Below are 144,179 nucleotides of genomic sequence, written 5' to 3'. Positions count from 1 at the left end.
AAAAGGAAGGGATTGCCCCATATAAGACAAAGTATCACAGCACCCTGCTGACTGACACCTGTTCCATTTACCTTGGAGCAGTGCCAATTTATAGTTGCTCAAAATCTGGTTCTTTGTAAGGCACTAAATGCTTGAACCCATTCAAAACTACATCTGGGGTGTTAGAGAGAGTACTCACCTCAGCAAGTGAAGAGTCCATCATTGTAATGGAAACAGGAAGATCTGCATCAGTACAGTTACCAGCAGAGCATATTTTCCACCTGGTAATACACACTTTATTTGCATATTGCCCAAACAACACTGAAATATATTGCCTTTTTTCCTTAAGCACATAACAACTGAATTAACCATTATTTATATAGTCAGACAGCTGGTCTCCCAGAGAAATACAAGTTCATTACAATTCCTCCTCCCCCAAACAGCAAGAATCAACACCAATCCTTCTTCCAACCTCCTCCAGGCTGCCCAGCCCTACAGGAAAAAAAAAAAAAAAAAAAAAAAAAAAAAAAAAATCAGTGGCAAAAGCTTCAAGAGCTGCCAAGATTTTTACTGCACACGGCCTGCTTCTGCCTCTTCAGCAGCATTCTTATCTTTCTTTCTAAGTATTCACTTACAATAATTAGGGATCTCTCATAGGCTTAAACGCTTCAATCTCTATTTGAAAAGTTTAAGGAGGCAGCCTGATAGGCAGGATTTCAGCATTCCTGTCCTAAACTCCGCAAAAACAAACTTTTATTATTCAAATCCAATAGGATTTTGGCTCCTAAATGTCAATGTCAGTTTTGAGTTAAATACTGAAAATAGCCACAAGAATGCCTACCTTATACCTCAGTTCTCCAGCAAGAAATGGGAATACCATCACCATGTTTGGCAGGTGATTGCACTGAGAGTGTCAGTAAAAGGTTCTAATATTAATCTTGTGAGATACAGATTCTTCAAGAAACAAAGCATTACCCAGAAATGCCCCTAGCTGACCACTCAATGTCCAGTATTTCCTAAAAGCAATGCCCTAATGTTGAACTTAGCATGTGCTGGGGATGCATCTTTCTCCTGGAAAGTGCTATGTCATGTGAACTCCTCTGTCCTTTACCCCAAAGAGGTTATTTTGCCATCTTACTTCCACCCAATTGATGTCACATCCAGAGTGGACCCATGTCCCAGACTGCAATTCTCAGATGTGCAGCTGCCAGAGCTCCACTTATAGCGGGGATGCCAGATGGGCACAGGAGAGTTATTTGGGCATGAGGTTTCCAAGGTCAGAGCATCTGTTAAGAGATACAAGTATGAAGAATGGTGGTCATAGGTAAACTTACATGTAGCGTTTTATGTGAGGTTTTTGCCTGCAAGTCTAAAATAAGAGGCAAACCATCATAATACTGATTTATAAGGCAGCTCTATCTTGGCAAGAAAGAGCTAGGTGAGGTGCCCACCTGTTCTAACCTATTTTATAGATAGTCTTCAACACCTGGAGCTGGGGATACCATCAGGTTATAGAAACTTCTGTCTGCGACAACTTTGGTGTCATAATTGGTTTATGTGGCAGAAGAGGGTGGGATAATTTATTGAGGTCATTTTTGTAGCAGCGTTTCATTGGTGCAAGCCATAAACACCTGCCTTATTTGTGGCTGAAGTGTGACGTTACAGCAAGTTGTAACTACCCTCCAAGCCTGTGCATGGAAACAGCCGTTCTGAAGCAACAGAGCATTCTTTTAAAGAGCACGTGCAATCAAGTAACATCATCTTCCATTTTCCCCAGCTTAGCATAGAATTACATTTGAGAATTTTGTAGTTTTGCTGTTCTCAGACACTACCTGTGTTGTACTAGCTTACTGCTGGAAGAAACACACTGCTTACAAAATCCCAAGTTTGCTCTGCATTTCCGTGGTCCTACAAACCATATGAATCAATGGTTGCTTTTAGTACAATTGGTAATTTTTTTTAGAGAGATGCAGGGAAGTCTGAACAGCTTATGAATGCAGGAGATAGGTGAACAAATACAATTAGTTCAGCCTTGGGAGCTGTGTCATCTGTTTGAGTTTTTACCGGGATTGACCTCAGCTCAGTAGCAAAGCAGCAGGACATCACTTGCTGTCTCACTGTGCAACAGTTTACCAGCTGAATGGGAATAACGTAGCTCAAGGCCTGTTAACACAGACTGGCAAGTGTCTTGTCAGGAATACATTTGGATGTATGATTTATACCAACAGTTCTTAAGCTTTTGGGGACTTCTGGTGGACTCACAGGAAGCCACCCTTTTAGGCCTTTGAGAGCTTTATATATATATATCGAGCCTCACGAATCACATGTAAAAAATAAACTAAAGCCAAAATAGTTTTTCCGCACTGTCTGGATTCTCACTTAGGCTCGAGCAGAGGCTCTGTTGGTGAGGAGCACCGTGTGAAGAACAATTTCTATTACAATTCATTTCAATACCCTGCATTTAGTGCCAATAAGACTGTTCTAGATCATCTATCAACTCTTACTATATTTCAGAAGAGAGAGACAGAAAAATAGTCATTACCAGCAGGTCTTACCTAGCAGGGGTGTAAGACACCAGCATGAAATAACTGAGGGTCGCGTCCTGAGAGGTTCAGTGCAGAAGCTGGGTCCCTCACTCCACTGTTTAGAGCAGTGGAGCTGCTAATTAAAAAAAGTGGAGAGTGCTGATATTATTCAGTCATGTTTAATACATTAATACCCAAAGACCAACAAAATTCCTCCCCCAACAGTTGCATCTGCATAACATAATATTAACAGTTATACAAATACATCATCTGTTGTATTTTGCCCAGAAAAGTTCATATCCCTAACAGACAGAACAGATACAGGAAGAGGTAGAATAATCCAAATTTTAACATGACATTTGCAACAGATCTGTTGGTTCCAGCTAGATAAGAAGGGGAAAAATAGGTGAGAGGCAGGGCAGGGCAGGGCAGGGGATGGGGGGGGGGGGGAAAAAAGGGGGGCAGCATTTTCTCTTCTGCTTGCAAGCACGCAGTCACACTGAGACAGAGCATTCACCCAGCGTCTGGCACCTGCCACACAAGGCTGTTTCCCTCAGCAGACACAGTAGGGCAGCTCCAGCTTGAGCTCTGCCACGTGGAGAGAAGATGCTGCCTGGCTCTCCCCTATCCCAAAATGCACACAACTTATTTGTTGTTTAGCCGTGAAGAGTTTCATCTGAAGATGGCTGGAAGGAACTCCTGAAGTGACACTTACTCAGCTGCATTTGACCATATGTAGTGTGAATGATGAAAAATGGAAGAGAAATTGGAAGATGTAGTCCTATCTTCAGCCTCTGATCCTTCTCAAAAGGCAATTTATCAAGCTCCTGTATTTTGTGACTGTTCAGAAGCAATAAGAAACTAGCTTTGCACTAAGGTTTAAATATACCTCTGTATGCACGTCAGCATATGCATATCTCAAACAGATTTGTTGAATGTTTAGCTTGAAAAAGTTTCTGGCAAGGGAAGTTATTTATTTGCTCCAGGTCATGACCCTGATTTCCCCCCCCCCCCCAAACAAACAAGCATAAACAAGAATGTCACATTTTAGCAGATTCAGCAGTGGTCAGAGCAAACACACACTTACCTTCCCTTTTACAGGCTCAGTTGATGTGGGCAGCAGGCTATATTCAGATTCTTCATCTACAGTGCTCTGTTGCAATAGAGAAAGAGGTTAAGGAAAGTAGTCATAAATGAAGAGAGCCAAAAAACAAAAAAGAAAGAACACTGTACTACTGATTATGTACAAAACGGAATTTTATCTTTCGAAGCTACCAAGAGAACTGTGCCAGTTGTTTCCCTTCGCTAATTTTAGCCTTTAGTTCTGCAGGCCTTCATGCAAAAAGTACAAGTTTTATTCACAGGCATCTGGTGCACAGTTTTGATTCAGCTCCTCCGATGCCCTGTTATGACCTAGGATACACCACAGGATCTTGTGTTTCTCTTTATAAATACCTTGTTATTCTATGTTAAATCCAGACTGTTCAGTCCCTGAGCTAGTAGTATTCCTTACTAGAGCTGGTAGGGAAAAAAAGTCTTCCCATGATGTCTTCCCCCTCCACTCCTTTCCAAAGAGGAAAGGGAAAAAAAAAAAAAGTTTTTTTAGAAGCAAAATCTACCAGAGGTTTATAAGCTTCAGCATATTTCCACAGAGGAGCACAAAGGTAATAACTGTTTTACTGCCCATTCCAGTGCCTAGATATTAGAAATATTTTATTACAAAGTGTTTCATTGTTATTTTCAAGACTATCTGCAGAAGGGAAGGCTGATTATGGGGGACAAATCAAACCAATGCATCAGAGAAAGCTTCCCTCGCTTCCAGTTAATACAATCACGAGCAATTGTTTACAGTGAAGACCGACACCACAGCTTCGGCTGTAAGCTCCAGTCTGTTTTTTGCAGAAGACAGAAGAAGGAAGATAGTTATGTGCAGATCAGCATATACAGTTCACTTTGCCTCCATGGTAATATACATGTTAGAAAAGAAGAAAACAGATGCTACAGAATTGYTTGTAGCTCATCCGAACTAAAAGTGCCCTTCCACCACAGCACCTCCTGTGCAAGACTGTTTTCTTCTCCCACCAGACAAACTTCATACCTGACATTGCAATCTGGAGAGTCGCCCTTTAAGCAGTTCTTTCCTCAGTGCATGAACGGTTGCTATGAAGAGACATTTACAAATCTGAAAGGGCTCCTTATAACTTGGTAACAAGCAGATAGGTATTACAGTGTCTTTAAACCTTACCACTGCCTATCACAAACCAATTACACTTTGCCTTGGACTAGTTACCTACAAGAGTTTTTACAGGAAACAGAATTTTAAAAGTGTATTTTATTTTGCAAGTTGCACTGTATAGGAAACACTGGATACTTTTCCCTCCGTGTGGTTACATTTCTCTTATTCTGCTATAAAGGAGAAACTGCTTCCCTACATCAGTATTAAGTGATGTTCCTTATGTCAGTGTCAATTCCTTATGGAAATGGAGGATTCCTTTACAACTTTTTGAAAGAAGAGTATTTGTCTCTCCAATTTGACATCCTCTTAGGAAGTTAAGGTAAACAGGCTTTACTTTATACTTTAAGCCTAGAAGCATTCTTTGCTGGGCAACTCCAGGGCCTGCCTGTTGTGGCCTCTAGCTTGATACAAGCCTTATTGCAGCACTTACCTCACAGCTAATATTTTTGGAGGGGATGGGAAGGGGAGATTTCATTAACACTGTCACCTCAGTGCAAAAAACAGAACAAAAGTCAACTCTCAATGGCTTATTCAGCTTTCAGTGGATGAAGATTGTAACAACTGGCAGCAAGTCATGATCAGACATCCGAAATGTAGGAGGAGCTGTGCCAGGCTGACTTTGGTTGAGCAGCACCTTCCTTGGCCAACAGGTTCCCTAATTTCTCAGCTCTTATCATGAGGGTGGGGGGAATGCAGGGGAACAGGACGAGAGAGGAAAAACAGACAAACCAACCCCCAGGCTCTTTAGTCAGAAGAGATGTGAGACCTGGCTGGCTTTCCCTTGGAGAAAGAAGGAAAAAGAAAAGAAAAAGAAAAAAGGTGTGGGGGGAGGGAAAGAAAGGTCCTCCACGCTACTCTCATCCTTGTTTCTCAGCCCTATTCTTCATAACATCCTGCAGTTTCTCCACAGCTCTACAGGTTTCTTTCCATCTAGGTACAGAAAGAGATTCCTGCAAAACACCTGAAGTCATTTAAAACCAGAATCTCACTCAGGATTGGGGAGGGGGAGGAAGGGGGGGGGGGAGGGAAAGGGTGTTTTTGTTTTGTCCTGCTTAAAGCCACTATAGCATCATTCTCTTTTGCTTTAAGATAACTTGCTTTGCAGAAAAGCTTTGTCTTTTCAGAGCTAGTTCCATCATTCTGCCGCTTGCTAATGAACCCTCAGAGTTTGAGGGAAGCAGCAAACATGAAAGCACCACGAGCATGCACATGCAGACAATGCCAAAACGCTGGTCACAAGTCAGTAAGCACAGTCTAGGGCTGTTTCTGCAGCATCAGGGCTTAACAGGCACTGGCTTCAGTTGTGCCTTAGAGCTAAGAGCCAGGCTCCCAAGTCATCTTTCTACAAGACAGACTGAAGTTTCAAATAAAAAAAAGTTTATAACACATGAATACCTCGAACATTTTGTCTAGCACAAACAACAGCATGCATTGCCTTGGAAAACGCACCCTTGAGGCCAAATGCTCAGTGGGCATAAATCAGTCAAAACAGTTTCCACTAAGCAACAGACACGCCAGACTTGGAAAGAAAAAGCTACATGTGCCAGAATCAAACAACTGTGTTCTTTAATTGTCCAAGCTTTTGAGGCATTGACATTAAGGAACAGGTGAGTAGTATGAAATTTCAGTGCTTCCTCAGCAAAAGTTGTACACACACACACACACACACTATAATGACACGATGGGTTTCCACCAGGGAGAAGAGCCTGATACACCACAGTTATTCAGGATTACAAAGCAAACCCAAACAGCAAGCAGAAGGCAGGAAGCCTAAGGAAGAGGGGAAACTGGCAGGAGTGAAGCGGGCTATTCAGATGCGGGAACAGCATCTTCAGTGAGGAAGTGCCACCTATGGAGTCATTAATCCTTCCTCCTACTACTAGGGACGGTGTTAGGAGGCTCTACAGGTTTGGGCCAGCCCAACTCCCACTCAGCAGGGTCCCATCTGACTCAGAGCCCTGATGCCATAGTTGCAGACCTCTTAAAGGAAAGATGACTGCCACAGAGCATTTTATCACAGGGTGACCCGAAGATCAGTCCTATTCCCCCTTGCCACAGTTAAGCCACAAAGGATTTGCCTGTTCAAAAGTAAATAAATATATGCTGGCATGTGCCAGTAGTTACTCACTTTTTTGCTCTTCCATCTTTTCCTGAAGCAACTGGCAAGTGCTCGTTAAAGCTGCATTCACATCCTTGAGTTTTTGCTGCTCAGAAATGGCTTCCTCTAACCTGAATTTCAAGGATGCAGCTTCCTCGCAAGCAGAATGAAATGCCTCAACTTGTTCCTTTGCCTAAGCACAAAGCAATATTTAAGAAACAAAAAGAAAAAAAGAAAAAGTCAGCCCGGCTAGCACAAGGAGCCTCTATAGTTCATGTAAGTGAAACCAAAGTGCATCTGTTCTCTCTCAGGAAGTGATAAAGCTCCCTCTGAACTTCTGCATTTTCACATTGGGGTGGACTGTGTATGGAAGCTATTTTTGGCTTTTTTCTTTTTTCTTTTTTTTTTTTTTTAAGCCACCACAAATATGCAATGCTGCCTCTTTCATCAGCAAACTGTTGTCACCACCCCCTCAAATTTTACTTCCTCTGCTGGTTCCACTTTTTGCAATGAGGCACTCCATTCCGAACATGCGATTTCCTTTCCCAAGAGCAGCAATGCATTGTGCGTAGCTTTTTGCATCTGCTTGCCTTTTTCTTTTTGCATAGAAGGAACTAGATGGTCCCTTACCTGTTTGTTGGCATCCTCAAGCTGCTTTGTAGCTTTTTCTAGATCTAAACCAAGGGCTTCAGCCTGGCCAGCAGCTTCTTCTTGCAACTGTTTGACAGTTTCTATCTCACGTTGTCTGCAGGGTGCGAGAGCACAAACCACAACCGTTACTGACATTTTAAAACAGTCATGCCTAGGAGATGGCACACACCAGTTGCCGAGACATGCATGAAGAACCATATTCAGCTGTTACATATCACAGCTCCCCAGAATCCAGCACTAGGCACTTTTTTTCTTGCTAAGCACAATTTAGCCCAGCAGGTAGGCAAGGCTTTTTCATAGCAGCTCTGCAAGTAGGAAGGGAATGGAAGTTTTCCTTGGTTTCTCCCTAGCTAAACAGTGCAAGGGCTGTGCCAGCCCCAGCCAGCTGGGTACCACAGTGGAAGCTTGCGGATTATCCAGAGACCTCTCAAAGCAGAAGCTTAGTGGACCAAACCTTAGCAGTGGTCAGATGAACATTTTGGCTCGTTATTTAGGAAAGCTAGTAATAAGACACTGAGTCAACCATTCTAGTAAAAATACCCTGTAGCTATTGCTGTGGGTACACAGCTTCACATGGTTAATCTCCCAGCAGTGCAGAGGGTATTTTACTTGACAGCAAGCAGATGTCATACACAGAACTTGTGCTAAAGATGATTGATGGCTTTCAAGCAATCCCATGTTTTGCACTGCAGAAACCCTTTCCTCATTTATTTTCTAACTCACCTTCATATGAATTCACTCCTGTTACCACCACCGTAAGTAATGGTGATGCAGGGCAGTAGCTTTAAGAAACCAAGCCACCAGTATTTTTATCAGCTCTTTTCCAAGTAAAGGAAGAGGAGATGGGAGGCTGACAGTAGGTTTATTAACCACAGAAGTGGAAGAAAAGTCAGGTGCAGGAGCAGTATGACTGCTCAGCATCAGCTCTTAGGGAAGCCAAGTCCTAGGAAGCTGCTCATACCCTCACCCCAGGCAAAGGCATGTGTGCAGATATTTATATTTGGCAAAGGATGGTGGAAGAACAACACTATTAATAAGCCTGGCTTGTACGGAGACAAATTCAGATTAATTGTTCTGGCAGAACCAGCTTGCCTAGCTCCTTTCCTGAATGTCTGAGGAGACAGGGGAAGGAGCGAGGAAAGGCAGAAGTTTATGTCTGCTTGCTTTTGGTGCCATATTTATAATATCAAAATACATAACAGGAACCATTGGTAATAAACTGAAATTTAAAACTGTATTTTCATATTTAATGAGATAATGGCATGACCTCAGTGGGTTAAGAAACTAAGATAGTACATTGGCTTGAGCTTGCACATGTCTCCAAAAACAAGGATGTTTGAAGGCTTATATTTTACAGGTCTCTGGGTTCATATGCAACCAGCAGTTTAACAGTTGCACCTGTCAGATTAAAAAAAAAAAAAAAAAAAGCTTAACTGCTTAGTCTGTGGTCTCCCTGGTGTTTTTAAGAGACATCTCCAAGATCACACGTTACTACATACACAAACCTTAACTCCCACATAATGTAATGTTATACTAAAAGCAGATCTGGGCCCCAAGACGGCAAATAATTTTCTTTGTGAAGCAAAGCCTTCAGAATTCAGTGATCTTTGTTCCTCAAGCCATTAAAAAGCAAAGAGCTTTGAAGAGGTACCTGGCAGAGAGCTCTTTCCTTAAGTGAAGTTGCTCTGTCTTTGTTCGCCTCAGGTTGCCTGACATTCTAATAAAATCCTTATCTAGGGATTCTTTGCATTTTTCTAAGAGATGAAGTTTCTTGATCCAAAGCTCTCTTTTTTCTTCTAGCTCTTGCTTGAGAATCTGTGAAGTTTTGAAATTGAATTGCAACATAGTTAAATGAGGAGTAGAGCCACAGAGTAAACCAGAGCCAGTTACACGATGAGAATTTCCTTGCCCCACCCTTTAGTATAGCCATCCACATCCAACACTACCTATAGTGCTATGCTGTATTGAAGGTAGAGGACCAACAGTATTTTGTAAATCTACTTGAACAGCTTTTGGTTGGGAGAAAGGCAGGAGAGAGAGGGAGGGATATGAGGAAACACACAGTTTGATAAGAAAAATCTTACAAAGGAGAAATGGGGTCTTTGTTTCATATGGAACAGTATTTTATTCAATCTAATAGGTTAACGAAACTACCTAAGCTTTATACCCATACCCTTCTAACTCCTGGCCCTGAGTGGATGCAGGGAGAGACAAGCTGGATTCCTGCCAGGCATTGGTACTTTTTAAGGTTAGATGGAACAATATGTAAGTTTTCACACTCAAAACTTAAACCTTGTTTATGCTAGTTTGACTTGACAAGTGGCTTCCACTTTTTTCAAAAAAAAAAAAAAAAAAAAAAAAAAAAGTCACTTCCAAATCAGAAGCCAGTCCTGGTCTTTCTTTCTGTGAAAGACTAGGGAATGCAGACAGTCCTCTTCCTGTTTGTTACTTGTGAAACAAATACATGGTTAACAAATGTTTCTGGTAAGTAGGTGCTAAAAGACAGGCAAAGACATGGCAGCCAAGGGGTTCTTTACAACTTACCCTAGAAAGCCTCCATTACAAGTTGCCCAGATACAGTAACAGAAACTTATTTCACAAGGTGAAAGTTCTAATAACGCCCAACTTGCAGGAAGCCCCAAAATTGTCAGTTTAAACTTCTATGATCCTCTTCCTCAAAGTGCGCCTCTAAGTCCATTGGCACTGATTTGAGTTTGGAATTACAGAGGTGGTGGTGGGGAAGATGAGGAAACCCATGCTTCAGTTGCTTCCCTGCATAGCTAGCAGATGAAACATACCCAAGAGTGACTTCAGTGACAAAGACTTTCAGTTTTACCTCTGTTTTTGTAGGGGGGAAAAAAGGGGAAGATCATAAAAATGAAGTCTTCAGAAACAACGAAGGATGCAGTGTTACTTAACAGTGACTTGTGGTATTCAGTACTGAGAAAGAGGAGTCCAGTTCTCTTTCTCTGACCTTATTCAACTGAACATGCAATTTGGAGTGCTCAGCTTTTAATAAGCACTTAACAAGAGTGAAACAGAGGTCAGGTAGGAAAGAGGTTCAGACTTCTAGGATGTTTCACTAGTTCAGAGGGGAAAACCTCTCTCCTACAAATATAGACCACCTTACCAGTTTTCAAGTTCTAGTCCAACACTGTTCGCTTGCTATGCGTAAAGAAGGGCAGCACATTAAGTATCACGTTACAAGAGGGGGCTGAACAATTTCTTTAGATAGGTTTACTGGAATGTCATGGGATGTGAACATGTGCAAATGCCCACATCCTGAAGATCAGTTTCTCAGCTAGAACAGGCAGCCCTTGCCATTAGAAATGGCATGGTTTTGAAATAAGCGGTATAGGCTTATCAGGGCACATATGCGTTGTGGCAAATTCATATCTTTCAGCAGGAGAAGGGTGAGAAAGTCATTACTCTCACCCTTATATATGCACTTAAGTGCACATATAAAGGCATACTTAAAGTATATTCTATATTATACACAAGTAAACTTTAAAACATATTTAAACATACTAAAACCCAGCAAAACTTGTCCACTATATATTGCACAGAAAACTGAGGAGGAGGGGGAAAAAAAAAAAAAAAAACAACCAACCAAACAAAAAAAACCGTTTAGGCTTCAAGTGACAGAGCAGGGTTTGAGATTTAACCCATTTTCTATAAAAAAACTTTTTGTAAGGGTGGAAGAAGCTACTCTGGATCAGTTTTTTTAATCTACTGTTGTTCAGCTCTACATACTCCATGTTTTCCACATGCTTGTCTTGTTCTAGTTAGATGAAGACAGTACATTAAACCACCTCCCATTCCCAAGGGTTCCTGTAGCACGTGACCTTTTATTTTTAAATCATCTTATTCATCCTTGTTAGCCTCTATTAGTTCAGTTGTTTATTGCATTACTGTCTAGGAGCCAGAACAGGATTTAATTGTCATTATGAACTCTAACAGCCATATCAAAAGTTTGTAGCTTCACATGTTTAAAGAGAATATGACCTCAGCATGGACAGTGAATTAACAAGCATCTTTTGGCCACAAAAACTTTGAAGGAGGAAGCTTTTAAGACTGAAAGGTTGCAGAGGAGCACAAGCCAGCAGTTTCCTAGATTCTACCCAGAGTCGTTCTGGGGTGAAGAGGCTGAAAAATTCTTGCACCTTTTCAAGGGGAAGCTTTCATGATTTACATTAAAAACAAACAAACAAACAAACCAAAAAGAAACCCCAAAACAACCAAACATTTGCTGCAAAACTGGACTGCTCCAGTGATCGCCTCTGCCTGCCCAAGAAGGATGAAGAGAGCCAACTACAATATTTTTCAATGCTAGGGGAAGAGAAAATTAACAGTCTGCTTAAAAGCAGACAGCTTACAGCAGTGTGCGCTGTGGTATCTTCAGCTATTACTCAAATTGGATGAATTTGGGTTCGAGTCTATTAAGGCGTCCAAAGACAGTGTTGAATTACAGTGCAGTGGAGTTTTCTATAGTAGCATTCCTAAAAGCAGATTAGTAGGAAGGAACAAGCCAGAGAGAAGTTACATCCAGCAAGACGAATATTTGAGAAACTGTGCTGTTACATGGGAGGGGAGGGACAAGAGCAAGAGAGATGAGTCTTGTCCACAGACTGCTGCTGCTAGCACACACAGAAGTTATTCTTGCCACACAGTTACTTTGAGCACAAGTCATAATTCGAGTCCCACAGGAGGTATGACGAATATTAAAAATACTATGCAAGATTAGATTGTAAAATATGCATTTGTAGAAACTTTTCATGAGGAGTGTCCAGCAGCAGCAGGACACTGCCTTGCCAAAGAAACCAAACCCTCTGATGGTTTTGATTTGSAAATGCAGTTATAAAGCATCCTTCCTCCTCTTCGTGATGGTGAAACCATCCACTACTTAGTCACAGTTTCAAATAGAGCACAAGGGAGAATGAGTGCTTGAGGCACCTGGACTACAGTTTCGATGAAGCTACCTAACAGCACTTTGCATTGACACCTATCAACGCAACTTTCATCCCAGTGCATATAGTGGGCAGAAAAGCTCTGTAACTCACACAGCATAGTGTTGCCATCTACTACTTGCTTCATTTACCTTTTTCTTTGGGCATAATTTTAGCAGAGTGAGATTTTGCACAAGACAAGTCAGGAAAAGCACGGCATTCAGGTGAAAAGCTATCGTTTCTCCACTTCCCCCACAAGAACTTACAACAGAAGATACTCATTTCTCTCCTTATAGTCATATCTGACCTCGAGTGGACTGCTACAACCTCAAGTAGTATATGTAGCATGCAACAGTAAGACACCCACCTCAAATTTTTGCACAGGCCCACTATTTCAGAGAATAGTGTCAGAGAAATAGAATTACTTACTACAAGCTTTCTCTCCCAAGCCTGCTGTATGTTCACATCAGGATCTTCCACCCATTGTAAAGAAGTTATCACAAGCTCCTCAGGTTCAGTAGCTTCCTCTTGCTGCAAAAACCCCCCCAAACTCCATTATTTCAAGTACTAGTCTGATGTAAAGCTGCCCAGAATTACACAGACTTAGAGCAATAGCATTAAAGTAGGTGCCAAGTGACACTGGTAGAGTAAGTATGTCCCTGAAAAAAATACAAGCTATTCTCATTTTTTCAAAAGAAGAAAAGCTGATCTATTTGGACATCTTGGAGAAGACCTAATTAAAAGCCTGATAAAAAGAACAAAGCCTTATTCACATATGTTATGCCACTAACCAGATTTTGCATAATAGCCTTAAATTTTTCTCCTGCATATTCAGGTCCTTGAAGTAAGAACAGCACTTCACGGTCCAGTGTTTCATCCAGAGATGTCCATTCAGTCTTGGTAATCTTTGAAAAGAGAAGAGAGTCAGTTAGCCTATTTTGACATCTCTTTACAACAGAGCAGCATCAGTGACATTTAGAATTTTTTGAAGTAACCCTGCATTGTATTTACCAGAAGGTCAGAGCTACTGCAAACTTGAAGCTTGTAAAGGCTTTTCAAAAACATAATGTCATGAGGATTAAAAAACAACAGAAAAAAAAAGCAGCAAGCCAAGTTGCTGAATGATCCGATATAAATTTTCATGTCAGAAATAAGCAAGAGGAAGTCAATCATCAGTTAACTTTATTCAGAAGAGGTATTACTGAGTGAGGAATAAGCAGAGCTCATGTTTGCTTTACAGGTAAAGGTGGAATCTTGCATCTCACTGAAGTATTTGAGAGGTAATAGCTGTTATTGCAGTACGGGCTGCTGCACAAACTGTAATAGGAGACTATATGCTGCTTTTGAAACAGAGCTGCCTAGCCAGTTATTTCTCTCATTTCTGAGCCTGTATTTGCAGTCTTTTGGTAGATTTTTTTGTTCTAAGTGCTACTTCTTTGCAAATACCGTACAAGTACACTGAATACTAAAGCATGCTGCAGCATGCCAACTTAAATCTTACAAGAAAAGGCACTGCAATAGGTTTTCTTTGTCACCAGCTCTGCTGAATAATTYGCATCTGAAGGGAAGACAATACTGTAAGGAAGGACAGGACAGGACTCCATGGAGTGTCTTTAGGAAAGTAGGCATGAAAGAGTAAGCCATAAAAAAAATGAAACCAAAACCACCCTACAAAAGTAGTTTACCAGTAGTTCCCTACTGAAATACTGGGAAGTTAGGAGAATGGTAAACCAGAAACCAAAGTTCCATTGATCAGTGAAGTGTTTCTGAAGTGACCAAAAGCACAGGTTCCAAAAGGAGCCAACCCCCCTGCCAGGTGTCCCCTGTGTCACCTGCAGGGCACTACAACTCCAAACCACCAGGCTCAGTTGCAGCACTAAGATTTTGTCAGTCTGTACCTGGGCTCATCAGAGGAATGCCTCTCCTTGCAACTACACAGAAACCATAGAAAAAGTAACTGGACATGTCTTGAAGAGATCAGAGTCTCCATTACTCCTGCTGAGGGGCAAGGAAATGCTGCCTATAGAGAGACACTTATCAGAGTTTCTAAAGAATAGGTTAGATGACAAAAAACTCTGCAGCCTTCCGAGGGAGTTTATTCCAGTGCTTAATTGTCCTTTTCACTAGATTAGGCTTCAGGGAAAAAGCAACTTTTCCTCCTGCAATTAAAAAATCATTTTTTGTGTCCACTGCAGGTAGCACAAAAAAAAAAAAAAAAAAAAAAAAAAAAAAAAAAGCAGACTTACTTTTACATATGGCCTTTTACATATTTGAAGATTCTCATCTCCCCTGTCAGTCTGTTCTTCTGCCAGCTAAATGACTCTAGCTCTCTCAGCTGTATTTTGAAGGTCATTTTTTTTAATGATATGTTTTTATGTGCTTTTCTCTGGACCATGTCCAATGTGCACAGAACAATATTGTAATCTTCACATTCTACACTTCCATACTAGGACCAAAGGATCCAAATCTCAGGGTTATCTAACAGTCTTCAGAAACTGAGCTTTGTTCTTCATTTACTGTTGCTAGAGAACAGAGATAAGATTCTGTCAGATTTTATTCATACCTCAGAAGCCTGAGCAAGTTCCAGCTCACAGCGCAGTGAATTTGTTCCTTCAGCAATACTGCTGTTAAATTTATACATCAATGGGAAGCTCAGACCATTTCTGAAAGAAGCAGGGAAAAAAAAAAAAAAAAAAAGCAGAAAAGTACATCAGCCCTTTTTGCCTTTCGATGAACTGTGTTTTCTGAGACTTGCTCACAATACTCACGAGATCAGCTCCTGCTGCATGTGTTGTATGTTCTCCAGTAGCTTATTTTTTTCTGCTCGCAAAGTCTAAAACACACATCAGACCTGGTCAGAGGGTTAGTTTGTCATGCAGAATAAGCAGAGGATATGCATGCTTTCCTCTCACATAGTCACAAGCTAAATAATTCAGTTCCATACCTCTATTACTGAAGAACATTCCACAATGGTTGACTTCAGTTCTTTGATATCCTGCTCCTTCTGCAAAGGTTGTGGAAGAAAAAAAAACAAACAAACAACAAAACAAACAAAAAACAAAACCCCACACACCTTTAAAGCACATAACCTAATGACCTAATTGAGCTAATTTGTGACTAAGATGCTTTTTAGCTAAAATACTAATATAGTCAATCCTACACCACAAGAAATAAGTTGTACAATTGAGGTTTGAGAAGCAATCCATTTTCTGGCACTTGAGCAGGTCTGTTTTTTGTGGGGTTATATGGGAGGAAGGGTGCAGAAAATGAGAAGGGGAAAGCAATCTAACCACATAAGATAAAAATAGTTGCAAGTTTGAAGGATTACAGAGTCAATTGTCTCACATATTGGCTAAAAGAAAACACTTGGAAGACTTTTTCTTATGAAACTCCTGGAATTAAGGGGGACAGGACAATTCTTCCCAGGTGCTGTGTTTTATCTTTTACTCTCCTGGTTTCTGTACCAGTAGTAGCAGATTAAACTAGACAGAAGCACTTTAGTTTTGGCAGAAAGCCTGGACTATGTTCTGCCTGGCACGAGTTTTAATACTAAGTGACCCCTAAAACAAATTGCACTGTGTTCCTAAACAAGTTTGCTTTCATAAATTTTCATGATTAAAGGCACAGAGGATAGGGGGCTGCAGATTAAACATCATCTAATGGAAAGGTTGATAGAGAACATTTCACACCTCACAGTAAGACTGAGGAACTAGTAGGAGTGGTAGCTTTCTTAGCTATGCAAAGTAACAATCATGTTATGCCATTATGGTAGAAGATGCTGCACAGACAACCAGAACGTTCCTTAGAGAAAATATGAATCTGCAGTAGGAGCTCTCACTCGCTTCCCTTTTATGACTTCTTCCTCCTCTTCCTCTTTAAGAATACTTGAGGTTTTTGAAAAAGGTGAAGTACACACAAAAAGCTAAGCAAATATACAAGGAAGAAGTAAAGTTATAGAGCAAAGTTTCCAGCTTTTTCTTGGCAAAGAGGAAAGACCTGTGGTGCTGAAGATTAACAAAATAAAGACAAGGGGAAAAAAAAAGTTTTAAGTGGTTTACATCCTTATGGAAAGGTATGAAAACTGCATCTTCTGTAGTTTTGGGCCAAGAAAAGAAGGGTTACCATATTAATTTCCAGTGTCCACCAGTCTTATCCAAGTTGTCTTTGGACCAACATCTATGAAAGTTATTTAAGCTTACAGGTAAACCCTCATTCCACTGACCCTACCGACAAGAAGCAAAATCAGTTTTCCACACCAGTTTATTCAAAATTATGCAAACCAGTTGCCTTCACCTACAAGCACATGCAATGTAGCAGACTGCATTCAAGACTTCCATCTAAAGAAAGGCTTATCAAGCCTACTGACTAAAGGGAAAGATACTACAGATGCCACAGAAATTTTGAATCATTCAAGGAGGAGAAATTGCAAGTTACTAAAAAAACGTTAATTCCTTTGTACCTTGAAGCCACTTCTGGCAAAACCTGTAAAAATTGTCAGCTACAATATTTAATCAGGATTGATTTGAATTACACTGAGGTTTGGTTCTCTTGTCACCACCAAATTCAAACTGCAATCATTTTTGCAGAGACTAACAGTGAAATATTTCACCAGATGAGTTAGAGCATCTTCTGCTAAACACAAACTTCATTAGCTGAGAAGGCTCTTGCATGACTCATAAGACTAGAGAATGCCAAAGTCCCTACAGGGTCTTATGTCTTCATGTTTTCAAAGTCTACAGTTGAAAACAACATCAGAAACATACCTAAGCAAAGCCTAGGTAACTACATCTCAGTATTGAGAAAGGTTAGATTTGTGTGTGTGACTGGACATGGTGATCCAGAACCCACAGAAACACAAGAAGTAAGCAACTGAACTAAAGGACATGAGGGGAAAGATCTTCTGCAGGTACATTCTTCTGTGCATTTTTCTGAACTCTGCATGTTTGTTTTAATAGTTGGGCTTTTTTTAAAGCAAAATCCTGAAACCCTTAATTATGCTGACTCATACCCAGCTCCTAAAGTAGATCTCGCCTACTTTGAAGCCATTTATAGGATCAGGTTCTCTCATGTAAGAGCATCAGAAAGAACAGCACCACAGTATTTGTTGCATTGGCTTTTTAGCAAAGTGTCCCATATTCAGTAGTTTCAGGCAAGACAATAATAAAATAAAGCTACTAACCTGGATCAAGCTTGCCTCTTTATTCACAACAGCACTCTCATAGATGTGTGCTTGGATCTGAAATGAGAAGAGATTAAAAAGTCCTCTAGTCATCTGCAGGTACTTTGATAGAAATCTGTTCTTCTATCTTACTTGGAAGGGAAAAAGGGCATCATAATCCCTTGTTTCAAAAAGTCAACTTCTTTTCTGAATACCTTGCATACATGTTTCAAAGTTAAAGTCTTGCACCCAGTTAAAAGTGAAAGATGTGTTTCAGTTCCCACAGCCATATTTGTCTCTTCTTGTCTATCCAGGCTAATAGTTTCAGCAACATCAGCCAAAGTATTATTTTCTAATACATGTCTTCAAGTTGTAGGGAAAAGGTTTCATTTTTTTCCCCTCTAAATTAAATTTTTAGGAAACTGTGGACTATCTACATTAGCTTGGTTTCTAGCATCCAGATAGCAACTTTCCTAGTCAAAGCCAGCATGCTGGCTAAGCTACAATCACACTCTTTTCTTCAGTACAGACTAGTTCAGGGTTGTCTACCTTACAGAGATAGAGTTTTCCCTCTGGTARACCCAAGTAAATTATAGGCTGTCTTTTTGTGCCTCCTAAAGTTAAAATGCTTACTTGAAGCTCTGCTGCAGTTTTAGACAACTCCAAAATCTTCTTTTGAAGTCCATCAGTGTCCAGGCTATTCCTAATGTTCTGAACAAGATACAGAGTGTTTAGGCACAGTAAAATGGATTGACAGCTTCTCCTAGAAGAAACTAGACATAATGACAACTTCACTCCTAAGCTACTGCCTATTCTAAAGCAGTGCCAGCATTTACGTACGCACAAAACTTTCTTGTCCTACTTCCTCTGATGTTTCTATACTTTTCAAAGTTAAGGTCTTATGCTGCAAAGGTCAGGACTGCCACAGCCCCAGGGCTGTCCCACAAATATTTGGGACAAGAAGAATTGCATTGCAATTTTAGTTCATCTACAATATGCATTTTCATATCCAAGCAACTCCTTGAAGTCAGAGGCAAAAAAATAGGAACTTGTAGGATAGCATGAGCTCCATCTTCAGGCATGTCTCCACTGGAAACAGGCTTTTGGCTGAAATGTAAAGTTTTAAGGGTGGGATTAACTCAGTAACACAAGCATCTCCAATACAATTCTAAGGAGTCTGTTTTCCATTCAGGTGGACAGAGCTTTTCCCATTAGCTCCAGCTACCACATTTCTTTAGAGTTAGTTCTATACAGAACTTCTCATTTGGATCTTAGAGAAGGGAAATGGAGGTGAACCTCAACTGAAAAGACAAAAAAGTGTTAGATGAAGATCGTTTCAATTCAGAGTATATAGTTAGATCTGTGTTAACTAGAAATACTTGGAGTTTGTCTATCAAGCTTTGAATGGGGTGTGGGGGAAAGCTGTTTAGTTTCTGTCCCCCTCATTCCCCCAATCCACAATCCTTACTTGCCCACCAAATGGAAAGTCTGAAGCACAGTGCAACTTCAAGACAAAGTTTTAAGACAAGTCATTCTCATAAAACATAAAATATTTTGTTAACCTAATTAGTAGCTCAGGCTTCAAAGTCAGACAAACATTTCATTTCTTAATGGTGAGCTTTTAGGTAGACAAGGTATTTAGGTATTTGCAAAGCCGTAATTTATTTTACCTCTTCCTGAAGAGAGGTCATTTTGATGACAAGAGACTGATTTTCTTTTTCCTTGTATATTAAAAAAATAAAAGAGAGAGAGAGAGAGAGAGAGAGAGAGAGAGAGAGAGAGAGAGTCATTATGTTTGAAAAAATAGCAATTCTTAAAACATCTGCACAAGTAATGTTTTTAACATTTTTTTTTAGCATATCAAGTTTAACATCCAAAGCCAAACTAATCCAAAAAGCAATAGAGCACAAACACATTCAGGGCCCAGTATGAAACTGTAGTGGTTCATTTTTATCATGTCAGAGGGCACAGCAGAATGAGGAGTGCTGTGACTGGTGCAGCTCATGAAACCTTACTGATATTACACTTTCTAAATTCAAGGTTTGACCCCAACACTTCCTATTTGAGTAAAACTCAGATCACTAGAAGATCAGAGAGGTATTTAAGGCTAGAGTATACATGGCTAGTTATGTTCATATCTAAGTCAAGGCAGATCTGGAAAGCCTATATGCCACACTACACTACTTCCATCAGACAGGAAAAGAGTAGCCATACCCCCACACAGTGCCTCCACAGCTCTGCTTACAAGTCACTTGCTGTTCCCTGAGMTACAAAACTTCTGATATTACTCCCCATCTCCCGCACTCCCAATCTCCTTCTTTTATGCACAAAACTCCTGCAGTGATTTGTGTAATCTGAGACAAAGAATTGTACATACACTAGAACAGGTTAGCAACAAAAACTTGTGTTCTTGCTCTCTAGGGAAAGGAGTTTTTGTTGTTGCTGTTGTTTTGTTTGTTTTAATATCCATGATCAACAGTGCACAGAGCCATGGAACACCAATRTACAGCTATGACAAGCAGATGCGACTGTCGTGCGAACAAGGCACATGGCAACAGTGCAGACCTGTTCTTCTGAGAGCTTGCATTCTGCTGTCTAGCAACACCTCCTAAAGCTGCAGCCACAACATCAGTATTGTTACCACACTACTTTACACATGTTATAGTTAAACTGGCTTTGCTACCTAGGCATCTAGGGTGCAAATCAGATACTTTCACATAGACAGTTTGCACCCTTTCAGACACTCCAAAATATGCCGCCTGGCTTCCAGCTGTCAGTCCAGAATGGACAAGTTTCTGATAGGTCCTTGTCATATCCACCAACCCACGTGGATCTCTCCAATGGCCTAGGATGTTTCAAAACAAATTCCTTTCGCTGGGCATCTGAACTGAGCCTCCTGTCCTCTTTGCTCTGCAAAAGTCATGTACAACACTCAAATTCCTATCAGGACATCATGAACTTCAAATTAGATGAGGCTTGATGTCAGCAGCGTGAAAGCTGTTGTCTTTAAGTGCAATTATATGCAAGATGATTAAAAGGGCCAGTCCACTGTGAAAGTTGTTTTCTACACTGTAACCGATAATAGTTTAAAGAGACTTCCATGGAAAAACTAATCACATCACATTACAAAGCTATTTTCAAACTAATTACACTTCAAACTCCCTCAAAAAACCTCAGTACCTACCAGGTACTGCCGATTTTTATGGGCTGATTGGTCATACCACTGTTACAGCAAAGCGTGAGAAGTTGTGCAACATAAGCTGAGAAGTAAGATCACCTACTAGCTGTTTATTCTGGCATAGAATCTGCCGTCTCTTCTCTTCCGAGAAGTTCAGGTTGCTTTTTGCTTCTTCCAGTTCTTCTTCCAGCAACTTGGCTTTCAGCACAGAGTGCTGGATGCTGGGGGGAGAGAAAGAAATCCAGGAAAACCTCAGCAAGTTACTGTTGGTCATTAGATAGGATGAAATACAAGAACAGTATTTTCAGAAGCCCCCAGGGACTCATTCTTTGGCACAGATACTTAACAGAAGAGCAACAATCAAGTAAGTCCATCATTTTTGTATGGAAAAAAGGGCTCATGGACTTGCCCTCTTATTTTAAACATCCCCTTTCATTCTCTAAATAAGGGATGAAATCCCTAGCAAAGATAGCACCTATCAAGCCTTTTTTTTTTTTGTCTGTATCTAGCTAACAATCAAGCTTGCAACAGTTAAATATATCTGGTTGCCCAAGCACACAGACAGACACATCTTTACTGTACTTCATGGTTAATAGTTATGGAAATCATTTCAGTTCAGTTTTCAGGGATAAACTCTGCGTCATTTGATCATAATCCTGATCCGATACCCCAACCTATGCATGTTTTCCCAACATGGTAAAACTTTTTTCACCAATAGCTCTAGATAGTAGAATGGCCCAGAGCACAGGGTCTGACACACATGCACATGTCCCACATTAGCTGGGTGGAAAGACTCCTGTCTTAATCTTCCCTGGATAGACCAGGAATGGTTTGGCAGTTGACATAATGCCATCACATTTGAATCATTTGGGTCAGATAAGAACTGTGAACTCACTGTAAAAATAGTTGTGTACTCATGGCACTGATGGGTCGCCAGGCTGCAGCCATACACTGAGACAACTCACTCCAGTTCCTCAAGGGACTAGTAAAATAGCTCTTACGTGCTCATTTTTCCACTGCTTGGCAGTGAGTATTTGACCTAGGACTGGAACCTTTCCAGTGTTTGGCTGTTCTCTTGTAATATTAGGCCTCCCTCCTTGGTTTTAGTTGGATTCAGCTTTACCCCGAGTTGTTTGTGTGCACCCACAGAATCTCGGGCAGCACGAACCAGTCTCTGATCATGTGAGAGGCTATATGACAAATGACTGATTTTATAATAACCAGGAGGTATAGAGCAGAATGGTCTGGCCACAGCATTAAGCCTTGCAGACACTGCATTAACTCATGAAACTTGCTGCCATAAAGTACTGCTGAGGCTAGAAATATAAAGCAAGATTAGCCTGCTCCTTGGAAGATAGGCCTGTCCATGGCCATTACACAGACCAGGTGCACCAAGGTTTCCCACCTTTTTATTTGTTGATGYAGATCCTCGTTATCTGCCATTAACTTATTGTTGGCCTCATCCACAGCTTCCAGAGTCAGCTTCAATTTGTTGTTCTCTTCCTGAAGCTTCTGGTTGTTGTACTGCAAGTCTGCGACACAGGTTATCAAGTCAGAAGTCTCCCTGTTTCAGTAACAAAGCCAGAAAAGATGAAGAAGGTGATTGGTTCTAATTTAGGTTTTTTTAAAAATCTTGATGCCATGCTGCATTGACTAGAGTTGTAAGCAGATGGTTTACACATGACTTGCAATGCCATTGGACAAGTGCCAAGGCTGGATGACTGCAGGACAATACCTTAAGTCTTTGTTAATCTCCTCTTAGGCCATCACCAATACATTAAATTAACTCCAGAAGTCCTAGATCCCTTCTCTTCCCCTGAACCACCCCCTATCTACACTTTCAACTAAAAACAAGGGTTACACCTTTCCGAGATTCTTAGAAATGAGAGGAAAGCTTCAGAAGGAAGATAGTTGACTATGTATAAAACATGAACGTTATCTTTGAAAATTCTGGGGCCTTTATTAAGGGATTTGCTATTACCAAATCCAAATAATAATCATGATTATTAAGAGAAATGCCCAAACAAAATTAAGGACCAGAAATTCAGGAGACAATATCTTCTATTTTCAGATACTTAAAAAAAACTGGGGGGAAGAGCTGCAGGGGGAATATTTAAAGAGGAAAAGAAACCCACAGCAAAACTCTGACCACAGGGAATTAACAAGGCAAATCAACAAAGAATGACCAAGATATCAGTAAGGTAAGTTACTAGTGTATTTTTRCTACTGAGCAGAAGGTGTGAGGAAGAACTTGATAGCATCAAGAGTTGGTGCACACTGAGGTCAGCATTAGAAACCCTGCCAAGATAGTTTTCTGAAATAATGATTCTGGGAATTGTTCTGGCGTAATGAAAGCTAGAAGTACTAACTTCTGAGAAAGCACTACTTAAATGAACTTACATGTCTCCTTTAGATGCATCACCCCCAAAGGCCTCCAAACTTCCTGATGTAACATTCATTTGGACAGGCATCCTTTTTGCTGAAAGAGATTTTTCTGGTTATAGTTTAAGAAAGTGGAGTTTTCCCTCACTAAAACCAGAACAAAATGATCTGCACCTTCAAAGATGTTTTTATGTACTTTAAATTCCAGATCTTCCATGCTCACTATTGGTTCCTCCGTGGCATCATCTTCCCTGAAACAAGAAAGCCTGAAGGTTCATAAAACTAGTATGATATTGGATTACCTACCAACTTTTTATATTTAAAAGCTTGCAGACAAAAAAAAAAAAAACCCACACTGTGATCAAAATGTCTTGATGCCATCTTTGTTCTAGGGTACTGGAAATGAAAGTCACAGGAATGGTTTCTAATCTCTTGCTTTGACAGAAGCTTTTATGAGATAGATTGATAAAAAGCTATTACCATTTTCTCTTACAGTCTTCAATCCACTCTTTCATGATGGCATGATATGTTTCCAGGTCCATAGAAATGTCTCTTTGATCTGGGTCAAGCATGTTGCACAGCTCTTCAAGGCCACTGTCTTCTGATCCCCGACTAGTTGTATGTCTCAGATAATCAACAATCTTGGAAACAGCTACTTTTCCTAAGATAGATATAGGTGTCCAAGCACCAGATTTTGAAGTCTAGCAGGACATCAAGGAAAAAAAAGCTATGAAAGAGCATGCTACTGATCTGCACTATGGCATATTCAATTGCCCTGTAGACAAGTAAATGATCACTGAAGTTCCAGTGTGATCTGGAACAGTTTAGAGCTTTCATTTGTTTTTTCTAATATGAAAGTGTGAAAGTCTAGTACATTTGTTTTATTGACTACAGTCAAAGAAAAAAAAAAATCACCTCATTTGCTATGCTACTACTTCAGGCCTCTCATCATAAGATGAGGGCAAACCCTGTGACTGACAGTTTCTTATTCTGGACAGTTAGACTCCCCCCCACACACAAGCAAACAAACAAACAATAAAACACAAAAAACCCATCCACAGATTTAGTCATATTTGATGGGTAACTCGGAAGAGTAACCTCTTGTTCTGCAGTTTCCTAAAGTTCATTTTTCTAACAGGAAAATGCCTAAAAGAAATAAACAATTATTTCTAACAAGGTTGATAGGAAGAACTGTGATACTTCTCTGCTTCCTCTTCACTAGGATACAGCAAAGACCAGCTTGGGGCAGGGATGGAGGGGGGTAGGGAAGAAGAGACAGGCACCATGCAGAAGAGGTACAGAGCTTTACTCAGTATCTGCCGCATATACAGCTGCCTAGTAAAGGTAGCTACTCAGTCTAAGAATATGCAAACCATAATGCAGTCTGAGCCTTGAAAATTTATTAAGAGAAAGAAGAACAATGAAAAAGCCACTGGCAAACCTGTATGCTCTATGTCACATGCACAGAAGATAGTAGTTAGTAAGTCTTCTTCACAAATCAAGCTTACATCATACATATCATCAGCTTTGTACCCCAGCGACTGTTTCCATCCTATGAAGGATAAGTTTGTTACTGTCCATCTTTATTCATTCGGTGCAACTTTCACACATCAGTCCTTCTAACTACAGTATCATTTGCCTAATAGCACAAGTGGGCATGGTCTACTACAGCTTGAACAATACACAAATAATTAAGAACACAGAACAGGACTTTTACTATTAAGTATTGTCAGGAAATGTCCATAGCTAGAGCCTCAGAGTCTGGGAACTGGTATATGCATCTACTTTTATACATAGATAAGTGGGAATACTGGATACTTTTCTGCATAAAGTAACATTTATATAAAACAGAGTTTTAAGAAGCCAGCTATCTCTTCCCTCCCCCTAAGATACACTTGAGAAAAATCATTATAATCAGATTAAATTTTTTAGAAAACAATTCTAAAAATAAAAACACCAGAAAAACCCAAACTCACATACCTACCTTCCTACATTAAAGATAAATTAATTAAAAAAAAAAAAAAACACACACAGTCCCAAAAAAGGAATTGTGAAATTTGAAAATATGTTTTGACTCAAGCCCTTACTTCCTCACTTTTTAAAATTGACATAAATAATTTTCAGGGAAAGATTAAGGTTCTACACAGCTCTTTTTGCAGTCTGATTAGATTGGACTGATTCCAAAACATATTGCTATTACTTTAAGTAGTAAAGAAATTCAGCCATGTAGGCTGAATGTTCTGATGTCTAGTTTTTTGGATTGAAAGGTTTTTATTTCCAAGATTTTACCTCTTTCACCCAAAGATAGTCTCTTTGGCACAGGAGATTGGATTACAGCACTTTCTGACTTCTTATCAGATGTCAAAAAATGTAAGTTTGGACTCGATGTAAGGTATTTCTGTTCATGAGGCACATCCTTAGATTCAATACTTGATAAAACACACAACTGGTTCTGGGCATTAGCCTCTCTAGTTCTGAAGAGGGATGGAGAACTGTTCTCAGTCTGGCATACTGGCATCCATGGTTTGCTGGTCTTCTCTTCGCTTTTAATGATTGAATAGGTAGCATTCACAGAACAGCAGTCAGACATATGCCTGAAACAAGGTGACAGCACCCGCAAGTCTGGAGAGAAGACAGTGTCACTACTGGGACTTATGAGGTGTGGAGCAGTATTATTATGGCTTCTGAAAGTTCTTTTCTTTAGTATTTCTTCTAGATTTTTTTTGATATTACACTGTGGACTGTCAAAGTTCTGGGACTGAAATTTTGGTATCTGCAAAGCAGGATTAGAGACTTGGTCCATCATTTGGATAGATTTGATCTTTCTGCAAATACTGTCCACTGGGTTATGATGCCGTTTGTTAGCTCCATGTTCCAAAGACATTATCAACTTCTTTCTCTTGCAAAGTGCCTGAGAGGTACAGAGACAAGACATAAGATTCAGAAAGAGTAGCAAAAGTGTGTTCTTTGTACCAATTTGTCTGTTCAGTAGACAATTTGGAACTTTAGTATCAAGTTATTTGAAAATCCTTGGTCCATATCCTGACTGGCACAGAAGCCTTCAGTCATGATGTCTAATTCTCTGGAGAACTAGAAGTGGTGTGGAGTTGGAAGGGGTGGGGAAGAGGGGGGGAAAAATTTACTTTCTGAAACCCTGCTTCCCCCCTCCCCATGTCTTTGTATTTAAAAATAAAAAAATCTGAAGAACTCCTGCACCAGCTGACTAACTTCTTAGATTAAAAGAAGTGCGAAGCAGCATTATGCAGCCCAACTTACCTCAAATTAGATTTTTCTAACAACTGTGTGTATACAAATGTGACTGAAAGTAATAATTTATACCATGTACTTCCTTACCTAATCCCATGACTTTATGTCCAACAGCAACAATTGCCCGGATATTTACCCAAGCTACTTTCTATAGCTCTAGACATTATCAGTTCCCAATCTCATTCCGTGGCCTCCCAGCTACACAAGTCAGTTTAAGAACTGCAGCTTTCCCGATATCATCCTGTGACAGGTTTCAGAAGCTAAGGTTTAAATGAAATTTGCTTTCAGAGAGTATTAGGCTGTCACTCTGGGCTGCTCTTTGTGGGTACTGGGGGAAAAGCAAACACAAGAGTTTCAGCGTTTCAGTGAGCCTACAAAAGCAGTCTTCCCTTTTACCAATTAACACAACTACAGCTGTCACTACATATGTTACCGCATATGGAGTTTCCCCAAGAAACATGCTCTACAGTGTGCTTCGTTTCCACTTGTATTTTCATTATCTATTTGCAAGGTGATGTTTAAAACAGATGTTTTGAATAAGGTGTGTGCATGACAGTCACAGGAGTTAGATTCTGTGAGGATAAAACCCTGGTCTCATGCAAGGTACCTGTCACTATCCTGCATATTGCAGCCTTTTTCCCCCTGAACTGAGTAGTCATGAGCTTTCATCTCACGCTCTTCCAATGCAGACTTCACTCACATCCCCTCGCCCAGAAGGGAGCATCTGCTGAAACATTAGCACTGAGAAACACCATCCACCAACCAACGTATTCCTATGATTGTGTTCTGGTTCAATCACATTCATACGACAGGCATCAGTAACTTGTTTTTTTCCCTACAATTATAAAGATTCAGACACAATGGAAACAAGCAATACACTTGGTAAGTTAGCTATACCCTTTAGAACCTTATCATAGCTATAGATATAAAAGAAGGTTATGTGCCAGATAAATTTAGCTAAAGTTCCCCAAAACAGATTTGAAGACATATTTTGTGTTCAGTATTACAGCTATGTACCTACCTTCCACCAGTCTATCACTTTCAACTCATTAGCTTTATTAAAACAGGGAACAGGGAAACAGTCAAAAGCACAGGGTATGTTAACTGTCTATTCCATATTACTGGCAAGAACCATGCCCAGAGTCTGTAAGCTAAGGATTTACCTATACCCAGCATAACTATCAGGACAGTAATATCACAGACCAACCTTCTGTTAGGAATAAAGGGAGAGGAAAAACAAACAACAGAGTTCACAGGGCGGTGTTTGTGAGAGAGGTATTGACGTGGTTGCCCACAGAGGCAGAATACTTGCAGCCATGACCCAGAAGGGATTTCCCCCTGCACAGCACAAAGACCAACATGCCCCCAGAAGGATATAGACTTCACTGAGCTGTGTCTTTTTTACCAAGAGATTGCACATCAGGAAGCAAAGCTAACAAACCTCCCCCACACCCAGAAGTTAGCACCCTGTTTTTCCTTTAGATAAATAAAGTTTTTCTTTTTCTAAAAACAGCAACAACAACCTGCTTCGCTAGCATTTAACACAAAAGTCACTCACTTGTATAATCTTGTAACATGAAGAGGAAAACCATATGTAAGCATTCATGAATCCAGACTGAGTATTTATTATCTAGTGGCAATGTTTTACTTAAACTGACTTAATGACAAGCTTTCTGCATGCCAGAAGCTCAGAGTAAATATCTCTGAATTTATTTTTTCTACCACTGTTTTTATAAGTAGCAATATTTATCTTAATGAACATGACTTGGTCACAGGAATAGTTTTGAAAAAAAAATAGTACGAATTCAAACACAATTTTTAAGAAAAGAAGTGACTGCTTTTCTTATTATGTCTGATTTAAAAGATTTACTCCAGGAAGCAAACACCAGGAAGTAGAAGCCTTTTTCTACATTAGGGATTCAGAACACCTTTGTAAAAGAAAAAAACATTTCAGTTAGAATTAATTATGTTCTTTAAGTACACAGGAGCTTTCCAGCATATATAAGCAAATAAACTTTAAACAAAACTGATCCTTTTAACCACACAATCTTTTTAAATATTACTTGTGGTTCCTCATTAAAAAGCATGCTAAAAACTTATACTTACAACAGCAAAACAGCATACAGAAAAATACCTTCTATTCCTCTCTTGTAGAGATAGCACAGGATAACTAAAGCTGTTTTAGCTGTTCCTCTGAGGAAGGCTGGCTAAAAGAACTTCAGGACTCAAATCAGCAGAGGGCTCATTTGCTGGAAAATCAACTTTACAAGATACACCTGTTGCTGCCTGCCACTCAGCTCACAGGCTGAAAGGTGCAATAAAGTGCAAATCAAGTGTCAAGCTCCAACTTTTTAGCCCTTCTTTTCTTGCTTCTTTCTTGCAGCTGCTAAATGAATTTACTGGAATTTCAGTGCATCCTGAAGTCTTACTGTTATCCTATCCTTATTTTTAAATCAGTGAGCAAAATAATGAAATAGCTCACTGCTGTGTGTGATCTCAGGTATTTGGGATGTTTCTCACTTCTATTGGTAGTTCTTCTTTCTTTTTTTTCCCAACTGCTTTACACTTTCAGGCAGTAGCAGATCTTGCCTAGTTTTTCCTGTGGCAGCTTGAAGAGAACTGTACAAAAATTCATAGGTTTTATGGCATTTTAAAGTGAGGCAAAATTTGAAGCATCTTGGGTTGATGGTGAAGCAGAGAGTTTCTGTGTTGTTACCTGCTCTGCACTTGGTTCTGTGAACAAATAAGTTTTGTCATAAAGACTGTTAACTCAGGATTACTTTTAGTGTTAAATTCTCAGACAAATAGGTTTGCATTTTAACACTGTGGATCTTTAGGTATGTTCTGTACAAACAACTGGAAATAGAATAGGTCAATATAATGTTGTGCCCAGTATGTGCTAACCACACAGTGTGGCAGACTTCTCTAAGTACTTGGAGAAATGCCACCTCTCAGTCTGACACGGGCTATTTCAGCAATTCTGGAAAAAAGTAAGAAATGCTCTTACAGGTGTTTTGCAACTAAAATCCGAAATGTGAAAGTGCACTGACATTCCTGTTCCCTGTTTTGTGGGAAAACTGCTAAATAAAGGTAAAAACTTCTCACCACCACCCAGCAACATCAACACAGATCATGGCRCTGACACGATCAGTTCTGGTTTGACTAGCTGATAGGTGTTTTTTACTAGACACTCTTTCTTCCAGGAATAAAGCTGATAATAATACAGAGGCAACAATTCTGAGATCAAAAAATCCACCTGAAGATCTCTTCTCTTCTCTTCTCTTCTCTTCTCTTCTCTTCTCTTCTCTTCTCTTCTCTTCTCTTCTCTTTGAGAGATTTATATATACAGGAAGATTTCAGACTTCCTAATATGAAGAGAAAACCTCCCACATTAAACCCATGTTTTTTCATATCCTGACAGGAACAAGTGACCTCTACTCAGGAGGTTCGTCTAGGTGACCCTTGTTCTCTGTGCTGCTGTACAGCTAGTGGGGTAGGCACTATGCAGGTATGGGGGCAAATGATCCCCCCGCTAAAGACCTTACAATCTAATTTAAGAAAGGTGGAGTAAGAAATGGGCACAGAAAGAAGTGCTTCGCTTGTAGGGTCTGAAATATAAATTAGACTCCTGATACTTACATTTCTAATAGTCTCATTGACATACTTGGCCTCCTCTTCACATTCTTTCAAGTGACAAATGCCACTCACTACTTTTTGGGGATCTCTTGAATTTTTGGGAGTGCAGTTAAGCTGTTAATTACTCTGCACAAGCACAAACTCTTGTAATACCTCAAAATATCTCTTGTATCCTGTAATAGCTCTAAGAACTCAGTRATATCTAATTTAAAAAATAATGCTTTTAACAGGTCCTTCCCTCTGTATTCCTTCAGGACAGGTGGAATCACAGTGTCATGTAACAACTGAATCAGACTGTGCTTTTTGTATTGCTTTATTCAGCTTTCAAGAAATATTTGTATCTTGGTGTGAGACCATGGTTCAATGATGTGGGGGATTTGGCAGCCTGAAATTCCCACCCTCCTCTTTTGCTTGGTGTGCAGTTTAGATGCATGTGATTCAGGGCCCATCTTTGCTGAGCTACATTGTGTTTTGCCTGGGCCTTCACTGTGGACTGAGAGGGACAAGCTTTGATAGACCTGGTTGCAATGATTTCCCACCCACTTCCAGAACATAATTGTCAGTCCTGAAATGTCTGTCAGTTCTGATAACCTGGTGGATCAGGTAGAGGTATTTGTTCACCCCTAAGCAGGACTTCTACCTCTAGAACCAAGCTTTGTTTCAAACAACAACTGTATTTGTTGTTTCAGCAGTGTAAAACAGAAAATAATCTTATTCTAGTAGGATTCCTGTTTTCTGCATGCTGGGACTAAAATACATGCTATTAAAGGGTAAAGTGTTCTTCCTGTACAGGATACATGGGCAWATATTGAAGACAAACATTTTCAGTTTGACAAGTGTTAACGAAGCAGAATTCCTAAGTCACTTAACTTCTCTTGAAAAATTTCCCTGAGGTTTCCAGTTCGGCCTTTAACAACATCTTCCTCTATATAAGTTATACATTTTGTACATAAATATGTGTATTTATATATAAATATATAAATCCCCTCCCCCTGCATGAGTATGCATGGATAAGGGCAACAACCCAAAGAATCTGTACATTTTACAGACTTTACTCGCACAGGTTGGGCACTTTGTATCTCAAGTAAATGGAGCAGGCTGTTTCAGTCACTGTCACCTGACTGTCCGATTATCACCGAGTCGTTCAGTTTAACTTGCCTTTTTCCTTACTCTCAGTTCTATCCACTGTTTACAATGAAATGTTGGCATCCAGCTGCTCAGCAACAGCATGTATTTCTTGCTAGCTCCATGGGTGAGACTGTGTGACAAACATACTACACAGCCAAGATGAGATGACTACATGCGTAATGTTTAGCATAGTTTTTAGCCCTCTAGGTAACTTCCTGACAAAGACAAAAACTCTCTTTGCCAGGTTCAGGGGGTGGAAGTAAAGGTCAGATGACTCCTTGGCCTTTAGTGTTTCTGTCATTACAGAATGGTAAGCTCTGCGAGGTATGTTCAGTAGTATCTGCTTCTCTGAAAAGCTGTACAGCTTCTGCTAATGTACATTGCAAATACCTGTACTTAGCTGGTCAGCTCTCTTTTCCAGCCTGAAAGTTGGAGAAAACTGTTTTCCAGGTCTGTTTTTCATCTGGACTCTTTTTCCTAGTGTCTGCCCCAGACTTTTCCATTATTGAAGAAAATAGGTGTCCCCTCCTATGATTTCAGAAGTCATACCTCCTCTGTGATATTTACAACTTTAAAATATTTGTTGATTTCTATTATTCCCTGATGCTTTTAAGCATCCCTTACCTCATAAAACATTTTTAACTTTTACTTAACAGATAGATACTTTTTGTCATGCATTCATTTTTACCCTTGAAATTTCTTCTTTACCAGTACACCTCAGAGAACACGAGTGCCTGGACCTGAATGTAGCAGTGATAACGCTGTAGTCTTCAACTAAGGCTCTGTCAATTCTTTTGTGCAAGTACCTAGCAAGCTGGCTTTTGTACAGCTTGTCCTGCACCTCAAGTAATTTTTAGCACAGTTCTTCCCACAAAGTCTGTGGAAAAGAAGAAAAACAACTCTAGTAACTACGCAGTAGTGCAGGGATCAGGCCTGAGGACATTATGATGCTGAGTGTGCAATGGAGTGTTTAGATAAGTTAGATAAGTTTAGGCCAGCTACTAATCACATACCTGGTTTACATCAGAGAGTATGTCTTACCTTCAGAGCTGCACTATGAAAATACTACTGCCCGGAGAAATTAGGCTCTATTCTGAAAAATAATGCTGAAAAACATGTTCACATGACATTTTAGGCTTCTTACGTGTCAATGGATTGCAGATAAGATTTGCACTGTAAACAATTGGATGCTGTTTTAAAAGGTGAATATGGAACTTGGACACAAAATTCCTGCCAGTTTGAGTGTGTTGAATGTGGTTAAAGTCCAGAGTCAGCTTTGAAAGATCAAAGGAACATAAAAACAGGGCTGAAGAAAGATGTTCAGAGGTTAGTTGCTTTGTCCCTGGGCAGGATCAGTTTGCCAGGTAGTCTTAAAATGGGCTTGGCTAATCTATTCTCCAAGCTTTTCAGTGATGACAGATCCACAGCCTTAATATATCACTGTTTTACCCTCAGAAAGCTTGCGTTACTGTCTAACTTAAATTCCCTTACTGCAAGTTAAACCTAGTACTCTTTGTTTGCAATTTCCTGTTTTGCAGACTTAGCCATGATAGTTCTCAATTTTTTAGGATGTTATGATTAGCCTGGGTCAGAATTACACTGTATTAGATGCTGTTCAGATCGCAAACAGAAGTGGGATGTATTTCCCAAAGACTTAACAGACTAGCAGGAAAGCACAAATGAAATGAAAATAAACGCAAGAGACAATGGTCATCGTAACAGGAGATTTATACCCTGACACTGTCAGAATACCATTTTTGTGACTTATCTGCTGGCCACCTACACACAGCAGCTATGCCATTTACTCAAGAGCAAGCAATAGGTCACTGGTATCATTACCAGCAGTTTAAAAATAGATAGGCACAATGATTGTAGCCTATGTTTTTAGGGAAAGATTGGGGAAAATACAGTCTTGATGCAACTCAGCAATGTGTGTTCGACCCCGCTAGGTAAAGCTTCACCACAAAAGAACTCTTCCACCCACCTCAGCACTGAACTCCAGTCATAGCAACTGACTTATCATTTACAGTATCAAGATAAGCAATCACTGCCCTTTAGATCATCTTTAAGGATAAGCATAAGTTATGTTCTTTCTAATAAGGGGTCCTGCTGCTACAGAGAGCTTCACTCTCCTTCCCTCACTTAGGGTATTGATTACATGCCAAAGCTGCTTCCTCATTTATGTGAATCAGCTGAGAAATGGCAGGATTGACAATGAGTGTTCATGTAGACCTCATCAACCTGAAGTGCTGTAGTCTTTTAGTGTGTTATGATCCATAACCCAATTATAGGCTACTTCATTTTTCAAGGTTACGGGCTTATATATGCCCATATACACATGATCTTTGTGAATGCAAAAACCCTCAGTAAATGTTTTTCTTACCCAAAGTGTTGCCTCCTGTTGCTGTTTGCGAAGAAATTATGTCCCATATAGCATCCTTGAAGTGGCTACATTTCTGGGAAGAATGAGATGACCACCTTTTACAGAATCATGGCAAGAATGAGCTATGAAGGGAGAAGAAATGTAATTTAAATTTTAATCACTAAAGTAGGATTGACAAGCCTGGAGTCCATTTCTTGTTTTCCACACAGACTTCTTAATATATTTCCATGGAGACGATTTAGAATATATATTTTTTAAAACAACACTGCAACTTAGAATTGCTGATCACAATAAAAGTAAATGAACTTAGGTCTCTAAGTCAAAAAGGCACAGAGAATTTAAGGGAAAGACTTTCCTCTTTAGTCTCTGCCTTATTTTCTTACTTTTTGAGTAAGGATTATGAAGTTCCTAATATTAAACCATTGTGGAAATTTGATTTGGTATTGGGTTCATTTCACATGGAGCTGTCTGTGAAGTGCTGGCTGTCTAGGCTCTGTCTGTAGCCAATGAAGAGAGACAGACATCTCCAGAGGGGAATTCAGTCCTTCCCTCTTACAGCAGGATACTGTACGGCCAGAGGGTGCTCTTTGAAGTCCTGTTTCCCTTGACTGAGAGGGAGACTGTAGGAGTAATTTGGTTCATAAACATAAGCATCTAGTGACATTTTAGGCACCCTAGAGATCCTGCCTGCCCTCCAACTGCTTCTCCACAAGGTCTTGGGTCTCTTGCAGACTGTGTCATAACTGACAGTCCCACGTTATCGTCTAAGGTGTCATGGGAGGTGTTTAGGCAATGTAGCCCACCTGTTGATACTAGTTGAAACTAGGAACCTTGTGGACTGTTGAGACACCTGAGGATACAGGAGTAAAACAGTTTTAACTAATCTAGAGGATGCTGTCATGGCCCTGCATTTTCCTGGTGCTAACGGTCACCTCATCCCACAATTAGCCAGTTCAGGTTTTGATGCATCCTGTTCAGCTCCCTGCTGTCCTCTGGGCAGCCTCAGACAAGCCCCAGTCTGTACAAAGATGAGAATGGAACTCTGGCAACACAGCCAGATTTGGAAGACAGAGTGGGACCCCAGCAGCACCAACTTAGAGCAACTCAGACTTTGTTTGCAAAATGGTCAAAGGGTAGGAAAAGCTGAGGTTGTCTTTCTAATAGCATGGTAACAATATAAACCCTTCTCCATGCTTTTCATTCTTCTCCCCTTCTCCCCAATTCCAGCAGGAGGGGCTGAGCTGGTTCTCTTCACCACTTAGTTTGTGTTAACTTACCTCATTCCATTTCTGAGCTTATGCCAGTGGCAGGAGAACCAGGACCTATATTCACTGCCAAACACATTCAGGTCGTTTTACCGTAAGGAGAACCACTGTGAGGACAAGGTACTTTAGAGTGAGTAGTACTGAATATAGGGGGTTAATTTTCACAGACTCAGTTGTGGGTTTTGATTCCCACCCTGTAGTCTGTGGAGAAAGAGAGACTCTGAAGTCACCACAAAAAGGAATAGGTGAGGAGCTTTATCTTTTGCAAGTCTCTGCTTGTTCAACATCTCCTGATGCAATGTGTAACCCCCTCCTAAGACTAAGGGTTAACCACCATGATGTTCTGTCAGAAAATGAGGAGAATGGCAGGGAAAATGTAAACTTCACATTGAAGAAGATGCAAGGAGAATCCCTTCTGGTAGCTAAAGGTGAACCATGACACCATCTTTTCAAAAGATAGAGGTACAATGGCAGCATAACGAGAACTGCATGAGGCCAAAATCTAAACTCTTCTCTCATTTCTTGCATCCATGCCAGAGTTAATGCCAATTTTGTATGCTGGATGACTAATTTTGTATGGCATTAGCACAGAACCGAGCAATATCCCCCCATCAGCAGAGCAACTGCATCCTCAGTAACAGTGTACTTCAAGCTGGTCCCCACAGAGACATCATGTCAGATGAAAAGCCTGTAACAAACCTTAACATTGCACACTCCTCATGTTTGTCACACTTATGTGCTGAGTTGTATTTCTGTTACACCACAGGCTGGTCCTACTTGTGGGGCTACCACTGTAAATTTTCTATTAGTCAGTCTTCTTCTAATCAGCAAACTTCTAGCTCCCTGTTTGCATTTCTTCCACTTTTGCTTTCCTCTCCCATTTTACTAAGGAGAAAATGAAGGAATAGAGATAAAAACCCTAGATACAGAACCAGCAAGGCTAGGTATTGAGAATGATTAGTCCTTTGCCTGAGGACCAAAACCCCCATCCATAACTGTGATGAGTCCAACAATCACTTAGAAGTAGCTTATGAAAATGGCTTCTCTGATTCCTGCTTCCTGCCCTTCTTTGTCTACTGCTCTACTGCTTGAGCTGTTTAAGCCCATGATCTGGGCTTTTACTCCAACCAATACATGAGACAGCAAAGTGTTTCTGACTATTAGTATGTTTTTTAATTCAGCTTTGTATTTTCACTTGCATGTAAGAAAACTACAGGCAAAAGACTGTCAGAGAAGCAAATGAGACTTCATCCTCTAAATGTATACTAGGAGTAACCTCAAGCTAGTGACACTGGATAAGTCACGTTTTTCTCCCGTGTTGGCATGCTATATCTGGAGAGTAACTTACTAAATTTCTGAGCTCCCACAGTGGATGGTAAGCTGATATATGTTCAATTATCCTAGGTAAGAACTCGTCATCCATATTAATACCTGCTTCTGACTGAGGTTATCAATCATCTGGCAAGAAGGTGACGTTGTATTGCAGTCACAGTGGGAGAAGTCTCAGGGTTGATGCTGATATATTCAGAAGGTGTTCACCTGGTTAATGGGGTGCATATTCAAGTGTGTCCACCCTTCAATCACTTCTCTGACTTCTTGCAAGGCTACAGGTTTCCCTCAGGAGTCATTAGACCTTCTACTTCTCCATCTACAGGGCTGACAAGAGATCCCTTCAGATTCCTCCTCCCTGCCACAGAAGGGGAGGAGACCTATACTCCGAAGATTTAAAAAGGGACCCCCAAACCGCTAGGAGATCTTGTAACACTCTATCCCAAGTAAGAAGACTGCAGATTTGCAGCTGAACTAAGTATGAAGGTGAGTGAGACTCTTTTGATGTATGAGAAACATTTTAGTTTGCAATTCATGCTTTTTCACGTGAGTGTAATATTTTAGGACCTGTAGAGGGTTTTAATAATTTTAACTTAAAAATAATCTGAGAGAAATGTAAACATTGTTATTTTCAGTATGCTCAAAACCACTGCATTAAAAAAAAAACAACAGCACAATCTGCTCTCAAAAACAGGATGAAATAAACCACTGTGAATCATAATAGTTAGATGCTCTTTGTTGCCCATCACAGTTATTAATGCATGAATAGCAAGATGGTCTGTGTGAATGAGGAGAGATGCAATTTGTTCACAGAGGATTCATGCTCAAAGCATTTATTTGCATGTGCTGCATCAGTGAACAAACTCCAGGAATCTAACAACCATCTCCTGTGACACGTGTGTAATCATGGTTAATGCAAATAGGATGCTAAGTTTAAAAACTGTCTTTTCCTGAGGAAATAGTGACCTGCTCTTGTGGGTTGTTTGCTTGAAATGGCAAGTCTCTTACATTTGCTTATTGTCTCATCTCTATCATTCATGGTTTGATAAAATCCAGATACATGTTATATCCTCTCCTTCCCTAAGTTTGTGTATTATGCTCATTTCTGCAGGATCTAGTGACCTTGTAAACAGGAGCACAAAAAGTGCTTGTCTCAACCACAGCTCTCACCTATATGGAACCTTTATAATAATATGAATGAAGTGAATAAAGTAGGTCTGATTTAACATTCATCCTCCCATCAGTTGACTGTGAACTGAAGCTGAAGTAGCCACTGAACTAGAGGAATTTTGGCAGCAAGATGGGGAGAAGGGAGGGGCTGGAAATACCTTCACATTTAGATCTGAAGTTGAGAAGATCTACAGAATTGAAAGGTTTTTCCTGTATCTTGTGGTTCTTTGTCATGTGCAGGGACTGTGTAAACTGACAGCATCTGTGATGGCCCTGTTCCTTGCAGCATCCTTCATATCTTTCTCCTGGAGTGCTCCTCAGGTAAACAGCTAGTTCAGACTGAATGTGCAGCATTCATGAATCTCACAGGTTGGTGCCATTTAAATATTTGTACTTGTTAATAATGGCATGCGTGGTTAACATGTGTCTTTTTTCTTTTTTGACATAAAGGCTCATTTCCAAAGGAGAAACTGGACACCTCAGGCTATGCTCTATTTAAAGGGTGCACGTAAGTCCCAAGCTTTTTCAGTTTTGAGGAGATAATGTTCTCTACCACTAGATTATTCCTGATCTGCTGTGCTCCACACAAGTAGAAAATGCTTGAGGATGTTATGGTGGTAAAAGTTCAGAGGCTTGCAGAGGCATGCAAATTGTTATTTCTTCTTGATTCTGAAATAGTGGCATTGGTGGTATTATTACTATTTTTTAAAGAAATAAAATTGAAGAAAAAAACTGTTGGAAGAAAAAAGCAAAACAGAAAGTACTTAAAATGTACAGAGTTGGAGTGTAAAGTAAAACCTATTGGAAAAGCAGTTTCCTCATCTGAAATGATCTTAAAGGGGGTTTAACGTACGCCAGATATATTTATCATTCCTCATTCTCACCTAAGCTTTATTAAAACACCTTCTCAAGCAAGGAGAACATATGTTCCTATTGCAAGCATCTTGCATTATAGTTGGTATTCAGACCATAAGCAACCACTTCTAAGAAGAGCTTGGATGTCAGCGTTGCAAATATCATGGTGTTAAGGTTGTGAAAATGAACTTTTGAGTTTCTATTGTTAGTCCAGAGTTAAAGGAGCATTAAATACAAAAATAAAATTTAGATCCAAAGAAAGGATTTGTTCTCTGAGGCAAAAATACAAAATCTAACAGAAGTATTTTCTATTTTTTAAATTCCATTGTAAATTGTTATTTCAAAATTAAAAACTATCAGGCAGGGATATGTATTAAGACAGAAAAAAGCTTAAAGAATAGCTTCCTTCATATGAAAAAAAGAGAAAATTCAAATCTTACAATCCTGAGAGAACGCTCACAGCCCCGAGAGAAAAGGAAGACAATAAAAATAATAACAACATGAAATAGATCTAGGGTCCAAACAACCGTAAGTGTAACTGGAAGGAATTCCAGTGAGTGATAAAATTATTTCTATTCCTAACAGCAAAGAATTTGGCACTTTTTGTATTGTCTGATTCTTCCAGCTGAATAATACTCTGTATTTCTTTTATACTGACCTGTGTATCAATCTTATTGATGCACAGGAAGTAATGTCTTTTTTTATGTAGTTCTTTTTTATTTTTAAATAGACATATTGCTTTAAAAGCTATTCATTTATAGACCAGCAAAAAGATAGGAGGGACTTGACTGTATAGCAGTCAAGGAAAGAAGAAGCAAAAGACAGTAAATTTCTCCATATCTACAGCTCCTATGGCAAGTTAATACAAGAATGAAAATGTCAAAACCCCAGTTCTATGGAATAAAGTATGCCTTGGTGTGTTCCAGTTCAGGATGGGCTATTGCTGATTTGGAAAGTCCCCAGAAGGATGGAGATATGCATCCCATTTTATGTTTGTATAGGAATTGCTGTAATTTTGTTTTTTGAAAATACTGATTGTAGGAATTACAAAAGGCTGGAGGTTGTTTTTATCCTTTTCCCACTGTTTTTGTAGAGGGACGTCGATTCATCTCAGATGAGAGCCAGCAAAAGGATCTGTATGACAGAATGCAGCTTGGTAAGTGAACATGCACAGGTATATATAACACATCAATCATTCCTTAGATTAGGGGAGAAATCTGTGAAAACTGACAGGTTATTTTTTTTGCTGTATTTATATTCAAGGAATCAATTAAACTCCCTTTTGTTATTCCTTCATTCCAAAAAGCACATGATAAGACTAAGTGTCTGATTTTCCTTTCTTGTGTACCAGTCTGACTTCACTGATGTAAGTGGTGATGTTGCACACTGACCTAGCTGTAAATGAGATTATCATCAGTCCCTTTGAATTTCTCTCTCTGCTGGAAAAAATAAAACCAAATTATTAATTTTGCTCAACTGACAAATGACAAAGGTAGACTACATTAATCAGTTTTAGACAATGTTTCTGTAGGAAACGGAACCTTGCAGCTAAATGAGAAACACATGAAAAAATAAAATGTTCTTCCTACTTTGTAAAGCAGGAAGAACATTTATGTTAGGTATTTATTGGGCTGGTTCTCAGCAGTGATTGTTACAATGTGAAGCAGACAACAATTTTTTTTCTCCTCTTTGGCTCTCTAGTTATAAAGACAAAAAAGCAAAGAGCAAAATGAAGAAATGCCATCAAACACTAACAAACTGTGTATCTCTGATTTTGTGATTCTAGAAACACGCAGCCAAAACACAAATCCTTTTTCTCTTCCTGAAGCTGCAGCCCTATTTCTTAGTTCCTTATGGAAAACACAAGAAGAAGGTAAATGCATGTTTTGTTTTACCCTGAGCTTTCAAAAGGGGTTTATCACTATTTCATTTGCTAACACTTTAATCTGAAAGATTTGGTTTAAAATCAGATCTACTTCACTGTATTGTACTAGAGTGTACGTTTAGACAGACTAGAGCATGAAGCTGAGAACTGATGGTAAGTAAGCTTTTGTATATTCTGCTTTTCATTTGCTTTTCAGATTTTTATTGATTTAGACTCAAGGGAATGCCTATTTTGAACTGAATTTTCCAAAACAAAACTTCTCTATTGGAACTCCATTTTCTACAGAATATTATTTATTTATGAGATTTTCATTTCTCTGTTGGGTCTTTTATCCTGGTAGAAGGGCATAAAAGAATCCTAAAAAGCACCAGCACAGGAGCTGTGGGCTTCACATCTGTCTCCTGAGAACTCTGTCGCTGGCACAGCTGACAGGGGGTCCCAGTAAAATTTAGAGGTAGAGCCCTGAAGTATTCTGAAAAACCCAATATTTAGTTATGTTTTTCCCAGCTTCCCAGAGATCTTGTCAAACCCTCACATCTCTGTCTCCCCACCACCTGCTTTCCCATGCTCCTACAACATATTTCAGCTTTTTAGATCAGAAGCTCAAAATATATGCCTCCCTTCCACAGCCTCCTCCAGCAAGACCCACCTCCTGTGTTAGACCTAAAAGACTGGTGTTCCCCTGCCTGATCCACACATGTTACACCCCCCTGGGCAAGGACCCCTGTCCTAAGTTCCCTCTCTCCCTCACCCTGCTATAGTTCACTCTCTAGATGAGTTTCCTTCCAAATCCATTATCCTGAACACCTCATCTTCTAACTGCACACCTACAGCTCTCCAGACTTAGACCCTAAATCTATGTCCTCCATCTCCTATGTCTTTCTACCTTTTACATCTTCAGTTACAAGAACTGTTTTTTGCTTAAGCTCTGCTCTGTTTGGAAATGCAGTTGAGAACAAGGAAATTGTGAAGGGGAGGGTACACCATACTGTGCTGTGGAGAATGTGTGCTATGCTCTGACCCCTGAATGCTAGGGCAGTTGTGGTAGCTTATGCAAGCGCAGAAGTTTATCTAAGTTATGATGATTGTCTCTTTGATTGAGGACAGGGAGAAACAGAAGCTCACTACTTTTTGTCTTGGTTGTAAATTCTTTATTCAGCCTCTTTTTTTCTTGGTTGTAAGTTCTTTATTCAGCCTCTTAGTCACTCTCATCATAATGAGAAGAAAAAGCTGTCTTTACTTGAGTTAGCAAATGTGAAGTAAATCCCAGTAAAATATGAGGTAGTTTTGTACCTTTCACACAGATGAGTGTTTAAGGTAAACCTGTTACTGCCTCATTGCCTTTGATGTGATCAACAGTGTGTGATAACAACTGCCTTCCCATCACTGGGATATCACCTGCCCTTAGTTATCTAATATGTACAGCTTTCCTGAAGTGAAGCAGGGTGTGAGAAACACCTTACAGAATTTACCTGGTATGTGTGCAGATGTCCTGAAACCTCTCCTGCCTTCTCCATTTTCTAAAATCTCCCTCTGTACTTCACATAACAGTGGGACTCTGTGCTCAGTTCTCTCTTCCCTGCTCAGGCAGTACTCTGCTAACCAAGAAATTCAGTGGCATTTTGACTGAGAGAGAATGGTGGAATTAACAATGAATGTTGTGCTTTGGACAAAATATATAAGAAGTTCTAAAGATAAACCAGTGTCATTTGTGTGTTAACAAGAAGAGAAAATCCTCTGAAGTTCATGACTTATAAATGTTCGTGGTATTTTCCTGCCTGCTGCTGCTACACCAAAGAAGGAAGCAGACAGCAACAACCCCTTAAGAAAAAAGGTGACATATTTGAGAGAGCTAAGCAAAACAGGGAGCTTGTTTGAAAAATACTCTATGAAATAACATTGCCTTCATTGCAGTAAGACATGACAAAACAGTCAAATATGGATAAGCCATGTATGTTCAGAAAATCACTTTCAGGTGATTTTAGAATACTTTTGATTAAGGCAAATGTCCAGGTGAAAAACAAATACATTATTTTCTTCTGCATGAAAAATCTGTGCCTTGTACTGAAATATGCCTCTGGACATGGTTTGTATCTCTGCCCCTCAGCAAGTGCAAAACTTCCTGCACTGAAAATAAGAGAAGGCATGATCATTTCTGCAGATGCCTGTACCTCCTACCTAAATAGTCACGTTACATTAGGCCTGTACCTGAGGCTTATCTATCTCCTGAAAACTTTGGGTGAATGAACTTTCCTTTATCTACAGCTTATTTTTCCCCATTGTATCTTGTCTTGCAGTTGAAGAAGAAACCAGTGATCACCCTGGATACTTAACAGACAATCTATCAAATTGGTGAAATATTTCAAATTTCTTTAGCATTTGTATGCTGAAATCATGTTTTGTGTGAACAGAATATTTCATTTCTTCCATCTCCACTTAAGTTCCAAAAGAATGATGTATACCTTTATTCCAATATTTTGAAAGTGAGCTGATTAAAACATAGGTAATTATTTACAAAGTTCCAGTCTTGTTTAGACTATTTTGCATGTGCCACCCAAAATTTAAAATCTGCTGTACCATCTTAGCTGAAAGGATGATTAAAATTGTCTTTCTAGACAACTATTTCATTAAAAGCAATTTTCAAAAGTCTCTGGAAAGCCTTTTACCACTTTCCACCTAGCTCTGTTTTAAAGCCTTTATATTTCTGACATAGGTAGACTCCTTCACCACTTCATTGTTGGCCCTGTATTTTGTTGATAGTTCAAATAAGTCATTGAGATATTAAAAGAATCCTGCTATTCTTGTCAGCAAAGCAGGTGATTTCTTCTGGGGCAATCTGTCACCACAGAGAATAGGCAACAGGGCTTACTGAGACCTCAGTGTCACCCCAGATTTACACACATTCTCAAATGTATACTCTGAACAACTCCCACCACATATAGATAGTGTGTGGATAGCTCTTACCAGGATCAGGTCTTCATTAATGACTGTGGCATACAGTTACTACTGTTGTCAGGAGAGACAATACTGCTGAAGCTAGTGGTGATGTACTGGTTACAAACCTAGCATCATGCATGACAACAGGCACATAGAATATCCATTGTATCATTATTGTACTTTTTGTGGGTTTGGTTTTTGAGCTGTGAAATTGGAATTATACATAAATTGGTTAATTATCATTCCATGCTGATAAGGATATATTTAACATTATTTATGTAGTTTTGTGGTATTACTGGAAAGCCCTCTGCAGTTCTCATGTAATTAAAAAGTAGCCACATGACTTGTGTCCAAGCAACTATGTTTTATTTTTTAACCTTTAACCCTAATTGTGCTCTTGATCTTTCAATGCTACTTTTGTCTGATCTTTCTCATGACACTGTTAATTAATTATGCTAACTCACACTAAGTATAATGTAGCTTCTCCTCAACACAGAGAAACATAGCTGAAGTAACAAAGGAATTAATTCCTGCTATGAGGTCATAGGAACTTTTGGTTATTGTTTATAATTTATATCACTTCACGGAGGAACATAACTGGAGAAATAGAAATGCCCTTGTTTGTTGTTTGTTTTTAAGTGCTAGTATATTAATCAATAGCAGTATATACTAGGTTGCTTATTGCATTCACTATGGACTTAATCTGAAGATCAATGGTATCCACTGGAATCTTTTCATTCATTCAATTGTTCTTTGTTTCAAGCCTACTCTGAATGTCTCAGGTGCATCTAAGTTGTTTTTCAGCATATTTTCAGCATAACATAAAACAAAAAGTCCCAAGATGAAGAGGCTTATACATCTTTTGATCTATCAGTACCATTAAACTCATGTGCCTCTAAATGTCCCAGAGATATAAAAACTATACTGATCGCATTCCCCACTGACTGATTTCTCCATGTATTCCTGTAAATCTAAGCTCACTCATTTAAACAATTCTTTACAAATGTTATGAAACAGAATAAAAGTTCTGCCTTGGGAAGGAGGTGTTTGTGAAACCTTGATATTTTCAATATGGCAGACAATTGCTTGTATAACAGATAGTTGCTACCAAACTTGTCAGATGTCAGTTAGAAATGTGTGGCATTCGAGTGAGACAGTCTGTTGTCTTGAATGATCTAAAAGCCATTCCCTCTAACTCTACAGGCTCAAAAGACAGAAACGTTTTGCTGTAGCTATATTGCCTTGCTACTGACAGCTAGTCCTAACATTCAAGGTGGAACTAAAATAAGCTTAGAGACATGAGGCAGAGGTCACTTTGGCCACTGCAGGTCCATTTCTGAGAAGAACAGGCACAGCATTCACATTAGTCATATCTGGAAAGTTGTGCACTTTTTGTCACTGGGTGGCTGCTCACAGCACGTGAGTGTGTTGAAACCAATGCAGCTGAATTTCTGTGGGATGTCATGACAGCTCTCTATTTTTCCCAGGGAACTCAAGCACCATGGGCATGTCTAAGACAACCTGCAACCTGGACCATGCATRTTGTTCACTCGTGCAGCAAGAATAAGGGAAGCTGTCTTAATGCGACCCTAGCAAAACTCTTCCATATTGCATATTGTCTGTTTTGCCTCAGTCATTTAGCATGACTTACAGTACATATGTAGTGATCACATCTTCAAGCACCGCAGTGAAGCTGGGTCTGCAATGATGATAAACAGATGTTCATCACCGTGCGGCTACCATGTAATTTTAGGCAACAAAGAAAGGAAAGTGCCAGATCATTTTCAGAGGATATTAATTGATGCAATTTTGATGATGGGGATTTAGGGTAAAATTTTTTCTTCAGTGCAATGGTGCAGTGAAGTCCAAACAATAATGTCAAATTTCTTGAAATCAATATTTTTTTGAAGAAAAGGTTAGCTTTAAATCAATAATGGTTTGGGAAAAAAGTTTTAACATTTTGAAACATAACAAATTCCTGTTTTGATGTTAAAGTGAATTTTCTTTCAAAAAAGGTAAATTATTTGCTTAGAAACACTTACAAAGGTCAAAATTGAAACAAAATGTTGCTAAGGTATCAAAAAATATATTTAGACCTACCACATCCATTTTTGTCCTTCCAGGTTTTTGACTTTTTTTTTCCAAGATTTTGACTTTTCACTATGATTTAAAAGAGGAACTTTTTATAATCTCTGTCCAGTATTAACATGTCTTTTTGCTGCTTCATGTGCCTTTTAAATTTTCTTTTGTTGAGATTCTCAGCCATTACATTCTTTGACTCTGCAAAGGAACTTTAATTGAGATAAAATCATTCCAGGGAAGAACCTACATTTTTGAATTGACAAAATGCAGTTATTCTCCACTTTGAAAACTGCATGAAGAAAAATATATGAAATACCTTTGTTTTCAGAATTTTCACATCAAAAATAACTACCCACTAATTGTTTTTAGTTATTTTAAAATAGTTAAATAAAGGCAATTCTTTTAAAATCCAAATTAAGCTTTTGCCATAAAAATCTGGGCCTGTCCTCTGAGAATAGTTATTTTTTAGGTATCCAGAGTAGCTTAAGAATGAAATTTCAATTTAAAACCTGATTTTAGGTGGCCAAAAATGCAGATAGGCACCATCACTTTTTTTTTTATGACCTCTAGTAAGATCCACCTCATCTAATGTCAGTTAAGCATTTGAAAGTTAGGTGACTAATCAAAGCTGGCCATCCCCTTAGAATTGATAGAAAAAGTAAATACCTCCTAAGGTTAGATTATCTTACTTCCTGAAGAACAGGCTGAATCAGTTCCTGGGAATCTTGAAAAGCATGAGAAATCCTTGATACACAAACTTCTAAAAATAAAAAATGGATCTCCTTCCTTGTGTCCTCATATTAAGATCTACTCCTGAATATCTTGTTCAGGCGCTCTCTGCATCTCTAGGAATTGAAAAACCTTTAGAAGCTATCTGTAAGGCAATCCAGATGTCTAGTTCTCATGTTGAGTTTCAGCTATTCCCTAAGCACTTTGAAAACAAGTTTCAGATGCTTTTCAAAATTATATCTTTGGGGCAGCTGTGTTCCTGGAATTCTTTTAATATTAATTATTATGATTAGGTCTCTTCTGAAAAAGTGAAATAGATCAAGGACTAATGGGACAATTGGCAGAAATAAGGTTACTTGCTTTTGAATGTTGCCACATTGCTCTATGGTATGTAGGTTTGTCTGCAGGGGCAGGCATTACTTTGCAAATTTTGTCACTTTCTTGAGCTAAGTCACATTAATATCCTCCCCAAACTAGTTTGTTAATAAACTTAATCTAAGACAGAACAAAAACAATAACAGAGACATACCAGAGGAATCAGAAAATAAATGGTCTGCTGTTTATTGTGGGTCTAAAAGACTTCAGAAAGATGACTTCATCTATTTCTAAAAATTAAAATGCCCACTGCATAAGACTTTATATTTTTCCACAGGAAGTATGTTTTACAACTGGATCAAGACACTTCTGTGCACTGTAAAAAAAATATTTTAAATGATGTAAGTTTACAATAAAATAAACAGCATAAGGAAGAAGAAAGACCATTTTCTTTTCAATTTATCTTTTTTAACCCTGCCAAGGTTTCCCCAGTGTAACACTTTTTTCTCTAAATATTCTGAGTTCTGGCTTATAGTTCATGTTAGTTTGGGAAGGGAAAAGGGGGAGACATAAATGAAGCACGGATTCATTTGGAACAACCATAATGGAGCTATCAGCATGGACTCTGATTAATATAGATGATTATGCAGACAAAAATATTATCTACAGTACATATAGGCTCATGAGGGGACTGTCTCTAGGTTTATTCTCTAGGTTTATTAAGCTTGAGAAATCTCTTCTATCTCCGGGGGGACAAAAGAATTGTCATTTAAACTACTTGTAGGGTAAAATAACATTAGGCTCCCCAACAGTGTAGCCCAAGTAACACTTAAGATTCCCCTAATTACACCACATTGTCCTTAATGCAAAGCTTGCCAAGTCTACAGGAGAAATTGTTGAGTGGATGGAGACCCTGCCAGGATGAGAGCAATGAATTCAATTCCTGTATTCTCCATGCTGCTGCTTGTTTCCTTGTGGCAGTACTCCAAGGGAAAAGGGAGACTTGATGTTTTGCCTATCCCTTTCAGCTTCCTCATCCTCATCATATCTTTCATCATCATCTTCATCTTCCCCTTCGCTATGGTGAGGGCTGGAATGCTGAGAGACAGAGGGTGATGGTGGCACTGACGAAGGCCTGGGGAACCTGAAACCTTCCGTCTGACGGAGAGAGAAGCAAGTTATATATATTATCACAGTGTTCCTCATTTGGTTGTATACAGGAATTTAAGGTTGTCAGCACTGCAAAGCAAACCACTGGTGATGGGATGTAAGCTAGACCTGCTCTGCACTCTAAAACTAAATTCCCTTGAATGCAGATTCTCTCAGTCCTTCTGTGCCAGCAAGTACATGCAACGATATGATGCCCTTCCTGCACTGCTTGCTGCAAAATATAACTCAGTATCTTTATCAAGCTTTAAAACCCTCACCCCTACACAAAATCCTTCTGAACTTCACAGTCAGAATGTACCTACAGAAATTCAGAATTAGTCTGCAGTCTTAAAACAGTTTTCTAGCTATATTGTAATTTCTGCAAAAAGTAGAGCCAAACAAGGGGTTTTGGCCTGAGGCTCTTTTCTCATTATGTCAAAAATTGAGCTGCTGTCTGGAGGTGTCTGGAAATTTGGTTTCAAACAATATGGTTCTTAGATCTGAATTGAGCAGCCTGCATTCTCAAATTGGTGCTAATATACATTACGCAAGAACTGATTGCATGTGTGTGTGCCTTTATTCTGACCCTTTGCAGTTCCAGCCACAGCCTCCTCCTCACATACCCTGTTCAGATGAAAACAATACTTTGCCTCTTGTCTTCCAGAATATCCTTCCACAACTCCCCTTTTATTGAGTTACAGAACCTCCCCATGGCCTTTATCAGCAGCAAAATTAGAAGCTACCAGTCTTCTAATAGGAACACCAAGGGCCACTTCTTCGGCTTGTCTAAAATGCCATAGTTCCATCCACATCATTCTAAATCACCTGGAGAACAGTGCCTGTATCGCACCTGGTGCCCCTGTCATTTGCATCTGATACCATTACAGCTCCTGACTGGAACTTGGTTTTGTAACTGTGACTTCCTGCTCCCTTTCAGTTAAAACAAAACTTGCTAACTCTGTTGTTTCTCTCTCATGCTCTCTCTCTCTCTGTATAGCAGCTAAAAGGCAGATGAACTCATCTCCAGAAGCAGACTTTACCTTTGGCGGAGCACTTGGTTCCATTTCAAATTTGTCAGGGAATGTTCTGCTGAGGGCCAAGTGTCTGGCATGCATGTAATACTGTAACATAAAAGAGAGGTCTTTAGAAGTCAAGAAAGTCTTGAATAGATTTAAGCAGGAAAGAAAGCATAAAATGAGTGTCTTCTCAAAGATGATACTGAACAAAGGCTGAATATGTTTTCAGCTGAGGAGAATCCAACTGATATTGCCACTTGTAATGAACACATTGCTGTGAAGTAGTGAACCACTCATGTCAGATTCGCAATGGAGCAGAGTCTGGAACAGAAGCCAGATAAGGTTTCCATAAGATTAAGGTGTATCAAGATGGAAACCAGCACTCATCTCAGTCAGTGCAGTTCTTAGTGAGTCACAGACATTCTTTATTCTTCATGATAGAACTGGCTCTTTTTTAATCAGGAAAATGTACATTTTTAAGAGTGCCTGTGTATACAAATAAACTTCCTTGCACAGGCTCCTTGTATATCCTTGCATAGGAAGCATGTTAGAGGCAAGACACATTAATGAATTTGTTGATGCTTGGTATTTATGAATTTGGCAAAACTACTTGATGGTTTTAGAGAACTTCAAATCCACTATATTCACCAGTCTCCATCACCTGCACTGAAAAAATAGCTTATTGTGTCAGAGCCTTATGCTGTGCTGGGACCCATATAAACAGAAAGGTTCTCACACAGATATGAGAACAGGACAATAATATGACAGAATAGTTACAGGACTGATACATTCCTTTGCTTCTGTGGACTTGAGAATACTGGTTTGCTAGGTTCTTTCAAGTGTATGGTACTGCAGCATTTTCTGTGTCATATAAAAAACACTATTTTTCCTTTAAGGCACAGATGTAGTCTAGAAAAGCTGAAGAGCCACAAGGCCCAGTGGTATTTTAGGAAGAACAGACAGGATTTTTGAAAGAGTCCAGATGACTTTGGAGCACAGATCCTACTTACTCAGTATCGGGATGCTAGTGTTGACAGAAACACAAGGTTTTTGCATTGCCTTTAGCACCAGGAGTGCAAAGACCACAATGTCTTTGACTTCTGCTCTAACCTATTGAATTAAGTCAAGTCTCTCCTTAGCACTGGAGAAAGGAAGCATAACACTGCAATGTAAAGGCAGGTTTTGATTGTGACACCTTTGACAGGTGCTTTTCAGAAAAGGGTTGCCTCCTTTCATTGCAGCCTGATGCTGAAGACTGTTAATCAGACACTATGCATGTGGAATTTTTAATATCTATACTATATAGTTTCACACACCCTGCCTAAGTATCTCCAGTCCAACAGGTCTGAAAGCCTCTCGGTTCGGTTTCTTTGGATGATCCTCTGGCGACGGGACTGCTGGCAAAATCCATACAGGATCTGAGTCAGCTGGTTGCATGACTCATCAGGAGAGCGGAACCTCCTGTCAACTATGTAAATGCCTGAAGGACACAAAAAAGGAGAATGAGTGGAACTGAAAATTGGATCTGATCGCCTACATTTCTAATCCAGCTTCTGTCGCACACAGTCTTACAAACATTACATGTATTGGATGTCTTTTTTAATGTGAGAAGTCAGAGTGGCAGCTATAACTGGAACAGTTGTTTCTATTCCGATGGCACAGAAAGCTGCAGACAAATATCTATTTTTTGTATTTTAACTTTCTTTACCTTTCCAGCTGAAATTCATTAAATTATTCATAACTCAGAGGCTTTGCTGCTGTTGTTGTTGCTTAAGTTTGTCCAAAAATATTCAAGGGTTTATGGATAAAGAGGTATCAGTTTTATTCCCCATCATTTTTAAAATACTGATTGCTTAAAAAGAAAGTCTCATGCTTTCATAGTTTGTGGTAGAATTTAAAGTGTGGTTGGTCAGACTCAGCCTGTAGGACAGAGACTGTTTCCAGTACAAACGCAAATGTCTTCCATAGAGATGGCTAACTCACATACATCAATCGATGTAAAACTCTGGCAGAGAGAAGGCCAAGGTAAAATTTCCCTCTGTGTAGCTTGCCAGAGTCAATTCTTGCCTACTCCCTTACATCAAGGTGTTGGTAAAAAGAGGCGAATAGACCTCAGCTATCTTAATAGATAAGGCAGATTCCCAGCTACCTTAACTGAAGTGCCTGGTTTCCCCTAGGATTGTACAGTGAGTTATTTCAGTGCCCACATCTATGTTTTGGCAGAGAAGAGCAAGTGACATGCTCTCGGTCTGTGACCTTTCCGAAGGCTCTCATAGACATGTCTACCCAGGCTGGTGCAGACATAATCAGCAACCGGCTTTATCCTGGCAACCAGCTGAGGACACAGGTGGCACTAGCATGAAGCTGCCTCCATATGATTGTGCAGACAATTCAAGGTATTTAGAAAGAGGCCCTAGTTCAGGCACATTTTCACTATTGTCATGATACACCAGGAGCTGCCTACCCTCCTCCTCACCACACTCTGATCATGGACCATTTTTGAAGCTTTAGGAGCAGATTCTTATTTATAAATAAGCTCCTTTTATCATCACAGGCTTATCTCCTATTGCACATGTTAATTAACTCCTTATTTAGCGGATACAAGCCTTACTGGTGCTGAAAATGTTTGCTGAAGTCCCAATACATCCTCTTAGACTATTCAAAGAGAAGCACTTCACTGCTTCTTTTGAAGAGCTAAACATGTTATGGTGTAACCGGAGGTATTGAAGGGAAGTTTTGGGAGATTCTAGAGGAGGGATGAGGAATACTGAGTCTGGAAAAACACAGCAGACAAAAGGCTAAAAGAGGGATGAGAGAGGTAAAACCAGGAAACATTTTGGATTAATATCAAAGCTCGAATGGCTCATTCAGTTTAACCAGGTATTCAGAGCTCTGAACATATTCTCCCAATGAACCTTATTGCACTAGTGAAAGCACAAAATTGAGGGGTCACAGCCTTGTCACCACGCTTTTTTGCTTTCCTAACTGGGAGGCAGTATATTGATGAGTTGTTAAAAATCTTACCATAAGCAGCTGGATCAGCAACATGTTCCTGCATGAAACAGCCAAATCCAGAAAGGTTTGTGGTCACACTGGGAATGCCCATCACGGTACATTCAGCTGCCCAAAAAAAATAGAGAAAAACAAGTTTCAGGACAATATGCTTTGCATTATTTCACCTTGAGAGAAAAAAAAAGGCTGACAGAAGGTCCCACAAAACTAGAGCTCTTCTGAAAATGTCAAGGGAAAACTATTATGCTTTATTCTGGATTTGGAGGAAAAGAAAAAAGAAAGAAAAAAATAGAAGTTTAAAGAAAAATTTTCACACTGCTTTGTGAACATATCTTTTTGTTTCCCAAAACTTTTGTTTCCCAAAACTGAACACTTTCTGATAGTCTAGTGTTGAAATAGAGATTCCCAATGTAATGTCTGGACTTTTTGTTTGGATTTTAAATTGGAGCCTGTTCTATGCACATGGTCATTAGGCGTTCATGCCTATTTGCAAAACTGAATCTCTTAAATGCAGGAGTGTGTTAAACTTCATATTTTAATATTCATTGTTTGTAAATTGGTCTCTATAGCAAAAAAGAAAAACATCATTATCTTAGGACTACCTTCAAAGTAGATGTGGAGTTTATTTTATAAAATTATAAAATATATGCATCTTTTGTTGTTATCATCACTGTGAGAAAGAATAACTATTTATTCAGGTCAAAGAGTTTGTATTGATGAACTTCAGCCTAACCTAAGGCAGCATACAGATTAAGTAAGATACTCTGGTCTTTAAAATGCTGAAGGCCATCCATATGACCTTCAGTCACGTGACAATAAAACTGGCGACTATAAAATAGAGCTATAATCCACCTAAGAAGATCACTTACAGTTTCTGGGAGAATTACATGGGTATCAATAAAGAGAATTACTTTTGCATTAGTAAAGGAAATAGAAAGTATTCCTTTAAGTAGTATAAATCATAGTTTTCCTCCAAATTGGTAAGTAACAGTCTAACTTTTCTGGTTAGGTTAGTTTAAAGTTTTACTTCAAAATCATCCCTGGCTGTCACATGTTTTTATTTATACCTTAGCTGAGACTAGAACAGGAAAATTGCTTGAATGTAAGACAGTTGTCTTACTTGGAATTGGATAGCTCTCTGACTTGGAGAAACAAAGTACTTAAATAGCTRTGGAGAATGATCAGCTTTGCAAGGTTTCTTTTAACAATAAATGCACTTCAGAGGAGCATCCAAACTTTCAGATGCTTATCAAGACTATAAGAAATATTTTGGAGAGCAGGAAAAAAGACAGGTGCCTATGCTTTGATCTTCATAGGTATCCAAGTTCATAGTTTGTACTGATTTCAGTAGGTGTTAAGTGCCTTTTGTAAATCTGGTACCTATTTTTAAGTTAGAAACTACGTTCTCTGTACCTTTAGAAATTTCCCTTTAAGTCTGTAAGATCCTCTATCACTGTTTGTAAGTGTCTGTGGTAAATATCTAAGGTATGGTGGAGGTGGCAGGGTAGTTATTGTAAATTTGCAAATGTCTATCAAACTTAATGGTTATCTTGAATTACATCCACTGAAGTATGTCTGCTGGTAGCATCAGATTTCTTGCCCTATTTTTTCAGTATGTACATTCCTCTAAATCTTCTTTCCAAATCCTTGAATCAGGTTAAAAATCAAGTTTTAAAAAATGATTTTTTGTTCTAAAGCCACAGAAAATCAAAAGACTACATGCTAGTATGGGAAAGGGTCCAGCACAGGGACAAATGTGAGCAGTTGTCAATCAGTAGATGCCATTTTATACCACCTGGCTCCCAAATTTTGCCAGCAGTAAGAGCTTTGCACTGCAGAGGAAACAGAGTCAGAAGATTTTTTTCAGCACTCCAGAAGATACTGTCTGTAAAGCTATTCTGCATCAACAGAATGGATATTCATCTCTTGATAGTAGTTAGTGTACATATTGCCTACCTGGAGTGTAACCCCAGGGTTCATAGTATGATGGAAATACACCGAGGTGGCAGCCTCTGACAAACTCTTCGTAATCCAAGGGCAGCAATGGACTTGTTGAAGAAAGGAACTCTGGATGTAGGATCACCTGGATATTCAAAACTCACATTAAAGCTGAAAGAAAACTGTCATCAATACATTTTAATTATGTATAAGCTCAAGCAATTTCTTCACTCTGGTCTTTGCTGAAGTATCCGGACAATACTTCCTTTGCCCATCCTGTTATCTAATTCAGTTACCCTATTAGAATACATTATATCCTGCCTGCATGCTATATTGTCCTAAAAATACTACTGATATCAAACACTATTTTCTGGACAGGTCTTTGGCTTTATCCTCTTTGAGCAAGGAAGACTATGTACATTGAGGATTATGCCTGTGGCTGTGGCATTTAGCAGTACTGTTGTCTGTTGTATGTTGTTGCATATGCCTTGTTCCAGAGAAGGTCTCAGGAGGATACAGCACTCCTGAGCTTCACAGCATCCAACTGAAATATAGGAACATTTATGGTGCTCAGTGAATCTATCACCAACTGAGAGAAGTTTGGAATCAGACATACAGTCCTATGTGTGGACTAACTAATCTTGCTGAGAGACAAAGCTTAGGCTAATGTCCCTATAACACTTACAGGATCCGAGCTAATTTATCTGCACAATTCTGCTGGCTCAGATTAGAGTTGAGTTTGGGGTCACTGCCCCATATTCCACTGGCCAGTGCAGAAGTGCTTTGTGTAATGCTGTCCAGTCAGCTTTGGGAGAAAGAGGTGTGAGGGATGCATTTAACATTCTTTGGGCTTTTCTTTCCCAAATAAACATAGTTCAGCCACTGTTCCATATAAGGATATGCTTTTATCCTTCCTTAATAACGCAGTCAAGCTACTCATTTGGATAAATCAACACATGAATGTATTCAACTAATAAATGGACTGTAAGCTCGTTATGTGTAGTTCCAATGAGTCAAACAAGATTTTCCACTGGCATCACTGAGGCTAGATTTCACATGCCAGCTGTGTCTGCACAGACATGCGATACAGCTCTCAAGATGACTTTCTGTTTCAGTCTCACAGAATTTTTGTCCATGACATGCAGCTTTTTAAGCGTTAAGACTGTTTAGCCAGCAGGCAATTTTCCTGATGATAATGATAACGACAGTTTTGTACCAACTTGACATATACCTAGCCAATCAAGTCTGCTGAGAAGCAGGAAGAGGTATCTGTGGTGTTATATGTCATCTGCTTTCTCAGTGACTTCAAGCAGTGAGTTCTGAGGATTTTTTTATTACAGYTGTATACAGTGTATCCTCCCAACCTACCTTTGTTACATCTAGTATATTAATTCATGTTCTCAGAGCTCACTGGAGACATATGCTTATCAGAGACTATATTATGCCACTAATAGGTATACTAGGAAGTATAGAAAAACAGCTACTGAGTTATCCTTATAGGTTTAAAAGCCAAAATACTGAGAACAAGTGATGTGTCATTGTCAGAGATACTATAGCTCTGCCTGTCAAAACAAGGTTTGGAAGAGGAGCAATTTGCAGTTTTAGGTTTTACTTTGAATAGGTAGATGAAAAGAAAGTCATAGTTAGTAGGGATAATGCCAGAGACTATGAGACCAAAAAAGCTTTGGGAAACCTGCGAAAGTGGGAACTGATCATTTCTGTGATCTGGTCAGATAGGTGTGGAAGTACAGGAAAGGATTTATTTACATATGTTTAGCTTCAGCAGTTGATTTAAACATGAACGCAGCATGAACAGGAAGTATTTCTGGAGTATAACAGGAGGCAGTGATGAGAACAATTAAATCCCTAACATTAGATTTCTGACTTGAAATTAACTTGGTTAAACGGCAAATGAGGATATCTGTGAAGTGACTGGCTGTTACTCCTGGAAAGAGAGGATGAGGGAGGAAGTATTCTAGCAGCATTTTATTGCATGTCTATCAAGAATTTGACTGTGACCTCCTTGGTAATGAGCCAGACTGAGATGGTTTAAAGAAATTCCACTTTATATCTGTAATGAGAATGAGAGAATGTACCTTTACTCTGTCTGTCCGATTGTTGAAAAGGCCAATGCGTCGGATGGTATTGAGGATTGGATCATTGCCATCATCAGTCATGTTGTGGGTGGTCACTGGAGGCAGGCAGTGTCGCTAAAGAAAGTAAAGACATTCCATGAGCCGGGAAAAACTGTTGGGAAAGAGTCCTGTTATTCTCTTAGGCTAGTGGAAGTCAGTGGGAGATTTTGCCTTTGACTTGGATAGGATTTTATCCTTTCATTTTAAGATAAGAAAGGAATGTTATGATCATACAATGTTGTCTCCTGCGTAACCCAACCCACAAGTGAGGTCATAAAAGCTGTCGCAGAACTTGTTTCATATATGTCAAAACAAATGTATTTGTACCAACTTTTAGAAAGACCTAAAATTTRATTTTAAAGGTTTTTAGTGATCAGGGATTGATCTTATCTCTTATCAAGAGATTGAGTTTACATATTTCATAAAAATTGAAAAAATCAGGCTTCAGAAATAGACATGAAATAAAACAAGAACAAAACAAAACAAAAAATGCCTTAAGGACAGTGCGAAGACTTTGTACTTAATGCAGAAGAAAAGAACAAGGAAGATTTGTGTCCAGCATGTGACTGTGGGAAGATCCATGGATTCCCCAAAACAATTATTTTGGGTCATATTCTCATTAAAAACAATCACAACTCAGCTTTAAATTTTACCTATGAGAAATACATTTGCTTAAAACTTATTTTTCAGTGCATACATATCACTATAAGTCATACACAATCTTTGTACATATTTATGTTTATCATTTGTAGTGCATGTTTGTATAAATAATGAATGTGTTTTCTGACCTGAGTTGAAAAGATGGCTCTTTTCATAATGGTTATATCATCCCGGTCAAGTATCTTGTTCAAGTCTGGAATTTCTCCTCTGTAGAGGCAATACAGAGCCTGTTTTACCAAATGGCTTACTATCAGTCCTTCTGAGTTTACAAGCTTCCATTAAAGTTGTATAAAGAAAATGAAGAAACAGCAAACAGCGCCTGATCTGAAGCCCATCTTGTCAACATGAATCTTTCCTTTGCTTTCATGTTTTTTTTAATATTCTCTTCATTTTATTCTCCCTATCCCTGACGTGGAATAATGTCTGAGCTTGCTGGCCTTCCAATTAGTGTCCAATAAAGTTGAAAGAAGTGCTTTTTTGTTTTTCAGACAGACCTTATTTTTGCTTATTTTGCTGATTTTGCCAATCGTCTCAATTGTGCTTCATTTCCAACTCACCCTGTCTTTTGAAACAATATGAACAAGCCACTAATTCACATTACTTTGTCTTCACTGTTATTTTAAACTGAGATAACTCAATTTTGCCAGTGAGTAAGCTATAGTGTTAAGAGACATCCTCCATGTCTCTAAAGACTCTTTCCACAATGGGGTGCTAGCACCTTTAATTTTTTTTTTAAAACTTTGTGACTTGCCTATTGTACAAGTAATCTGCATATGGAGCACAGGGCCCCATATCCTTCTCCTATGTCCTTTCCTATGCACCACAAAATCCTCTTACACAAGCAGTAGAAGCACAGAAACACCATGGGTGAGCCAGCTGAATACATGGCTCTGCAAGGCAGAGCAAAGCAATCTACACACTCACTTTAACAAGGCATTGTAGAGTTTCTCTCCAAATTTTTCTTTCACAGATTGTGCAGTATCCCTAGGAAAATAAATAAATATATGTGTAAAACAGGCACATCCAGGACAAAGACAGAATAAAAGAGATTCCTGCTGATGGAAAGTAAAATGTGCTTTCATGTATACTGATGGAACCAAGAATGCAGAAGCAGACAGAGGTCTGGTTCTCAAAGGTCTTTTACCCARCCAGCAGCCATACTGATTGATTTCAGCGCAGCTGAGGATTTGATCTGCATCCAAAGACAAATGCACTACTAAAGCCAGGAGAGGAACTCAGTAGTAATTAATTCCAATACTTTGCTCTGACCCAGTAGACCATACTTTATCTGCTATGGAAAAGAGCATATATGAATATATGACTATAAGCAGAGAAACATGGCAATTGACTAATCAAGACTGAGAAATTTCCAAATTTATTTTGGCCTAATAAAAGATGTAAGATGTAAGAGTTAAGCAAATAGGGTTTTTAAAGAAAGCTCTTTCCCTCTCTTTCTGTTCTATTTCCTAACTCAAAAAACTTCAAAAATAAGGGTTAGACTAAAAGTAGTTTTCCATGAATTTGTTTGCGAATGAGGAAATTTCCTGGAAAATTCAGACCATGTTTTAAATTAATAATAAAACCTGTGCCAGACAAGTGTTATATTTTAGTTGTGAATGAACTCCAGGGAACAGTTATTCTAAACGCAAAGAGCCGTTTAAGTTATCCTGCCCCTAGATGGAATAGCACAGTGCTTGAAAGTACAGGTGAAGACGCTCCTCTCAAAATAGCAAATGCACTTTCAATTCAACTCAAATGCCCCCTTTCTTGAAATTTTTCCTGTTCTTCTAATTTCTAAGAATTTGACTTTGGGCTGAGACAAAATTTGTTAAGTAAAATTCTGAACTTTGCTGAGTTGGGAATCCACATACTTGTTTTTAGTTGCTCTCTCCCAACTCACATAGTCACAACAGTGTTAATTTTGGGTGAGTTGTAAAGTGGCTAGATGCCAGACTAATTGATCCAAATCCCAGCAAGCCAGTCCCCTCATGACCGTGTTTTCATTTACTCATGCCATGAACCATCTCTGAAACTTACTCAGATAGGATAGGCTGCTTTTTCAGCAGCACAGAAAACAGGGATTTTTATATCCCAGATCAGCCATCTTCTGTCCCCTGATAACTGCCAGCCTCTTCTTGTATTTAATTTCTGTGGCATTCTTAAAATCAACTAATACAATCATGTCATACTGACATCAGGTTGTTTTATCCAGCAGATGCAAATGATAACCATGACAATACTGCACAACATGACACAGGTGGTATTTTGCTTTTCACAGAATAAAGTGAGAAGAATAGCTGGAAGCAGTATTTTTTGCTGATTTCACATCTTTAAGGTTATCTTTATTGCTATTACTGTTCCTGCATTACTGAGCACACAGAGGAATAATCAGGTAGTAGAGTTAAAACAGGCAAAAACCTTTGCATATTTAATTTCATTTCAACTTTCCTAATATATCACCTATTATTTATTTAATTTCTACCTGTTGTATTTTACTCAAACATTGCATACTTTATACCAAAAAGACAGCTGAGCCAAAACCCAAAAGGCTTGTTCCAAGAATGCTGTTTCTCACTGCACTCACATTATTTTCCTAGAGTTGATTTAGAGCCAGATCCTTGCCCTACAGCAGTGGCACACTGCCCACTGAATTCACTGCAGGCCCTGCTTTACTTCAAGAGTATTTCCATCTGGATGGCCAGTTCTTAAGTATAGAGTTCTCATTAAAAACTCTGGCTGTCTTACCTTTAGCCATCTAAGGTTAGGCTAGCTGTGTGGCCCTTCCACAAGTCCCCAGAGGGTGAGAGTCAGTTTCAGAGGATGATTCACTTCACCCATCTTAGACACTTTTCTAGGATGAATCACTATCTGGAGTCAACCATCACTCTCCACCAGCAGTGAAGGCAGCTCAGATGCATTGTTTTTAGGTAGCCAAAGTTAGATAATTAATTCCAACCTATATCTTTGTGGCACCTGTTTCCAGAATGGTAACCAGGTAGAATGTTTCCTGGAAGTCCCAAGAAGTTGCTGTGGGATGACTGCAGAGACAATCTAGAGAGTAGATTGATTTCTCCTATCTGCCTTCTTTTCCAGATATGGCAAAGTCCTTGTTGTTATGACCCTTGTTATACTATTTCTGTCACTGCTATTGTGACACTATTTCTGTCACTGTTATTGTGCAGTTTTAGTATCAATTACTCAAAGACTTCAGCTTGTTTACTGAATATTGAGAAACTCAGCCAGAGATCATCTGCTGGAGGCAGTTAATATGATAACAACAAAAATAGTATCCTTCTCTTACATAGTTCCGTTACCTACAGATCTCTAAGCCATTTAGATTTCTATCATTTTATAAATATAGAACTGTCATTGGAAAGAGGTTAAACACCGTGAGACACGGGCATAAAAACAGAAACCAGGTCTTGTTGGTTTTAGTCCCTTAGCTTTAAGACCAGCCTCCTCACTTCTGCAGCAGTTTAACTGCTCTAGCCACCTGAGAAGCACATTTTTATTTCCCCACTTAGATAATTAATCTGTGAATATGCTGAGTGATATAACATTTTTTAACAAAATTAATCCTTGATATCCTACTACTGATTTCCTTAATGAATTTGACCCTTCAGCTTTACAGTGTCTCTCGTTCTAAAAGTACCTCATAGCATGTGTCTCTTTCTCTGTGGAATCACATAGCATTTAAAGGGTTATTGGATGGGGAGGTTACAAGGTCCTCAATGAGAATGGCAATTACCAGAGCTGCTTCCGGACTGCTTGTCCTTTCAGGCTTTCCACATTGAAATTGTTTGTCTTTGCTGGCATGATGAAGAACACAACAACTGTAACATCGCTCTTATGAACCTACATGGACATGAGATGGAGAGAAAAAAATATCACACCACTACAGGGTATCACAGACCACTTTAATCCTGAGAGCTGGTCACAGAAAAACCCATTACACTTTCATTGGTTTTCCAGGAAGGCTCTGATCCTATCCCTCTTTCATTACCTGTGAAGTTTATGTCAAATCAGAGAGATAGTGGAGGATAAGTATAAGTAACCAGAGTTTATACAATTCTAGTTTGGGCAATATKGGTCTTCCTCACTTCTCATGGCTTAGAGAGCATGGTTTAGGATGTGAAGACAGACTGTGAAAATAAAACAAAATCATAAACAGATTTTCTCATCTGATACAAAATTCTCTCATTCAAAAAGGTGAGAAATTAGTTATCTGGGGTATGCCTAGGCATAGATGGGATTCCCTGCAGCAAGCAGAACTACTTTCTCTAGCAATAGCGTCCACACTGGCTGACTTATGCCTACCTGAACCATCAGGGAGAGAACCTGTCAGACACGCAAAAAGCTTTAAGCAACTTCTTGCTCATCTATCACATTCAACTAYTGCAAGGCAAAAACTGTGCTGAAAAATCTGACCCTTTTGTTACAGACAGTTTAATTTGTTGTCTTCCCCTTGTGCACTAACAAGGTTCACAATACCAAGTCCATGGGGAATTCTTCGCATAGAGAAGAATGGGGTTGTATTCCTGTCAGCAACTCTTTAAAGAAAAGCTAAGAGTGAACAGTTCAGAGATGTAAAAATTAAGTTTTTGGAATTGTTTGCATTCTAAACTTTAAGTTTAGACACTCAAAGAACTGCCTGTATGTGTTAATGTCATTTTCTAGAAAATGCTGAAAGATGTTTAGACACATAATTATGAGGAAAGGATGCCAGCCAGGATCCAATCATGGTTGCATATGTAAGCCATACTCCACAAAGATTCTTACCATTAAAATATCCTTTCCTTYTGACACTGAGGAATTGGGGGGAAAAGGAGGGATGATTTTGAAGCTACTTTTATGCTGTCCTGCTTGGAATGTCTCTCTGATGGTTGAATGTTGTTGGGATACTGTCTAATATTGTTTTCCTGACAATGGCTATTAGCATGCCTTCTCTTAGACTGAGGTACAGGAAAATATATGACATAAAATAAGCTCTGTCAGCAATCTGCCATTTTAAGATTCTTCCCCTCCCTCTCTTTAAGKCAGGTTCAAAGTTCACTATGCCATGATCTTTGTGTGTATTAACAATCTGTCCTAACATAAATATTTTATCTTCAAAATGTCAGTAAGGTTTTCAAGTAGTAAAGGAAAAGGGCTCTATAAAATAGAATAATTTCATCCAATGTTATGTGTTTTTGAGGTTCAGACACACCACTGGAGACTTGTTTAAGAAGTATCATCATTCTCAGATTCACAGATAGCACAGGTATCTTACTGTTCCCAATGGGATTACCTCCAGAAATAATTATTGAACAAGTGTTCTTTGAAGGGCTAATTTTCAATGGAATCAGGTGCTGGCACATATGTTGGAACAGTAACATAAGAAAGCTATGCTCAGCTTATGGGAGAAGCAAGACCCAATACACCCTTCTACAGTGCTGTGGTTCAAAACTAGCTTCAGTTGCCTGTGACTTCCCATCAGCCAAGCTTGTCATTGAGGTCACATCAGTCTTTACATACAATAACAGAGAGCTGCAATCATTGTTCAGCAACGTTTATAGTTCAGAGATGTGTAAATGCCATTAAAAGGTACCTGATGTTATACAGCATTCCAAAACAACAGAACTCAGGTGTTTGGCAAAGTTGCAGAGGAAAAACTAAAGTTATATGAGGTGAATTGTTGTGCTGGTGAATGGATTCAGTATTTCCAGGGAGTCTACAGACTTTAATGCTGTATTAATAGATAGTGATGGTAGAACAAGTATACTTAGGGCTTTGAACATTAATTACAGAATCACAGAATCACAGAATCACAGAATCGCTGAGGTTGGAAGGGACCTCTGGAGATCATCTAGTCCAGCCCCCCTGCTCAAGCAGGGTCACCTAGAGCACATTGCACAGGATTGCATCCAGGYGGGTTTTGAATATCTCCAGAGAAGGAGACTCCACAATTCTTTGTCAGCTTTTGCTGACAATATAGTATCAAGATTTTTATTCAGATTTTCCATGTAATTTAAATGATGGAGTACTAAAGAGACAGACTGGGACAACAGCCAATTGATCTTTGCTAGTTGACTGAAAACTGATTAGCATTTTTTTTATTTTAAATGCATCAGTCTTCAGGACACACCTGGAGATATTTTCAACAACCTCATTTGCAGGGGGTGAGTGCTCTGTTTTCTGGTAATGACAATGCCTAGGTCTTATCTTCATTACAGTACTGCATAAAGGCATCTAGAAACATTGCACTCATCTGGTTGAGGAAACAGAAGCCCGAAGGAGCAAATGGCTTCCTATTCATCAGGCTCCTGCCATACTGTGAATTTTAAATGCAAGATTCCCATCCAATGCACTAATAGTACTCAAAGTTTTCGGAGATCATGGTCAGGTCCTAATGAGTTAAGTGATTGACTTAAAAAGCTGGTTTTAAATTACATCATTAAAAGGTTACTTTTATTTGCCTTCTCTTGTCTAGACCTTTACAGTACATTCTTGAGTCATATTTTCAGCATTTTTCTGTAAAACCAAGGGAGGTAACCATGGATTACTTTCTTTAACCATTAACTAACTACTTTGTTTCTAAACAACCTGACATTTTTATATAATCTGATGATTTAAAGAGAAAGCTTTATGAAAACTCCAAATATACCATAATTATTATCCTACAAACCAAAGTATGGCATGGAAATTCTTGCATGTGGCTTCCATAGTATGGTAAATTGTGCATAAGCTCTATGTTATCTGCATTTCCAAAAGCTTTCTTACCCTCAGCAGAAAGTTTAATCTTGATAAGGCCTCTAGAAACATATCAGCTCCTTTGTTGGAAAACTCGTACCTTCCAGCAATGAAGAAAAATAAGGTTTTTTCAAGACTGAAGTCAAGGTGGCTGAAACCAAGCAAACAAATAGATAAGTACTAAGTGTTTCAAGATGTGATCAAACAAAATGCACAACAATTTTCTATTCTGGAGGAATTTATTATCCTATGATAATAATGAAAGTAAGGCTTTTCTGCACTACTTTAAATTAAGGTGACCATCTTAACCTGGCAAATTCCGTTTTGAGTAAATAATGAAAAAAATCAAGGCCTTCTGCCTGATCCCACAATCTGTTAAGCAGAGCCATAGCTGGTTTCTAGAATTCCTTTAGTTTGTGACTGAGAAATCCCAGACAGATATTTGACTAAGCTGGTAACTAAGGTGATAACACCTTATCCATGAAGTATTTTTTACAGTCCTTCTGCTTTGGTTCTTGCTTTAAATAGTATTGGACAACCATTGCTAATTTTTGAAAAGTAAAAGCATACCCATAGAAATGACCTCGAATGAACTCTTGGATCCTAGCCTTGTACATGGAATGCAAATTCTGAAACTCATGCATTGCTGAAAATTTCTTAATGTTCAAGCCATTTGGGGTGGCAACATCTGGAAAAGCAGAGAAAAGGCAGAGGTAGACATCTTAAGAGTAAGAGAAATCTTTAAGGAAAGAACTAATGTGTCTTTCAGTTGCAAATATGTGAACAAGTAATGTATTCTTACTAGTCATGGGTAGGGAACAGCACTGTCTAACACAAGGATTTTTGCCAGCACGATGACTGGAGAATACCAGGAGATTGTAGACGTATAATTACATGGGTGAAGTTCTAAAGCAACTGCTTGGGCCTACTCCACAAAGCCATTCCATGAGATCCTCCACCATCTATAACATTAAAGTGGTTTTGTATCATTTTGACATTAGAATAGGTCATACTGAACAGTAGAGTTTCTCCACACTATTTCAGAAAGCTTTGGAAGCTATTTTGTCCTATCTGGACTGAAGTTATACCTCCATTTAGCCATTTTTTGTGCAATACATCCCTTTACTTCTTTATTCTTAATATTGCTGTTGCCTGCTTTATCAGTATAGATGGAATACTTTTGAGAGCAGAAAGTGTTTTGTACTATGCACTTGTTCACTATATGGCACAACAGAGCTCTGTTCTAAGAAGGCTTCTGAGGATTTACTGGAAAAGAGAAAATATACAAAACATTTTTAAAAGGACCACCTTTCAGTAATCTGTTGGATTTCTCCTACAGACAGTCACAGAATAGTATTATTTACACTTTGATGGCAGCTCTCCTCACAGATTTCAAAGCATCTCACAGTTAAAATTTGTTCATTTCCAGTGTCTTCTAAGGTGGAGGTACGGACGGACATAGCTTGTTCCAAACAACACTTAAATTCAGCCACCCTCCCCACTTCTGGTAGAACGTAGCAGCTATTTAATGGCTTGCCTAAATCTAGTTAAAGTAAATGAAAAGAATGCCATTTTCCTTCTCGTGAGCTAGCTCATGAAAGCAAGGTATACCTAGAAATGAAAGGGGGGGGCAGTTCCTCAGCAGATATATTTCACAGTTAGAAAATGACTTCAGTAGAGCTATACCAATTTACAAACCACAGATTATTCAAGTACAAAGACTCTTTAGAGAAGCAAGAGGTGTTAATTATCAGAGGATTTACTGGTATTGATTTCATAATACTTGTTCTCCTGGCAAGTGTCATCAGCTCTCTAGTAACTACAACCACTAACTGTAGTCATTTTTTCAGTTTTATGTGTCATCTATAGGATCCTCCATAAGACATCATTCCCTAGTATCACACAGTGTTCATGTAGACAAAACAGCATCTCCTTTGATCTCAGTGCGCATGGTTAACTCCCATTGACATCAGGGCTACTGATGTGAGCACAGTCTCTTTTGGCTGCCACCAATACAGCACTTGAACATTACTGCCATTGTGGTCTTTTGATCAAGGCTACCTGACCCACAGCATGAAGCATCTCACCTATTACAAAACTATCCCTTATTTCTGGAGTGACTACCAGAGACTTTAAAACATCTATGGCTTCTTTGGCTGAATACATATGCAGATGTTTTTAAAATAAGTGCAATCAGTTCTCCATATGCTGTCCAGTATACTTGGCTGACATTTTCTTGGCAAATGCCATGGCCACCTCTGACTTCCTTAAAATTTATAGTCTACTTTGGCAGTATGTGTATTTCCCTGCCAGATAAGTGATCTGTGAGTGCTCTTTATTTACCTTATAAAGCATTTCAAGACTCTTTAGTTTAAATAGCAGTAGATAAAATTACAGCCCTCATTAGCACCCATGAAATAACAAAATTTTGATGGACCTCTCATGAAATAACATGTTTTGAACTGAAGACCAGTCTTCAGTAGCAAATCCTTACTTGGTTAAGTTCCGAGGGTTTGGCTCCCACTGAGAAGAAAGGAGAACATTGGTTGGCTTAACAAAAACACTTGTGTTCTTATCTTCTGCTGCCCAGAACTATAGGACTACACAGGAGCTGCTCTGAATAAAGCCTGCTGTGGTCTTATATGAGTGTCAGGTCAGCAAAGCAGAAATGCCTTCCAACCATCTTTCTCTTTATCAGCATGTCTTCTTTCTCTGACCTGCTTCTTGTTCAGCAGTGGCTGAATTGTTCAGAATTAGCTGATGCAGGACATAGCTTTGATACTGCGACCACTTGAAAGCCAGCTGAGCTCTTCCCAACAATGAAAGAATCCTTGACTGGGTGTTTCTGGCCAGTTTCCATCTGGACACTCTCTCCCATCAGAGGCAGCCAGTGTATCACCTGCTCCCACATTCTTTGATGCAACAGCAGCTCCATTGACCCTTTCATCTGAATTGGGGCTGAATCTAACTCTTACTTATGCCTTGGAGATTCAGAATGGATGTGGTGGCCCAAAGCATCCAGTTCACTACATCTGCTCAACATACAAAATATTTTGAAAATCTGTGATGCAATGTTCCCCTGCACTGGGGAAAAATGATTAAAGAGGGCTTTGTTCTCACTTTCAGTGTTTTGGGTTTCTTTGTTTAATGAATGAATGACATTTTTGTTTCAAAATTGCCCCAAGTAGATCAAATCAGAATGATTTGACTTCTGTATCTACAGGAAAGAAACTGGCATTTATATAAATATATAAATAATAATACCACAGGATGATATTTTCTATGTATAAATCACAAAGATTCATGGCTGATTCATGTTTTTTCAGAGATTAGTTCTATGGGTTTGATCAAATATGTACAGATACAAAGTCTTGGTCTAGATCTAACTGATATCTAAGTCTCTAGGAATTCTGATTAAAAGTCTTCTCTACTGCCAATGACAAATATGTTTCMTACCTCAATGAAAATAATTACAAATCCCATAATAGCAGTTTTCAAATCATGAGAATATATTTTATGATCACTAATAGAACCTTGCATGATACTTCAGAGAAAACAGATGGAACTTTAGAGATGCAAGTTTTTGATAAATATGATTTACTATAAATTATTGATCAAAACATGAAGCACAACAGCAACATGTGGAATCAGCCTAATGCAAGCAGTCATTGTGTTAGATGTAGACTGTGCACCTTATCTAACAACATGGCAGACTGTCCTTTGTCCCAGTGCAAAAACTCTCTATTCAGTCATGTCTACTGAATTATAAGATGGGCTCTTCCAAGTGATGATGTTTATAATGTAAATTATAATCTGGCTTTAATGTTAGTAAGAAGCAGCAGAGACTGCTCTACTTACTACATTTCCTTAACTGTTTTTGGTTAACACATTTGTTATCAGGTTTACCTCTCAATAAATTCAAATGCAAATAAAAGTGTATGCTGTTCTGTGCCTATTCTGCACACACACTCTCTTTTAGAAGCTTATTTTTTAAGTGGATCAAAAGGCTAATTTTACAAATTCTTGCAATACTCATGTCCTTTTGCAGACATGAAGCTTAACGACCTACTGAAGTTTTGCTGACCTTTCTGAACAGCCAATGTCTATGTTGATTTCACAACTTCAGTAAGACTAAATAATGTAAGAATAGACTCCTACACAGTTTACTTATGGTCTAATATTCAAAGAAAACTATTAAAGTATTTATACCCAGCAGGACATATTTTCCACTTATAACTGTCTCTAGTATTTGGGGTAGCATTTCTGATTGAATTTCCTTCTCACTCTTTCAGCATSAAGCATGATATATGTCAATAATTTTTAAGCCAAAACTTAGATATATTTACTTGGTTTCTTCAAAGTTGCAAGAGTAAACAGTAAAAGCTCAGGCATGTAAACCTCTGCGCATGGAATTTTCTTCAGCTTCAACTGAATTTCTTTCTTTGAGCAGTTTGCAGACTTAATCTCCCAAATTCAACTCCCAAATTAAGACTCATTTCAGTCTCCTAAAATCCCCAAAACATAAATTATGATTTTCAAGGGTAGCTGTTGTGGGGTGAAGCCTCATGCAAATAAACCAGCTTCAAAAGTCTGATTTTCAGAGGTCAAGTGCTCTGCACTCATAAAAGCAAGACATTTCAGAGATATCCCAGATTAGATGACCAAACACCTGAATTACTTTTAAGATGTGGCTTTCATGTTTAAATTGAAAAAGTAAAATCTTCTAAGTTCATCACCCTACGGATAGTCTGTCAGTAATAAGGCAAAGGAATGAATGGACAGTTTCTCTGTTATTCTGATGCATGAACCATGATGTGACTTGAAGCACTGCAGTTAYCAGGGTTATCAGTCCCAAACCTTTAATTACCAATTCACCTAAAACAAAACTATAAAGAATAAGGCAACCAAAAAAAMCACCAAAGCCATTTGAGTATTGTTATACTTAAAATAACCAGCTAAGATGGTGAATGCACCTGCTAAATAGTCTCAGAATTGTTTTGCAGTTTTTCCCCTGTGATGCATATCTGCAGATGGAGTATCACGGCTTGTCTTTACAAAGCACTATACTGATTTACACAGTACTTTAATGACACATCAAACTGGGATCATTACCTTACTCAAACCTCATGCACAGAACAAGGCAAGGTTTGTCAATAAATACCATCTTTTATGAGACTAATATAATGGGGAAAACCAGACATACTTTTGGGCACATTAGTATATTGACTATTTTTTCAATCTATACCAGTTGGTCTAATGAAAAATACTTGTCATGGTTAGGTCCCAAGACCACAACCACACTGCCACTCTTACCTGTGAGAGATACAGAGAAATGAACTGTATTGATTTATAGTTTGTTTTTCGGCTTCTTATCTTTCAATACTAAGTAAAGAAAAACAGCATTAGCACTGGAAAGCAAATCACATCTAGCATTCCTTTTCACATGAGAATGTTTTTTCCTACATTTCTAAAAGAATATATCACTCATTGCTATCAAAGCAACAAATCTCAGACTCTATATAAGCTGGCGAAATGTATTACAAAGATTCCAACTTCAACTTTCATCAGTTGACCTGAATGCATTGTTATCACTGGGAGCCCTACTATATAGACAAGACTCCTGAAGCGTAGGTATCTCTGAAAAGAAAGTCTAACATCTATGGAGGCAAACTAATGTTCCCATGAAATGGTGCTGAATGCAGTCACTAAATGGTGCTGAACTTGATATCTCCAGGATTATATGTGCTACTAGAATCTGTTTCAAGTGATTTTGCACCTTTTTTTTGAAAATTGGTTATTTTCTGAAGCGTAGCCAAACATACCTGTGCATATGTGCCTCGTTCTTCATGTCTGTGTGCTTGTCTCTGTCTATCATTTTCATTCACTCAGAGAAAATGTAGGTTCTGAGAGGAAATAGTATAGGAAGATAATTCAGGTCTTACCAGGATTTCTTTTAAGCATGTGTTCTGCTTCTATAGCTGTTATCTGTGAGACTGTGGTGAACACATGGGCACAATGTACAGATGCCCGTTCCATACAGTAACGATGGTAAATCTGTCTCTCTCCTGCTTCCTTGTCAATGTCAAACTGTTGAACATCAAAACAAACAAAAAAGACACCTGAATGATATGTCACTTCAAACTTGTTATCACAAAGTAGGTCTCTCATTATAAATCTTATTTTCCCAGGGAATAAACTTCAAAGACTTTGAAGGAGCAAGATTAGTTTCAGTTACAGAATCACAGAATCACAGAATCACTGAGGTTGGAAGGGACCTCTGGAGATCATCTAGTCCCACCCCCCTGCTCAAGCAGGGTCACCTAGAGCACATTGCACAGGATTGCATCCAGGCGCGTTTTGAATATCTCCAGAGAAGGAGACTCCACCACCTCTCKGGGCAACCTGTTCCAGTGCTCTGTCACCCTCACAGTGAAAAAGTTTTTCCTCATGTTAAGATGGAAGTGTCTGTGTTTCAGTTTGTGCCCATTGCCTCGCGTCCTGTCACTCGGCACCACTGAAAAGAGTCTGGTCCCATCCTCTCGACACCCTCCCTTCACATACTTGTACACATTGATAAGATCTCCTCTCAGCCTTCTCTTCTCCAAGCTAAACAGGCCAAGCTCTCTCAGCCTTTCCTCATAAGAGAGATGCTCCAGTCCCCTAATCATCTTTGTGGCCCTTCGCTGGACTTGCTCCAGTAGTGCCACATCCCTCTTGTACTGGGGAGCCCAGAACTGGACACAGTACTCCAGATGTGGCCTCACCAGGGCTGAGTAGAGGGGGAGAATCACCTCCCTCAACCTGCTGGCAACACTCTTCCTGATGCACCCCAGGATACCATTGGCCTTCTTGGCCACAAGGGCACATTGCTGCCTCATGCTTAACTTGGTGTCCACCAGCACTCCCAGGTCCTTCTCCGCAGAGCTGCTTTCCAGCAGGTCAACCCCCAACCTGTACTGGTGCATGGGGTTATTCCTCCCCAGGTGCAGGACCCTGCACTTGCCTTTGTTGAACTTCATGAGGTTCCTCTCTGCCCACCTCTCCAGCCTGTCCAAGTCTCTTTGAATGGCAGCACAGCCCTCTGGTGTATCAGCCACTCCTCCCAGTTTTGTATCATCAGCAAACTTGCTGAGGGTGCACTCTGTGCCTTCATCCAGGTCATTGATGAAGAAGTTGAACAAGACTGGACCCAGTACTGACCCCTGGGGGACACCGCTAGCTACAGGCCTCCAAGTTCCTGCATGACTGTGAAAAAAGGCAGCTGAGAAAAGGACAGAGTCCCAGATTAATGATCCCACGAAAGGTAAGGATCTGTGCTGTTTGGCTTGCTGGCTGGCCACATTTTGTGCTGCTTTCTGCCTGGACATTTTGGAGAACTTGGGAGAGCAGGGAAATTGAAAGTAACTGAAGGTATATATATAKAGAGAGAGGACAAAAAGAATGAGGATGAAGAGAGGATCTGAGGACTAGGTAGGCAGGAGAGAAATGGAGTTATTGGTGTGGAGAGGTGGGATGTAAGGACTCAGTCACAAATCCACAGGAAAACAAAGAAAATGGAAAATGTGGTATTTTCTATTCCTCAGAAGTGCTGTTTCACCAATTCCATCACTATTACTTGCTGTTCCTTTTGGTTAAATTTGAACTCCGTTAATTTCTAGAGACAGACCTAAGTTAAACTCTTGGATAAAAACATCCAAAGTAAATAAGAAGTAAATAAGAAGTAAATAATAAAGATAAAAAGTAAATAATAAAGATAATAAATAAAGAATAAAGATAAAAGAATATTTCTACTTCACCTTTAAACCTTGCAGCTGTCATTTTTCTTACTGAGTTGAATGAAAAAAAAAAGCAAGTGAGCAAAACTCATGTCTGGACCACTCCAAGTTTTAACTACAAAGTCAGATGCAAAGGATTCATCTTTTCCCCATCTCCAGTTTCTACAGCTCCCTACTTAAATTCCCTACTATGGTTGCAATTATAAAGGACATTCTTTATAATCCATCCCAATTAGTGTCATAATGTTATTACGCATTGCTAATATTGGCTTGCAGCTAGAAGTGGCAGCATTTCACTCATGTATGCTGAGATTCATGTAAATAACTGTGTGTTAGACTTGTATTTGCAAAATTCTTCTAGGACTGGGAATAAAGAGACCGTTTAGGAAATAAAAGCTATCCTTTCTGTCCCTGTTGCACAGACTTGCGGGCACACAAAGAAATGAGTGAAACAAAAACTCATAACAGCTGTCCAGTGGGAACATTATCCTGACAGGAGGGAAATGCACAATGCCTATGAAGCCCATGCCTAAATGTTCAAATGTTGACCACTGATGTCCACTACAAATCCACTACAATGCAGTCTAAAAAAGAATAATGATAATCAGGTGTCAATGATTACAATTAAATGGCAATTCTTAGTCTTACATGATCTTTCACTTCTGGGAATATCAAGGTTACCCTCCCAAGGTCAACAGCATGGGCACCAAGTAGACCATGTGAGTTATGTAGAGAATTACAATAACTCTCCCTTAACTAGATTTTTCATGATTCTAGCATGCCTAAGACTGACACAGAATACATGTGCCTCAGTAGGACAGGCAAATACACACTTTGTGCTTTGATACTCTAAGTAAGCATTTAGATAGATTTGTGAAGATTTGTGAAGAGATCAAATATTAAAAATAACTTCCATGATCTGAGTTTCATCTCCAGTGCAATTCTGATGACAGAACTGCCATTATCATTATTGTAATGAGCTCTGTCATTATCACCACCTAATGCTAGGTGCACAGGACGATTTTGACTGCATTTGACTCCTTACCTTTACGGGCCATAATGGATTTAACCATTATTATAAATGGAGAAGACAGCACTAGCTATACTTAGGACTGTTTGATCTTCGTCATGGCTAGTCCTTGCTTTCAGTACTTTAGAACTGAGTCAAAAGTAAAGGTATTTATTTATATTACAGCTTTTCATGCTAAGCACATGTTTAAGATTGGTATAAAACATGTTTTGAGAAATTTCACCAAATGTGAATGACTTCAGAGAACAAGATTTAAGAAAATCATTTTTTATTTTTCTATATAGATAGGTATAAATAAAGATGTAGCTATTGACATTTTACAACTGTTTTGCTGAAAAAACTTCAGTGCTTTTAGCCACAGAGCACTCTAATTTTGCAGTGGTGCTACGTAGCTGGTAGGAAAGGGACTTCCACTACATCTGTTGAAAATACCATCCTAATGTGATCAAAAAAGTAGCCTTGAAAAATCTCAGCTGAAAAGTTCCAGAGAAATGATGAAGTTCRTTATCTGCATTCTCTGAAGAGTCTGCTAACAGTGAAGTAAGACTTGCTCTGTAATAACTCTTCCAGTCTAGACATACGGTGTTAAACAATAAAATTAAAAACATGGAAACTCTTTCCTGCGTTCTCAGAACTGCAATTATTGCCATGTACGCGTAACTCAAATATAGATGAAACGAGCAAAGGAGAGAGCACAAACTGAAACAAGGTGCAAACCTGGGAGGAGGAGCTTGGCAGGGGAGGCTTGCAGAGACAAGCACAAGAGGAAGAGGCCAACAAACAGGATGGCTACTTCCCATTGCTATCTGTTATTTCATTAATTCCAGTGGTGGAGGACTGTGTTGTAGACTAAGGTGCCTGACCCAATGTGACCTCTTCTGATATTGGTGATCATATGTCAGAATTTCTAAGCTTGTCAATGTGATTTTTAGGAAGCTAGGAAATATACTTTACGACATAACATGCTATACTGTTTTGCAATTGTATCATCATATATCACATTTTCCACAATCCCCATGAGCATTTTAGTGCATGAAATACGGCCATGTCACAAAAGAAGATCTTTCCTCCAGAACATACACCTCACTTGTTGCAGAAGTTGAATGGTAGGAAAAGCACAAGGTAGGAGGGTAGAGGGAAGAGAAAACTAAAGCTGAATTAATTTGACTCCTGAGAGTGCCACAGGGCTCCAGCATGATGGTTGGCTTACCCTAGCCCAAAACTCTGAGGTTTTAAAGTACTAGATACTGTCAACTCCACTAAAAGCCATTAAAAGCTCCCCTAAAAAATGTGGACAATGTAGTTACCTCCCCTCATATGGGTGTGGTAAACTGTAATTAATGTTTCTGGAGCATTGAGATACCCCTATGATTGCCGCAGTAAAATGGCTCTTAAGAAAATAAGAGATTTGGTATTCAGAGCAGAAATCTTAATTTCATGCAGTAAATAAGGTAGGAGGCTGCACTCTGAACAGTAAAATCCAAAATCATTATGATTGTTCAACCATTCTGTATACCGAAGATGTGAAATGGGGCAGTTCCTTACAGCATGCTGGGCAAACACACAAATAGGATGAATTACCACTGAGCAGTCAAAACTACGCAATAATTTTTTCAAATGTGTTTTTTATATTCAAAATACTGGGGAAAAAAAACAAACTAATAGGTGGCCAAACTTTGAAAGATATTTTTTCTCCATCAAGAATGGATTTTTTACAAAACTAAGTTTGGGATATGTTGGCTACCTGTAGATAAACACTCCCTCAAACGCTTCTGGGAGAAAGGTTTGTAAAAGGTTTATCCAAAGTACTGTGGCTTATTTCTTGCTACCTTTTATTTCTTCGAGTGCATGAAAACAACTAATATTTGCTCATACTCTCTTTCCCCATTGCTATTCAATTCTTCATCTTCTGGAAGTTGGAAAGATTTTATTATGGAGATGCTGGTATGACTTTTGGCCCATTTTTCAAAGGTACACAAATCTATTAGCAAGTAGAAACTGATGTCACATAGTTCTCACATTTCATCCATTCTCCTTCTCCTGCAGTTTCAGTCACCAATTAATATAGCAAGATCTTGTCCTTTGATCTCACTTATAAGGTGGGGCAAGGAATTGCATTGTGTATCTCTAAGAGGGCTGGATGAGTGACTTCAGAAAATAATAGTCTTAGAGAAGTTGAATGGAACTTAACTGATGAGACTGTACAACAATGCAGAAGACAAATTTATGCCACACAAGGAGTAGTGCGCAGACAGCTGAGCTTACTGTGACAGCATGAGCTCTAGAACTATAGAGGCAACATGGGGCATGGTTCTGTACTGAACTTATAAGCTAACACACTGAAACAAAGGAGAACACCAGTGCAGTTAGTCTTCTTTTCAACCRCAAACCAATGTTTCTGCTCAGCAATATGTTCTGCTGTCTGGATGCACCAGCTTGTCAGCCCAGGCTCAGGCATCTGTAAACTGTACTCCACAGCTTTCATGTTCAGAGACAGCAAAGTAAAATATCTCTGAAGTGCCTCATGCTTATTTTTGTTTGTTTTCTRTATATCGGCAAATAGGAACACTAGCAAAGCCACAAACAAAAGTTATATTGAAAGAAAAACAGATCTAAGTTGGATTCTGTGTTTTTTCCCTCTGTAGCTTTTAAGGGCCAACCTCTTCAATATCCATTTCACTGTACATGTGTAAATATTCCATTGCTCTTAGTGAGGGTTCCCTCCCATTCTGACTTTTAGTAACTGAGCAGACTAAATACAGATAATGGCAAGGATTAGAGGGGAAAATGCTTCCCCTATAAAGCCACGCTAATTTCACAGCAAAACAGGAAGAGGTTCCACAGACATAATATTTTTGACAAAAACTTCTGTTTGGTGTAATGCAATCCTGAGAAAAAGACTGAACTAATTTCTCTCCTTTCTATGGATCCATGTGATGAACATACCACTTCATTCATGACTTAACAGTTGGCATGTTAGGTAACAGTTGGCACAGTAGGTAATCACTGAAACTCCAAGAATGACATTCCAGTTAAGAGAGTTAATGCAATCCTTGAATGTAAAAAGAAGAGAGGGCCAAGCAGTTATGGGGAAGTGGTATTATGTTTCTCTTGGAAACAGTGAAACAATAACTGAGATAATAAATTCAGTTCAGACTTTCACATTTCAAACTGAAAAGACAAACTGCAAAGGGTTTAGAAATGCACAAGAAGAATGATTTGAGTGCAGAAAAGGATGAAAAAATGCACTAGTTACGTAAAAACTTGCCTGAGAGACAGGTAACTTATTTGTCTACATACAACTTCCAGATTCTGACACAGGACTATGCTTTCATAGAGCCAAAAAAGTATGAGGAAAGCCAATGGAAGGTAAACCAAGACAAATTCAGATCGGAAATAAATTACATAGCTTTGATAACGAACAACTTTGTGACAACTTTGCATAGGTAATGTAGACWCCCTTCATCACTTGAACCTTGCTGCAAGAGTGGATGACATTTTTAAAATTAGTTGTTATCTCATGGTTTAGGTTTGATGAAGAATTTGTTAGCTGAGGATTTTAGGCAAAGAGTGAAATGATATTTTCTGGTCTTCAAAATCCATGACCTACTGAAGTTCATAAAATGATTCTACAGTGGAGGCAGGAACAGTCAGGAGTAGGTCCGAAATTCAAATTTCTTATCTATTGAGAGGTGAAACAAAGATCTTCACTTCGAGCGTAATCACATTGAGCTCCTATTGTCTGAAGCATTTAAGAATTCCTCCTCTTTTCAAAATCCAGCTTACATCAGATTTAACTCCCACCAATTGTTATCTTGTGCAATTAGAACTTTAATTCTTGTGCCAAATCTTGTGCTTTGGCTCATGTGCCAAATAAGAATGAATTTTACACTTCCTGACTTAAGTCAGATTTCCATTAGCTGTTCTACTAATAAAGCAGATCAACTTTGCATAACAGTGAGCTCAGTGACAGTGCTGTACTAAAAGGAATAAGAGCTTGCGCTCCTAATTGCCAGCATAAAACTCCTGACTGTTCATTTCATCTGTGATTTTAGTGCTTTTCCTGTTAGATCTCTTAATGCAGAATTATCCACTATTTTGCAAACTATATCTTCAGTTCTACTTGTGTGATCTGAATGTAAAAAGCTGCTAGGTCTGAATAGAAATGTTACACACTGGCAGGGCATCCTTATATAAGATAAAAAGCTACGAAGAATGAGACTAAACTTTTTTTTTCTTCTCCTTAGAGCACTTTTTACTTTATAACTCGATGTGATTCTTTTAATAAGAAACATCAGAGACCGAAACCCCCAAACTTCTCCACTTTACCTGACCAGTGCTCCTGGAACCATTTTCAGATGATCACTTCTAAGACAAAATTTCAGGTTAGACCATTTGCCCAAAAAACTATTCCTGATGTAGTCACCTACTCACCCAGGAATTAACCTGGAGCTAGTGTCTCTCAGTCAATTTATGAAAGGTATTGGTCTATTTGAAACCCTAGGAGGGTGAAATAAGACCACTAAAACAAAAAGCCAACCCCAATAAACAGATGGGACCACTATGAAAGATTAACATTCTTGATCCTCGGTCCGAAAAGACTCTGAGAAGTCAGTTGCTGCTGAAGAGAAAAAGGCTCCAAAGAGTCAGAACTTATCCACAGAACTTCCTACCTCCTAGATTAGCTATTTTGGTTCAGTTTTCCTAGCAACAAACAAAACTTTAGTTTTGTGAAGTGAAAGCTACACTGGACTGGGAGACACTGGGAAAGAGYGCATTGCTAGTTGGACTATTTAGACCTGCAAAACTTCTTAAGCATAGTTAAACTTATGATAATATCTCTGCTGGGAATTAAGCTCAGAACATGCCCTGCTTATTACTGAAATCAGAAAATGTTGACTTTGTAAGAATTCAAGCCAGTAACCTATAGGCAGCGTTAGCAGTCCCTGACTCAGCCTTTACCCAGAGTTCTTCAGATGCTTAAAAGTAAATAGAAATATCAAACACTAGTAGTTACAGTTCAAGTCACTTTCTGTTTTGTTCTTTTTGCTTTCCCTGCCTTCCTCCGTCCAGCATCAGTGTGATTTAAATGTGAATCAAGTAAACAAATAAAATGTACACAGAGAAGCTGTTACATGGTTGTTACCTCAGGGATCCTTAGGTCAGACAGCCTATCTGTTGCTGTTACATGCTGCTGAGGACACAGCAGTGTTACTCCTGGTATTCACTGTGCTCCTGTGTACGCTGTTAAGGGTTTATCCCTCATTTTTGCAGCRGAGCAGGAGCAGCTGAGCTCCCCCCAGTCCAGTGGAGTTAAGTAAGTCTGTAAGCATATAAGAACTGTATATTCTCATATGGTAATACTGTATGAGAACCAGAATCCTGTCTCTGATTGAGGCAAATAGCAGATGACTCAGGAAGAGGCCCAGAACCAGACAATGTTATTGTGTTACATCCCTAGTGTATTCTCCTAGCTTCCAGCAATCTACAGCTCCAATTTACCAAGCTGAAGAGGTTTTCAGTCCCCCATTTATTCTGGCCATTGGGGAGTACACTTCTGAGACACATGACAGCATTGAGGCTACACAGCCTCCTCTCTCCTTCCCACCACTTAGATCTGGTCACTATCCACAACATCAGTTCCATAATGTTGGTGCTACTCATATATGAACTGATTGTTAAATCCCCTCTCGTGCTCCCAAATCCTGAAAATGGCTTGCTACAACTCACAGACTGACAACAGTTCATGAAATAGAGAGTCATCTCTTCAGTTCTGGTGGCCTACAGTTTAAGCCTCTAAGAGGTTTCAGGAGTCTGTAATGAATCATGCCTCACAGTGTAACCCTTCATCACCCTTCAATAATTAGTTCTTAATTTTTCCCCAAAGGACTAGGATAGACTGAATGGCGAGTTTTTGTGGATCCAGCATTTGAGGGCTAACAGAACACCACATGGAGCTCTCCCTTCCAGTTCTATCATCTGGTGGGGAATGGTGACTTGAGCTCTTCTTTGTTCACAGGTGTGCTCAATAAAATGTCAGTCAGCCTGCACTGCACAGCCCTTTGCATGATCCTTGATGCTGATATTCATTCCAAAGAGCATGGCACTTGGGCCAAAGTCATCCCTGGTCTAAAGCTACTGACTTCAATGGCTTAGAGAATACATTTGATATTTGTGTCAGTTGGCACATACTGATATTTGTTAGTAAGGTGAATCAAAGTGGTATTTTCCACAGTGGAATTCAGATACAAGCTCTTACTTTTCTCAGGAAGTGAGAGCTTCTCACTGCTTCTCAGGAAAGAAACAAAAAAATCTCTGTAATCCTTCATATTTTTGAAAGAGCCTTTTCAATGCAGCTTGTATCTTCTGGTCCTGCTTATTGACAGGAGTGGTGTAAAACTGAGGTGAGAGGGTGCTGCAGTGTGTGTGCGCATGTGTGTGTACAGAGAGGGCAGGGCAATAGACAGTGGAGGACAAATGGAGAATGTTTTACATTATCAGAGCCAACAGAAGAGAGTGGCGTAAGGAAGAAGAACGTACTGCTCACACACAGCACCTGGGACACTATGAAAAGACAGAGAGAAAGGACTGTGAAGGACTTCAACATTGCAGAAAAGCACTTGGTCTCAGAGACCTGAGCAAAGCTCTCTCTAGCAGGCATTCAAACACAGCTTTCTTTGGACTGTGTTGGGGACTAGAAAAGGGGGACTAGAAAAGGGAACATGAGGTTTCCTCTCTTCTCTGTAGAAGCTGTGTATGCCTGTCTGTCTCCAGGCACTACTAGACCATTCACTTTCCTCTTGCACTACAATCATTTTCCTGTGATCTCTGGCACAGCATATACCAGAGTTGCATCTTTCCCACACATCTCAGCTGCTGCACGTAAAACTGGTGGAAGATATGTACTAACCATGAAATTCTAATCAGAAGTGAGAGCTTAAATTCATTTATTATCATGCTCTAAAGGAAAGTTATGCAATTGTCCTGAAACAGGAAAACTAGCTATTATGCTTAAACATTAGGAAGACCTGGAGAATCTTTATCACTGGAATTATCACTTGTTTGACCTTAGTAGTTTACTACTAGAAGACAGCAACAAGAATATCCTCTGAAGTCTTGCCTATCTGTATCATTTAATGACTGTACTCTAGATCAACCCCTTATGTTTCTCAACTGGCTTTTGGGCCAGGCTGACCTTTTTACAGCCAAAGGAGCCTTCATTAAGACAGCTGATCTCTTAGTAAATGTTAACTTTGCCAGGAAGAGATTTATTACCTTGCAAGCATGTGAAACAGTAGTGTAACAGCTTGGCATCATTTCCTGTATTAGTACCTTTAAATGGCAATCTTTACACAGAAGGCATAAAGGATTACAGTGTAGAAATCCATAAGTCTCCTCCCTTAAATTATATTCACAGCATTATAATAATACTTTAAACAGATACATATGTTTCATTCAATGTATTCTTAGAATAAAAGTTGAATATATATTTCTATATTTATCACATAGGTGATAGTTACCGAAGAGATTCCTAAAGCTTTGCTGTGGGATGGACAATACTTTATCAAATAAAATTGGCCATGTCATGTGCGAGTAGCACAAACAATATGAATACTGTGACTAGCATATAAATACAGTGAAATCTGTAAGTCTGTTCAGATGAAGATCATGACTTTCTTTTGAGTACACGGGCAAGGGTGAGGACCCCAGGTTATCATGCAGTAAAAAAAACATTGCTTTTGAGAAAGGCAGACTATTTTGGCCAGCCTATTTATAGCTCACCAAATTAACCAGAATACAAAACAAAACAAAAAAACTTAGAATTTCCATTACAAAAGTAAGGAAAATCTCTGACATAGTATTTTTAACACCAGTCTGTAAAACTATTGGCATTCTCTATTTTTTACTCTAATTACTTATTTTAAAATGCATGTTTTTAATTACGGCTTCTTTATTTACAATTTATGTGCAAGACTGCAAAGATCAATTAATAAAGTTACTGCTGAAAATTCCCCACTTTCTCAAGCATTAATGTTGAAACTGCATGTTCTTTCATTTTAGTTCTCTCCAGAGAAGAAAATAATTTAATGCAACTTAAAACTAGGTTTCACATATGCAGATTGGGTGAATATGAGGGGGTAGGAATGTCTAGACTACTGAAACTTGGGTCTGACAGCATCACTGGGTTATTCATGCTGCCTCATTAATGCATCTAGTTAAGATATCTATTTTAGGATACTAGTTTTCCTAGGTGATGTAAGGAGACAGATCTTTCAGATGGTAATTGGAAGATCCTTGCATTACACTGACTCTGGAAGAGCCAGTGTAACTTGGTTGATGATACAGGGAGCTGAGGAGGCACCTATGTTAGCTACCTCAGATTGGGTAGAGAGAATTCCCTCTAAACTACCATGCTGCAGCCCTGTGTGCATATCAGTAAATGAGTAGAGCCAGTCCTTTATCCTTAGCATGTTCAGTAGATTCAGTAGTTGCCTTTAGTAAAGAAAAAAAAGAAAAGAAAAAAGTAGGAAGGCGAATGACTGTTTCCTTGGACTATGAGGGAACAGTAATCTATTCTGTGCTTCTGAATGAGGACAGTAGCACACTACTGCATGGGCCTTGCCTTTGGAAGACACACAAGCTTGACACACTATGGAACAAACATCAAACACATTGCCAGCTGAGTCATCTTCGTTGACTTTAGTGAAGGAATTGCATTGAGATAGTGAATGGGGCAGTTGTTTTAACCTTTTAGCTACCTCTACCCTCAATAAATTCTGGAATGCAAAAAACTCTTGAACTCAGTCCAACCTTTTAGCTACCTCTACCCTCAATAAATGCTGGAATGCAAAAATCTCTTGAACTCACTCCATCTATAACCACATTAGAAAATCCAAGATCATGCAGTGTACCTCTGCTGAGAGCAGTACTAAAGACATTTGGGTTCTTGAAATGTTGGTTTGTGCTATGATTTGAGGGCAAAGAGACTAGCAAAAACCAAAACTACTAGACAGTTTACAAAAATTCCAAGAAGCAGATGTGGGTATTTTAATCTCGGAAAATACCTCCTATGTTTCTCATTAACAAATGAGGTCTAGTCTGAAAAGCTTGAAAACAGAGGGACTTCTTATGACTTACAAAGATTTAAGAGGTAGGTTGGGGAAAAAACAACCCTTTAATAGAATCCTAGGGTAATTTTAGCAAGGGAAGGGCTACTGTCTATTTTTTCCTACAGTCTTTCACTAAGAAAGAGTACTGTGAGGCTGCACCTGAAGTGTCAGACGATGACTACAGCTGAATGGCTTTTACATACTCTGCTTACTCATTCTGCTATAGTAAGTCACAAACAGTAGCATCCATTGCTCTGAGTTAATTATCTTTTCTGAACATGAAAGGAAGATTTGCAAAGGCACTAGACTTGCGGTGATGACTGGGCACGTAACTACTCTCCCCTTGCTTTTGAAATCTCTCATACCATTGAAAAGAAGGTGAAGAATCTCAGCTGGCAAACCCTGTAGTGCTGCATCATTATTCTGTAAGTTAGTGGATTGGACTAAACCACTGACTTGACTAGAAGCTGAATGAGTTGCAGTTCTTTGCCATGTAAAATCTGGTAACTCAAAGTTCACTGAAGGTAGTGTAAACACTCTTGACTCCACTGAGTTTAGAATCAGTCACAGAGACAAAGGCACTCAGACCTAGAAACCTCATGGCCTGAGGTGTCAGTAAATGGTTAATACCATTTCCTGTGCTCTGGAACTGACAAGCTACCACTGCAGTGGGACAATCACAAATGATGACACAAGACAGAACATACAATATGTGGTGTAGCACAGTAAACAGAAAAAGGTGCCAGGGGTTGATTAGCTGAAAGCAGAGGGAATGAGAAAAAAAATCTCTTACCTGGTCAAGATTGTTGTAGAAATCTATACTGGCTGCACATAGATATCTTCCAAGAAGAGTGGCATGAGTAGTGAAAATTGTGGCAACAGGAAGTTTCTGAGATCGAGAGAGGATTAAACCCACTCCTGCTTGCCATTCATGAAAGTGGGCAATTATGTTGGGCTTGTCATCAAACTGACAGGAAAGCTGAAAATAATTAGAAGGAAAACAGATGAAACGCACATAATCCTGCTCATCACCCCAGTCTCAGAAACTTCTTTCATGCCTTCTTCTGTAGGCTTTCTTTCTTTCATATGACTAAGTAGAACAGCGTTTTAACTGGCCATGTGTCTTAACTCCAACCAGCCCTAATCCTTAGCCCAAGGAGAAGCACAGGCTGCATTAGTGCCTCAGAACAGCATCCTTTCTAGTGTGCTGGAGAGCTCTGGTAAGCACAGTCGTTCCTCATTTTTTCAATCTGCTTTTCTGCTGTTGAAAATGTCATTTGGCTAAGAAAATCATAGGCCCCTCTAATGGACTGATGATTCTCCAGATTAACAAAGTTTTCTCCCCTCAAGTAGGCTGTGGTAGAGTAATATGTGAAGTCACAATGCTGTCATCATTTTCTGCTGTCTGTCTATATTCCCTGTGCAAGGTAATATCTAACAGCTAAAATACACAATGCTCACTGGCTTCAGGGACAGTTTGTGAGTGTGACTCCCTGACTAGACAGGACAGAAAAAGGTAGTTTGAGATCCTACCTGTAAGAGAATGCAGTGTCAAATAAGGGAGTTAAGAAGTGACAGTAAAGACGCATCACATTGCGCACAGAGCACCTCATAGAAACATATTGTTAACCAACCGCTTAAGATCTCAGTTATAAATACAAATTTGATCTAGAATAAGTAGCAACTTTCTTAAAGTCATAGGTTTCAAGCTGTATGGAGAATAGCAGCCACATCCCAAAGCTGATGTGCAGTGCAAAGCCAGTGCTGTCAAAACTGAGGTTTTAAAACCTCTGAATTTGAAAACTGTACCTCTTTTAAAAACCAGGCTGTTAGTGATCCAAAAATCACAGCATCGTTGGCTTCTCGGTCATGAAAAGGGATCCCTATGTTGCTAACATCCCAAAATTCGCCTTTCCATCTGTCCAGATTCCAGGCTGCTGATCCTATATCAAACAATAAGACRTATGGGGTGCCTTCTATCAGCCATCTTCCAAAAAATACCTATGGAAAAGAGGCAAGGATATTACCAGAAAATGTTACAAAGTGAACATTGAGGACAATTTCTGCCACTACTTTCATCCATCAAGTCTTCCAAATTTACTTAAATATTTACATTTTTTATATTATATACATAAGGGTTATATAACTATTTGGAAATATATGAACAGTCCCATATACCCAGGATTTGTGGTTTGCTTGCAAAATAAATGGAGTAATAATGGACCAAAGGTTGGGGGTAAAAGGAAGCTACAATCTTTAAGAACATTTTTTAAGACTTTTATCCTATATTTTCATTGCAATGTTAAATTTTTTATGGAAAAAGTTTAGGAAGACTATACTTGGTTGAAGACTTATCTTATGTTCTTATTGAGATATCTATGCTATTTTTGTTCTTATTTCAAAATTATTATTATTTTCTCTCAAAACAGATTTGTCACCAGTTCTTTGCCATTTATGTGAGATTACCAGTGATGGCTATTGTAGGACAGAAGCTTGGGATCTGTACCTATCACCACATTTCCTTATCCTGCCCATGCAGCATAGTTGATGTCCTTTGGCAGAGTGGGAGGATCAATCGGGATGAGTAATAATACCTAAAACCGCATCAGCCTACAAAATACAGCTGTCCTACTTTAACTGCATCAGTGCCATTAAACACCTCTAAGAGTATTTAGAACTACACTGATAAAATAGTGCTGCTTAGCAATATTTACACCTGCCCAAGCACAGTAGACTGAACTGTCATAGACAACACAACTGGGCCAGCACTACAGATTGTACCAGTCTGTACAGTCAAATTATTTCACATTAATTCCACTAAACAAAATGGCTATAGCAGCAGAGGCTGGTCAACCAGGGAGAATGAGGTACTATAGGGAGGCCAGTGCATTTATGCTTTTTACCTCATACGAATGAATCTTTTATGCCACTATTCAGTCTCTTTTCATTCACCTACCCCTTGGTTCTCAAGAGTTCAACCCAGCACTGACACTAGAACAAGCTGGATAGAGGTTAGGTCTTGAAAACAATGAGAAAAAGACTATTAGATCTGTTCACACAAAGAATAAAGGGTGTAAATATGGAGTTAGATTGTGGCCAAGGACTACACCTGACCTGAGGAGTTTGGAAGCATTCCTAGGACTCCTGGAGAGATCCATTGTGACACATGATTAAAATCCAGACATAAATGTTAATCGGATCCAAGCACAGCTTCTAGAAACTAGAGCGTCATTATTACAGATCAAAACTATTCTTGATGTACCTGGAACAGATTTGCTGCTATAAATGAGTACACCAGCAGCACTATGTGCATGTGAGGCTGGCAGGATTGGCTGGTTAAACTGAAGGTATTGCTGGAACAACATAAAGTATATATAGAATTGCAATTCATCTGCTCCACAAGTCTTTAGATATTTTCCAAACAAAGGAGTGTTCTATAGCTTGCAGAGACAGGTCTCTGTAAGCAGCAGAAGCAACATAAAAACCTTGATCAATCACTTATGAAAATCTAAGCAGAAATAAGAAAGGGCAGTTAGATTAGACTTTTTAGTTTGAACTTCAGCCTGAACAATGCTAAGAATCACATAATGTTATTGTCCCAATAGACACTTTCCCAAGCTGTTGCACATGTATACCTGGCAATACACTTCTAAATAATACACAATAGGGCATTACCTCCCAGGAACTGCCATTGCAAAGGGTGATAAACATCACCAGTGCCACAGCTGCTGGCAGTGTGAGAAGTTTATTAATTCCTACATTAAAGTGTGTCATTCCCCTCAGCAATTCAGTCCTGTAAGAATGCTTCATGGCTGTTACCTCTCGAYGCTTTTCACGTCTGTTCTGAACACCTGCAGACAACTTTTTCTCCTTCCAGCTAACGTACCTGAAGACTAATGTTGAACCAGAGTTAAGGTGAGTTCTACATTTCTGACAATGATTTTCAAGAAAGGAGGTCATATTTGGCTTTATCATCTTTCACCACTTTTCAGGTAATCAGTTGTCCTCAAGGCTATAACTGTTTGCAATTTAGCAGCTTGTCTATCCACACCACAGATTCTATTCCCTGCAGCAGATCACCTTTATGGGAAGAAGCATTTTTATGCCCTTCTTTTCCCTAGTTTGTGGTTGGAGAAACCAAGTCATAGACAGGCTATGAGGTCACACACATCGACTGAGATCACACAGAAAACATTTGGTTAAAAACTGTGTCGGAAACACAGATTAACTCACTCCCTGTGCAACACCTTAACCTCTCTTCCTAGGGAATGGACAACTAGTTGTTTTGATCTGGAGAAGCAGATTCTTTGTCAGCTAAATACTTTTTTTTAACGTCCACTTGTGATTTGTCCCTTTCTGGCTTTCAACTCAGTATAGTGCTACATGAGAAAAACTGTGATACAGTGAAATGCTTTTCTCTGTCCAAGTTTATTCAACAGCACAAGAATGCCAAATGTAATATATGAGTTCAGTCAAAGTAAGGTCATATTATGTCTACTAAAATCTCACTGTATTTAGAGACTAGAGAAATAAGTCGTTAATCCAATTAAGTAGACTTGTAGACAAATGACTGTTAAAACCTGTAATTGGATAAACTGGTTCTTCCTCAAAAATAACCTTTAATGAATTGACTTTGCTGCTCTAACAGTGGATTCTGAGCCTTTCCCATTGTGACTTTGACCAGGACTGCTGTGTCAAGTGAAACAGCAAGAGCATTAACAAAAACTGTAATCTCCTCAGAGTCAGCTTAGTTGCTTTAGGAAGCAGTAGCACATCTAATTTACCTGACACCCTTGGCCTTTTATGGTGTCCATCGCCTTCTTAAGTGCGGGGTTTGGAGACTCACAGGCTTCCACCTGAGTCTTCACGTTGTGCTCAAAATAGGGGCCAATCAGGAAATAGTTTTCACCCCATTCGTCTGCTGTAATTTTGGCTTTTGTCTGGATCACAGTGTAAATGCCTCCCACTGCAAAAGAAGATCATAAAGAACAAAAGGTAAAAAGGGGCATAGGCCACAAAGCTCTGGAAGAGGCTCCAACCTACCTGTGAATCACAAATGCCTCTAAGTTAAAACACTTCACAAATTCAGATTTTAGAGTGAAACCTAGACTCTGTCAAATAAATAGAAGTTCAGCCTTTCACATGGGACCAGGGCTAAACCTCTCTATTTAGGAGTATGTACTGATGGCAGACCATGCGTGATCCTTATATAATAATTTCCTAATGCTTTGTTTACTCCTGAATGACTACATATGGATGCCCTAAACTTCTCTAATTTCAGATGGACACTTTCCAGCTTTAACTGTTACTCTTATATGTGATTCTTTTATTCCTCCTAGGTGTTTGAAATCATGCCACTAATATGGATCCAATATACACTTTTATTCCTATGTTGTCCCCTTTCTGGATCTTGAAATCCAGATTGGGGGGATTCAAAGCCTGAGGTTCATGCTTTCACTTTCCCTTGCCTAATCTTGGTTCTACTGCACCCCAAGTGCAGCCTCCTGCTTTTTTACTCTAGCAGTCATCATTTCCAAACATATTCTTTGTGATGTGGAAATATGTGTGGTTAGAACTCAGGTTGTGCTTCCAGCTTATTTTACACAAACCACTGAGAGAGGTTGAGGCACTGATGAATTCCATTGACTATTGACCATGAAAATGGATTTAAAGCAATATTCTTAAAGCAAAAGGTGTCATGTTCCACCACCAGTCAAAAGAGTTGCTAAAGCTTGAATGAATTTAGCCTACACTGCCAATATAAGTGCCTGCAACACCTTTCACCAAAACATTGCCCATTTTAAAAATAAATGCAATATTAAAATGTAGAAGAGAACAAGACAGCAACATCCCGTAATGAGTAAATGCAGACGTGTCTAGTCTTCTACACGGTATGCAAGGTTCACTTAGCCTCACCTTCACTTCACCTCACACTTTTCCACAGCAAGCCTTGTAATTCATGCACTGGCCAGGCAGCCTTACAACCTCCCTTTTTGTCACAGGACCCATGGTGCCAGACAGTGGGCACTTCACCATGAGAGATTCAGAAGAACAACACAGAATGCTTGGACCCAGCAAGTAGAAGAGAAGAGACAATCAGAGGCTAGGTAGCTGCTGTACATGAGAGGCACATTTGGGACAGCTCCAGTGATTTTAAAGCAGGGTAAAGATAGATAAAGCTCAAGGAGTACAAGCAAACAACACATTCATACAAGATGGCAGAAGTTTGCAGACCTGTAAATAATAGAAACAGAATTAGTGCAACAGCCACTCAAAATTTCATCCTCCACTGAATCTGGAAATGTTTTGTATTACTCCAAGCAGGATGACTGTATTATGCCTTTCAGCAATGACATCAACTTATATAAGGAGTCAGCCCTTCATGTTGCCAGTGATTGACAGTAGGCACTCCAGGCTTACTTTTTAAAAGGTACTCAAGTATCCAGAGGTGCAACTGAAGATGGTGAGAATCTTCAGATGTTACTTGATTCACCTTAAAAATCTGCCCCTCTTTACAGTAGAGCATCTGAAGTTGCTCAGCACTTTGGAAATTAGTTCCTAGACTAAGTAAACTGTATCACCTGACAACTGTAGCAAGCCCCTTCCCAAGCTTGATATCTCACAGCCCTGAGGAACTGAACAGCCAGAATCACATTTTTTATTTGTGTCCCTAGAAGAGGCATGTGTGCCTCATATTAATTCAATTAATGAAGACCCTATGACGGTCTGTACTGCATAATGCAATGTTGTGCAGACCAGCTCTTAATATGCTGGCCTAAGTACTAGAGCAGTATGTTTCCAATAGCAGGAAACATTTGTTGGGGCAATCTACTCAGGGAGAAAGGGTATCTTCTCTACATGACATTACAGACATACACTAAGTGCAGAGCCCATTTTATTTCATAAGTTTGTCTGCACATTAAGCATGAGCACCTAAAGTCCTTTTCATTCAAAATATCCCATTCAGAACACTTGAAGGAACCCTAGCCCTACTAATTTTATGTCAAGGTGTCTCAGGATGCTAGGTATTTTACAAAGAAAAAAAATGCAGTTCTAATCTACCAGCTTGCTAAGTAGAATTATTACAAAAAATTATTACACTACATAATAACTGACCTAGGAAGACCAGAATCTTATAGGTGAATGTTCCTAAATCAACCTCACAGTTCAGGAATTTCACACCATGGAACTGCAGAAGGAAACCTATGCATTGGACCATTCTTGCTTCTACTCTTTGTTTGGACCCCAAAGCTAAGAAAATAACCTATAGTCATCATTCTCTACCACAGGTGCGCTCTGGACAGGGATCTGGAGAAATCTTAGGTGAGTGACACTATATTTTCCCTCCTGGTTTCTCAGCCCACAAGCTGAGATGGACTAACTGAATAGCTTGAGTACTGACAAACATAATTTAATGATACAAGACAAGTCAAAATATTCTTAATGTAATGTAGTTACAAAGATACGAATGCTATTTGTTCTAATGGTGTGGTAAATATGTTACATGAGCATAAGGCACTTTAATCGTATATGGATAAATAAGGGGATTGGTAGAACTCTTAATCATGAAACTAGTTGGTATAAGTTGGCAGAAATACTGGGCTTATAATAAGGCAAGATTTTTGTGCAAAGCAGCCTGATGGCTTGGAAAAAAGAGAATGTATGTAATTGTAAGGTGAAAGCTACTTGGTAACATGATAAAGCCATGTATGACAAGAATACTGGGGACAGTTAGTGGTGCAGAGTGCTTTCCCCACCCTCCTGTACACTGCAAGGAGTTCAATGTTGGAATCATCAAGGTAGCCGAGTATCCACAAATATTAAAACACTGATGAGAAAGCTGCAGTTCAGGAGCTGAATACAGCCTGGAACTTCTCTTTGTATAGCCTGCAGCTGAGTGTTTCTTTTCCCAAGGTTTTGCTTAGTATCACTGTGTGTCCTAAAGTGGGCCCTGCCAAAGATGTATGTAGGCCTATTCAGCCCTCAGGTAGAAAAAGTTTTTCCCTTTGTTAGGGAAAACGGATGAAGACTGCAGCAAGGAGAGCCAAAAGTGCCTTTGAAAAAAAATGATCTGTCTTCTCGGAGCATGTGATAGGGGACACCAATCCGAATCACTGAATTCCTCCTGCTAAGTCACCGTATTTGACTGAATGCATTCCTGCCATAGCAGCTGATGACAATGGTTTTGCTTGCTACATAGCTCAAGATAGATGCCACTGTAAGTTGTCCACAAGCGCATCACAGAAGTATTTATTTATCATCATATCCAGGTGTACACATAGTATTTCTAAGATGATAAAACAAGCCTGGACCATGTCAGCACATGAAAGCCTAGGACAGGCAGGGAAGGGTCACAGAATTCTGAGGAGAACAGTGGAGAGTAACGCTCTACCATTATAATGTTTCACAGCAAGGTAAAAAACCACTTCAGGGCACTGATTTGCCAGAAATGTCATGAAAAGTACCTAAAAGGATAAAAACAAAAGTGTAGGTTTTGCAGACTGTGAAGACTCTTCAAAAAACAGCTGCAATAAAAGGTCTGGGTTACCTGGTTCCCCAAACTTCCTTTTATCTTCTTTGTTACTATGGAAATATGACTCACAGCGCATGTCTCTGCATGCGCTTTAATAACAGGAAGTGGGCAAATGAAACTGTGTGTATGTGGCAGCTGTTGGACATACCTTAAAAAAGACATTGAGAGAAGAACAGAGCAATATCTAGAATGATGTATTGACTTTGGAAATTACATTTTCCCAAAATAAATTCAAGGAACATATTATATACCGTGAAGAGATAGCTTATATTTGCTCATGTCATTGGAAGTTCCTCTCAAGGCTCCTCAGTTACTTTGAATTCACTGGAAATACTTGTGCGTGTAAGCAGTGCATTGCACATCCTACCCAGTAACAGAGTTAAGGCTCACAGTCAATATGTAAACCCTGACAGAATTCTTAAATTACTTCCAACAATTTGGTTAACCTCCCTATTCTTCCCTTAATATGACACTTTAAGGAATTAGATAGCACACCTTCACAGACAACAGGGAAGTACCGAAATCCCATGATGCTGTAAGTTTCTGGATGCAGCCTCTGAGGTTTTATTATCAAAAACAGGTTTTAAAACAAACAATAAAAGATGAAATGAGGAATGGATGCAATTACCAATATCAGGAGAGATCGGATCCAGAGATTTGGGTTGGATGGGGAATTAGCAGTCAAATGTGGATGAAGGTCTAGTTAAGTGTTTTGACCTCCACCAAAATGTTTTACTCAAATATTTTAATTTTTGAAAAATTAAAAACATCCTTGAGAGAAAAATCTTACTATCATTTCTTTTTAAAATTTATTTTGAACTTCTCCAATCAGAATAAAGGAAATGAAGTTAAAAAGGAAATCAATAACAAATCTTTTTCCCCTATATGTCTTTTCCATTCCTCCTCTTCCTCTTTTTACAGGGAAAAATAAACTCTTATGGAAAAGGGAACTAAAATGTTTGCAAAATTAGGATTTTGTCCATTTTAAAAAGTTTGACTTAAAAAAAATAGAAGATGAAAATAACATATTTTCTGAGAATAATTCACAGAATTATTTTTAAAACTTTGAATATTTTAAATACACTTTACCTTTACTATGAATTTGCCTGAAAAATTATCTGTATACCTTCAGCTGTTTTCTTCTTCCTCCATTTCAAGTTCTGGTGCATTGTTACCATTGTATATTTTAAAAACAAACAGTACTTAAAAACTTTTAATATAGGCATCAGAACTACCTAAATAAATTAAAGGACTGTGAGTCAGGAACAGTCTCCCCATATCATATCGCTACTGAGGACAGCGTTAGGCAGAAGTGGACCTAGCTTTGTGCAAGATCTAATACTATAGAAGGAGACTTGTTCTTTCTGTCACAAGCTATTATATGGAAAGACACATTGCAAACACTTTTTGTCACCTGATGAGGAAGGGGCCATAGCTTCCAGGACTACACAGGAACTGTGTTACCAAAAAATGGCTTCTGGAAGTGGGACATTTTGAGCATGAAATGGCCAACGCTTCTCAGAGAGGCCAGAGATGTCCACCATTCATTTTATTTCCTTCCACCCACACACCACTGCAGAGGGAGAAGGGGAAGCAGGAACAGACAGTGAAAGGGAAAGAGGGATGGGGAGAGAAGTTATGCAACTGAGAGAGAGAGAAGTGGAGACTACCACTGGTCAGTGCAGGAGCCCTTCCCCTCACACCTTCACTACAAAGAGAGGCAGAGGATCAGGGTGTTCCCAGAGCTCTCCAGCTCCTTTGCTAAGCACTGACCAGCCCACTCTGATGGCACTAAAGCTTTCCTCAGGGCCAAGGTTGCTGTGGAATCCAAGAGAGAAGTGGGATTCCAGGTTCTGGATTCAAAATAATTGCATTGCCACAATTACCAGTTACATCAGCTATCCTTTTACCCCTTCCCCTCAAACTACCCTACAGAGATATGATAAAATTGTGCTCAAACTCAATTTTTTCTAATATTTGGTTAGGCTTTTTTGGAGTGGGAGGTGTTGAAGGGTTTTTTTGTTTGTTTTTTTGGGGGGGGGTTGCCTCTTGAGATATCTGGGTACTGTTTTTAGAGTAAGTTGTCAAATGAAAAAATACATGACATCTTCAGAAAGCAGATGCTTTTCATGTATTTTTAACTGTATTTGTGGCCAGGACTCATCAGGAGATAGAAGTTCTTTAAATTCTGTGATATTCTGGCATTCCAAATATATCCTGAAGTAATACTGAAGCACTGAAATTTATGACAGATGTACATAATACAGAAGCTATTTTTGTTTGTATCCTCCCAGTACGCAAAATTTTGTTTGAGATTACTTTGACATTGACATACCACCAGACTCTAGTAATGCACAGGGCTTTGATGCTGTGCTTTATGCTAAGTTTATGACAGCATATTCTCATTCCCCAAAATGTGGTAATTCAGCTGTGTCATGGGTTCACTCATTCACCTTCTCCCAAAGAATTTTCATCATGGAAGGGTGTTTTACATGGAGTAGATGAAACGCTGGTCCTAGTGACTGCAGTGCACGCAGGATTTCATTTCCAAGGGTCCAGATTTGCACCACAGAACCTGAATATGGAGCTCTGCCCAAAGGAGATCTGAACCAAGGTTTGCTTTACTAGACTCCTCATTCCAATAGGGATAGAGGAAAATCTTTAGGATTTATCTACCAGTGGCTCTTGAGCTAATCTATTTGCAGCTGAATTATGACACAAACTGGCCTTCAGCCCATCATTTTTAGGCGTTCTACTTTCTATGTAAAAGCTGTGTTGAGCAGAAGAAGATACTAATCTAAATATTAATGGAATGATTTTTAAGACATCTTTATAGAACAGAGATCAGATTTTCAAAGTTCTCAGCTCTTCCCATTAACGTATCAGTAAACCCACTACTTCAGAGCTAACTATTATTGCAGCTAGCAGAATTAGACTTCTACTGTCTCCTGTCCAGATTAAATACTTCAGTTTTCAGTGGGGAAACATTTAAAAGAGGTTGAAGGAGATGGAGCAAGGACAAAAGATCACTGTGGAAAATTTCCAGGAATGCTGCAGCAGTCTCCATGCTTCTGTAACGGCTTTTGGTTGCTCCCTCTTGACAATTTCCATCTGTGGGGCTTTGGACACTAGATCTAAATAGCTTATAGCCACTTGGTCTGTCCTCCTGTCCTTAAGGTTTTCACTAGTCTTCATATTATGGAAGAAAGAAAACCAATCCCCCTTTGCAACATGCACAGACATATGACTAGACCTGGCTTTACTGAAGCAGGCTGGCCAGAAGAGGAGAGGAAAGAAGGGTGAAAAAATATGAGCCTCCCCATGATTACCACCATGAGCTCCAGGTCATGTGGCAGGAGAGGCTACGCTGTAGCGCACTGGGGCTCTGGCCTGTCTGCTTTTTTCCTCCCTCTACCACAAAAACATGGCAGAGCCACTTCGCAGTACAGGACTTGTCCATCAGTGGAGAGTCAAATAAAGTAAGGAAAATCTTGCATCATAAACTACACTTCTCCCACTTCTTTGGCAGGGGAATTTCAGAGCAAGATGATKTCAGTGCTGTGCTCATGTTTTAGGTGGCAAGTTCCTGTTCACTTGATTCAGAGGGGAGGAGGGGGAAGAGTGACACTTGCAAATAAGCCTTTTTATTTCTCATTCTCTCCTTCAGCTACCTTGCCTTTGCTTGCTCCAGATAGAGGATGTGAGCAAAGGAGAAAGAAGAGTACCTGAGATGCCAATGCTCTCAAACACATATGTCAAAGTTTATCACATATCCCCTTAGAGAATACGAAAAGGAAGCATGAAGAAGTAGAATGCTCTGCTTATTTAGAGTTTGTGTTAAATGGTCCAGGCTTAGAAGAGAGAAAAAGACACCTTCACTGTGCTGGCTGCAAAGACAGAAATGATGGGACTCTGGAAATAATGGACACTTGTCGGATCACTGAGCACTGAATTCATACAGCTGACTCATCCTTCCCTAACAGCTTGCATCTCATGCCTCAATACCAACCAGCCTTATCTCCTGCTTGGGGAAATCCCAGTAAATGCACACTCCCCATGGGCAGCCTGGCACACGGACACCTTCTCATGCTGTGTAACCAGATGTGTTTCGGTTTGCAGGACTCCTTTATCATCCTCACACTCTGAAAGAGAATATACTTGAGAGGTTCAGAAAACAGTTCAGCAGAGGTACTTGCAAAGGGTAGCATTTACTGATGTGGGGATAGATGGCTGCATGTGAGCTCTGGCAGCATGTTCCTGACAGAGAAAAAGGCTTTTAGTCTTATTGTCATTGTCACAGAGAAATGAAAGAATCACTAAGAAGCAGCACTGGTCAAGAAGGAAATGAACCCATAGCCAAGCACCTGGCAACGTGCACAAAGTTACTATAAAGCCTTGAGCTCTCTCCTGTAGGCAGCAGCAGCTTTACACTGCTTGAGCAGTGTGAAGCAACTCCATGCTGAACTACTTTGACGCACCCTTGCGTTGTCAGAAAGAAGGAAAGAAACCTTCATGTAATTGATCAAAATTAGCCTCACAGGCAATAAACCCAGCTAATACTTATCTTTTCTCTTTATTAGAAATATATATAGCATCGTTAAAACTAAAACACTAAAACAAATAGCAATACTAAATCTATGTGGCGTCAGCCTACTAGTAAAATAAACAGTTCTTCCCTATGCTAAAGAAGGCAGGAAAAATACAGAGTAAGCTATTATTTCCTAAGCCTATATATCTTCTGTGATCACTCTCCCTGTATTTTGTAGCCACTCTCTCTCCTAAGAGACATAGTGCCCTAACATTTTCCAGGAACTGTTTATAAAAAGTTAGGTCACAAGGGAACAGTATCTCACCACGTGACTTAGACATTCAATTGCATGGAAGCTTTAGAAAAAAACTTTAGAATCAAGAGTTTCAGAAATATAAGCTGAAATATGCTTATTAAAATTTTTTTGCACAAGTGCTTCCAGTCAGGGTTGGTTAATGAAAAATTTCACAGAGATCCAATCCTAATGAAGAAATTGTTTGTTATGACTAGCTCAGTCAGCTCTGGTTGAATATATGGGTTCAGTAAGTGGTGTAATTAACAGCACCTTCTGTTTAAACTAATTGAACACATATTAATTCTCCCATAAAATGTGAGAAAAATAAATTTTAGCTGTGTCAGGCTGATCTGGTTTCAGTGAAGTCAACAAGAGCTATGGGTGATTCACTGTGTGTTTTGTACATACACAGAAAGACAGATTAATCTAGCTGTGTTTTACTTTTTCTTAAACATATCATGTGGTTTCTATAACCAGTGAGTCCAGATGACTGTTTGGACCAGTGAGACCAAAAAATATACCATGGAGTTCACTGAGATGCTAGCCAGAACACTGGGAATTAGCTATATTTCTGCTGCCATCTACTTGCAAGTGGCTTGCTTCTACAGTGTGCCTAATAAGCAAATGCGGCATGCTCCAAATACCAAGAGAAGTAAAATTAACTCAAAAAGGTTGACTGAAACTACTGAAAAATAAGCCCACAGAAGTTACTCCCTGCTACCTCTGTGTATTAATACTGCTCCCCACACTAATAACAGCAGAGTAAAATTCACTTGCAGTGCAGATTAAAAACCGGAAGCTATCACAGAATAGCAATTCCAGTTTCACCAAAAAGATAAGCCCTAACACTGTCTGTTTCTCACAACACATTTCCCCTTTAGGGTTAAAAGCCTACAGATTACAGATCCACTCTTCTAACTAATCTCTTTATGTATCTGCCAGGACAATGAGATATATGAGGTCAATCATTTACTCATATTAGCTCATTTTTGTGATAAAAATGGAGCCTGTTCCCCGTTAGTGAACTACGCCTAACTGAAAGGGGACAATTTTGTGAGTGAATTAGAAATGGAGGCAAAAAGATCTTTGCAAGACAAGCAGTGTACTATTTGCATGACAAGCTGCATGTAGTAAGCAGATTGCAAAACTGTACACATGCACAAAGCATGAAGTCCCTGTTTGGCACCACCTATGTTTGCAAAGACCAGACCAAAAGGGTTTCAGCTGGCACACAGACTGCAGGTCATTGACTTCTGTTTTTTATTCAGTGGCTTCAATGTAGCTATGTTTTACTTACACCTGTTTCAAATTTGGCCTCTTCTCTGCGCTGCTATAGAAAGCAGAGGGAGACTGATAAACTTCTCTCAATCGGACGTCTGTTTCACAGCTTATTTTTATGTGTTATGTTCCCAAGAGGGTTTGCATGGGAGGTAAAACACAAATATGTAAACAGCAACATCTGTATATCCGTACATGTGCACACCCCAGCTTAACACTTGGATGTTTGCCTAAACAGCCTAGCTCTGGTGGTGAAACATGTAAAGACACAGAGATCTGCTTTTATATATGCTCATTCCATATAAGCACATGCAGATACAGCCCATACACAGAATGCATGATCACCCATGGATGCCACATTCGCTTCTTCCAATACAATAACTCTGCAGCCAGCCTTTCCCCAATCTACCCTTAATGCCTTTTGTGCCCAAGTCCTTCATGCCTCCCTCCACTCCCCTGAAAATAGCAATATTCACTCCTAAGTGTTGTACAAACCTTTGTTGGTAACTTCCCAAGAAACTTCAAAGAGCAACAAATCCTCCACTGGCAGGTCTTCATCCTCCCACTGAGGAAGACCATTAAGAGAGGTCATAGACAGTGATCTAGCCAGCGGCATTTTCTTCAGCCCTTTAAGGCTCACCACACAGACCACAACAGTTATGAAATGACCGATTACTGTGGGGGCTCTCTGCAGTTCTGGCTGGAGTAGTCTGTCGGTATGCTGGGCTCGGAGCAGAAAATTTACTCAGATAGCTGGGAGCTAATGGGTTTAAACTGTGACCACCAGCATTAAATTGGCTCAGTGAAATCCTCAGGGCTTGAGAAGTAACTGCTGGCAGAGGTAAGAATTTAAGACTGTTCTGAGCAAGGTCTTGAGTGCTTTGGGGCCAGGCCTGTTTTCTCCCTCAGAAGGAGGTAAAAATCAGTTTTGAGCTCCCCAGCCACAGCTTTCAGTATCTACCACCTCAGGGACAATTGAAACTCGCCAGTTGTAAACACAGTACTGCCCTGAGCAAACTCCAGTTGGGAGGACACTCCGAGTTCATCACCTGATTTGAGCCCAGCCCCCAAGTCCTCCCCTCAACATACACCCTTCCTGTTAACACTCATGGACCTTCTCTATCCCCTAGCTACTTACCAGCAGGATAAGTAGACTCTTTCTGCATGATGTCTCTTAGATGACTTCACAGGTTAAACACTTACCTGTTCTTACTCAGTTCATCAGTCTATGAGCTTTTCCTTTTTTCCACAGTTAACTCCTCTTGCACCCCCAGGCTGTCGACTTCATTTTGTTCTTGAGAAACCTTGCAGCCCTGATAGCTTTTACAAACAGAGCTACAAAGGCTCTGTCCCTACTTTGGCACACACTCTTGGTGGTTTTCCCTGCAGTCCTGGTCCCTGATTTTCCATCTTTTTTGTCTTTTTCCATGTCACAGGTCTTTTCTAGCCTCTGGGCCCAGGTTCCCTACCTAGAGAAACTAGTGAGTAGTGAGACAGGGAACAGTATGCCCCTGTCTTGCTCCAGGACAGAGCTGGGATGCTGCATTCATACCTGGGGGGATGCAGACCCCTAACCCAAAACGTAAGATCCTCAAGGCTCCACAGAGTGGCTGCCTGCTTTGAAGATGCTTATGTGCCTATGTGTCTAGTCAAGAACCCAGTGTTTCTGAGACAGCTGTGTAAGTTGAATCTAATTCTGAACTTAGAAAGCAACCTGCCCAAATCCAGAATTCAGGAGTGATCAGATCTCCAGGTGAGATCAGGCATGTCTCTGGGACTGCTGAGGATAAAGTTGTGCTGGCAAGTGTGGACTTTATAATAGTGTGGCTGGACAAGCTCTGACCTCGCTTAAGACAAAAAAAGTCCAAGGCAACTAGAACAGGTAGCTGACCTGTGTAAAAATAATGGAAGCGTGACCTCCTTCTCTTGAATTTATAGGATCCAGGAAGGAGCACTGCAGATTATGCACAACTGCATGTGGGGACAGTCTCCTGTGAAGTAAAAATAAGTATTTGAGGGACCCTGTAAATGAATAGTGCTGTGAACTGTGGAAGAGTTTAAAGCCTGTGGAGGCCAGTGTTGTCCTGTTACAGAATAACCATTTTATAGTTTCTCACTATATTGTCAGCCTGCAAGACTGTCAGCTTACATGACAGCGTATCAGTGCTTGTACTTCAGAAGAGCTGGCCTGCTACACTACCAAATAGCACAGAGGTGCTAGAAAACAACCCAGCAGCTTGATTCCCAGGAAACAAGTTTCAAACCTAGCCCAGAAGGAGCAGAGGGCATTAGATGTGTTTCTGTCAGAAGAGAATCACTCAGGGGGACATAATATGAGCTGAGCCTATCTTTACAGCTAATTATCACCMAAATGTCTTGGTCTTCTGCTTACACTTCTCCTTGGCCTCCCGACACATAGAGGAGTCAGTTCCATCCCTGAGCTGATGGATTCAGTTCATTGAACTAACCCAATCCCCAGAAAGTTTTTTTGCCAAGTTAGAAAATTGAGCTGGCTCAGCAGAGGGTCTGGCAAGTATCAGAGAGGCTAGAACAGCACAGCTGAGAAACTGAGAGAGATAGGGAAGGTGAGAAGGATTATTTCCCACTACTTGCCTTTCTACTGAGTGAAGCTGATAGACCGCTTGACCATACTATGCCACTTCACCCACAGACTGGGCTGGACTTTTGAGGAAGGAAGTTTTCTTGCTAGGTTAACTGGAAGGCTTTACTGCCTGCTCAGGGTAGGATTCAGCATTTTATTGGTTGGTCATCCTTTTGTCTCAGTGGTTTGAGTTTCCCTGATTATCAGTTTATGAAAAAACATGGTTGCAAAACAGTATTTTTGGAGCAGCTGTGACTTTTACTACCTGGAGTTGACAGGACACCAGACCATCCTATAGCTTAGGAATCAGGTTATTTAAAAGAACTCCCCCTAATATTTTAAATGTGAGGGTCTCATTTCAGAACCATCAAATCTGCTCAACACATCCCTCAAGGCTCTCAACGCCTTTCTCAGGAAACCCTGAGGGCAAGACTGAGAGCTGCCAGTCTCACAGAGACCACCTCGGCTGAGAGGGGAGGAGGAACAAACCAACCCATGCGCTAGGCCTATCTCAGCAGATGCGTGCCAACAAGTACACCACAAAACCAGACATTTTAAACGAGACAGCAAATAAGCTACCTCACTAACTGCTGCCTATGGACTGAGTTAGGAGCACTGCGCACATCTCACCGCGCAGCCTCCCTTCCCCCGGCCTGCGCGCAGCGCCCCTTTGCTGCCAGCGGGCCGCCAGGAGGCGCCGCCTAACGGCCACCCTCTAACGGCCGCTCTCTAACGGCCGCCGGCTCACGGGCAGGGCGGGGCGGGGCTAAAGTAGCCGTCACAGGCCGTAGCGTCACCTCGGCGTCACGGTGTCACATTTTTCCAGAATTTTGTTTGCGGTTATGGGATATTTTCTTGGATTTGGGTTTTTTTTTGTTTTTGTTTTTGACAAAAGATATATTCTCTTAAACCTACTTAGAGAAGAGGTTTGGAAAAGTCATTGGATATCATAAGATAATTTCACAAGCCCTGGCAACACCAGTGTTGTGTGGAACTGGGCAACTCATGTAACTATTCTGTACGTCCTCTTTTGCAAATTGGAGGTAACATCCGTGTTTTTAAGTGCTTCAGATTTTCTGATGATAAATGCTTACCTGAATAGCACTGTGACCACTAGTATTCCATCACATGCTGAGAATATTTGACTTCATCCGGTCTGTATGACTTACTTTTAGGAGGCTTTTTTTTCACACAGTGTCATCCCAGATTCTTGCTTTTTGTTCTAACAGAACCAGAGAAAAAGCAAATACATTTGAATAGTGCTGAAAATATTAAAAAAAGGATCAAAACATGAGCAAAAACCTAGTTCTGTAAGCTCGTTTTCACAATCCAGCTTTCTCCCATTAGCTGTSTTGACTGCAAACACCTCCAAGAAGCGAAACTTCTCTGAGAGGCAGTGGTTACTACAAAGATGTACTACGTACATATTTGTCAAATCACACAGAAGACAAGACTATTTACTGAAAAGGACTATGTTAAGTCTGGTGAATCCTGTGCATTCTAACAAAATTTGCGAAGATAATGATTGTTTTGTGTGAAATTACTTTAGGGAAATTGAATATTTTGCATTCAGAGGTTTGTTTTTTTTTATGACAGGTTTATTTTAACTCTTTCTTTTTTTTTAATGGATTTGATAATGTATTGCTTCTTAAACACTCTTTCCTGAAGCACATGGGCCTATCTTTACAATATTTATACAAGATACTTATTCGAGTGACAAGAAGATGAAGAGATTAAGACAAGTAAGATCTATAAAACTGAAGCCCCATTCATTAGTTTTGCAATATCAACAGATCTGTAACTAAAACCATAGTCTGTCCTCCAGCAGGACTATTTTTGTGCAAAAAACGTTTTAGTGAAATTTGCTAGGAAGTTAGTTCTTGCTGAAACAATAAGATCCACTAAATTCACCTGCTTTTGGTTTTGCTGATTCTTTTTCTTTGAGGTAATTCCTACCCCATGTAATTTAATAGTAAAGCTTACAATCTGTTTGGATAAAGGCAATAAGAAACACAGTTTGGGTCTGTAATTGAGTGCTTGAGTCAGATGATCTCAAGTGGACTCTTACCTATATACTTAAATGGAAGTTAGAAACTTTTGAAAATGTCCCCTGTTGAAGGTCTTGATCTCTGTATTAAATAGTATGTGCTTTAAAATTTGTTGAATTTCAGCATTATAACTGACACACATACTAAAATAATATGTCCATCAAAACTGCAAATTTCATATAAAATCTAGCTACTGAAAAAGAGGATTTCTCAACTTTTGATGGTTCAATGGCCATTGCCCATGATAGAAGAAAAATCCCCTTGAAACTTAATATATCTTTCTATACAGATTAAGTATCCTGTGAAACAAACTATCCACTCATGCTGCTTTTATTCAGACTCAGTGCAACATCAGATTGTTCTCCATCTGCAGCAGCACCATGTTATTTCAGCATTCACCACGTTGTGTCTATGTAAAGGCTGCAGGACTGGATCCCATGAATAGGTGGCTCTTCCTGCTTTTCACCTTAAAATGCTACATCTTTGAAATTTCTGGCCATATTCTCAAATAGCGCGAGTTTGCATAGCTCTAGCTGTAGTCTTGCGCAGAGGACAATTGTGGGTTTTGACAATAGAGATAATAAATATACAAACAAAAGGCAAATTGGGCGAATTGATTAAAATAACATATATTCCCCAAGAAAAAGCTTTAAACACAACTCTCATGTTCCTTGATGCTGAAGTCAGCCAACCTAAAGTACCAGAAAGGTTTTACTTAATACTTACAGAATCACTTTTTCTTATTATTTTCTTCCTTGTTTTCTTTCACTGTAAGCTTTTTTGTTATTGCTGATGGAAAAGCACATGAAGTGCCTAGGAAAGGTTAGATCCAACAGTCAGCTCAAAAACTTTCTTCCCTGCAAATGGTTCTAGTTGCTAGAGGGCAAATGGCCCTGTGCATTATATTTGTAGACTGCCAGGATTAAGTATGGGATCTATATGATGTATCTGGACTTATCTGTTACTGCCATAAAGGTGGTAATGCGTGTAGCTGTATACCTACAGCAAAATGAGCTCTCCAGGAGAAGAGCTATATTCTGACAATAATAATTGCCAAACTTTTAGCACATATGATGGAGACACAGTCAGCAATAGCAGAAAGGAACAGAAAGGAAATCACTAAATATCCTCCATGTGAAGTACAATGAGGTACAGGTGGTGAAGGCAATACTTGAATGTGTTATTCTTGTCATAGAGACAAGGCAAAGGTGTGACTGTTATTGTACAGTTTGTTCCTTTATAGCAAAACAGAGAGGACAATTGCTGAAGTGAGAGAATGAAACCTACCCAAAATAACAAGGGAAGCATTGTAGTTTATAAAATATAACTTAGATAAAAAAATATTTTCCAGAAATCTAGAAAGAGTGAAAACTGGTTTCGAGCCTTACCTATTTAGATTCCCTTTATTACTCTTACCACCAAAGCATACAAATGCCCTCTGGTAATTCATTACTCAATGTGACTCAATTCTGCCAGACATCATTTGTTATTCAACTGTTATTCATCTTTCAGCCCATATAAGTGAAATAATATCACTTGCAAGGATACTGGATAATAAGTAGGCTGAGTCTGAAAGGTCTTTGAAGAGAAATTATACAATGTGAGTATTGTTTTTTCCAAATTTCCTAGGCTTCTCTGGAGATATCAAGACAGGGACAATGCTGTGCACTCTGCCCTACCTAAAACTCCTTTTGAGACTATTATCTGCCCGGATGCTGTCTTCTCTGCATGCTTTGATCTAACTCCTTCTATCTGGGTAGATCAAGGTTTTTTTACAAAAACTAATTAACTCAGCACATCATCTCAGGAAGTGAGTCCTGGATGTTGTCTTCATATCACAGATTTCTCAGTCCTTCCAGAAGAACCACTTTGGCAAATCTTTTTTGTTGGAAAATCAATTTCAGCCTCCCTGGTTGAGGGAAAGAAAAAGTGTGTTAAGGGAAAAAACATCCTCAATGTGTAGAAGCTTATAATGAGGAAAGTATCTGGGAGTGGCTTGTTTTAAAGGTTTTCAAGGTTTTCTTAGGTTAACTGTAGGAAAAACAAATAAAGCATAGGTGTTAAAAATGCCAATAAATGTTTAGTCAAATTTTATTAGCAGTGAGTTATGGTGGTTTATAGCAATTACTGATGTACACACAATGTACTTTAGAAGTAGAGCAGTAGGTGGCACTATGGATATTAATACATGAGTTCTTCAGTTCTGTATTGTTTTGTTCGACAAAAAGGATGTTTTATTCTTCTTATTATTAAATCCTGGTTCATGAAAAACCTTAGTTTTATGAAGCCCATGGAAAGACAATCACAACAGAGTGAACAAAATGGGGGATCTTCATCTTGGAGAATAGCCCCTGCTTCCAACTGAGAGACATGGGGAAGGGAAGAGAGAAAAGGAACAGCAAAGACAGGACCTTTAATAAGATGAGCTGTTAGTGCTTATCACATGTGGGCTGCCAATGCTAAAGCAACCATTATGAAGCAGCTGAAGGAACTGAGAGGCAACAGCTGAGTTTTATTTTCTACACCTCCAAGAGCCACTCTTCTGAAGGGACTTACTACTGACATTGCAGCTGCTTGCTGGGAGCCTGTTGTTGGCTTAATTTCTAAGCCTAAAAAAGCAGTAAGCAGTATGGAAGTGTCATATTTCTTTCTTTTCTCTTCCTTTCTGCTTTTTGTTCCCTTCTTTCTTTCCCTTTTTGAGCTTCATTCTGATTTTTTTCTCTATCCAGTCATCTATTTTTTAAAGATGTTCCTTTCATTTCCATGTGATGTAGATATCTTTGACCCAATTGAAGATCTCTCTGTTTTATTATTATGTCTGTATTTTTAGGTGTACTCATGAAACTCTGTAGATATATTTAGCAAAAAAGCATCAGAATTTTATTTAACAAAAAAAAAATCTTTTCAGAGTTTAAGGTGAAAATATCAATTTTCTGTCATTTATTGTTGTGTTATGCAACCAGAGTGAGATGTTGGCTGCATTTGCTTTTAATCATTCTAAAGAGAAAAAAGTAAAGTCATAATATTTTTTGTTTCAAAATGTATCTTGTGCCCACAAACCTCATTAAAAATCCCAAACTTGTGGTGGATATTAGAATAATAAAGTAAAGCTGCCTAAGTGATGTGTCTGAATTGTTCACCACTATTCTCCTCCTTTTTTAAAGAGGCTTTGTGATCAGGAATCTAAGCTCCACTGGCCTCCCGCCAAGCTGTTGTGTGCTTCTGAAACACAAAAGAACCGCTGGGTTGTGATGGATGGACTTTCCTTAATAAGACTTAAGAAATGCAGAAGGAGTGTACAGGTATGTATAAGAATGCTGGAGATGTTGAGGGTCTTTAGTTACCTTTAAAGTATTTTATATTCACTATATGATCCAAATCTAGTCAAATTTATTGGAAAAGAGTCTTGGAAAAATTTCAGGGAGCTTTATATCTGGGTCCTAGTAGTTGACAAATTCAGGACCTGTTCTGAGCAGGTGGGGAATACATGTACGTTAGCTAAACTACTCTTTCTCCAGCTATGGTGCAACTAGGCTTTTGCTCCTTTCAAAACTTATAGTAAACCATTTACCCAAATGGAGGGAACGCTGGGAGAATCTGTTGGTCGGGATGTAGACTCCATCAGTCAGTTGACTTTTTTTAAGATATGTGTTTATGGATCATGAGTATTTATGTGCCTGACCTCTCTTTCCTAATATTGTGGCTAGAGAATCATGTATTGTGAAACCCTCTAAACTTGATGGAAAAGACTCTAGCCTCAAACTCATTTCTGCCACAGTCACTTGTGTAGACTGCATTCTGGTGTAACTGGTTGTTGAAAAATTCCTAGCTGAGGATATTTCCAAATGGCTAGAGACTTCCTCAATTCTGAATCTCAAACAGATTTAGGATACTTGTATATTTATGGCTATTTTGACTTCTGGAACAGCCCCTTGAAGCCACAGACTTACAGATATCAATTTATGCCAGCACAACATACTATTTTATATATATCAGTATRAAATACTAATCAAAAATATCAAGGCCTTCATAACATTTAGGCTGCCACCAAAGGAATAATTTAGCTTTCAAGAGAAAACTGCTGTTCAAAATAATAATTACTGATGAAAGGAAAATAGCAATTGTATGGCATGACAAATAACTGGAAATTTTTTTCCTTCCACAGCAGAATACCTACAAAAGTAAATGGAATTTATGTTTCAGAGCAGCATATTAACTGCTAAGAGTGTTGCTGACCACTTTTTTGCAATGGCTGCTGTCTTTAGATCTGATAATCAGGTACTTAGCTATGGTGGAATTGGACCCCAGCTTGACTGTTCCTGTATGCTGCCATTTACCTGTACCGTATACGTTCTGAGCTGTTAGCTTTGCTGTGCAAACTTGATGAGAAATGAGGCTGCCTAAGTGGTCAGCTGAGGGTTCCCTGGCATTGTTAACATTATACCACAAAACTGGTGGAGAATTAAGCTGTTTTCAGAGAGAATAGCTGATTTTCTAACAGATTGGTCATTTGGGGACGTTGCACTGTTTAAGGAAGCTCAGGGAGAAAAGTTCTAGAGACAGCTCTAATTGCTTGCCTGGACTCAGTGAGTTCAGAACATTCCAGCTGTGAGGTGATGGCCTTCACCCCTGCTTTGTGCAAGTCCAAAAAGTGCTCCAAATCTCACATGAGTGGAAAATTGTTTCCTTCAGTCAGAAGGCGACTGCCCCTTGGAGTACAGTAACTCTGTGAAATGGTCAATAGGGAGAAGAGGCTACAAAACATCTTAAGTTTTGCTGAGTCTTGTGACAGATGTTGAAGTTTTATTGGTAGCATTTGGTACATGTTTTGTTCCAAATACGCATGGACTCCACGTCACACCAACCAAGAGGCATTCATACCAGGTGGTCTGAGGGGCTGTCATTCCCAGTTCTGCAGGTCATTGCAGCCTCTGCTGCTTTATCCAGGAGAGTGAGAGTTAGCTCTCCTGGAGACATCAATTCACCAGGGGCAAGTTTAATTTTAATCCTTTTGGACTTTGTTTTGGGAAAGGACGCAAGGGCAGCTTGGCCAGTAAGCAGGATCATGGTATTTTGATAAGCATCAGTACGTTCCCACCCCATTTAAAGTTTAAAATAAACACAGTCATGACGTCCCTCTGACAGGCAGGACTGTTAAATGTGTAAAAGGTGTGCTACGAATGATGTCCACTGTCTTCCCATATAACCAGAGATTTGGGGTTGTCTTCATTTTTAGGCTACCTCTCCTCAGGCACCTGAAGTGACCTGATTCACTAAGGATGGACACGCAGCCCACGTTCTGTGAGAGAGTAGTCTCCCTGTCTGTATCTGCAGGCAGGCACTAGATATTAGAGACTGAAAAAAGTCACCAGTTATTTTGGGAAATGAATGTGTAACACCACACAGATACATACAAACACAATTTCTGTGAAACACCATGATTTTCCATGTGATATCTGACATAGCTGTAACTTAGGAAGTAAAATGCAAGTTTGACTAATGCATAGTTTTACTTGTCTTCTGTCATGTAGAGTGCTGTGCTCCCACCTGTAGCACAGACACGTGTACAAAGACGCACGCACACACACACACACACACACTCACACTCACTTTTATAGATGTACACACACATGGATAGCTTTGGTATTCATTTTCTGTGGTCAGCACAGTATCATATTTATTGGTCATGGGGATTTGTCAGTATGTTGGCTTCACTTGTGATATTTTCTTCTTAACTGCAGGTGGCAATCACAGACAGACTGAAGTCTCATTTGCCTAATATTCTGTGAGTTTGCTTTTTTCTGATTTTTCATTTTCTCATAATCAATGTTCTTTCTTCATTTCTGTTAGATCAAGAGGGGCTATTTGACTCTCTTTTGTATTTGGCCAGTGGTAGAAAGCTCAGGCTAGGTATGAATTCTTAGTACATCTCTTTTTTTAATCTTGTGTGACTCTGGGGGAAGTGTTATCAAGACCAGCAATTCACCTTCATGAAGTTTATCTGCATCTCCTCAGGTAGGGCTGCATCATTTTACTTTTTGGTCTACAAACAAAGATTTATCCAGGTTTGTATGCTTTGAAAGACTACTCAGAAAACCCAGAAGTGTAGTGATGAAATGGGTATTTCCATTTATTCAGCTATGGTATACAGTAAGGACTTAATGGGAATAGAGACTATCCCATTATCAGTATTGATACATGTTGAAATTTAACCTCATTCCACAAACGGCCTAGGTGTAAGAGCCACTCAGTGGAACATAGGCACTTGCTCTAAGATGAATACATTGTTAACTTCTTTTCTTTCTCTTTGAGAACTACTGTGCTGACTTTGCATATCCTTGAAGCATGTCCGAAGAGATGTTTCTGTTTATTCTTCATCTGGCTTTTATCTTTCAAAAAACTAACAGGGCATCCAGAATCAACCCAGTACAGAAGTCACTTGAAAAACATTTATTTTCTTCTACATGGGAACAAATTGCCAAAACAAACTCAATAAAATGAAGAGGAAGTCAACAAATACTGTTCTAGACTATCTTCAGTCTGAGAGTGAGAATACTCTATTGTCATACATGACAGGAAAATGAGTTTGTCATGACTCTCAGGCATACTACTCATRCCTGATTCTTGGTGATACCAGTGGAGACTGCTGAGTGAACAGAGACTTTGGAAATCATAGCTTTTCTATTTTACTGTCTGAAATACATAATTAACAGCATAGATATAAACTGCACTCAAACAAAATATCTTTTTTCTTTCCCTTGCATTTTYATTTAGCACATCCTGCAGAGCAAGAATTATGAATGTTACCTTCCACATATGACTGCTGATAGGAATTAACCTTCATTCTCTTTCAACAAATTTTCTGTATATTTTACCTCAAATGTTGAATGTGTAGACAAATCTAAAATTGTTCAAAGAGCTCTTAAGGAGGAGAACATAAGGGAGAAAATATTTACTCAAGAATTTTATTTTTCATATCCTCTGCCTGGGACAGATTATGCATTGTTGCTTATGTCTGCAGGTAAATTATTCATTTCAGACACTGAGCAAATCCAGCCCTACTGGGTCTGACCTCTCCAATAGACCAATCTAAGTTAATTATTTGCACAACTCTCTTGCTTTTTGCCTGCACAGAATAACAACTCACATAGCAATGGCATCTCAAGGAATGGTTTGTACAAATGCAGTAAATCATAGTGATTGGTGTGGATTTTAGAAAGACCGTGGCTACTGCAGTCTGTGAAAAACTTCGAAAGTTTTGATTTACATAAGGCTAGACTCACAGAGATGAGTTAGAGGAGAACTGTTCATAGATGAAAGAAATGCCAATAACTGGACATTACCCTGAAAGGCCCTTTCCCTGTTATGCTGTGGCCTTGTGTCATTCTAGACCACAATATAAGGATCAGACTTAACTGTTTCTGTGCTCCTGCATATATGTACCGCTGAGAATCTGTGGCTTAACTGTTCTGATTTACTTCTGTAAATTTGGGATAGCAGCACATCTTTACAGCGCAAGGCTGATGTGAAGTTCATAACACAATGGCAACAGGAACTCTAATGAGCAACTTAAGGCACAAGTCACCTACTTATCACAAACCACAGTTCTAAGCTAGCTAGCGCATAAGTCATAAAAGCACTACTGGTCTAGCAAAATGCATATATAAAACATTTCCATTGCTCTACATTTACAGTTTCTGTTTAACATCGCTTCACTGTTTAATACTGTTTCCAATTCCCTGTCCCAGTCCTACACTCTGACTAGTGAAAGAAGAGTTGATTTAACACTACCTGTGGATTCAGAACAAGCCTATGTCTTGCCTGGGTGATGGATGATTACCACTAACAGCTGATGTTTTAGTAAGCTTACAAACAGTTTCTTGTTATACAGACTAGTAATAAAAAAAAAAAAGGATGCTACTCATTTCTCTCTAAGTTCTGGATGTGCAGGTGGAAAACTCAAGCTCTGTCTCTTTAGCATACATTTCCTTTGGAAAGCCGTGATACAAATACAATGGTATATAGCATGTATGTGAGACTGAGCACAACTTAGAAGACTGAATTCTGGACCTTTGGCACAACCATGCTAGTAGTATCTCTCCTCTGATCATTATCTGTCAGTACCTGCTTGTCTCCTGTTTGACATTTACAGGGGAATCAGGCTGACTTTCTATTCTATATTTTGTATTTGTTCTGTACTTATATACCTGAAAATGCAAGGGGTGGGAGTGGGAGGGGGGAGAGCTGGGTCCTTACAGCAATCAAAATAGCATTCCTGGTCTTACTTCATGCGAGTCTAGCAAGCTGTCTTCAGCACTTCCACAAGTGTCCTGCTGTGCTTCTGCTTGCTGGCTGTACAAGCAAATACCTACTGCATCAAGCCCAACAGCACCTCAGTATCTTCTTAGAGACCAAGGAGCAACAAAGGTACCCCTTGGCACATAGGAACATGGTTAAAAACTTGTATTGCCTGTCACTTGATAAAATGAGAGCAAAGTCCACATATCAATGGGCTGTACAAACAAAGCATAAAAGATAAACATGAGTCTATTATGTTCAGAGAAACACACGAATATCTATTAGAGATTAAGTACTGATGTAATATAGTTATTAAGGAATTTGTATGGTCAATATGTCTGTAATATGGATAGACTCCAAGTAACAGAAAGTGATAGGCTGGTGTTTTGTAAGGGTATATAGGGAAGTTATTCTACAGCCATGCAACTTCAATGAAGTTAAGGTACATGATTATGTAATAGATCTTCTAATAAAAACTAATTGTGATATAATTAACAGACTTGCGTAGGGCCAGCAAACATCAATGGATGCCAAAAATAATTTGAAGAGTCCTTTGAGAAAATCTCAAAATTGCCTAATTTGAGATACTCATTCATATTTAACAAATTTGAACCAATCTGCCTTAACACCCRCAAGGCCACTTCATTGTTGTTTAAATTTCTTAAGATTTTCCTTAATGGCATCGCCTCCCAGGAAGCGGGAATTGGTGCAGTGAGGCTGCTGTTGTGCTAAGAAAACTTCTTATCACGCTAATCAATGTGGTTTCCTCATTCCTTGTAATTCCCTGTTTTGCCTGGACCACCTAGTCTCTTGTCTCAGGCTGCAGTTTTTGGGAGTGGGGACTATCATTGGCTTTCTGGTTGCTTAATACCTAGGCACAAAAGATCTTGTGCCATCTATGATCAGATGATCACAAATAAAAAAAATCTCCATGGACTCAGACTGGATTGAAGGAGTAGTAGACCAAACTCGGGATGACATTAAATTCCCAGCTCAGACAAGGACATCCTGCTTTCCTTTCAAGATGTCACAGTGTGCTCTGAGTCTCAGTTTGGTGACTGTGTGTCACGTGAAAGGGTCTCTCTTGATCCCACACTGTGTAACAAGCAAAGTATGACCCTACTCATTAATGAGTGTGAATAATGCACACTGATGTGATAAGGGACAAAAACCAATTTCATTGCAAATGAGTGAACTTTAAAAACAAGATTCGCCGTCAGAAGGGAAAAGTGCCCTTCCCTGTCTTCTAAAATGGCTGATGTCTCTTTGCATACATCAGTCTTAAGAATCCCACAAACTAATGAAGTGCCATAAGGTGGTTTTGAATTATTTCATTAACTGAGAATAATATAAATGAGAACAAAGCCAGGAAGGAACTGTGCAGTTATCCAGCTAGTCACATTCAGGTGAAAATTGCTAATGGGTGTATCCTGCAAACACTAATAGTTTATACCTTTTACCTTATGACAGCAGATCATGGACAATGAACAGTTTTTAATAGAAAGTTAGAAGACACCAAAAAAGTGAAATAAAGTCATGGGTTGTAATGAAAGATGCTCTACATTATATTGCTTTTCATTACTTGGTAACACAACATATAGAAGAATTTGTCCTCTCTGAAATGGCTGTGCTGCAGAGTGATGATTGGATGAGACAAAGAGAAGTTGAGCTAAACTGTCCAGATGTGAAAAGTCTTCCATCGAGATCTCCACACTAAGTTATGAAAGTAGCTACTACAATTTTTCCCTCTACTCAGTAAAGAAGTCTGTCATTAAGCCTGTGATGAGAATTTGACATTGGAAATAGCTTACCACACACAACTTTATTCTCAAAAAACCTTTTCTAAAGTCTTCCTGTGCTGTTGCCAGCATCCCATGCATGATATTTTACTAGCTACATAATACTTACCAAATCACAGGCTAGCAGCTATCTTGCACTATGACAAGACTTGCATCTCCTCTTTTCTTTAAAAAGGAGCTACAGAAATAAAGCTATTCATCTGTGAAAGCATTTTAATCCACTTCTCAAAGCATTATGATATTCTGGTGTCAGTCGCACACAAGCGACACAAGGATTGTCTTTCACAGTAAAAAGAAACAGAATGATGCAAATGAAGCAGTTATTACTTCACAGTGTCACAGTATGTATTATGAGGTTATATTTTCAGAATACTTGTTTGCTTAGACACGTTTGGGTAGTACCATCCTGAATACTAGAATGCCCTRTGGATTTATGGAAGGGCAGAGCTGGGGAAGATTATTTTTCTTTGAGGCCTTAGAGAATCAATAACTAACAAAAAATTATGTTCTTTCTGTTCTGCTTAAAAAATTAAGGGGGGGGGAAGAAGATCTTCCTACTCATTACTCATCCATTTAAAAAGTTCACAATACTGAAGGACAGGCCAATGTAACATAAGGAACACGGACATTGATTTGAGCATTCACAACTGCCTGAGCCTTTCAGGCAACTGGTTTAGCAATGAGAATAAATTTCATTCTCACCCACATATCTGTTCCTCTCTTAAAACTGGTCAAGTCTATTGCTATCAATTTAGGCAGAACAACTTCACACAAGACAACTAACTTCCATGCCCTCCAATAGTCTCTCCTTTCTCCCAAAAGCATGGTGGTCTTCAGGGCAGGAGTGTTTCAGGATACTTTGTCAGCCCTGGTCAGAGCAAGAGCAAATATGATAAATGAAATGCTGCTATTCTCAGGAACTTGCCCATGCTACCCCTTTATTACCTTAGTCCTAGAATCGCTGAATCTTACTCTCGGTGCATTTACTATGAAACAGACTTGCAGGCTCCTGAATTATATGGGATAGATGGATGCGGCACCTTTTGTCCCGTAGACACTTACATTGAGCAGTTCTAGGCTTGTCAGACTACTGTAAACCAAATCTGTAAGGCAGACAGTGGTTATTTTATAGCTAATAGCCAGTCAAGAAATGCACGTGAAGCAATTGAGAAATAATTTTTTTTTAAGTCAGTCCTTCTCTCCAAATATTTGTACAATCTATGCCAAATAAGCACTTGTGAAACAGTCATGCTCTTACTCTTTTAAGCAGCCAAAATCTAACTAGAGATTAAAGGCCCAATTTGACTTGTCCTATGAACAAGAGACTCATCGGGCTCCAGTCTTCGACTCTGCAAACTAATTTGGATTTTGGTAATTCAATAGAAAAACTGGTTTGTGTTCTAAACACCATCAAAACCAGAGACCAGAAGCAGGCATGAAAGAACTAAATCCAGAAAGAAAAAGAAGTAAACAATATGTAAACTTTTCACAGCAGGTTTCTGAAACTACAGAAGCCTTGTTTCTAGGCAGGTGGTTTACAGAAGCTTAAAGTTAGTACAAAATATGCCTGGCATATTTTTGGCAGCTGGCACAGAGATAACCCCCCTATTCAATTTTCTCTAGCCTTCACTAAAAGTGGAAGTACTATATCAGAAAGAAGAGTCTGGGAATGAACTACACTTAGTCAATACTTGGATGGAAGATAAATCTAAAACAGAAAAAATAAGACCGTATTAGTGAAATCCCAATATAGATGATTAGTACATTAATTGTTTCTAAGCTTTGAAGAAGTGTGTGTGTGTCTACATTTCCATGTTGTCTACATGACAGACATTAATATAATTCTGTATGCAGAGTAAGTTACATAATTAAAATGCAGGAAATATAGTCACTAGGACAACAAAACACACCTGAAAGTTACTTTATTTGTTCATAAGGTCTGTGCGTTACAGCAAGCATAGGTTTAGCTACTGTGGACAAAAGCTCGCTTCAGTCTGAAAGAGCATTAAATGTTAACCATAGAGATGGATAGTGAGTAGAGAGCCCACGTTTGCACACAATATGCAGTTTTTTTCTATTGCTGGAATCTAACATTCATGAGTTACAGATCTTTGAGATCTTTCTGGATGTTCCACAGTGTATCTGCACTCTTCTTCAGCTGAGCCACCTCATCATCCTTCAGCTTTTGGTTGATGACACTTGTCAATCCAGAGGCACTTAGGACACAAGGAAGGCTCAGGAAGACTTCATTCTCAATGCCATACATGCCCTGCCGCAAACAAAGGAGCAGTTAATCACTCAGACAGGAATCCAGCACCCCAAATCTGCTTTTAGTTTACATAGCAGTAGGCCAGCTGACAGCAGAGTTGAAGACTTGTATCATGTTCTAGCCTGCAGGCAAATTCTACTTGCAGTAACAATGTACTTTAAAAAAAATAAAAATAAACGAGTTTTGAAAACAGTGACTGGCAATCCTGAGATGGTTGACTTTAGGAATTTCCCCTTTGCCCCCACCAAAAAAACCCCCAAACAAACTCACAAAACTTATATAGCAATTAATTGATGAAAACCTCACAGACATAGGATTTGGGCATGTAGTAGTGGCAGGTCTTTTCTTCCTGAGTATAGAGGGAGCTGTAAGTTAAATTCAGCATGCCCAAAGTCCTTGCTTCGTCAGAGGAAACATAGCTGGCACAGACCAGGTGCAGCTAGTTACATAAGCTAAAGAAGGATATAGCTCTCCTGCCTGGCAATTTTGCTGCAAAGTGTTTCATGGAGTCACAGCTGGGCCTCCAAGGAGTTATTTGTTTTTGCACTGTTCGTTCCTTCTAATGAAGCTGTATGCCACACCTGGCGAACCTGATCCAAAATTAATTATGACATTGGCCAGAGTACAGAGAATTTAGTTACAATTCTTGTGAGAAAAGGGTAAGCTAAAAGGGCTGACTGAAAAAAATTGCAGTAGTAAGCTCCCTGTACAGTGCTTTCAAATTCAGAGCAGTATTTTACAAGGTTTCCTTTATTCAAGGCACCTTGCAAATTGGGACTCTGCACCTATTTAGCTCTTCCACAACAACAAAATAAAATAAAGCACCCAATTAGCTACCATTTCTTACCTTCACCATTGTGGACACTGGGTGAACCCGACACAGGTTCTTCAGCATGGTCTCACAGAGGTCAGCAACACTAAGGCCAATGGCCCAGTTTGTGTACCCCTTAAGTCTTATCACCTCATAGGCACTAAAGAAACAATGAAATACATTAGCTAAGGTGGCTTCAAGACACTTCCTGAATGGTAAGTCTTAAATAAATGTTTCACGTTTAAGAAGAACTGAAATCCTTGTGATACACATGATAAGTTCTGGATTTAAAAGGCCAAAGAGGAAACTTACATATTTCAGTATTAGACAATAAAAACAAAGTCTACCTTATCCCATATGCATAATTAAGAAACCCTACTGTACTCATGCTAGATATTTTTCAACTAATATTTTCTAAGAGCAGATCTTACAGTGTTAAACAGAAAATAAACAGAAATACAACTGAACAAGTTTTCTATTCAAGTCAGCAGACCAATAACTTAGATAATACATTCTGAATATATTTGGAATAGGTGAACATTTAGCGTCAAAGCCACGCACTGCCTACACACATATTCTCTGGGAAAAAAGTTTTTCCACGCTCAATATCTCTAGACACTTTATACCAATATAGTCCTTGTTTCACAAGCAAAACACGTGATATAGGTAAGTGAAGAGTAWCCTTTAGATAGAGTCAGTCATAAATAAAATCTTCCTATAATCAACTCCAGTGCCTGCTTGAAGGAACATGCTACCATTCCATAGGGAGTTCTGTTCCCTGTAAATGAAACTAACCACACAAGAACAAGTTCCTCACGAGAAATGCATGTCAGCTCTGTGCGTGTTGCAGTACTGAAGTGGGTATGTTATACAATAGTTGGACTTGCTGCAGGATGATAAAACTTATGAACTGAAATTATGCATTTCTGCCTTTAAATTAGTACTTTCCCTTACTAGTGCAACCCTCTTAATAAAAGGACACAAAAGTTGCAGTGGAATGTAGGCAGGGACAAGGAGGGAGCGAGCAGACCAGCTATCTTCACTGTCATGTACTGCCACCATATTCCTCAACTCACTGTACCTTTCCACCACCTGCTTGTGGACTTCCTTCCAGTTCTCACTGTCCTTGTCAGTTCCCATGGCAGGGCTCAGCTCCTGGAGGGAAACGCCTGCCACATTAACTCCACTCCAAACAGCCACTGTAATACACATTAGAGAGGTTGTAAGTTTTAGCAGCAGTTAGCAACTCCTTCTCTTCCACTCTGCCTGTCTAGCGACAAACTTGAAACAAGCTAGTGGCAGGCAGAACTACAATAATGCTTCAGAAAGGCAGATTTTAAGTTTTTGTTTCACCACTGAATCCTGAGAACCCTGGCTGTCAAATACGAGAAGGTGTAATCAAAATGTCAGTACCAACAAATCAATCTCTCAGCACTTGAATGAACTTTCAGTTCTTTACAGGTTTAAAGAGCTATATTTGAAATCAGAAGCCTCAAATTCTAGGAAACAGGTGTCTCTTAACTGTTCATCAGCCTTTTAAAAGTAACTAAAAAAAAAGAAATTCTTTCAGAACTGCAATAAGAACAAGGATGTATTTGCTGCCCCTCTAACTTGTATTAGGATTAGTCTCCAAGAATTCTCCTCTTATTCCCCTGAATAGCAGGCTAGCAATATGTAAACATACAATTCCAAGACAGGAATTTGTATACCTCCCTTTATGTTGAAAGGCTCAAAGAAAAACTCATTCTCTGTTCCAGTGAAGACTGAGAATGTTTCCTAGTTACTTCAGAGAAAAAGCAGCTATAACACCAAAGTAGAACGAGGTCTGCATATGCTCAGCCAAGCTTTGCTCTCATTACAGTGTAGGGCTAGTTTCAGTAAATCCCAAAGGTGATCAGATGATGTGCTTCAATCAGATTCAAAGGGACACTGAAGAGGAGGTTACCTTAAAAATGCACAGCACTAAGAAGTACAAACCAGCACCAATCACAGACACAGCTGTTCTGTTGCATCATTTCAGACTTGAAATGAACATCTGAACAAATAAGATTCTTTCATTTCACAGCGATTTAAAGTTATCTTCTCTAAGTAACATGGAGAAGCAGTCACAAAAGAAGGTAAGGATAACAACGGTAACTTAAATCTGAGTTGCTAGCATTTTTCACTGTTCGCAACAGAAACTCTGCAACTAATCTAACATGAGCTAATAGTGCTTTCAGAGGAGACCCTTACTACAGACTTTGTTACGTTACTCCAAAAACTGAGGCTAGTAAGGGGGTAAGTAAAAAGTAAAAGTAAAGGGGGTAGTCCTTAGGATACAGATTTCGCTGAAGAAACTGACAATTTCAATTCAGGTATTAACTCTATAGCCACAGTCACTCATTGAAAAACACGGAGCTGGATTTCCTGGACTTGTCTTAACTCTGTTCTTCATAAAAATACAACTAAGTGCCAGTAACTCAAGTTCAGCTGCATCTGTTCTTTCACAATTTTGCAACACATCTTAGGCCGCAGTCTCTTCTGTGGTATTGCTTATTCCCCACGAGACTGGAAGTGCTCCTTACCACTAGAATCACCATGTTCTCCCAAGATCCAGCCATGGCAGCTGCTTGGGTGGATACCAAGTCTCTCGGCCATCAGATAGCGAAATCTAGCTGAATCCAGATTGCAGCCACTTCCAATCACACGATGTTTTGGCAGGCCACTTAGCTTCCACGTGACATAGGTTAATATATCCACTGAAAAGAAGAACATGCATAGTAAGCAAAACAGTTCACATACACCAAAGAGAATCCTTAAACTACCTCACTGCAGTTGGTGGAGCAACCAGAGGGACTCAGAATACAGCTGGGCTCACTGGTCACAGTATTTTGGGCCTATTTGGAGGAATAAAAAAAGCATACACTGCTTGGATAACTTAGGGATTGTCTAGCTACTGTTCAAAAATTGAGGACAGTCACTAGAGAATAGTATCCTACCAGCTAAATCCAGAGGAGCTTCTTTGTCACAGCTGAACCCACAGGGCACCCAGAATTGGGACTGAACTCTATTTATCTGGCTAAAACCTTCAAGCAATTTCCTGAAATAACCCTACCTTCCACTTAATCATCTCTCTAGTAAGAGGTAAAGCAATTTATTTACAGTGAAACATGTTTGCTTTCTATCTCATAACTACTTCAGGTTTATTTCTTAAACAGGTTTGTGCTTTAAGCAGTCTTTTCACTGATTACCTCCACAGCATGAAAAGCCAGATGAGCTCTAAGTTTTGGTTGCATGTAGCTCTAAAAATATATGCATTTTTAGAAAAAAAAGAGAGGCTAGGTTGGGGGGAGAGGGGATAGAGAGGGAAATGAGCAGAGAAAACCTCAAGTCTGTAGCTCACAGAGCAGTAACAATGAACAGGCCACAGTAATAACAAGTTCTGACTCCAGAGCTTTAAAAGGTAAACCAGTTCTCAGGGGGAATGATCTTATGTACGTTTATATGTATACATCTGTAATGCATCATTTACTCAGCTCAGGCACCAAAAGTACGCAATTTTAGCAGAGTTCATACCTCGCTGTTATGAGTGACACACTCATCAGGCAAAGCTGCTCTACAGCCTCAATTAAGAGGGCTCCCGCCAGGATCGATGTAATCTGTACAGACTATGGGGCACCTCCTTGCCAAATGGCTACATTTTCTCTGGAAGATCTGGTTTTCAAGCTAGGTGCTGAGACAGGTACCCAGACTTTTGAGGGCTGATTTGCAGCCTCATTGTTTGCCAGCAGTAGGGCTTTCCACTTGGGGCAGGCTGCGGACAGTGCTACCAGAGTTAGAGCCCAGCCATATTTGGGGAAGTTAAACAGGTAAGGACATCAAGGTCGCACACCAGCACATGCGGTGGGCACACTTGATGTTCTTGAAGTCCTTTCTAATGGGCTTGCAGTAGCTTCCACTACAGAAGACTAGGTACAACATATGCCAAGGGAACAGAAAGCATTATAAAAACTATTCTGAAAAAGCAATTTACAGTTCTCCTCCTGCAGCTGCTGTACTGGAGGTAAGTCTATTGTCTCAATTTAGCCTTCCTAGAACAAGAACCAATTTATCTTTGACTCCATTCAGTATTTTAGATGAATGTTTAAAATCACCATAAGTTATTATACTTGTACAGTAGCCACTTGCTCAGTACACCAGCATTCAGTACTACTTGTACCCTAGCTACCTACCCAACAGGCACCAGCTGAGTTGCTAGTTTTACACATGTCATTTCGTCTCTGTAAAGTTATTGTTAAAAGCATCAGTGTCACTTAATTTCCAGGGCTCTGTATGAATAGCTTTAGTCTGATAGTATTGAATCAGAAAAGACAGCCCTATAGAGACTTGTTATAAAGTATACAAACATATACTTGTTACAAAGAATGACATTTATGACCAACTTTAGACATCCAAATGTCCAAGTTGTTCCCGTGCAATGGGATGTTTTCAAGTTAGCACACAAAAATATGTATAACCTGATTAAATCTTTCATAACCTAATGAACTATGTAGTTTAGTCTTTTCCTCAGCATAAGCTTCAGCATGCATCTCTTTTCCTGAAAACATAGCTAAGAGTATATATAGAATTTTTTATTTCAGCGTTACTGTAATTTTCCAACAAGTATGGTGCATATGTTCTTCATTCTGAAGAATGACCATATCTTTATATCAAGACACAGTGAAAGTTATTATCTATGAACAACTTGCAAGCAAATTGAGTATCTTTTGCACTTATAAGCYTTAGGGCTAGAAATTTAAAACTATCTATCTACTGCTTTTAAGCCAAAGTATGTAGAGAACTGAAATACTTGTCATGAGACAAACTTTTAGAATGGACACCATGGGAAGTCCTCAATAAAGAAAGCACCGGCAAGTGTAAATTGTTTATTTCTGTTTTACTGTTAGCAACTACATGACAGATGTTCAAACAGAAAAAAAAAAAACCTATTCATTTTCAACATTTAATCAATATTTGATAAAGTTAATAAAATAAAACACTAGTTCTCTGAAAAGTAGAATTTGTGGATGTTATAGCAGAAAACTGCCTTACCTGGGTTGGAAACCACGAGGATGGTGCAATTGGGACTGTATTTAATGATCTGAGGAATAATGAATTTGAAGACATTCACATTCCTCTGGACCAAGTTGAGACGACTCTCCCCCTCTTGCTGGCGAACTCCTGCAGTTACTACCACAATCTTGGAGTTGGCTGTGACAGYGTAGTCTACGACAGAGCAGAGGAGGCAAAATATAGAAGGTGCTGGATAGACTTATCACTCATGTCAACAGCATCTCATTCATACAGGTATTCTGGGTAGCTCCCCCACTGTGCAAATGTTCAAACCCAAACATGAGACACATCATCTCTTACATTGTCCAGATATATCAAAAAGTGGGAGTTGAGAGTCTTGGGTCTTGATTCAGCCCCTCTAAATCTCATTTCCACTACTTGAACACTATAAACAATACTCCCTCTACATTACAGAAGTAGTAGAGTCTCATTAAAATCAATTTTACTTGATTATCACCCAAAAGGGGAAAAGTGACCACTATAYGTAAAAGAAAGCCCAGATTAAGAGCCATTCCCATTAACAGTGTTGGTTGTCCAAATCCTTACCCCAGTTCATAACTTTAAATTTCTGATGAAATATCCTGAGTTCAATTACCATTACATGAGACTCCTCCACTGTCAAGCAAATTCACAAAATACTAGTATTAAATAAAAAGAGAGAACCCGAGTTCACCTTTGTCTGCCACAATCTTGTGAGTATGAAGAAACAAGCTCCCATGCTGTAGGTCCATCATTTCTCCTTTCAGTTTGTCTTCCAAAACATCAACCAGAGCAAGCTCATCACAAAGACCCTGCAAAAAGCAATGTGAAATTTAAAGGAGTCAGCGGAGTATGCTATTATTATCAGTTAGCTTGCATTTCAAGGTTACCTTTGTTGAGTTGAACTATATTAGCACATTTTTAAATAACACATCACACATCTGAAAGCACTTCTTCTCCATCAAAGACAAACCACTTGCACAGAACAATCTCAGTGTTACCGAGAGGTATGTTGGAACAAAATCAGAGGATATTTTAGCAGAAGTTCATAAACCTTTTGTTCAGACTTTCTAAAAAAAGAATGTATTATTTGTGGGAATTTGAGTGCTGACCTCTTTTCTCTTGTATGTGTGGGGATTTTGAGTGCAGACATCTTTTCTCTCTAGAGCTACCCCTTTGCCACTCATGCACTTCATAATTTAGCTGTTTTGTTGGGGGTAGGAATAGGGGAGGGGGGGGAGGAAAAAAAAGAAAAAAAGACAAAAAAGAAAAGCTTTCATCTTTCAGAGTCATAACGAACCCTCTGAATCCATCCAAGAGAAAGATTAGTATGCTTGTTTTGAAAATATTTTTATATCTAGTAAGACACAGCACACAGCTATCAAACAAGTATTCTCTTGTAACATTCCTTCCACCAATTCAGTTAATTTCAAAAAAATAGAATTGCAACAGACTGATTTTCCTTGATACTGAAAAACTGTATCAAGAGAAAACAGAATCTTTACCTAATTCTTCCTTTACTAGAGTTATTACAACATAGTTACTTCACAAACCAGAGTTAGCCATGGATGCTCATTATCCAGCTAGGTGCATTTGGGAGATAATGTCATACAGTCTCAGAATAGGAAGACATTTAAATTGTGGGGATTGGGGGGGGGGGGTAGGCCTTTCTGCTACATTGCAGAACTTTACCACCTTTTGACAAAAGTTTGAATTCTAATATACTTTTAAAGGCGTACCATGCAGTAAGCTATACAGCAATTCAAATTAGTACTTCTTTCTACTGTTTTCCTAGGTACTTGCATCCTGCTTGAAAGTAGTCAGCTAAGTCATTTTTATGCTGTTGAAAATGCTACCTTGAGCAAATTTCTCTCCTTTGTTTACTTTTTATATAAAAAGTAACACTCACTACATCACAGGGAAACATTAATTATTAGTATTGACTAGACTATTCTAAAATGCAACAATATACACTGTTTTTCCTCTAGGAAAGTATATTTAACAGCAGGCATAATGATGCTCTCAGTTTCCTTTCACAACTCATTTCAGCAACTGCTGGAGGAAAACTGTAAGAACCTGTACCCAGCATCTGCTTTGTTCTTAAAATAGTTTGCAGGTGAAGATACAATCTCAGTCATATAAATGTTATCAAAAATATCTTTAACTGAAGTTGCTGCTGTTAAACTAAAAAGTTAATGTAATCAGAAATGGGGGGGGRAAAAATCATGCGCATGTGTGATTATGTATTTATATATTTATACACACACACACAGTCAAATGATATGGGGCTTTCAGTCTAGACCTTGCAACCAATATTCACCAAAGCAGACTCTGCAGGTTCAGAAGCCAGCTCCCACTGAAACAGAATAATAATAATCTGGACTAATTCCAATGACTAATTTTGTGGATTTGCATCAGTATTGCCTAGAGAGGAAATCTGGCTTGTTATTAACACACATGGGAATAAGAAGCCTACACAATCACCCTCAAATGCAGCTTAAAATATTCTCATTAAAAAACAGCTGACACTTGAGGCTGTAGTGAAAATCTTTCAATTTCTTCTAAAATGGTATAGCAACATCATATAGCAATTACATATAGTAACTGAGAAGGAGCTAAAAATAACCAACACGAAAATTTTAGTGTTATTCAAGTGTGTATACTAAATCAACTACTACACCAGCAATCTGAACTTAGTATCCCACTGTTTTCAGCTATAAAAAATTCATCAAAACTCATCTAAAACACACTGCATCTACAGATTAAAGGTAGGAAATTAAGTGCAAAATTTTATGCTATGGTTTAACAAAAAGCAGAAGACATTTTGAAGAGCCAACCGTCTTGCAGAAGTCAAAGCAACATCTACTTTGGTAACATAAGTCAAAGATTTTTTTTATTGCAAACATTTTTTATACCGCAACTTATACTTGTGTGTGTGTGCGAGAGAGAGAAAACAGAAACCTGGGGAAATAGATAGTAACTCCACTGTGCCATAGCCTGAGCTTAAAAAGTTCAAGACCAGTTTTTACTATAGGTTTGGTGCATACTGCTCCCATTAACTGTAAACCTGTGTGCCTAGACTTCTGAAGACATAATTTGATCCTGCTTAGAGCAGCACGCAATCCAGCCCCCACATATGTTTAATAATGAAGTTCACTGTAACTTCACCTGGCTCCCGCACTGTCAACTTTACATGTTACAGTACTCCTTCAAAAATTAATGAGTTCAAACCATGAAAGGCAAACGTTTGTTTAAACACATTATATATATGTTTTAAAGAACCACAGTGAACTAACTATTCTTTCTGACATTTTCTATTATTTTTCCCATTACATAGTTTTAAAAATATGAAAATTATTTGTGAAAACTATTTGTGTTACTTTCACGTCAGTATTTAGTTTTGCTGTGGCCTTTACTTACCGTCCGTCAGTTTTTTCATGCTGACAAGGCTCATGATAAACTGTTGGAAATTTTGTAAGGATTAAAATACCCTATACTGTTCAAAACACTCAAGGTAACAGACAGAGGAAGGATTTGTCTTCAAATAAGAGACAAGTGTTTTAGTAGTACATGCCATATTTTTGATCTCAGCCTTGTATGCTACTAGATGCAGGATCTGCCCTGTAAGGGATTGGTGCATATTTTTTCATTACTTCTTTTATAAGAGGTCTGTGGTTCCCATTTGACTTTTTGAAACAGCATRAGCAAGGAATCATTTATTGATAACTCATTCACAACTTTCTCTAAAAAACAAAGAGCAAAACACAAAGATCCCTGTGTGCATGTTAGCCTTTGGTTTCTTCGAAGACTGCCCAAGACTGCAAAATGAGACTTGCCTAAAGAACAGTAACAGAAAATCAGGATAACCTCTAAGTCTGGCCCTAGATTTCTAGTCTTTGAAAACTGTAGGTGATATCTTGAGACACAATGAAATTATATAACCAGGCCATAATGGGGTGGGGGCTGGGGGAAGGGAGGGGGAATAAAGCAGCTCACAGACAGCAATGGCAATACTGTCAGTAACTTCAAAAGCCCAGTTATTAGGGCCCATTTGAATTAAGAGTGCAATAAAGCAAACAGGCATAGCTCTGTTTCCTGTCCCTTATTTCACACTGATTTCTGATCTGCCTGAATTCTTTGCCCAGGATCATAGCCCTCCCACCAAGCAGACTCTGGCCTTATCGAGGGAGGAAAAAAATAATAATAATAAAAGAAAGAAAAGTTTGGCAATGTTTGCAGAGCCCTTATTCACTACGTATTCCCAAATGCCTGCAAAATAACTCTGCACAATGACAGTTAGATTTGTTGCTAAACAAAGACGGAAAGGTGAGAGAACAGGAAGAAACTGAACGGGGAGGTCAGCCTGGCACGAAGGCTGCTCACGTGAGCTGCTCTCCGGTTGCTCACGACAAAAGCAACCAATTAATCTGCATATTAATTGGTACCATATTTCCCACCGTTTATTAAGACGCACAGGCGATGCATATCATTACGGCCGCAGCGACTCGAGCACCGTGTTGTCCTTGAACCTTACCTTTCCCAGGATGCTGATAGCACAGGCCATCCCGACCTGTCCAACCCCCACAACAGTTATCTTGTTGTTAGGGGCTGTCCTTTCGGCAGCAATGGGGGTAATCAGCTTCTCCTTCAAAGTAGCCATTGTGTTCTGCAAGGAAAGGGGGGAGGGGGGGGAGAAAAAATCAACGCAACAGAGAAAAACACGGCAGGCTCAGCCGAAATATGCGCTCTGAATGTGAGAAGTCATCCGCCAGGGCCGGAAGCGAGCAGATGGAAACGTGAATCTCTCCAAGCCGCTGCATGCGGCGGCGGTTTCCGTGGGGCGGTGCGCGGGCACGCTGCCATTGCTCGCAGGCCCTCGTGGTCCCCAGCCCACCCGACACGGGTCCCCTCCCTCCCGCCCTTCGCTGCTGCCCAGCCAGGGCTGAAGGGCAGGCGGGAGCGTGCTGGGGGCTATTTTGGCAGCACGTAACACAATATCCTTCTGTTGCCAAAGTTTCCAGAGCCTCCCAGCAGAAGGCACGGATACCGCCCATGTTAATGATCCCCTGTGGCATTCATTCATTTAGAAGATATATCAGGACTCTGGCTATCGCAATACTTGTAAAAATATGAATACTGTAAGCAGTTCGGGACCAGTAAACCTGCCTGGGAACTCCCTGGCCTGATACTTATTTCCATTTGGCCCCGGAGGCTCCCTTTGTTCAACCCAAGGACTTTTGCAGAGTATCCCTGACCTTCCTCTTTCCAGGCACCCCGTACCAAGGCAGGGGTCGGCTCTACCCCAGGGAGGCGCAGATCTGCGCTTGGGACAGCACCCACGTCCGCCCCGGAGCCGGGGCAGCCCAGGCGGCGCGTGGGGGCCCGCAGCAACGTGGCCGGTATCCGGGCCGGCACGTTGGGGAGGGAGGAGGAGGGGGGCAGCCTGCCCAGGCCAGCGGGGTTTCTCCGCAGTGCTGTGGGCCGGACCCCGGCGGGATTTGCAGTCCGATGCCTCGGGATCCGCAAAACGAGCCAGCGCTTCACCGCCTGCCTCGAGCGTCTTGGCGGCGCCGGGGGCGGACAGGGATGCGGGGGGCGGACAGGGATGCTCGGCCCGGGCCCGAACCCCAATCCCGAACCCCAACCCCGATCCCGAACCCGATCCCGAACCCGATCCCGACCCGGCCCGCCCGCACCGCCGCCCCCCGCCGCCCCCCGTACCCACGGGCGCGGAGCGGCGCGGAGCCGGGCGGAGGAGGAGGAGGAGGCAGCGGCGGCGGCGGCAGCGGCGAGGACAGCGCTGCAGCGCGGTGCGCGGTCGGCGCAGTGACGGCCCCGCAGCGGAAGGGGCGGTGCGCGCCGCGCCGCGCAGCGCAGCGCCGGGCCGCGCCGGACGGGGCCGTCCCCTCCGGGGGCTGCGCCCTCGCCGTCCCCGCCAAGGACGGCGGCTGAAGGGCGCGACGAGCCTCTACCCTTCGCCGCTCTCCCTCCCTCCCTCCCTCCCACCAAATTTTTTCCGGGGCTGCTACGGCGCCGATGTCGGGTGAAAGCGGGCGGGTGCGGGGGATGCGCGCTGGGAGCTGCTGGCGCTGCGGCAGGGCCCAGGCACGCGGGGGGCGCCGTGTACGGCGCGGCCCCCTCGGGAGCAGCCGGGGGGGCATCGGCGCTATTAGCCGATAAGGTCCAGAAGCGCTTCCCAGAGCCTCTGCTGCGCTCGGCCAGAAGGATTGCTAAGAGGCACCACGGAAAACGTGAAGTCGTGCATCAATAAAGCATTTTGCGTGTCCTCATTCCAGGGCAAAGTTGCACAGGTTGCTGTCTCTGATTTTTTATACCCTCTGGTTTTTGCCCTGCAGCTGACTTGAGTTAATTTTTTTGCAGTTGGGCAAATCCCGAGTCACACACCAATGCTTTTGCAAGAGCAAGGAACATAACCTGGTGCAGTGCTTCAGCCGCCCTTCCTCCTCCTCCTTTTGCTCCTGCACCAGGAGGCCCAACTCATATCACTTTATCTCTGACTACTATTTTGCCATATCCCAGTACAGCATCACTTTAAAATTGTGGTATGTAGGGCCTACAGAACAAGCCTCTTGAGTAAGGAGGGAGTTTTGTGCCCTGTTAAAAGTAATAAGCACATCAACCACTCTAAGTAACAGTAAAAATCATGCCATGATATGACCTTTCTGTTGCTTCACATAGGAACAGACAAACTGAAATGTTTCTAGTAACAGGTACACAATTTGCCCCTGCGGCTGGAAAGGAGGAAGTTTCGCTGAAATTCCTGCAGATACACTGCCTAGGAAATAGAGGAGACTAGGCTGCAGAGAATATTTTCTCCTAATGCTCTAATATCACTTCTTTCTACCTGTCAAGGGAGAAAGTAGAGGTGAAACACTGAGCTGCCTACATTTCCTGTTTCACTGGAAAAAAGGAAAGCTTTAGATTCCTTGTCGGACATACACACAGAGGGAAACAGAATGGAAGATTTCAGAGTCCTCCTCTTAAGTCACTGGGTTAAAAGTGACCAGGCAGTGAGCCTAGCCCTTCCTGGCTAAGACTATGGTTACTTTTGCTCTTGTTGTTGCCAGTTTAGTGTTTTGCTGTTTTGTTTTTTTTGTTGTTTGTTTTGTTTTGTTTTGTTTTTGCCAGGTATTTCTCTAGTTACTAATACCTGGATTAGTTCCCTCTGGCTCACCAAGCAGCCAAACAAATGCTAGTGCCAGCACAAGACAGGCAGTGAGAACAAGTAGCGAGAAGAGGGAAAACCTGCTTTTCTAGGCAGCAGGACAGGCGCAAGCTGGTTTTAAATGACTGTCTAACCACGACCTTGCTTCATTACATAACCATAACCATGACTTTACTTCTTTATGTTGTTTGACATTGGAAAGGGAACTCTGGAGAGAAAGGAATGAATTCAGTGTCTTCCACATGGCATTTCAGGTAGTGGCTGGCTTTATGAAAATTAATTCAAGACTTCAGTAATCACAGCTGGAATGGGAGCTGGAAGTAAATAATAATTGTAGGGTGAGATGTAAGGGTAACAAAATTTATTGTGCATAATCAAACCTGAAACATACACTTTAAGAAGACTAGAAGGAAAGGACAAGAAAAGGTGTGTGAGATAGGAGAGGTTAGAGAAGGGTTCAGAACAAGTTTCTGTATTTGTCCTGTCAGTATTTCTTGTAAAGAACGTGCACAACTACATTTTATGTTCTTTAGACTGGACCCATCTCTCTGTTATTCTGAGCATTCAATAGTCAATTAAAGTTGTAGCATTTGTAATTAAATAGAGAGGAAAATGCCATTTTGCTATTGGCAAGATCTTAAAGCTTTTAAAGGCAGATTGAAACATTTACCACATTATAACAGTTCTCCTAGGCCCTGGATCTGTATATCAAGCCTCCTTTGGCTAGAAGTATTAAAAACACTGGGTATTTAATCCTTCCTCTGAAGCAGTTGCAATCTAAATAGATGAGGTAGCAGTAGGAAAGCAGAAGAAAGAGGATTATTCCCTCTTCCTGCTTTTAGCTATTTATTTTTATGGATGATGGAGCACTGAGGCACAGAGAGGTGAAAAGATCTCCCCAAGGTCAAACGGGAAGTCACTTGGTAACAGGGCACAGTTTCAAGGTTCAAATCTAGTTTGGCAATGTTTGCATTTTTGATGAAGCACAGTTTTTCAGAAAAACAACTCCCAGTGTTAAGGGGCACAGTCTAAATAAATTTGGCTGATAACCTTCATGCAGTTACAACATTTTTTGTGTACATTTTAATTGCATTTAACTTTCGGGTTGTATACAAAGTCTGTAATTAGATAAGTCTGAGATACTCCAATACGTATATCTGGCCCACCATCTTCCCAAGACATACGAAAGCAGATATGGTTTCCCTGCTGCTTCTTTTTTTCCCAAAACTACAGTTAAACCTGATTAGAGAGACCTCACTTGAAAAACTGTGCTAATGGAACCCCCTTCCCAGAGCAAAATGTTGATGGTCTGGTGGCCATGGTCTTAAGGCAATAAATATATTGAAGAACATAGCCTAGGAAGAGAAGGAGCCCRTAACACTGCAAGAACATGGGGTATAGGCCTGGTGGCAGGAAAACATAAGGTAAAAGGCAATCTTGTGGGTCAGTGTGTCACACCTGGCAGCGCAGGTCATCTGACTTCAGGATGGATATACTCTAAGCATTATTACACACAACTGTAATGGGGAAACAAGAAGCACTGGTCCAGCTGGCCCAAATTATCTTGGAGTGGCAGTTCTGCAAGCTTCTTTTCCTCACAGTTTTATTTGAAGAAATGATTCCTTATTTTTGGCATTGGGGCTAGTTTTTGTTTATTTTTTGTTTAAAGATTGATATAGTGTACCAGATAACACATTCATGATAGATAAATACTTTATAACTTAGCTAATCAAAAAAATAAATATACAACATATGCACATATGCACAAGTATGCACAGTGATCACCAGCAATTGAAGTTCTTAGTGCTGGTGGAAAAGTATACAAGTCTTTTCCATCCTGTTTAAGCTATCTTTAAATGAGACTTTCTTATTAGCTCATCATGATATCCCACATTTTTAAAAAAATCTTGATTTAGCCTCTGTTTTGGGGCACTTGTGTGAATAGGCACCCCAAAGTCTCCAACGGGCTTGCACGGGCTTGCAGAAGCCAAGCAAGGAAGCATATTTGGGAGCTGTGTCAAGCGAACAAATTGGGCTTGTTCCTGCAAACCTGTGTTGTAGAGCTGGGTCTGTGCTTCAGTTTTGGGACCATAGAGCAAAAGGAGGTGATCTCTTCTAAAGCGATTTCTTTGACATCAGATGAAACAAATGGTTAGAAAATGTTGCAACTAAGTGAGTAGTAGCATTCGGACTGTAGCAACTAAACTGCCTTGATAGCTCTGGATCATTAAAGGGTTCAACAGAAACAACAGCTGCTAAACAAAAAAGTGTTAAGACAGAAATGGGGCAATACAATATTTATATGTACCCTACAGAGAAAGAAAAAAAATAGTTGTTTTTCACAACATGTCTAACTTGTGCTATAAAGAAGTGACTAAAAATAAAAATAATATTTCATTGCATTATGCCAAATATAATGCATTTACACACAGATAATTTCACCCTGTATTCTCAAAACATGGTTAATTCTTAGAAAAGGTAGTTATTATACCTGTCCTACAAATACGCAAGTTTAGACAGAGTAGATTTGATAATGGTCCCAGTAGTGAATCACTGGCAAAACCAGAAGTCCAACCCAAGAGTCCTCATTTCTAGACTCCCAGTCTAACTAGTGAATGGTTTTGAAGAAGTTATTTTTCATTCTTGCCTTCATTCATTTCTTCTTTGAAAACAGAGCACAAATTACAGCATTGCTAATCCATGCAAATCAATGTTACCTTATAGGAGATTATCACAGAGTACCTGGGAAAGATCCTACATTTTTTGTAATTCTTGCCTCCCAGTAGAGAACTTTTTGCTTTTGTATTTTTTTATACTGCTCTGTTTTGCCTAAGAGTTTATGTTTGCAGAAGCTAAGCCCCTGCCATGATTTCTCTTCAGCTGCGTTTGCCCTAACGTGCAAATTAGCTTTCATATTCAAAACCAGAATGAAAACCAGCTTTGGTCAATGGAAACTAAATTACATTATCCTCTAATAGCACTCTGGCAGATTATTGTGAAATGAGTTTGGAATTTCTTCTTTGCAATTCCAAATGCAAGCAAAAATATGTACAATTGAAAGTTTGTATGACATAGGGACAGTGATTTTCAGCAGTAGATGAATTTCAATGCAAAAGGACAATTTATTTTCTCTGAAGTGGTTAACTGTTCAGAACTTTTTGTAGTCCTGAGATTTTTATGTATGGATTTTGTTCATTGTATGGCTGACAAGTGAGTATGGCTTTCTCGATGTAACGCCTCTCTCCAGGCACATGAATGCAAGGTGGTGTTCATGCTTAAGGGTTTTTTTGCATTAATTTAATTACCGCCTGTAATGACGCATTGTAGCATAGCTGCCAAAAGAGTGACATGTCCCACTGCAATTTATCTTAGTACAAAGATAGTTTATCTTGGTACAAAGGTAGTTTATCTTGGTGCAAAGATTTTTATAGTAGTACTGTATAGTACAATGTAGTATATTACGGTAGATTTTTATGGTACTGCTTTATGTAGAAACACGTGTCATCTCTATAAGGACTTCTGAAGTTGTTTCACAATTGCATGGCAGAAGTGGGCATTCCCATCCCCAGCTGTTCATTCACTGCCTCTGCTGCTGCGGTGCTCTGGGGGGGCCATGCTATAAAAATGGGTTCTCAAAATGATCCAGCTGCAGAATGAGTCTTCTCCTCCCTCCCAAAGGTGGCCCTCTCCCATGCAGAGCAGGAAAGCCCAAGTGTCTTAACATCTCTGGTGAGAAAGGAAGTAGGAGGTATGCCAAGATCTCAGTCATTCTGGCTACACTTTTGTTCAAATCACAGTTTGCTCTGTTTTTTGTTTGTTTGTTTTTGATATAGAAATATGATTTTGATATTCTAACACCAATTTTCAGCTAATTGCAAAGTCAAATTTAGGAACCATCCAGATTTTTGTCATGAAGTTGAGGGCCAGTTCGGAAGGCTCACCCATATTCATCATTCTGAGTCAAACAGGGCATAAATTCAAATCAGTTTTCAGGAACTGCTTAAGACACATTTGTATGACAGAGAGATATTAAATCAGAAGAAAGTCATGACATTGTGAAGGCATCTTTATTACTTCTTTGGGAGTGAATTCAATTTTCTTGTAGGCATGCAGTACTTGGAGAAGGTACTGTGCCATTTGAATGCCACAACCCCAAACATTGCTCACACTGTATTTTACTAAAGAACAGATTCATCTTTTATACTGCCTTCCAAATAGACATTCATTCAAATGATCCCACATTTAGCCTGCTTAAAATTAACATCAGTCTCATAACAGGCAGAATGCATTTTTGCCCATTGTACAGAAACAAACTTTAGTCATTATTTTTTTCCCCTGGTTTGGAAGCAGTTTGTTGTCCAGGGCAGGCACTGCTAGCATTGCCCTTTGTGTGTGTTTGTGCGGCTGCACTGAATACCTCACTTCTGCCCATACTCTCTAGTAAGGTCACCAGCTTTCAGCCGCTGCTTCTGAAGCAGATTGCTGATGTTAAGGGTCAAGGTTCATCAACTATCCTCCTTTTTGGGAAGCGTCCACTGATAACTAACCTTTGCCATACTGCACTCTGGACCCTTACTGCTCTGCAGCCCACCGAGCAAGCTTTAGTGGAAACACTGTGAACACAGCTGAGCTTCCAGAGAGCATTATTTAGCTAGTTTCCCAGTACTGAGGAGTGTTTGGCTCCATCACTACAGCCAAGTCCCGTAGGAAAGCGATGAAAGGCATGCATCGCACAGCACCCACTGGAGGTGCATATCCGACCAGTGTATGTCCTCAGAGATGGCAAACAGCAGCAGCACAGGGGCTGCTCCCTAGGGAAAGCGCTGCAGCTCTGCACTCTCAGTCAGACCGGGCGCACTTAGTCATGCAAGGAGCTGCCCYGGGTTCATCTCACTGGAACATTTTTTATAGCATAAGTATTTCAATCTCAGGACAGGCAATCACTTTTCAAAATTTGAAAATAAAAGTCGTCATTGCCTTTCTATTCGCACTAGACGGCATGCTGAGAAGAAAGGCCATGCTGTGAGCCCAGGCTGCTCCTTGGCTCTGCCAGGCTGTTCCTGCGGGCAGAGGGTTTGCATGGGAAAAATACATGGCTGAAAGTGAGGACACACACATGACCCATACCAAGTGAATGAGGTTACATTTTGCAATAGTAGTCCTAAAGTGCGGCACACCAAAGGTCAGATAAGACATATGTGGACACATTTTGAATCTTCTCCTTTAAACATTAAAACAGATCCCAGCTGTTAAACAAACCGATCTTTCACTTTGTTTTGTAATGCTGTAGGCAAAACAAAGTGAGCCATGAGCTTTAGGATGACTGTAACAAGTACTTTTGGTTTGGATTTTACAGGAGCCCACTTATAATGTTTATGATTCTTTTGAATTATTGTGAGGGACTTTTGCTTCCTTTAACACACACCATTACAATGTACTGAAAGAGGAGACAGTGAGATGCTTCCTGGCTGTGGATTTGGTAACATGACCAGAGGATTTCAATACAAGCTCATTGCTCCAAAGCTGGGCCAAGCCAGCAGGGATCAGAGCCCATTATTTTCTGGCCATCTGGGTCCATCTAACTACTATTATTTTGGATACTCATATATCCCCCTCTTCTAAGCAAAGAAACCAACTAAAACATAGAAACTGTTCCTCAGTTCTACAAGTCAGCCCAAAACAAGTTTAAGATGGAGGAGGAGAAACTCATGTTCTCACTGCTCACAGCACCTCCTCCAGGTGCCCACCAGAGACACCCTCTGCTCTCCATGTGTAATCTGGCTCCCAACTTTGACCTTCAGACTTGCACCTAAGCCTACAGAAGAAGGGGCTCAAACCTCACTTGCTATGGCAGGTGAATAAGTGGTGCCTTCTGGGAGGTATTCACAAACACTGATTCTTTCTTGGGGAAGCATTTCATCTCCTCCCATAGTCAGTAGAGAAAGACACTCTGCAGAAGAGGTTCAGGGCATGCTAAGAGRTGCTGGCACCAGGAGCTAAGCTAGCTTCAGATGTTTTTGCCCCGTGCTGGCCATTTCCAGCCCTGTGTCACAGCATGCTGCTGCCTCAGCTGTATTGCTGCAATTGCACTGGGAACTGGCTCTACAGTGAATCACTGTTTTTGGGCAGATCGTTTCACCAACCCAGTTTGCTCTCCAGCCTCAGGACAACAACAGCAGCATGAGATGGGGGTGCTAAGTTACAGCATGAGTGCAGGGACTCCTCTCAGCCACGTTCACCATTAAAGCTCTGCTGCTCGAGGTGAAGTCCCTCAGCAGAGAGGAGGCAGTCAATCAGTTCGGCACTGTCTCAAACCGCTGCCCTCCACCTCTGCTCATCCCACATTCCCACAAGCTTTGGGGCTTGTCTGGCCCCTCCCTGAGCCAGCTCAGCTCATTAACTCAGCAGAAGACTATCCATTTCTCTTTCCTTGAAGCAGCTGGTTACCAAGCTGAGTTGGTTCAGTGAAGTGCCCAGCAAATGCCAGAGAGAGCTCAAGGAGGGCCAAGATGAGCATGCACAGGGAGAGGTCCCGTCCCTTTGCTGTGGCTGAGAAATACTTAGTCAGCTCATCCCTTCTTGTGCAGCTTCAGCCTAAATTAAGCTCCTGCTCTGCATTGCCTTCTAGAGAAGCTTGCACTTCCACAGACTACAGCAGGAGCTGGGGGGATTAGCTTCACTAAACTAAATTTAGTCTATGTGAATTCCTTTGCTGTATCTGCTGCTTTAATTCCAATGTTTCTAATTAGTAATAACTCATGCACATAAACTATCCTGAGTTGTCTTGAATAGCATAATCAACACCAGCAGCGTATCATTTAACACTGGGTAGATAAGCACTACATTTTTTCCCTTGGTGTGTGCCAGAGATTTACTGTGTGCACTTAGCTTGTACTCTTGAAATATCTTTGCCATTGTAAACTTATTAGCTAATGTTGAGACATATTCAGATGGGCAGCAGCAGATTTGATAGGTTCAGAAAGTCACAAGATGCCTGTTTATTTTGTTGACTTGCTCTTTAGCTCCCTAAGTAAAGTAAGCAGAAAATTTACTTTCTCTGAATTTTAGTTTTACTGATCATGGCTTGGAACAGTAATTAAAATTAACCATTTAAAAAGGGTGGAATACAGTTGCATGTTAGATGGCAGGGGCTTTTGGCTTGCAAAGGTACAATTAAAAGTGGTTTTCTTTTTTTGATTGTTTCAAAAAATAGGGAAGCGTTTTGCATGAAAGCCACTCTGAAAGCAGGTGAAGACTGTATTTTTTATGACCATGAATTGTCTTCTCCTTTTACATCTTGATCATGGCTGATCTGCCTGCTAGGGCTGGTTCTGTGCTTGGAAGAAGAAGGCTCTTGCCCTGCCTATTTCAAAAAACGTGTAGAACCAAAGACAGAAAATTAATCGACATTATGTGACTGGCATCAAAAAACCTCATTAGCTCCAAATCAACCCTTTAGCTACAGATTGGCATTCTACTCATCAGCTGTTTTTAATCATTGACATATTTAACTATTTCTACATCAGTTAGTAGATTAAAACTCCCTAAAAAAAATGATGTACTAAATTTAGTTTTTCTTGCTACAGCCAATGCACCTTGTAGTAGCTCACTTTTGCAGACCCACTTCCATTTGAAATTATCGAATATATAATGCTGCTTAATGCATTTCAAATTGTATTGCACCTTCCTGTATTATTTCACAAATGATGTTCAATATCATTATGGCTATTGTATGTTCTTGGGGATGTAGTGTTTAACTTTCAAATGAAAGACATACACGAAAGTGTTTACATTCCACTTGCTCTTTAGTTTCATCACTGCAGAAAATGTAATTAAATTGTCGTGCCATATGATAGGAAATATACTATGAGAACATTTGTTGCCCTGTGTCCATGATCATGGCTTCATATAATGAAGGAACGTGACATCTGTTCCTGTTTGTACAAGTAGTTGTCTGCTGTCACAAAGTCCAAATAGCAACTATGGGGCTGAGTGAGCATGGATGATTATCTTCATCTATTACTAATTACTGTTATTTTTTGCACTAACTCTTTTCCCCGAGTTCTGCCAATGCTAAGACTTTGTCTATGCTAGACAGGATTTGGCAGCGCAGTTAGACTATAAAAATATTCCAGCCAGTTGTCTCAATGGAGGTTTATCTCATAGAGCAGGATCCTGTTCTTGGGACAGTTTATGCCATCTTTCCATCTGAAGCAAGCTACATTGACCAAAACACTTTTGATATCCAGTGTGTGTATATCTAGTGTCTGTGTTTGTAGTTACAGAAGAGTTATACTATAGCATAATTACATTATTCCATATAGTATAGCTCCATTGGTACTGTGGTGTAGTAAATGACAAAAGAATAAAGTTATGACTTCTAAGGCAACTTCTCAGTTGCCTTGTAATGTGCCATTTGTAAATTATAATATTATCTAATTATCAAGAATAAGATGCTAGCTATTAAAGAAATTAATATGTATAAAGAACCCCTTTCCACCTGCCTTTGCCATGAAAAATGGCTGCAGGCCCTGGGCTTGGGCAGACTGTGCTTCCATGGATGAGTGTTAGGTGAAGCAAAAGGCCTCATTTAAGGATGTGGCCAGCATGAGTCTGACACTGTGATTCTGAAATCTGTCAAGACAGAGGTGATTCTGAGCTTGCCCAGTAGCAAACTGTTGATGCCTAGAGAATTTAACTGGGTAAAACCCGTGTTCCTATAGATATTCATGGCAGAATATCAGCACCTGACACCTCATCTTGTGCGCAGTTTGACTTACTCTAAGATATAGGCTAAGAGGATGAATTGCCTTTAGTGATGCCTATCATTCACTATAATTATAAAGTGTTCTAGACTTCTCTATAGTGAAATGTAGGTGAGATGAATACACACTTCAGTGATGGGATTTTTCTCATCTACTTTTAGATAAATAGAGTGTAGACTTCTAGTTGTCTAGAGTCACCTTACAGTCAATGGAAAAAAAGAGAAGTAGTTTTGATTTATCTGGCCTAATATAGATGTCTATTATGAGGAGAGCTGAACCCTAGAAGTGCATTTTTCTTTCCCTTCACTCTAAAGGCAAGCTGCATCATTGCAGGGAAGATTACTCTTCAGTCTGCTCCATGGCACAAGAAAAGGGGGGGAGGGACATACAGCAGGGACCTGCTCTTAGTTCAGCTGCAACTTTGGAGTCACGTGAAGGTCATTCGCTTCAGCTGATTGCTGCGCTGCCAGGAGCGGCAGGCATGTGCTCCTATTGTGCCCCTGCCAGCCTCAAAGGAGAGCTATTTTAGCCAAAGCAACTGCCAAGGTCAAGTGCCTCCCCAGGTATTTATAGCAGCAGCGCTGCACCATTAAGCAGTGTTGAGTACCCAAACTGTAAAAGGACAATGAATATAGTCCTAGGAGCACCATCTCCTTTCTGTTTCCTACCGCAACTCAGATCCCCTCTGCTGCTCATGTACTGGAGGTCCATTTTGCAGTTATAATGACTTATTTCWTGATCTCATTAGCTTATGTAAAAAAAAGTCAGATTGGGCTACTATATGAATGAGACAGTCAGTGGACTCCTGCAGAGTGCTCTGTGTAACTGGGGTTGGTGAGCCCTTAGGGAACTGGTGGCACTTCAGGAAGCAAAAAGATGCTATAGCAATTATCTCAGAAATAGAAAAGGAGAAAATCTAAACAATTCTGGCTGTTAATGGTCTCAGAAGTGCTGCTTCTGGGAGTTTTGGTGCCATTTAGAGAAGTGTGCTTCTGCACTAATACAATGTCTTAGAGGGCATTGCATTTAGTATTGCAAAAGGCTGTGGGTGTTTCTATCTCAGGTGAGTAACAGCAGCAGCTCTTAAATAAGTAGCTGTGAGGTATCTGTGTCAAGAGCCACTGAAGCTGTCTAACTGGTTATCTCTGTATTTCTGATAGTTACATTATGCTACCCTCACTGACCCTAGTATCGTCACCTATTTCAGGCACCCCTGCCCTCGCCTATATCAGGTATCTGGGTCAGTAAATAAAGATTGCTTTCTTACTGAGTTTGTCAAACCCCTTTATTGCTGCTGTTCCCATTCTGAGTGTGCACAGTATCTGGATTACTCTGATCCCCTTTCAAACTGTTCTGAAGGTTGAAAAGCACAGTGGAGATGACCCAGCTTGTACTGATCTATGGTTTCCTTAGGTGAAAAATGACTACCAAGGCCATACAGCTGGATGGCTTTCTTAGCATCTGTCTCAGAAAAGTCTAGTCTATCTTGCATTCTGTCTCACGGAATATTTGTGTGCTGCCTACAACCGGCTCCTAAGTATTTGTAATCATCATATCTCAGTTGATCATTTCTTTTCACAGTCTTTTCTACTGTCCGGTTACTCTTATGATTATGGAACAGACTTTTCTTTCAGTCACAATTTCAATAATCTAGATTAAGACTGCATTGTCTTTAATGATGTCTGTACTATCCAGGCTTAAGTTCTCTCTGGTCCCACATTCAAGTTGCTTCTCATCCTGGCATCTCTGCTGATGTAATTTCCTTCTTTCATACATGCTCGCAACTTGGAGAAAACTTTCCGCAAGCACTGACTAATCTTTCATTTTCTTCTTGGGTTCAACCACTTTTCTTAGCTGGTGTAGTACTCCCTGAAAATGTTTTTCTAATTGTGTCCACTCCACCAGGTGCAGAAGAACGTAGATGCAGAAACAAATCATTTTATGGACTCTGGTCCAAATACATGGAGCTCAAGATTTCCTGTGGAGGGGATACAGCACTTTAGAGCAAACCTATAACCCAACAGCAAATAGACAGCTCCAGATAGGGTAAGCCATCTGGGAGACAGCAGTATCAGGAGATAATGTGAAAGAGACAGTAAAGGTTGTGTCAGGGCCCATGGGTTTATAATTTATATGTAATTGGATTTGCTGCCACATGAGGAAGAGACTGAGACTGCTATCATGAAGCAAAAAAACTTAATACATAATTAGCACTCTGAGTGACAGCCTCTGTTATTATTTCCACTGAATTTCATGCTATAGGAAGACAAGAAAAATAAATAAGGAAAAGGGTAGTAACCATAGAATCAGAGCACAGATAAAGCTGAGAGAGCATGCTAGAGGTTATATGGGTGTCTAACTTGTCGGAGTGATTGAGACAGCAGCTTACAGACACCAAGAATAAGATCATAAACTAGGGAATCTATGAGTGACAAATTAGGAATAGCCACAGAAGTGAATGAGAAAGAAACAACGTAAAAGAACTAAGGACACCTGTGCCCTAATCCTGATTGCTAAGAGTCAGTCTGCTCAGAGACTACTGACAAATTCCCTCACTCTCTGAGGCACAGTGCCCCTGTCTCCACTCCTTGTAAAGTGCTTAAAGGCTTACGGGAAAAAAAGCAGGCTGCTGCACTTGATGTATTTTTAAGGACTGCCATACTGGGTCGGACCAATGGGTTGCTTAGTCCAGTATTCTGTCCCCAGTTCTAGCCAAAAAGGATTATAAAAAGCAAGACAAATACAGAGAGAGTTTATTTCTGGTTTTCCCCTCCTAATTTCCAGCAACCAATGCTTTAGGGATGGAGTTTGCTGGTAATCTATCATTTATTAGCATTCAAAATGGTAGAGTCCTAACAACATCTTGGTAAGGAGTCCCAGGACCAATGCCAGCTGTAGGAGGGGACAGTGGTTGAACGTTGGGGAAATCTGGCTGCAGTTGTTTCAGAATGAGCTCAGCTTCAAAAACCCAGCTCTAAACCAGCCACATTCGGAGCACTTCAGTCCTGGAGTCACCACATTGGAAGAGCCTGGGACATTCAGTCCAGGCTTGGTCTTTAGTACAAACTTTTCCGCTCATGGCTATGTCTGCTTTGTAGCAATTTTACAGTGCAGGTAAACAGAATGATATAAAACACAATGTTTGTTTCAACTTTTCTTAGCAAGGCCTCTCCAGCAATGCACATTTGGAACAAAAAATTAAGTAAAACCAACAAGCCCCCTGTGGCTATATGAGTGAAGGGAGGTGATCATCTCAGGCATTTTAAACAGCTTATTAATGCAAGCAAGCAATACCACAGCCTGCTTAATGCAGCCCTTCTGGAAAGTAATTCCCCCTGCTTTTTCTCACGTGACGGCTTTCATGAACAAAGGGCCGGCTTGTGCAACCTTGCTGCTCCAAGGGCTTGTAAACCTCTTTACTGTGGGTAGCATCTTGCTCCATATTTGGTTCCATTTGCCTTCATGGGATTACTTGCAAAGTAATCGGTGCTGATATGGGCATCATAATCTGGCCAAAACAAAACAGTTTTTGACCCCTGTGGAAGCTGACCATGTGGGGAGGAGATGTTAATGTCAGCAGTGCTTAATACAGTTTTTCCTTAAAATGAACATAAACAAACATTTCTTTAACATATAAAAAAAAAATTCATATATGAAATGTAAGCTTACATTTATTTCTTTAAAGCAGTTACAGTATTGTTTAGACAGTTAAAAACTGGATCTGATCAATTTTTAGTTTCCCTGAGACATCAACTATCTTACAGTTAGACATGCTGGAGTCAGATTTTATTCTTACCCTACAGAAAGTGAAAGCTGGATATAAAAGCTTATACACATTTTTAATTTTCTTCTTGAAACTCCTTCCTCACATACATATAGACACAATTTTATCTGAAAGCAAGCAATTGGAGAAAGATTGGGTTAAAATTTTACCGCAAGCCTAAGCTCACCACAGAAAACTTGAAGTGCCTTTGTGTTTCTCCAGTCTGGAGTGGGTTTGCTTAGCTATTTCTCTCCGCCTTGTGAAACAGAACTCCCACTGAGGCACATCAGCGCTCTCTGTTTGCTAACTCCAGTTGTGCTGGAGATAATGTCTATCTATCTCCAGCACTTAAGGATGGCTGCAACTACTGTATTTGCTGGAGCTAACAAAAAAAAACAGTGCTGAAGCTGTTTGCCCAAAGCCCTCTCTCATCCAAATAAATGCGAAGGGTACCAGTCAGCCTGCAGGACCACAACTGGGGAGACACAAAGCTCTGGTAGTTTCTTCATCCTCTCCTAAGATGCCTGTTTCTTTTTTTTTTTTTCCTTCTGCACTGTGTCTCCTAAAAGGTGACACAGCACCTAGCCTGATCATTTTGATGGGCTCACACTACGCCTGTGTCTGACTGCTCCTTGGTTCTTTCTCAATAACTACTGAATAACTCTTGGCCACTTTCAGTAAAACATCAGAGAGGAGTGGCATCCTCAAAAGCACTAAGTTTCCACAGGCTTAGTGAAAGGAATCAAGGAGAGAAGAAAAAATTTCTGTGCTTTCCTGTGGAAAGTGAATAAGCTTACTTTTTCCTAGACACTAAGGAATCCATATCAAGACACTTTGGAAAACAAACTTCATTTCTTCTGCTGCTTGTGGCACTGTTGATTAACATGCATGGTCACCAGCACAAGCTGGAACAAAAGATTCAGCAAATCTTGTCACTCCTCTCAATGCAGGGCAGCCACAGTGCTATCGCAGCAAGGGGACAGTGAAGAATACGTGTGGGCAGGCACACACACGCAGGCAAAAGCATACAGCAGAAGACAGAAACTGGGTGGCCGGAAAATACAAAGGAGACTGTGAAAAAAGTTTGAGTTTGTTCATTAGTGCAAAAAAGCATTGCCACACAGCTTGTTCTTTTTGTTCTTAACCATGGCAGAGCCCTGATAAAACAGAGCAGGCAATTGTGTAATGTCAGTGTTGCGCAGATGGGTGGTTGGGGCAATGGTAAAGCAAAATCTTGAGGACAAGAACCAGGAGGTAAAACTGATTTGTGAAGACGTATATCCAATTAGTGCAACCTCAGTGGTGGCTGGAGACCAAACGAGTTTGAAAGGGAAATATGAGCGCTCTATGAGCAATGACTCTAGAAGAGGCTGCGATAGCGGTTGTGCTTACATTGCTGGCATGTCCCGATAGAGACAACTGCTCACTGGGCTGCCTTCCCGCTGAATTCACTGCTCCTCGAAGGCACCTTCCTCCTGACTGCTCCCTCCACCAGCTAACACTGTCTGCTGGTTGAACCAGTGTATCTCCCACGTTCTGACTAAGCCAAACCATCTTTTGTTTCTGCCTGTCAAACCCATTCCCATTTTTTCTCCTCCTCTGCTGGATAAGATGAATCCAGTCAAAGACCTCCTTACAATGCTAAAAAAGCTTCTGAGGACAGCAAATCATTTGTCCATGAAACAGTCACCCACATGTTCTGCAGCAATGGATAAGTTTCTGTGTGCAAAAGGCTCAGCAAGCAAGGAGAACCAGCGCAGGCAGCTGAACAGATGACTACATGAAATGGGGAGCTCGGGCAGACTATAATTACTGGACATGCCTAGAACATGCTGATATCAGTTTGGAAGGATTTCCATTTGCATCATATCTACTCTCATTCAGTATCGATAGACTTCTCCCCACCCCAGTATGTTCAAAAGCAGCAGTGACGAATCTCATGACAAAACCAGAAAGTGTCATGCAGTGGGGCTGCATTTGCAAGAATACACAAGGGACAATTTAATTCACAGTATTTCTCAGGACTAAACTATCATAGGTTTTGCTACCAACTACGCTCCTGCTCCCTTAAAAAAATCATCCCACTGAAGGAGGTTTTGCTCATCCTGAGAAGTCAAATTTGCACTTTGCATTTCAATGAAAGGCTTTCAGTTTCCTTTCCCTGGCCCCAGACTGTTTCCTGTGCAAACCCTCTGACTTTCATTTTCCTTTTGAACCAGCTAAATTTGCATTTCATTGAGCCCTCTCAAGCATCTTTTTTCCCCAGCATGTGAGAGAGGACTATGCCAGGGGACACGCTGGTGTGCACATCTGGCTCCTGGAGTACCTAACAGAGCCAGGACAAAATCCCGTGCAGCATGACTCCTCACAGTGTGAAAAGCCCAAAGACCCCCACTCCCAGGGGACAGTGGCAATATCAAATATTCTCCTACCTTGTGGTTCCTTTTGCAAAAATGTTACTTTTTTCCATGAAGGTTATGTATGTGTGTGTGTCTGCACAGAAGCAGGAGTCACATAATGGGAGGTAGGCTGTGACACTGGCCTATGTGGCAATGGTCAATGCTTTGGAGATAGGCATGGAGAAAAGGATGATGCAGGCATCTGCTGTATAAATGAGACCTGAGAGATCTGTACCATTGCGATCTGAGCAGCACCATGAATATGACTGAGATAACCCATATGGAGAACTAGAACTTGCTGTGCAACATGGTTTACAAGAGAGAGCAGAAAGATGGTGCTTGGAGCTTTCTGAAGCCTACATACTTAATCCTGTTTTAATTTAACAAAGGATCTAGGAGTCCCAGAACATCTGGCCTGCCTGAAGGACCTCAGCTGGGGTATGCCATGCTGAACATGATTGCTTGCAGCATGAACATGTGTTCAGCAAGTTGACTCCTGACCAGCAGCATGGGTTCATGTTTTCACACTGATCCACCATGCCTCTGCATGCACTGGGTGGGCAGATTTGCTGTCCCTTGTTCAGCTCTGAGATGGATTGGCTTCCAGAAGTAAACTGGAAAAAAAACCCAGCCTCCACTCTTGTGCATGGCAGGTGGTTAGTACGTTGGAATCATGTATGTGACTGCTGGTGGCAGGGGGAAACATCCAAGTGGCACAGGGGAGGAAGGACCAAGAAGAAATGACAAAACATAATGTCTCCATTCACAGTCAGGATGTGTCCAGGTAGCTTACACAGAAGACGAGAGATTTTGCAAGATATAGGGTGCAATAACAGTTAAATGGTGTTGAATATAGACACCTAATTCGCACACACTGCTTCTTGCTGGGAGCAGTAGGAGCGTGGAGCCGTTTCAGTCCCAGTGAGAGAACTTGCCAGCGATTCAACATTTTTTGGTGGAAACAAGCGTTACACTCAAAAATTGCTGATACTGCTAATCTGAAAATCTCCAAATCACTGCTGGTGTACACAGTTTTTCACTCCTCAACTTTATGTTCAGTAAGTGTACCTCTATGATGGATGTACAGAGCAAATTTGTAAGATGGCCTTTTTTATTAGAACATTTTAACTAGAAAGTCTTTTTTTCCCAGACTTCTATACTTCACAGGGAAATACTACACAAGTCTTTTGCATTATGGATTTTCAAAATGAATTTTCCTTTATCTTAATACAGGTGAAATGAAAGTGCTAATAGTGTGAGATGGGTTTTTTTTGTCCATTTGCTTCTGCGGCTCAGTTCCTCATCAGAAAGCCAGGTTGTCTGGAGAGGCTGGTAAATGAGACACAGGATCTTTTGTCTTTAAATCAGCTTGAATCCTGCTTAGGTTGCAATTGGACAAATTCATTTAGTTCTTATCTAAGACTTCTGGGTATTCTTTTTAGTAAGAATAGGTGATCTCTGCCTGTGTTAACAAACTAGATTTCAGTGTTCAGCTCTAAGGGGCTTGTTCTAATTTGTGCAGAGTGCACAGATAATAAAGAAGCTGGCATGAAATTGGAATAAAATCTAAGTAGCAAAAGACAGAATTAATTCCACCACTCAGTTACATCATGTCACATGTATTTCATTTACCTAGTGTGAAAGACCTAGAAAAATCATTTTTAAGTGATTTCTGGGTTCAGTCATGAGGAGGGTGGTATACTGCGTGGTGAGGTTGCTATGCCGCACAGGGACACAGAGCTTGGAAATCTATAGCCAGTTGACAGCTGCAGTTAAAGTGGGTTAAAAAAAGTGTTTTTCTAGATCCACGCGATGGGGTCCATCTCACTTCTAATGGCTTGCTCATCTGTGGATTCTCTGAGGTCTAGTAAGAGTAAGTTAATCAGCCTTTCTGTCACTGGGGGCCATGCAGGGTCTCTCTCCTCTGCCCAGTCCTTGTCTCATGAAACTTCTGGGAGCTCCATCTCTCTGTCTCCTGTCAAATTTGGTTGTAATTGGCCAAGTGGTTCAACATTTATAGAAGGAGGAGGAAGGAAAGGATTAAGACCAGATGGGATAGACAGTGTGATCCTCCTTAGCTTTCCTTCCCTGAAGGGACACAATGAAAAGCCTCATCAGTGGGAGTTAAAGCTGGACAGTCCGATTAACATTTTAGGGTTTACTATCCAATGCTCTATTGTATCTGAAATGGTGCTTTTAATACCACTGGCCAAAAAATAATGAAACAAAAATAACCCTGCTGGTACAAAACTGAAGTGATCTGAGTTTTTTGTTGAATATGTCTGGCTGGCATGTGTTGGCGTTATGAAGGGCTGTAGCTTATTAATAATTTACATTTGTCTCTTAATGGTTTTTATCTTTACTCCCTTTGATTTTGATGTTACTGTGCCATTTCCAGATAGATGATTAAGCCTGACAAGTGTAAAAAAATCAGAAGAATCAACACCATAGCAACCCAGTTTGCATCACAGTAGCAACAGCTAATGCCTTCTGAGTAACCCACTTAACATCATTAGGGATAACTGATTTGCCTTTCATTAGGGGAATCCGTTTCGGGTACTAGCTCGGTACCAATAGTGACTGACTGCATTTGCGGCAGGAAGAATGAGTGAGAACCTGTTTCCACAGATGTGGGCAGATACAGGCTAAGATGAATGGCAACGTTGTAAATTCAGATTTGGGCAGTGCTGAGGAAATTGTAGATCTAGCATTCCCATATGGCTGTCTGTGAGGCAGATTTGATTAGTCTGAAGAGTGATATTGCATTTGAAGTCTGAACTGTGTTGATACCCTCAGTTTCCTCTTTGCAGTGCCTAAAGTTGCCTAGCTCTGTAATTATAATTCAAGCTATCTTAGAGGCAAGGCTGTGCAGTGACAGAGCCTAGAAATACCGAAAGATGAACTCAGCAAAGCCCTTGTGCCTGTTTGGCTCTACCAAACACGTGAGCTGCCCCGGGGGTCTGCTTGTGCCTAGGAAGAGACTCGCAGGCAGAGCGCTTTATGAGTCAGGGCCAGAAAACCTCACAGTGTGAGCTGTCACACCATCAGCGATGTAAAGGAAATGGGACACCCTTCTTTAATACAGGGGAAAGAATATGAAGTTAGGAGCCAGCTTTTGACCAAATACAGGAGCTTGTGAATAAGATGATGCAAGACAAGCACCAGAGATGCAATCACAAGTAGCAATGAATGAAAACTCTTGCAAGCAGTCTGGGGTTCCCGACGGCCTTTTGCTGCAGTGCACTTGAGCGCAGGTGTGTGTTAACTGGCAGGGCTGTCCCTTTGCAGCCAGATGTTTTGGTAAGGAATACTTTTTGTTAGTCCCTGGCAGGCAACTGACGGGTGCCCTACCTGCAGTCAGAGCTGGGATAGGAACAGCATGGCATTGATTGCCAATAACTGGTATTGCTGGCTATAAAACTAGCCAGACCTTGCTTACATTCAGCCACTACGTCTGACTCAGTGCTTTTCAAAACAGTGGTCGTACACTCTGTGAGTGTCCTGTGATATCATGGCAGACCGGGTTTTATACTCTAGCTTTTTATTCACTTTTCACTTAAAAACTGTTTCACAATATTTTTTGTCAGTTTGAACACTGTGATGAAAGAAAAAAAAAGAGAATGTGGAAAGCATGACTGGTTCTATTGGTAGATAAAATAATTTCTGTGCATGCAAATAAAAATCGGCTTTCTCCATTTAATGCAGCCACGCTTAATCTAAGGACTTGAGTTTCACCAGCATTATCAGGGTAGCACAGTGTGTCTAAGGGGCCTCACTGGCGAGGAACTGGTTGGGCTGAATAGTGTAAGACGCTGGATGAAAGGCTCACCCTTGAAGAGACCTCTTG

The 144,179-nt window shown here is 39.9% G+C and overlaps 4 protein-coding genes across 5 annotated transcripts in view; 1 reads left to right on the top strand and 3 right to left on the bottom strand.

Annotated features, from left to right (window-relative positions):
- LOC112966589 (lymphoid-restricted membrane protein-like) overlaps nucleotides 1–28,012 on the bottom strand; it is a 41,965-nt gene extending 13,953 nt beyond the window's left edge. Inside the window, exons 1-26 of the mRNA XM_026066883.1 lie at nucleotides 27,979–28,012; nucleotides 27,442–27,473; nucleotides 27,121–27,255; nucleotides 25,443–26,064; nucleotides 24,595–24,705; nucleotides 23,634–23,814; nucleotides 23,328–23,404; nucleotides 23,172–23,250; nucleotides 22,177–22,335; nucleotides 20,875–20,992; nucleotides 19,264–19,314; nucleotides 18,227–18,304; nucleotides 17,615–17,671; nucleotides 15,380–15,439; nucleotides 15,204–15,268; nucleotides 14,999–15,098; nucleotides 13,227–13,340; nucleotides 12,865–12,966; nucleotides 9,141–9,304; nucleotides 7,469–7,583; nucleotides 6,869–7,031; nucleotides 4,603–4,664; nucleotides 3,592–3,657; nucleotides 2,535–2,640; nucleotides 1,118–1,265; nucleotides 179–260 (exon numbers count right to left, since the gene is read on the bottom strand). Of these exons, the coding sequence (XP_025922668.1) occupies nucleotides 179–260; nucleotides 1,118–1,265; nucleotides 2,535–2,640; nucleotides 3,592–3,657; nucleotides 4,603–4,664; nucleotides 6,869–7,031; nucleotides 7,469–7,583; nucleotides 9,141–9,304; nucleotides 12,865–12,966; nucleotides 13,227–13,340; nucleotides 14,999–15,098; nucleotides 15,204–15,268; nucleotides 15,380–15,439; nucleotides 17,615–17,671; nucleotides 18,227–18,304; nucleotides 19,264–19,314; nucleotides 20,875–20,992; nucleotides 22,177–22,335; nucleotides 23,172–23,250; nucleotides 23,328–23,404; nucleotides 23,634–23,814; nucleotides 24,595–24,705; nucleotides 25,443–26,064; nucleotides 27,121–27,255; nucleotides 27,442–27,473; nucleotides 27,979–28,012 (3,081 nt within the window). The remainder of the gene's footprint in view (nucleotides 1–178; nucleotides 261–1,117; nucleotides 1,266–2,534; nucleotides 2,641–3,591; nucleotides 3,658–4,602; nucleotides 4,665–6,868; nucleotides 7,032–7,468; nucleotides 7,584–9,140; nucleotides 9,305–12,864; nucleotides 12,967–13,226; nucleotides 13,341–14,998; nucleotides 15,099–15,203; nucleotides 15,269–15,379; nucleotides 15,440–17,614; nucleotides 17,672–18,226; nucleotides 18,305–19,263; nucleotides 19,315–20,874; nucleotides 20,993–22,176; nucleotides 22,336–23,171; nucleotides 23,251–23,327; nucleotides 23,405–23,633; nucleotides 23,815–24,594; nucleotides 24,706–25,442; nucleotides 26,065–27,120; nucleotides 27,256–27,441; nucleotides 27,474–27,978) is intronic.
- An 8,629-nt stretch (nucleotides 28,013–36,641) lies between these two features.
- SPX (spexin hormone) lies at nucleotides 36,642–42,528 on the top strand. The gene is made up of 6 exons (XM_026066882.1): nucleotides 36,642–36,647; nucleotides 37,572–37,652; nucleotides 37,782–37,839; nucleotides 39,280–39,342; nucleotides 39,973–40,059; nucleotides 42,369–42,528. The coding sequence occupies exons 1-6, from the start codon at nucleotides 36,642–36,644 to the stop codon at nucleotides 42,425–42,427; spliced, it is 354 nt and encodes a 117-aa protein (XP_025922667.1). The 3' UTR covers nucleotides 42,428–42,528.
- A 4,542-nt stretch (nucleotides 42,529–47,070) lies between these two features.
- Nucleotides 47,071–95,938, bottom strand: GYS2 (glycogen synthase 2). Its single transcript, XM_026066906.1, has 16 exons — nucleotides 95,818–95,938; nucleotides 85,473–85,654; nucleotides 82,498–82,689; nucleotides 81,482–81,667; nucleotides 68,716–68,860; nucleotides 63,344–63,461; nucleotides 62,804–62,924; nucleotides 59,793–59,899; nucleotides 56,969–57,028; nucleotides 56,173–56,251; nucleotides 55,346–55,459; nucleotides 53,268–53,394; nucleotides 51,324–51,419; nucleotides 49,616–49,779; nucleotides 48,324–48,404; nucleotides 47,071–47,292 (listed from the first exon to the last, which is right to left on the bottom strand). Exons 1-16 carry the CDS (start codon nucleotides 95,936–95,938, stop codon nucleotides 47,071–47,073), a joined length of 2,115 nt encoding a protein of 704 aa, XP_025922691.1.
- Nucleotides 95,939–111,974: 16,036 nt separating this feature from the next.
- On the bottom strand, nucleotides 111,975–124,022 carry LDHB (lactate dehydrogenase B). 2 transcript variants are annotated; one of them, XM_026066901.1, is made up of 8 exons: nucleotides 123,941–124,022; nucleotides 122,754–122,885; nucleotides 118,914–119,031; nucleotides 118,220–118,393; nucleotides 115,714–115,887; nucleotides 114,231–114,348; nucleotides 113,186–113,309; nucleotides 111,975–112,338 (listed from the first exon to the last, which is right to left on the bottom strand). In XM_026066901.1, the coding sequence occupies exons 2-8, from the start codon at nucleotides 122,877–122,879 to the stop codon at nucleotides 112,171–112,173; spliced, it is 1,002 nt and encodes a 333-aa protein (XP_025922686.1). In that variant the 5' UTR covers nucleotides 122,880–122,885; nucleotides 123,941–124,022; the 3' UTR covers nucleotides 111,975–112,170. The 2 variants fall into 2 exon arrangements, with proteins under 2 accessions (XP_025922686.1, XP_025922687.1); XM_026066902.1 differs by having other exon boundaries at nucleotides 111,979–112,338; nucleotides 123,945–123,962.
- Nucleotides 124,023–144,179: the final 20,157 nt, after the last annotated feature.

Source organism: Apteryx rowi, unplaced genomic scaffold (genome assembly GCF_003343035.1).
Source record: "Apteryx rowi isolate R43461 unplaced genomic scaffold, aptRow1 scaffold_25, whole genome shotgun sequence".
Taxonomy (NCBI): domain Eukaryota; kingdom Metazoa; phylum Chordata; class Aves; order Apterygiformes; family Apterygidae; genus Apteryx; species Apteryx rowi.
This window is presented reverse-complemented; position numbering and strand designations above follow the sequence as displayed.

Coding starts and splice junctions, on each gene's coding strand:
- SPX (XM_026066882.1), top strand. Junction 37,840..39,279: donor GCTCTATTTAAAGGGTGCAC/GTAAGTCCCAAG, acceptor CTGTTTTTGTAG/AGGGACGTCGATTCATCTCA. Junction 39,343..39,972: donor GTATGACAGAATGCAGCTTG/GTAAGTGAACAT, acceptor TTGTGATTCTAG/AAACACGCAGCCAAAACACA.